This window comes from Theobroma cacao, chromosome 10, assembly GCF_053813885.1.
Source record: "Theobroma cacao isolate CCN51 chromosome 10, ASM5381388v1, whole genome shotgun sequence".
Classification (NCBI taxonomy): Eukaryota; Viridiplantae; Streptophyta; class Magnoliopsida; order Malvales; family Malvaceae; genus Theobroma; species Theobroma cacao.
The window spans coordinates 6,094,713-6,238,891 of NC_142648.1; the positions used below are offsets into that span (position 1 = coordinate 6,094,713).

The 144,179-nt window shown below is 33.5% G+C and overlaps 8 protein-coding genes, 2 long non-coding RNA genes, 1 other non-coding gene and 1 pseudogene across 19 annotated transcripts in view; 6 read left to right on the forward strand and 6 right to left on the reverse strand.

Annotated features, from left to right (window-relative positions):
• Positions 1-1,849: 1,849 nt before the first annotated feature.
• Positions 1,850-9,425, reverse strand: SEX4 (dual specificity protein phosphatase (DsPTP1) family protein). Of its 2 annotated transcripts, none has more exons than XM_007010035.3 (14): positions 9,287-9,425; positions 9,104-9,176; positions 8,940-8,984; positions 8,202-8,304; positions 7,756-7,832; positions 7,594-7,670; positions 7,321-7,401; positions 6,965-7,097; positions 6,765-6,824; positions 5,942-5,998; positions 5,185-5,280; positions 3,420-3,479; positions 2,681-2,788; positions 1,850-2,219 (listed from the first exon to the last, which is right to left on the reverse strand). In XM_007010035.3, exons 1-14 carry the CDS (start codon positions 9,310-9,312, stop codon positions 2,088-2,090), a joined length of 1,128 nt encoding a protein of 375 aa, XP_007010097.3. In that variant the 5' UTR covers positions 9,313-9,425; the 3' UTR covers positions 1,850-2,087. The 2 variants fall into 2 exon arrangements, with proteins under 2 accessions (XP_007010097.3, XP_007010098.3); XM_007010036.3 differs by having other exon boundaries at positions 9,104-9,182; positions 9,287-9,422.
• A 4,670-nt stretch (positions 9,426-14,095) lies between these two features.
• Positions 14,096-15,892, forward strand: LOC18586565 (receptor-like protein EIX2). Its single transcript, XM_088810465.1, has one exon. It carries the CDS (start codon positions 14,096-14,098, stop codon positions 15,890-15,892), a length of 1,797 nt encoding a protein of 598 aa, XP_088666591.1.
• Positions 15,893-34,858: 18,966 nt separating this feature from the next.
• Positions 34,859-36,677, forward strand: LOC18586567 (tyrosine-sulfated glycopeptide receptor 1-like). Its single transcript, XM_018128812.2, has one exon. It carries the CDS (start codon positions 34,880-34,882, stop codon positions 35,972-35,974), a length of 1,095 nt encoding a protein of 364 aa, XP_017984301.2. The 5' UTR covers positions 34,859-34,879; the 3' UTR covers positions 35,975-36,677.
• Positions 36,659-68,809, reverse strand: LOC18586568 (DAR GTPase 2, mitochondrial-like). Of its 6 annotated transcripts, XM_088802792.1 has the most exons (10): positions 40,510-40,664; positions 40,334-40,361; positions 39,547-40,006; positions 39,354-39,464; positions 39,175-39,252; positions 38,912-39,065; positions 38,677-38,747; positions 38,453-38,603; positions 38,109-38,314; positions 36,659-37,018 (listed from the first exon to the last, which is right to left on the reverse strand). In XM_088802792.1, the coding sequence occupies exons 3-10, from the start codon at positions 39,715-39,717 to the stop codon at positions 36,758-36,760; spliced, it is 1,203 nt and encodes a 400-aa protein (XP_088658918.1). In that variant the 5' UTR covers positions 39,718-40,006; positions 40,334-40,361; positions 40,510-40,664; the 3' UTR covers positions 36,659-36,757. The 6 variants fall into 6 exon arrangements, with proteins under 6 accessions (XP_088658918.1, XP_088658919.1, XP_088658917.1 ...); XM_088802793.1 differs by lacking the exons at positions 40,334-40,361; positions 40,510-40,664 and adding an exon at positions 68,716-68,809; XM_088802791.1 differs by having other exon boundaries at positions 40,294-40,667.
• Positions 68,810-72,622: 3,813 nt separating this feature from the next.
• Positions 72,623-73,334, reverse strand: LOC18586570 (egg cell-secreted protein 1.1-like; annotated as a pseudogene).
• A 10,755-nt stretch (positions 73,335-84,089) lies between these two features.
• On the forward strand, positions 84,090-84,196 carry LOC148760307 (small nucleolar RNA R71). Its single transcript, XR_016023302.1, has one exon. It is a non-coding gene; the product is annotated as a small nucleolar RNA R71 (small nucleolar RNA).
• Positions 84,197-85,882: 1,686 nt separating this feature from the next.
• Positions 85,883-94,753, reverse strand: LOC148760308 (uncharacterized). Its single transcript, XR_016023248.1, has 3 exons — positions 94,524-94,753; positions 94,235-94,309; positions 85,883-86,100 (listed from the first exon to the last, which is right to left on the reverse strand). It is a non-coding gene; the product is annotated as an uncharacterized LOC148760308 (long non-coding RNA).
• Positions 94,754-96,424: 1,671 nt separating this feature from the next.
• On the forward strand, positions 96,425-98,525 carry LOC18586573 (UDP-glucose 4-epimerase GEPI48-like). 2 transcript variants are annotated; one of them, XM_018129354.2, is made up of 2 exons: positions 96,425-97,794; positions 98,223-98,525. In XM_018129354.2, exons 1-2 carry the CDS (start codon positions 96,758-96,760, stop codon positions 98,284-98,286), a joined length of 1,101 nt encoding a protein of 366 aa, XP_017984843.2. In that variant the 5' UTR covers positions 96,425-96,757; the 3' UTR covers positions 98,287-98,525. The 2 variants fall into 2 exon arrangements, with proteins under 2 accessions (XP_017984843.2, XP_088666844.1); XM_088810718.1 differs by lacking the exon at positions 98,223-98,525 and having other exon boundaries at positions 96,428-97,953.
• A 110-nt stretch (positions 98,526-98,635) lies between these two features.
• On the reverse strand, positions 98,636-105,308 carry PHF1 (phosphate transporter traffic facilitator1). 2 transcript variants are annotated; one of them, XM_088810717.1, is made up of 10 exons: positions 104,880-105,308; positions 104,387-104,487; positions 101,987-102,119; positions 101,818-101,909; positions 101,356-101,455; positions 101,196-101,268; positions 100,992-101,112; positions 100,320-100,439; positions 99,115-99,185; positions 98,636-98,918 (listed from the first exon to the last, which is right to left on the reverse strand). In XM_088810717.1, the coding sequence occupies exons 1-10, from the start codon at positions 105,057-105,059 to the stop codon at positions 98,884-98,886; spliced, it is 1,026 nt and encodes a 341-aa protein (XP_088666843.1). In that variant the 5' UTR covers positions 105,060-105,308; the 3' UTR covers positions 98,636-98,883. The 2 variants fall into 2 exon arrangements, with proteins under 2 accessions (XP_088666843.1, XP_007010111.3); XM_007010049.3 differs by having other exon boundaries at positions 98,636-99,024; positions 104,880-105,304.
• An 8,700-nt stretch (positions 105,309-114,008) lies between these two features.
• Positions 114,009-119,274, forward strand: LOC18586575 (uncharacterized). The gene is made up of 6 exons (XM_088810466.1): positions 114,009-114,203; positions 115,921-116,289; positions 116,704-117,951; positions 118,133-118,588; positions 118,896-118,979; positions 119,159-119,274. The coding sequence occupies exons 1-6, from the start codon at positions 114,009-114,011 to the stop codon at positions 119,186-119,188; spliced, it is 2,382 nt and encodes a 793-aa protein (XP_088666592.1). The 3' UTR covers positions 119,189-119,274.
• An 18,784-nt stretch (positions 119,275-138,058) lies between these two features.
• Positions 138,059-139,816, forward strand: VTE5 (phytol kinase 1 VTE5). The gene is made up of 6 exons (XM_007010052.3): positions 138,059-138,485; positions 138,586-138,653; positions 138,743-138,874; positions 139,034-139,149; positions 139,267-139,381; positions 139,466-139,816. Exons 1-6 carry the CDS (start codon positions 138,186-138,188, stop codon positions 139,650-139,652), a joined length of 918 nt encoding a protein of 305 aa, XP_007010114.2. The 5' UTR covers positions 138,059-138,185; the 3' UTR covers positions 139,653-139,816.
• A 3,959-nt stretch (positions 139,817-143,775) lies between these two features.
• LOC148760309 (uncharacterized) overlaps positions 143,776-144,179 on the reverse strand; it is a 1,888-nt gene continuing 1,484 nt past the window's right edge. The window contains exon 3 of the long non-coding RNA XR_016028810.1: positions 143,776-143,977. This is a non-coding gene — a long non-coding RNA (uncharacterized LOC148760309). The remainder of the gene's footprint in view (positions 143,978-144,179) is intronic.

Here is a 144,179-nt window from a genome sequence, read left to right on the forward strand (position 1 = left end):
GCCAATTTGGTTTGTTTACTTGTTTCTAGTGTACGGCTTAACAATCATGTCTGTTTCTTTTCATTTTACCATTAAGCTGCTCGTTGATTACTGTGCAAATGTTTCCTAGGTCCGGTTTAGTCTTCATAAACTAAATTTTAGGAAATGTTGTTATTGAGAGAATATAAATATAAATACAAACTAAGTTTGATGAAGAGTATCAAAATTGTCAATTAAAGGTAGCATTGCTGTGAGTTCCTACCATCACAGCAAATAAAAATCTACTTAAAGATGATAACACCGAGGAGATCAATGCCTGCAAATAAAATTGATCAAAGTTTGAGCCATGAGTATTTAGGAGTGCAGAAGCCTGAAAAGATCTTTTTGAAAGTGGATAAATTGCTGGAACATGACTCGAAAACCCATCTTCATAGTGTTAGAGAGTTAACATTTTTAATGCTTTCGAAGATTAATTTGAAGCCATCACAATTGACGTTATTGTATATAGGAGGGCCTTGTCTGAAATAAAGCATAGGCATCTTTCAGTCGGAACTTGTAAGGAGACAGACCAATTGGGAAATGTGGGACAGTCATCATTAAGGGAAACTTCAAACTCGAATAACACCAATCGGTCTCTATATTGGAAAGAAGTTAAGTTGGAACCCTCAAAACTGAGATTCTAAATGGGGACAGTCCAAAGACAACTAATTTATGAAGCTCTCTAGCCTCCTTTATTTGTAAAGTTTTAATCCATGTCTTTATGAATCACACATTTATCTAACCAATTATCATTTCTGATTAATTCATATGCTTTTTATTTTAAAATTTATATATAATTTATTATTTTTTTTTATTTTATTCAACATATGAAGTTAAATTTTTTGGCACATAAAACTCAACTTTCTTTTTTTCTTTTTTTTTTTTCCCACCTTCCTCCTTGCATCCATACTTTCGAGCAAACACTAGCTTAAAAGAAAGGTAAGAAATATATGACCTCATATATCATGTTGGCCCCTGTATAAGGTAAGAACCATAGTAGAGCTAGTCAAAGCAATGTTCTACAATATACATGAACAAAATTTGCAGCACAGACGAGCAGCATGTACAAAAACTGGCCAAAAAACCCTACACAAAGACAACCAGTATAGCAAAAGCCAAAAAAAAAAAAATATCCCCAAATGCTTTCAGACAGGAATTTTCCACTGCAACCTAGAAAAACCCGACCCACAAGCCAACAATCATAAAGACATATCATCAGAACGAAAAAAAAAAAAGCAATTTATCAAAAAACCCAAAATCTCTAATCTTTCATCTCCTTTCCGAAACCCAAATTCAAGAAAAAAGTGAAAAAAAAAAAAAGAAAAAAATGGACCAAAGTCAAGAGAGAAGATAAAGCAAACAGTGAGGGGATTTTTGGAAGAAGAAATAGAAGAGAGGGTCCGGCAATGGGTAGGATAATTGGACAAAAATAAAATTTGTGACTTTTCCTTTACAAAGGAAAGTTACCTTGCATCCGTGAGAGAAGGGAATGACATTCCCTCGTCACATTGTAATGACTTTGCAATGGGAAGATTTTCTCATATCTAAAATGCAAACCAAATACTGCAAAGACATTACAAGTTGTTAAATTGCAAGGAAAGCAGGAAACTTACAGTATTCCATACTCTACCTAAGAATGCACTTCATATGGTCATTTCCTTGATCCTTTTTCCCCTTTATAAATGACAATACTTGAAAAACTTTTAAGTCTGGAGGGATCAAACCTCGAATAACTGAGCTGTTCCCAAAATGCAGTTTTTGGATTTCAGAAAGCAGGGCCTGCAACATTTGCTCAGCAAGAAGAGCTCAATTGAAACTCTGCAAGTATAACTTTGCAGAAATGCAACAACTTTTATTTATTCACTATTCTACAACAGTTTCATATTGCTATGATACATGCTTATTCCAAGCAAATATTACATTTATATACTACATCATGCCCTGTCTTGCGCACCAGAGCATTTGGCTCATTGATTGGTGCATCATCCCCTGCCTAGAGAGCAGGGCTCGAATCTCTCCTCCCCCAATTATATATAAAAAAAAAACATGCCCTGTCTTGCATTTTCAGTTCACTCTTCCTCAGGGTAGGCTTCAAGAAACTGTCTGATTTTCAACCGTTCTTCCTTTCTAAGATCAGGATCCTCACTACTCAACCTCTTCCGAACTGCCCCATTAACACTGCTTGGATCATTGTTCACAACCTGCATTGATAGGAAAATAAACATCAGAGATTTTGCATGATACTAGAAAAAACAAGATGGTAAAAGTGCCTAGTTGGTGGAGGGCTGCTATAAAAGAGAAAATTATCACCAGCTGTTAGAGCTTTTCTAGATTATAGTCAAGGCACCCTAAATATACTTTGACCTATTCCTGAGTAGTGTCCTCCCTGGACAAGGTTTTTTCAACTACAAGTGCTAATTGGGAAGCATGCACAAACAGTCCCGGAGGCAAATTTTTAGAAGGTTTCCAAGTTTCAATCAGCTCGAACTAAAGTTCAGCTTTCTAATATGATCAATTGGAGATGACCAAACACCTCCTGAACTAATTTATACAAAAGCACAGGCTCGTGAACAACGTTTAAACCAATCCATAGATTATACAATTGATTACACAAGATTGAGCTTTCCCCTTGCCAGCCAGACAGTAGAAACTAAGAACTTACATGAAGAAAATTGTTGACATGGCCATCTTTGTTAGGAGTTGTTACCAGCTCAAATTCATTGTATGTCCATTCCCCATCCACTATATACTTGTACTCATAGCGTCCTTCCTGTTAAAGAAAGAGACAACATACTAGAATCTTATAATCTGGTTTAGTTATATTGACATGAGTTTCCATTTTCAAGGTAGCATTTCTCTTAAGTAATAATCTATACATCGACAAATATACCTCAGGTAAAAAATTCTATACTAAATAATTTACACCTGTACCAGGTCATTATGTTTCTGAACCTGAAAGCTATTGTCCATATATATATATATATATTATCAAGCTATGAAATAAGAATTCTATGCTATGTTTCCATGAATATTAGACCTGACACAGGCAAGGACATGACAATATGAAGCATTAACATGAATTGAATTAGAATTGGTCCCCAGGAGAATCCAAATCAAGGTGCTCAGCATAAATGAAAAGTTAACAAAATATCTTGATTCTTCAATCCATGAATGGCTATTACGCAGAAATTTAGGCGCCGACAGGATGCCTAAATGAATAAGACTAAAAGAGAAACACGAAAGAAAACAGGAAAAGCAAGATCAACAAAGTTGTGACTGGTTAAATGTAGGAAAATTGTTAATGCAGGGGTTTGAAACACAAAGGAAAATGGAGTAATATGTTTTTGAGTTGAAGAAATTAAAGACAATAAAATGCATTCCTACAAACAAAAGACACTTACAGGCAGTTCTCTCTGGAGAGTCCATGAACCATGCCCTTTGTCAAACTTCAAAGGTATTCTCTGGATAAAAATACAAAATACATAGAATGATCAAACAGCTGGAAGTGAAAGAATTAATTAATATATCATCTTAAAATAATGAATAATTCCAATCCAATAAGTCCTTTTAACTTTTGCATCAAAAGGGAAATAAGATCCAAATAAATCAATCTTTATCCAATGTAGTTGACAAATCTCAACCCATTATAAAGAAAACCAAGAACCTAGTACATGCACAACAATTAGTTTATTTCCATATGACATGCTGGATATGGCTTCAAAAGCTACCCTTAGGAATACAGGCCCCACTTTGAACACCAGATTATATCCACATAGGATGGCTTTTGTACAATACTGAGTTTTGTGTGCCTTTTAAGGAAATGATTAAAAGTAGATTCAAATGACACATCTGATGCAGACCTGATGAAGATATCCTGAAGCAAAGTTCCAGATTCAACCGTCTGGCCTATTGTTAAAACCATCCAAAACTTATTTTCTATTGTATATGCTATGTTGTCCATATTACCTTCCTTTTTTTTTTTTAAATTGACGTTCCATGTTATATTCAAACTTCAAAGTGAGGTAAAACAAGTTTTAGTCTACACTGGTTGAACTATTTTCTTTTTTGGGTGTTCCCTCTATAAAACATTTATTAAAAAAAAAAACCTAGGCCAATTCAATATTATGGATAGCTTAGTCAACTCATTTAAAAAGAAAAAAAGAAAGTAGTGATAGGCCATAAATAGATATAGGGAGAAAAGATGATATGTATAAGAAAAGGGGTAAATGAATCAATTTTATCAAAAGTTAAGGAAGATGGCTACAAATGCTAAACATCACTTTCAAACCTTGCGTAAGTGTTGGACAATAAAACAAGTGAGATCTTGACACTAAATATATTTATGTATATTAAATCTTGACACTAAATGATTATGTAGGATAGGTTATCTTTGTCGACATATAAAATATTTATCTTATCATATCCTTCATCCTTCTCCTAATTATGTTTGTACCAAATGTAAGAAAGGATAAAAATAATCTAATCTTATCATCATTCTTTTCTTGTCTTATACTCTTCAAGTCTTCATACTGTACTGCACCAAAAGCAACCAAGAAGTCTGGGATGTGCAGATAGGACAAGACTGAACGCAGACAAAAGGAGAAACTGGAAACGCCTATGAAAACTCTCTAGATTTAGACGGAAAAGCACATAATACATCTGTTTAACAAACTGCTGGAATATGCACAGAGAAGTCTTTATTGGGGATGAATGAGTTTCTCTAGAATCAATATTATCTGATTGAGAAAACTGTATTGATATTTGTTTCCAACAATTGATCACCTTCACAGTAGTAAGAAAAACAAATGGCATATATTAGGACTGGAACTTCACCAATCTGCTGGAATGAGGAACTGTTTGACTAGACTAGCTCTTATTAGTTACCAAATAAGTCACAAGATTTTCAATCTCATATTTTTTGAGGAATTTGGGTTAAAAATAACACAGTTATTAGTGCTATCAAATAACATATACAACATTGCAGGGATATTGTAGCTTTTAAAATTCGCAACATGGCAATTGACACTTTTTGCATCCACAAACAAAGTCCATGGCTTCTATAATTCTCAACTGACAAAGCTGAAGAAATTATTCTGAAGGACTAAATAAAGCATCCAAGGAAATTCTTACACCTCAGTGGGCTAAAAATTAATAGAAGTCCATTACCTGGCCCCACCCAATATCAAGTCCAGAAACTTCCACTGTAGAGCACTTGCTGTCTTCCCATGTCAAAGTGACAAGCTCCCTCTTAAGATCTGTAAGCTATACATTGAGAAAATATGATAAAATGAGTTTGCAATAACTTCTCATTCAATATATAATGCTTATATACATAAAAAAACACACACAGAAAATAATCCAATAACGAAGCTAAATAATCCAATAACGAAGCTCGTGCTTTAGTGAGTACTGCAATTAACATTGTATTACACACCAGAAAAGCAAATCTTTTGCAATGACTACATGACGTTTATGCTTTAGCAAATGCTGCAATTAAGATAGTATTACATAGCAAAATAAGAATGTTTTGCAATTTCATGAACTTATGAAGCAAAAAATTAAATAGCTTTTTCTACATTTCTTAATTGGGATAATGTCACATTTGACCCCTATAATTTAGGAAAATGTCTAATGCAGTACCTGTAATAAAAGAATGCTAAATGTGGACCCTTTCCATTCAGAGCTAACACTCCAGAAATTAAAAATGCCAAAACAGGAATAGCACTTGATACTATTAGAAATGCCGAGAAACTATCATATTCGAGAAGCAGAAACATAGACGAACTCCTATGAATGTGAAACATAGACCAGATTAGTCGATTCACCTTGGAATTCATTGTCAACTCATCCAAACATCCAAAAAGAAAACAGAAATTTAAGCTTCAAATGATTACACCTATAGTAATAGAAGGAAATGACTCACAATATCAGCAGTTGCACTTTTGATGGCATCCAATTTAGGGAAGCATGACCGCTTGCTCTGAAAGAGAAGAAACAAAATGATATACCAGAGATGTTATAAAATAAGCTACACACATATTGATAATGCAAAAACCTCTTTTTCAAGAATCATTTACAAAGAAAAAGAGAGAAAGGGAAAAAAAAATTCTATAGATTACTATCACACCAGTGTTGACCAAAATTTACAAAACCAAATCCAGAATTAAACTAAACTAACTGTTCAAAAAAAAAAACTAAAATATCTAAATTTAAAACCTGAAATTACATCCATGAAAAAGATCAAGTAACAAATCACGTATTCTAGTTTTGGGAAACATGGGGACTGTAGGGTTTGTTTTCTGTAAATAATATAAAAAAAAACTGAAATCTGACTGTCCACGCTAACTATTGAGTATCCTATATATCTGCAGGCACAAGGTGCTGCTCCACAGAATAACTTGAAGGCAGTAGGTACTGTCATATTGACAAAGGAAGCTGTTCAGACACACAAAGATCCTTGGCATTAGATTGTTGCCATTTCAATTGAGGGATTCTCAACCATGTGGCTACATGCACAAGTTAGGGCTTCATAAATTAATTACCAATATGTCCTTATTGTTAATAGTATTGATTCAAGATAGAGTTCCTCAACTGTGAAATGGTAGAAATAAATCCTTGCACCCAAAATGCATTGGCCCTTCTAATGATTCTAAATCCATTCATAAATTTAGATAGGCTAAGCCTGTTTAGGTCTCAGATCATTATCCAAAAAGAAATGATAAGCATGGAGACAAAGGCAAAGATACCAGCAGCAATCTGTGAGCTTCGCTAAGTTTATAGCCTTGAACCCAGAACATATATGCCATCTGTCATTAATAACAACAAAAATCTATAGATCAGTTTGACAGATAGATTAAAGCAACTGAAAGATTGCTCATTCCAAGAAAATTGAGCTTTCAAAACTGGATGGCAAAAGAAATTTTAGAAAAATAAATGAATCTAATACCGCAACAGCAGGAGCTCTTCCAAGTCCAGCAGTACAATGTACATACGTCACACCTCCATTCTGATTTATGGCCTTGTATAATTTGCTAACCACAGCTGGAAGCCGCATCCGTAAATCAAATGAATCAAAGTCCCTGCTTCATCAATTATTGACCTAACTAAATTAGTAACAAAAAGGACTTAAAATAACAAAAACAGCTGCTTCAGCTTAACAAGTTAAGGTATCAGTCATACATAAAAGAAGTAGTCTTTTAACAAGAAAAATTGATAGCTAATTTCACTCATAGCATTACAAACGATGCTTTTCACAATGAAAACTCATTAAAATGTTATGACCACTCAATTGTCATGTCTGACCTTATTTGAGCACGTATGTGTTCAATATCACTGCATTTCTTGGCATAATCTTGAATGGCACCAATATCAACCCCAAAATATCTGGAAATTGTAGTAAAGGAATCAAAGCACTTACTTATTTGCTCAACCAATCTTGTTAATCATTGTCCAAATGACATATCTCATAAACAATCATGCACACGGAAATACGTAAGAGCAATTAGTTACTTCCATTTTTCAATTATCAAATCATAAATTTAGATGGAACTTCAATGACAACAGTGTCTAAGATACTCCAAATCTGGATCTTGCTGCAAGCAAAATATGGTTTTCACTCCTACTTTACGAAGCTTGTCAACATCTTCTGGAGCCTATCAATTTGAAGATGGAAAAAAAAAATTCAGGTAATCATTTGAGAGAATTATTTTCAATTATTTACTTAGAAACGAGAATTACCTGCAGACATGAACCCACAATCAGGTCTGGACGGATGAAGTTATAGTTCATTCCCAGTTCATGCCTGTAAGTCAAAACTGCAGCAAACCACATAACAAATGATTAATAACAACTTAACCTAGAAGAAACAAAATTATAAAATAGAGTAATAAGAGAGTAACGATACCACTAAATTAAACACCAACATATTAATTTATCATGTTGAAACTTGAATGTTGAGACTGCCAGAAAGTATATGGCAACCAGTGAATTGTTCAACACTTCATATTAAGAAGATCTGTCTGCTAGCTGTGAGCATCTACAGTAAGGTTTAGCTTACATTTGTGTACCCCACATCAAAAGGAACAGTACTGACCAAGCTTCTGACATGAAAAATGCCAGCTACACCTAAATGCAAGCAAACCTTCCTCAAACTTAAAGCAAAAGCACAACAAAAGTGAACTTACCAGCACCCATTGCTTCTGTCATATTATGACTATATATGTTGGATTTTTCCCCCTCTGATTCAGAGCTACTCTGCTTTGCACTTGATGTAGAACCAGAAATTGCCTGTCGAAAAAGAAATTGGTAATCCAAAAGACAGTTTACATACAATCAAGCAGCATCTTGAGCAGCATGCAGAGAATGGCATTTTACATCATAAACCAAACTAATTTAATCATCATATATAGACTACTAAAAGGTTACTAAACCTCCTAGTACAATTTGGGCGCAATCATCATTTTGATTTCACATGTTACAGGTTTAATGCAAACAGAAAATTAACAAATCCTTCATTTCATATTAAATGCAAAAATTCAGTTAGAACATAGGCACTAACTACAACAGCTTAATCAGTTTCCCTTGATAAAAACTTAAAAAGCTCTTTTGATAAACTTGTCATTTCCAATCATAACTACATAAATTCAACTCAGTGAACTAAGCAGTTATAAATAAAACATGTAATTACCTTATTCAATAACAACATCCATTCATAAAGAGTAAAGGGCCAAAGTGAAAAAAAAAAAAAAGAAATATTTTAATCCAAGAAGAAAAGCCAAAGAATTCGAATCTTTAAAAACAAATATATCAAGATGAAGAAAGAAGTGTACAGAATCTACAGTGAAATTAAATCTTTAAAGCTAAAACTAAATTCTTATGAAAACCCAGATAAAGACTCTGAAATCCATGGATAATTGAGTTACCTTAACTGCCATACTTCTCGGTATATCACTAAAATCCATCCCTCCCTACATTAAATCAAACAATTCAAAAACCAACAAAAACAGTAAAAGATAAATCACACATACATCAATACTTATGAAAGTTGATATTATATGAGAGTAAAGATTAGAAGCTGAAAAATTACCATCATATTGATGGAACATGAAAAGGGTTTTCTTGGGTAGCTCTTGCAACCTTGAAATGGCCGTGCATAGGATCTGAAACTATTCCAAAATAAAATTTTGAGCAAGCTTTTGGATTAGACCCATGCTAGAAAAAAAAAACATTGGAATATTGAAAAGATTAAAAAGAAAGGATTTGAACAGACCTTGGAAGATTCTGAAGACAATTCATATTCGATCAGAAGAGAAAAAAAAATTTCTTGAAGATGACAGAAAAATCTTAGTTGCAGTAGTGTGATTTTTTTATTGGGGGTTTCTGCCACTGGGGTTTTATAGAACTTGGCTCGGAGAATTAAAAAAAGGATTGCTTTTTAAAACATTCTCAATAATGCCATTAAGAGCAATCTGTGGGGCCCACTTTCCTAAAATGTTGGATCTCTTACATTGGTTGTATATCATTTATTATTACTATTTCTATTTATATAAAATTATGATATTTTAATAATATTAAAAATAAAAATCGTAATACTATAAAAAAGAGAACAAAAAGGTAAAAATAAAGGATAAGTTTTTTTATAGTCTGATAATTTATTAAATTATTAGCATATTTGGTTCGCGGAATAGATAAGAATAAAATAGAATAGTTATTACGTGGGAATAGAATGAGGTGTGAATATAGTAAAATAAGTATTATATAGTTTGGTATGATAAATGGAATAAAGTAAGAATAATTATTATGACTTATTATAGTATTTGGTTGGTAACAATAGCTTTGGAATAAGAAAGAAATAGAAAATAAAAAGATAAAAATACCCTTTATTATATATAATTATTTTTTTTTATTTTTTAAATATTAATAATTTATAATTAATTAAAATATTAATAATTAATAATTTAAATATCAATATTTTAATATAATTTAATTACTTATATTTTAATTAATAATATTTTATTTATAATTTAATATTATTTTGATTAAAATATTAATAAATTTTATTTTTATTTATACTTATTAACAATTAAATATATTAATAATTTAATAAATAAAACATTAATAGTTTAAAATATTAATATTTAATATTTTAATCATATTAATATTAATAATGTTTCAATTATATATAAAATATTAATATTTTAAATTTTACAAATAATTTATTCTTTTTTATTCTATTTTAGCCTTTTTTTTTCTTTTTCATGGACCGGTCGCCGAAAAGGCAACCGGTGTAACAAAACGTCGATCTGACGCACCATGTGGCCGGATCTAACCATTATGGTGCCAGATCGGCGCTTCCCCACGGCTGGATCTGACCGTGGAGTGTCAGATCCAACCGTGGGATCTGGTCGAGAAGCACCAGATCCGGTGCTTCTCGTGACGAGATCTGGCTGTTGAGTGCCAAATCTGGCTGGATCTTGGTTCAATGTTATCGGAAAGGACTAGATCGACGCTTTCCGATCATATTAGGTCACTACCGTCGCCGTCGTCACCGATGTTGAGTTTCAGTTAGAGAGAGAATGAGAGAGGGAGAAGAGGGAGAAAGAAAAGGGAAAATGGGAGAAAAAAAGTATTTATAGGTATAGGGTTGTAATATTTTTAAGTTATAAGGGCTATTTTGGTCATTATATATTTGAAAGCTATTCCATGAGTCATGGAATAGCTATTACCGAGGGGAGGGGAAGGGAATAGATAAAGATGACTTTTAGCCTATTTGACAGAATTTTTATTCCTGCGGAATTGCTATTCCGTGTTTCAATTTTGTACCAAACAAAAGAATAGAAAATGACCGAGAATAGAGGGAGAATAACATAGCTATTTCCCGTACCAAACGTGCCATATGAGTATAAGAGTAAGATATATTGTGCATCTGAAAATTTTTCACTTAAAAATTAAATTTAAATATTTTTTTCATTAAATAATAATAATAGTAATAAAAATTGTGACATTTGAGTTGTAGGGTTTGGCATAATTGCGAGTATCCTTCCCCTTTGAAGGGGAAAGAAGGTTCTATGGAATTAAGATTCTATGATCTTTGCTCATGTTGAAAAATCAAAAATTAATATTTTATTTTTGAACGGAAAAATAAAAGAAAGAAGAAATGTTGTGATTTTTCTATTAGAAACTATACATATATCTTATAATCACCTAATTATTGTCTGTAAAAGATTTTTTTTGAAATTTTGTGCTAAAATAATAGATTAGAGAATTGAATTATGACATTTTAATAACCAAGCTACGGGCTCATGGCCAGCATATATTAGGGTTTTGATTTTTTGTGTTAATAACGATTTAAACAATTATAAAGTACAAATTAGATTATAGTAGGAGATACAAATGTATAAATTTTTATTAATTTTTTTTATAATTGAGGGAGAAAGGATTCGAACTTTACTTTTCAAGTAAAAAATTATACATCAATCAGTGCGTTAATTGCTCAAGTGTTAAATCTTTATTAATTTGTTAAGGAGAAAAATAATGTTGCAATAAGTAAAATGAGATGAATTAGAAATAACAAAGAGATAGATTGAAGCAATGTTTGAAGTGTTAAATGCATGTGGCATGAGTTGAGAGATACAAATTAGGAAAAAGTATAGAAAATGTAGTGACAAAGTATCGCAGAGAATAAGAGAGAAAGTGCTATGTAAAAAAGAGAATACATTTAGGAAAAGTTTAGAAACAACTTTTTAGAGAGAATATCTTAGAGATAGAGTCTGTTAAATTTCTAGTCCCTTTGATGAATTGTTGAGGGTCCCGTATATACTAAGTAGAAGCGGTTTCTTAGAAATAATTAACGAGAAAGTGTTTATTGGATAACATGGGAAAACCATGTTTAGATGGAACATGTTCATCAAGGGAAGAACATGTTTATTATTAAAAATATGTTAATCGTATCCATTGCGAAAGAATGCGTTTATTATAAGAATAGCACATTTATATTACGTACTCAACGAGTATTTTGACTTAATGATATAGTGACAGTTAATAATGTGTCACGTGCTTCTTGAAAATGAGAAAAAAAGAAAAGCACTTATATTTTAAAAAAAGAGGTTAAGAATAAAACTTCTTAGCTATTTTCCTATTTAAAACATCAAGTTAAATTCTTTAGAAACATTTTAATAGTAAAACTAACTCGTGAATTGTAATCATTTTATGTTTATTCTTATTCTGTAAAACAACTTTTAAAGAAATGATTAGTTTTTTGGACAGTAAATACAAGAATGTTGAAAGAGAATCATAAATATGAGCTTCTCGTAGAATTATCGTTAATTAAACAATGCTCAGCTGGCATGCAAGGATACTTAATTTACCACCAAATTTCATATTGATTTACAGCAAATATTCTCAAAGACTAGGTCAGTTTTGTTTGGCAAAGGGATTTGAAATACTTGGTTTGGCATTCTTTTAGTTAAATAGAGGAGGGAAGCAACACTTAGAAGTATCCACGGGCTAGGCCGCCTACCAAAGCCCCAAGGCTTGGGCCAATGCAGTCGGGCTTGGCTATAAATATTTAAATCTAGGCTTGACCCAATCTGGTCCAACTATATTTTTATATTAATAAATAATATGTACATATTAATATAAAATATATATTTTTTATATTTTAATAATAATTACGATTTATATGGGTTGATCGAGTCAAACTCTAAGCTTAAACTTTTAAAGTGTAAATTGGACTTAACTTAGCTTGACTTAACTCATAAATGTCTTATGATAAGTGCATTAGTTTGTGTTCTTAATGAAAGGCATAATATTTAAGAAAAACTTTTGAATTATTTAAAAAAAATTTTACTTTTTTTTGTATTTTATTAAGTTCTTATATCTTTTATTTTAAGTTAAATAAACTCTTATGATTAATGGTTGATTAATGGTTGTTAGTTAATATAACACTTATCATTTTCTGTCATGTGATATTAGTGCGGTATGTTGATATGTTATAATGAATGATGATGTAACATGTTGATGTGATATGATAACATAACTACATAATATTTTTCACCTTTCATGTTAATTTCAAGTGAGTATAAAATGATAAGAGATATTTTAATTAATGACAATTAATCAATTGTTAGTTATAAGTGCAATAATTAATTTAAAATAAAAATACAAAAATTTAATTAAATATAATAAAAAAATAATAAATTACTTAAATTTTTTTACATAGTTCATGTTTTTTTCAAGCAATATAATTATATTCTCATCTTAGTAAAAAAAATTAAATAAATGAAAGGCAATTCTCATGCTTTCATTGGTCTAATTTATGTTACGAGGTACTCTCTTATTGGTGTTAGAATGATTGTGAACTTACAAAAGTATCTTTTGAGTTGAAAACAACACTCTCGCCAGCTCCGATTTTCAATGGAAATGAGAATACATGAATGTGTGAAAGAGACATCGGACTTAAGTAGCAAGCTTCTCGATGGAAACTTCCAGTCAAAAAGTTATTGGGATTCTTCCCTAAAATATTGTTCTGCCTTGGCTTCACATTTGCTTTTCAGAGTCCAAAAGAATCCAAAAATAATATATCTGTGATTAATTCATGGATGAAATGGAAAAAACGAGGAATGAAATTATTATTTTGATAAAAAGTTTCAAGCTTCTTTGACGGGAAACCACAACAATTTAATACTCTCTCCGGTATGTACCAATCCAATTCAAAGCTTTAGGACTGAAACTTAAGTCTTGTCTTTTTCGAAAGAAATTACATGGGATCCATGGCAACCGAAAATTCTCCCTTCATGACACAACAAGAATGTTTTCTGAAAAGTTTTCGATGGCCTGTTAAGAGAATTCCGACAGTAATTTTATTAAAAATTAATTTAAAAACTATGTGCCAATGATTATCTGTCAATGAGAAGAACTGGGGGCTTTTCCAATAACTTCATGTCGCTGCTAAAAGTGACTTTTCTTGCGGTTTTGGCCATAAACAGATAGTGAGAAAAAAGTTTTCTAGAGTATCCCAAGGCTCAAGTATGGATTCTATAATGCCTCTTTCCAAGTTTCGCAATTATGGTTAAGGTTAATGGATGCTTTTGCAATCAACTTCTTGGTGTTGCTATGTCTAAACATATTTACTCATAGCTTCTGCATCAGAATCCACAACAGTACTTGCATTAAAAGTGAGAAGCAGGCTCTTCTGAAGTTTAGGCAAGATCTCCAAGGCCCTTCAAACATGTTAGCTGATTGGACCAGAAATGGAGATTGCTGTAATTGGTCCGGCGTTGTTTGTGACAATGTAACTGGCCGTGTTACTGAGCTGCACCTTGGAAGTGCTCAGGGTGGGTGTGCATTAAAGGCTAAAGCTGAAACACTTGTAAGGCCGAAGTTAGGCGGTAAGTTGAATCCTTCTTTACTAGATTTGAAGTCTTTATCTTACTTGGATCTAAGCGATAATAATTTTGGACAAACTCCAATCCCTGCTTGGTTTTGGAACTTGACTTCCCATCTGCACTATCTGAACATCTCTAGAAATCAATTCCTAGGAAACATTTCAGATTTACTCACAATGAGTCATCCTTCTGTTGTGCTAGACTTGAGTTCCAACAACTTCACCGGTCCATTACCTCGTATCTCTGTCAGTGTGACTGCACTGGATCTTTCTAAAAATGCCCTGTCAGGATCTATTTCCCATTTTTTGTGCTATAGAATGAATCAGCCGATGAGATTGGAAGTCCTCAATCTTAGCTGTAATCTTTTTTCAGGAGAAATACCAGATTGTTGGGAGCAATGGCCAAGATTGGTGGCCATAAAATTTTGTAACAATAGTTTTAGTGGTAAGATTCCAAGTTCCATGGGAACTTTAACTCATCTTCAATCCTTGCACCTGCGCAACAACAGTCTAGTGGGTGAGGTGCCCTTCTCTCTAAGAAATTGTACTGAATTGCTCACTGTTGACTTTGGTGCTAATCAACTCTCTGGAGAAATACCAACATGGATGGGAGAGAGGCCCACAAAATTAATTGTTATCATCCTTCAAACAAATAGATTTCATGGTCCTATACCGCAAGAATTTTGTGCTCTATCTTCTCTTCAAATCCTGGACCTTTCGCACAACAATTTATCAGGAATTATACCAAGCTGTATAAAGAATCTTAGTGCGATGATCTCAAGAAATAACTCAGATGGCAAGATATCTTATAACACCTCAAGGGGATGCTTTTTTGACGATGTAGCACTTGTGGTGAAAGGAGTGGTAATGGATTATAGCGCTACCCTTAAACTACTTGCATTGTTGGATCTCTCAGACAACAATTTATCAGGTGACATCCCTGAGGAGGTGACAAGTCTCAAAGGTCTAATATCATTGAATTTGTCAAACAATCTATTGGTTGGAAGGATTCCAGATAACATTGGTTCCATGAGATTATTAGAATGTGCTGATTTATCAAAAAACAATCTTTCTGGTGGAATCCCATCAAGTATGGTTTCGCTAACCTTCTTGAGCTACCTCAACTTGTCCAATAACAAACTCACTGGAAAAATCCCATCAGGCACTCAGCTCCAAAGCTTAAGTGCATCTAGCTTTCTTGGCACTGAGCTGTTTGGACCACCATTAACTAAGGATAACACTTCTAGCCCTCTGACCCCAAGCAACACTGTAGGAGAAGAAGAAGTGGATAATGGACCTAAAGTGAACTGGTTTCATCTAAGTGTGGAATTTGGATTTTTGTTTGGATTCTTTGGTGTAATAGGCCCTGTTATATTCAGTAAGTCATGGAGACTTTTGTATTTTCAATATCTGGATAATATTGCATATGGTTTTTGTGGCATCATTTGTATATACTTTAGAGCGTATGTAGTTAAACGTCAGTGCTGTTAAGAACTCCAATAGTACTCTTCAAATAAAATGTTCTATGATTTTTTTTTCTTTTAATGTGCAATTATCCCTTCTAATATGGAAGCAGAGTTCACTTTATCCTCCGATTTGTTGTCACTTTGATGCTAAATTAGAAAAAAAAAATCTAAAAGACAGAAACATCATTTGCCTGATAAGTAATTGCTTGGTGATTTAGCTCTATTTATCCCCATATCTCATCATGAGTTGAAGGATACAAAATTAGGAAAACAGGATGGGAAGGATAATCAGTAGCAAAAGTTATGAGAATTGAGCATATCCTTCACATTATTTGTTGTTTCCTTCTCTTTCCTTTGACTTTCCTTTAATCAACCTTCGCAAATTCAAGCATTAATCATTTGAAAGTCATTTTAAAGCTTAAGGCATAAGAAACAAATTAAGAGACTTTTGAAAAAAATATTTTTCACTAAATATTTTAGTCCAAAAAAAAATATTTGCAAAGTAAAATTTTTTTGGACTTTCTTTGAGCTTAATTATGAAAATATTTCTTCGTTTTTGAAAAATTTATTTTTTAAAGAAAATTTTAGAAGTCAAGAACTTTTTTTTTCTTTTTAAGAAGTAAAGCACATAAGTAGATTTCTTTCTCAAAACTAATAATGTCAAAATTAGATTAAATCCAAGGAAAAATTTTTTTGTTTGAATATCAATTGGAATTGCAATTCAGGCTTAAATAAATGATCTTTAAAGCAAAACTTTTGGTTCATGAAATCAAACATTTGCAGCAAATCTGAATTTGAAATTGTGGGTAAATCCGAATACTTTTGTAGTTTTCTTCCTAAACTTTCAATCACACTAGAAAAAACTTGTTCCAAGCATTACTAAAATTCTACATTCTGCACATTTGGACTTTAGACCTAGGATGCAAGGCACCGAGAGTTGTACAGAGTAAGCAAATCTTAAACGTCAATGGTAAATGCTCTCAGAAGAGTCAACCAAACCAGTTCTTGTCCTGGAAGGCACAAAAGAATGTAAAAATATCTGTCTGCCATACTTGTTTGAGCAATTAAATACACTTCCCGACTGTTCAATCTGGTTAATGGTTCTCTCCAAAATTTTGACATGGGCATGGCCTTTTGTGGATTTCAAGCCGAAAAACTTCATAAAACTCTGCTCTGGAAGAAACCCTTTATGCTTCCAACTTGATGATCCCATGATCTAAACAGGACTATCCAACTGAAAGGAGTTAGCTCTGTGGTGACATTAAATGATGACCCATGGCGTGCTATCCACTGAGATACTTTTACCCTAATCCTGCCAATTTATTATTTCTTGTAGCAGAAATTTATAATAAATTATTAGGGAAGACAATCAAGGAGGCTGAGATTTTTTCCTGATAAATTTAGATCAGAACAAATGATAGTTGGTTCTATTGATGTAAGGGTTATTGCCTTGGACAATGGTGAAAATCTTTATATTGCCAAGCATAGGTGCATGTCTATAGGAAAATTAAGCAGCTATCTAACACAAAAGCACAGGGCCGGAGACCCAATCAATGCATGTGAACAATATTCAATATGAAGGGTCTTGAGGGCCAATATTAGTAGAACGACAACCCATACATATTGCTTGCTATCTTACTTAAAGGCATAACATGAGTGGGCTGAGTGTATAAAACGTTCTTGTTCCCTGTAGTTACAGCTTCCAGCAAAAGATACATAATGCAACAAACAACTAAAAGGAGAAAAAAGTTATAGAGGCAAGCCATGTAGGTTATGCAAAAATTTCTTCATTGAAGGCGTACAAATCTTCTTTCATTTCCATTTCTTTAACATGAACCTTTAAAATTTTTCTAGTATGGTTAGTTATATTGTTCATCAATAAATTCCATGGTATCTGTTAGAAGAAGGGAAAATCTTGAATAAATAAAACTGTATAAGTTACATAAAAAATCTAAATTATGTATTGAAAAATCTAAATTATGTATGTTATATTCTTGTGATTTTTTTGGTTTTAAGATTGAAAGGTCGTTTGTATTTAATATACTTGGAATTCATCTGAAGATTGTATGTTTTCAGATGTCTCATAATTTGATGTTGTTGATTCTAACAGAATTTCATTAATTTTTTTATTCAATTTTTTCATCTGGGCGAAGTTAATTGATTTTTTCATTGATTTTGTAAAATTTTGAAATGTGACCAAATGTACTGCATTCATAACAATTTATTGTTCTGTTAATTTTATTTTTTACTTTTTTTCCTTTGTTTTTCTTTTCTATATCTTTTGTATTTTGATTTTTTATAATAGTTTGGAGTAATTTTTTTATGCATTTTGTTATATAATAATGGCAAAAATACTCCAATCTATCAACTCTGATGACGAAAATGAAGATGAAGACATGCAAGCTTATGAGTCTTCCAATAAAAGTATTGACTTGGCCCAAGATGTTGACTTCCTCTTGGTAAGATCCAAAAGATGAAGCCTTTGGGCTTGTAAACTTCAAGTCCAAAATCATCAAAGATCTTAAAAATAATAATAATAAAAAATCACTTTTAAAAACATCTTTTGCAAAAGCATCATTGATAGAAACCCCTTTTTTGTAGGAAAACAAAATTTATAACATTAAAATTCTTCCATTTCTCAAAACCACTTCTTCTTCAAGCTCAATATTAAATCAAATCCAATCGGTCAATGAAGAAAATGTTCACTACGAAAACATATCCAAGAAATAGATAACTAGAAAATCCCATGAGTTCCTTAAAACCAAATTTAATAAATCATCAACCTTCCATAACTTGTATCTACATTCTTTTATGTGGATATTTGATCAAAACTAAGAAAAGGGAATACCCATCCAAAGCCAATATGAAAATATCCAACTCTTGAATCAAGAGATAATAGAAAAAACTCAAACATAAAAAATATAATTATATTCACTTTGGATTAATTCAGGTAAAGTAGGAGTTAAACCTCTCACAAAAGAAGGATTAAATACTTCTATCCTTATAAACCTCAGAGATAAAAGACATATCTATTTCAATGACTCTTTATTAGGTAATGGAAACCAACCTATGTAGATGATTGATACATTTCAACCTTTCTCAAATTTTATCGTACCCTTTAAAGATAAGAATATCCAAAATTCCTTGACACTCTAAATCCAAACACATAATTACAAGATGATGTCATGATTTGAACCATTGACTTTAGTTTATTTGTTATACTATAAGGCTATGTATTCTGTGATAAATATTAAGGCTTTTATCTACAACTTCAAAGGAGAAACTCTCCTAATTCAAATAGACATGTCTAGATCCCATACTGCCATACCAAGGATCATACACTGGCACAAAGTCTAACTCCTAAGTAGATGGAGGCTTGGAAGAGTTACGATTACTGTTCCCATCCAAAATACAGGAATTAACGATGTAGCCCAATATAGAGATGGATCCAGGGATGTCAACGGGTAGGGTACCTGTTAATTTTGAGGTACGTAAACTTGAACCTAATTAAAAAATAGAGTACTTGAACTCGATAATTACCTAAATATATTTTAAAATTATTATCCTAACTAGAACCCTAACAAAGACTAACTACCTGATAATTACTTGAACCCGTTTAAGAATCCAATTATGTAAAAAAATTATTAAAATACTCCTCATGGATACCCAATTATCTGAACCCAAATCTGTACCTCGTATCTATATGCAATAATATTTTCATCCATATTTCTTATAATTCATCAATAATCAAATTTATAAAAGCACATAAATAATACAATTTAAATTTAAATAATCAAAGACAAATATCTCAAATATCAACTTAAATAATTAAAAACAATTCAAACAATAACTTAAACATTACAAATTTAAAAAAGCTATATGGGTTTGTCCATAAAATTAAAAAAATAACTACATTCCAAAATTATTCTAATCTTACAATTTCTTTTTAGGTATATATTTTATAAGTTCACATACACAAAGTATATATTATAAATAATTATTTTATAAGTTATAATTTCTGTAACGTTAACACAAAACAGAAAATAAATATGTTCATATTTAAAGTATATATAATAAAAGTATATATATAATAGTAATTATATTCTTTATAAATTAACACAATATATAAAATATATGTATTAAAAGATATTACAAGTTAATTAATAATCATAGTTTTATGAATTAATTTAATTAATAATATGGGTTTATCTCTAATTACATAAAATTAAAAAAAAATATAATCAGGGTTCAGGTATTGGGTACCTAAGCGACGGTACCGGAACCCAATACGGTTAGTAAAATTACTACTCGAACCCGATTATAGGGTACCTTAACCCTATATAACTGGGTTGGGTACTCGCGAGTACCTTGTAATAGGGTACCCAATGACATCCCTAGATGGATCTGTAGAACTAGTTTTTAGCATACCTCTAAGGATGCCTCCAAGATAATCTTTTGGTGTATGACAAACCATTGCATCTATTAGAAGCTTAAATATTTCAGGAGATGAGTCATTCACAACAAATCATAAAACAAATAACTAGAGCTTTTGTTTCTTTAGTACCATCCAATATTAGGACAAATTTACAAGGAATAGATAATTCCTTAACCCCGACTAATATACAACAAGAAAGAACCTAATCCAACCAATTCACCTCACGTCTCCAACATATTCATCAATGGCTAATAATCCAAACATAGCCACAAAAGACATAGAAAAATACCATATATATATATAAGGATAATCATAATTTTATTCATAGTCTAACTCTAACTAACTAATAATATGATAGCATAACTCTAATAAGATATTGTAGTCTAACTAGGTAATAGTATTGAATAACAACTCTAACTTAATAATTTGTATAATTATTTTAACACTCCCCTTCAAACTCAAGATGGTATGGTACATGCCAACTTGAGTTTGAAAACTAAGATCAACTAAGTCTTAAAATCAACTAGAGGTTGCATGATGTAATGACATGGAAAAACACAACGCAAAAGATAACATGGCGAAACATGTGGCAAGTGATGTGACGAAACATGACACAGAGGATGACGTGACAAAATATGGCATAAAAGATAAAAGGGGGAAAACTCATGGTAAGTGACGTGATGAAACACAACATAAAAGATAGACGTGGCGAAACACGAAACAAAGGATGACGTGGTGAAACATGACATAAATAATTGAAATACTAATGATGTTACAAGAACATGTGGCAGTGAATGTATCAAATAAATTGTAGTGCCAGAAGACGTTAATACATGGACAATCGAAGCATAGAGCTATCGATAAGTAAAGCATGTGAAACAAGGCATGGGACATGTGAAACAAGGTTTGCTAACAACCAAGGTGGCTTTGTTACCATGGTAGAAGAACGAAAAATCTTGTATAATATAAAATTGTATAAGTTACAGATAAAGATATATTATGTATTGAGAAATCTAAATTATGCATGTTACACAAATAAATAAGCATATATATATATATATATATATATATAAGGCCAATTCTAATCTTATTCATAATCTAACTGTAACTAACTAACATTATTATAGTATAACTCTAATAAGATATTATAGTCTAATTAGATAATAATATTGTATAATAGGTCTAACTAAACAATTTGTATAATTATCTTAACAGTATCAATATAGATTTTCATCTTCCTATAGCTGAAGTCTTCACAATTCATAGTTCTATTGTCAAGAGCTATTAATTCTCCCCATAATTTTGCAATACTCAAGATAGTGTTGTATGCTCGTGAGTAAATTATAATGCCATACATTGCCAACATTGTTCTGCATACATGCATGACCATTTCTTTAATCCAAGGTTCCACAAATGTGAACTAACTATTTGTAGAAGTAACTCAGCCTCACCAAGGATTACAAAAACAATACCACCCGCACAACAACATTGGATCAAAGACAATAGATAACAAATAAAACACATTTGCAAAATCTCAATAGAATCTTAAAATGAGACCGTTGGTAACTAATCAAGTAGCAATTAACGTAGTTTTAAATCCTTGATTTTGTTTTTGTGATTTGTTATTACCATTAGAAGACTTTACAAAACCTTTTCAACTTTGTCTATACAAACCTTGTAACCCTGATGTAAAAAGTATGGAAGAAAACTCAGTAGACTTAACCACTCATCTTTCTTGTTCCTTTACTCTTCATCTCTGTCTCATCCTTAATCTATCTAAAATTCTTCAAACTCTATTAAAATTTCTTCATAGTATCAGAGCTATGAGAACATATTAGTAGTCCTCATTTTTTGTCACAACTCATCTCTTCTATCACTCCACCTCTATCTCTCTCTATATTTTCATCACCGATGTTAGTGGTCTCCCAATCAACACAATTTTCTTTGCCTTTTTTTTTGTTTATTTTAACTCTTTCTTGTTGATTTCTCTCTTTCTCTAGATATTCTGTTCAATTTCTTTTCTTTTTGTCAATTTTTTGTTAATTGGCCTAATTTTATTCTACTACCTAAAAAATAGCTTTTGGGTTAGTTTACAAGTCAAATTCGATTAACACTATCTATTTTCCTAAAGCCACTCCATCTTTTTTTTTTCTAGCAGTCAATGTTCTCTTATTAAGACAAGACCTTCCTCTATCTTTCTTATGGAAACCCATCTACTTCTTCATAAATAAAAATGTCTTTTTTTTTGTCTATTTTGTTACTTTTTTCTATAAAAAATACTTCTTTTTTTAATTTGTCTAATTAAAACCTTCATCTCCCTTTCTTTTAAAAGGCCACCCGTTTCTTCTCAAAAAAAAAAAATTATCTCTAAAAAAAAAATTGTCTTACTCCTTTTGTCTATATCTATTATTTTTTTCTATCAAAACATTTTATTTTCTAACTTCTCCCATTCTGTTAGCTTTTTAATCTTATTTATACTTTATTAAGTCTAATCATTTTATTTTCTTTAAACTTAATGGCACCATCATAACACCTATATGCTTCAACCCTTGATGTGGGCAATTTTATCTCAATTAATTTGAATCAAACTAATTTTTTTTTGTGGAAAACTCAAATCATGGGTTAGATAGAGAGTTAAGATATGTTAGGCTTCATCGATGGTTGAAACCCTATGCTTAAACGAACAATTTCTACTTCATCTCAAATTCTTTAGATAAACCTTGCATATTTGGCTTGAAAGAAATCTAATGCTCTACTTCAAGGATGGATTACCAAGATCTTAACAGAAGAGGTACTTGGATTGGTTGTGAGGCTTGAAACTTCATCTGACATTTGGAAAGCACTTATTGACGCTTTTGCTCATGGGTCTCAAGAGAGAGAGTTTTATCTTTTATAGACTTTTTAGGCTCATCGAATAGACAATTTGTCAATTTCTAAGTATATTAGGAAATTTAAAGAACATCTACAATGACCTTGTTGCCATTGGCAAACCTAAAAGTGATCAAACCAAAATCTTTTAATTACTTAGAGGTCTTGGTTTTTGATATGAATATTTTGTTATTGCAATGATGAAACTACCAATTCCATCTTTTAGAGAACTTATACCCTTACTACAAAGAAATGAAACAATGAAGGCAAGTAATAATTTTGAAAGTTTTGGTTCATAGAACCAAAATATGACATTTGTTAGTCAACAATTTTATCATTGAGTACGAGGGAACCAAAGGAATTACAATAACAAGTTCAAACAACCTACATTTTCGTCATAAGGTCAAGGCTTTGCTTAAACAAATCACAGTAGTAAAAAAATATGGCATCTTAGGTGCAAAACCTTGTATAACATCTAACAAGCCTTTCTTTAAAAAAGATAAAGACAATCAAGTAGTTTGCTAGATTTCTCAAAAGTCAAGACACACTACATTGAATTGTTGCCAGATTTTACCAGACTGACATGTTTTTCCAAGCTTCCCATGCCTTTGCAACATTCACTATCTCAAATTTTCAAGATGAAGCTTGGGACCTAGACACTGGTGGATCCTCCTATATAACTACCCATCCTGGTAAGCTACATAATGTTGTTTCATATAAAAGACCAAATAAAATCATGGTAGGAAATGGACATGCTTTAGATATTTCACACATTGGTTCTACATCTATTAATATTAATAACTCTAATGTAAAATTAAATAATGTTTTGGTTGTGCCAAAGATAATGAAAAATTTAGTTTCTATGAGTCAGCTAACTACTAATTGTCTATATATTTTCAAATTCTCATATGATGGTTTTGTGATAAAGGACAAGGAGAAAGCATAACATAGCAACATGACTTAGAAATGGTGGATTGTACAACTCGCAACTTGAAAATTCAATAGCTTTCTTCTTAAACAGATCTCATGTTGCTTTAGACATAACATGGTATGTAAGATTATGGCATCCTTAAATGCTTGTAAGTAAAATTTTAAAGATACAAAGTCTTATTTCTAATATAATAATTTCAGTAATACACATATATGCAATAACTATCAAATGAAAAAATCATGTACTCTTTTTTCTAATTAATGATGATTTTTGCAAAAAACCAATTTTTATCATTCATTGTGATTTATGAGGCAAAACACTTCTTTTATCTCATCAAGGCTTTCAATATTATGTTATTTTTATTGATGAATGCACAAGATTTGCTTGGTATTTCCATTAAAACAAAAATTTGACTTTTTGCAATGTTTTATTGAGTTTCATAAATATGTATAGAATTAGTTTGACAAGGTGATCAAAATTTTCCAATTAGATGGAGGAGGAGAATTTAAAGACTAAATTCAATGCCTACTTATCTAACCATAGAATTAAGTATCAGATATATTACATTGATACACCAGAATATAATGGTCTTGTAAAAAGGAAACATAGAAATATCACTAAAATAGGTTTCACAATGATGTTTCATGGCAATATTCCTAAGTTGTTTAGCAATGAAGCATTTGGAACAGTTGTGTGGTTGATCAACAGACAACCTCATGAGTTTTATAGTGTGACAGTCCTTATAAAATACTAGTCAGAAAACAACCTGACTACTCGTATCTCAAAATTTTTGACTATAAATGTTTTCCATACCTTCGAAATTTTGCCAAAACAAAGTTGGATCCAAGATATCTACCTTGTGTGTTTCTTGGTTATACTGAAGTATATAAGGGATATAAATGCTACCATCCACCATCAAGGCATATGTATGTTTCTTGTCATGTGATCTTTGATGAAAAATCAAATCCTTTTTGTGAAACAAAAGGTTTGTCAACTCCACCTCCAAAACAAATCCAAAACCTTCTTCCAAGTATTATTGAATCAAAATCCTTACTAAATCAAAATCCTTTACTTATTTGTGAGCATATTTCTGTTAACTCAAAATTTCTATTTGGAAATGAATCTATTCTTGAGAACTTTTTGCTAGTTCGTGAACCCGTAATTGAAATCACAAGCCCTTTGCCTGACAATGACTAAATTTCTAAAAATCCACAACAACACATAACATCATTCCCTATCGATTTTATAGAGCTTTCAAAGGAATTTGATTTACCATTTCCTTAGTCTTAAACTCTTTCAACCATCATGGCACCAAATATCAATTCTCCTTCCTCGCCTACATTTCAATTCAACAATCAACACATGATTACAAGAAGCAATAGTAGTCACCTTGCTCAACCTCTATAGCACTCTGCACCTTTATCTCAACCTTAATCTCAATCCAAAACAATAGCCACAAGATTTAAAAATGGTATTGTTAAACCAAAACCCAAATATACATCACTAGCTTGTGCACTCTTAACACAAATACCCCTAAAACCCAAAACCATAAAGGCAACTCTTTAACACCTAGGATGATTACAAGCTATGAAAAAAAAGCTTACTACACTTCATGAGAATGACACTTGGGACTTTGTTCCAAGAACTATAGACATGAATGTTATTGGCTATAAGTGGGCAGGCAAAACTAAACTTAAAGCATATGGTTCCTTAGAGAGATTGAAAGTTCATCTTGTTGTTGAAGGATATTCTCGAGGACAAGGCCTAGATTTTGCAAAGACCTTCTCCCTAGTTGTCAAACTTACCACTATTTGTATTGTCTTCATTATTCCTTTAGCCAATAATTAGAGTATCAAGTAACTCGATGTGAAGAATACTTTCTTCCATGGTTACCTTTCAAAACCTATTTACATTGAACAATCTCCTGCGTAGACAAACCATGCCTACAAGCTCAAGAAATCTTTATATGGCCTCAAACAAGCTCCTTGTGCCTAGTTGGATCATTTCAACTTTTTTTTTTATTGGTTTTAATTGCAACATAGCGGATTCTTCTCTTATTGTTAGAAAAAATTTGCATGGCATTATATATTTACTTGTATATGTAGATGATATCATTATAACTGGTAGTGATCTGCATATGTTGATGACTTTATTCATGAAATCAGAAATGAATTCTTTATGAAAGATCTTGGTTACATTCATTACTTTCTCGGTATTGAGGTAAATAAATTTTCTCAAAGTCTTCTTCTTAATCAAGTTAGATATGCATTTGAATTACTTGCCAAAGCCGATATAATAGATTGCAAGCCTATTGCTACTCCTTTGCCTTTTAAAATTGAACCCATTTGAACACAACTTTTTTTAGATACAAAACATTAATGAAGTATTTTTGTAAGACCAAAGTACCTTACATGTACAAGACCAAACATAACATATAGTGTGAATTATATATCTCAATTAATGCATTTTCTTACCCAATATCATTTTTAGTTTGTAAAAATGATAATCAGATATGTTAAAGGAACAATCACATATTGTGTCAAATTGTTCTCATGTGATTTACTTTTGTTGTTAGCTTATTTTGATGTAGATTGGGTCGGTTGTTTACTAACAAGAAGATCTACAATAGAGTATTACACATTCTTTTACTGTAGTTGCATTGCTTGGAGCTAAAAAAAAAAAATAGTTTAGTGTAGCCAGATCAATTGCAAAGGTAGAATACAAGGCATTAGCCTCCACGGTTGCTGAATTTGCATGGATATCCTACATTCTCTAAGACCTTGGCTTATTGATAACTCTATGTTATAGAGTTATTTTTTCACTTTTTGAGAATTAAATTGTTTAAGTTCTTAAGATTTAGTTTAGAAATTAAGTATTTTTATTTATTTGTTTAGGTTTAAGTAAATCATGTTCGGTCAATTTAATTTAAGTTATTTTATGTTATTTTGATGATAATTTGCTTTTAGTTTAGTTATTATTAATTAGTTTGTTGTTTTTATAGTTGTGCAATTGAAGAAGGCTTGAATTGCTAAAGAAAAGTGCATAAAAGGTTTATGTTTCTTTTGGACATGTTCCAATATTTTGAGCATAACTCTCATTATAGAACTCCAATTTACATGATTCCTAAGTCAATGAAAAGCTAAGAGACAGAGATACAACTTTCATTTTTTTACTACTTTACCCAGTTCAACCTAAAAAAAGGAGAAAATTGTGTCACAAGTCGATGTAGTGCAACAGACAACATATGGCAAGACAAAACTTTGGGTGCTGTAGCCATGGATGCATGGGTGCCATGGCGCCATGAATTTGAATGTATGGCCAACCAAGTTAGAGAGCTCAGCACTGTGGTGTTGAAGGAGTGGCACCACGAAGTCGACACGATAACTCAAGTTTCAAAAAATTTGAACTTTCAATTTGAGTAAAATTTTGAGCTCTATTTAAAAACCTTTTTAGAGCACTTGAGAACTACAATTAAGATAAGTTTTCCTTGAAGAAAAAGAGCTGTCAAGCAAGCAAGAGAGTTAGGAAAGATTCTTAAAAATTAAAGATTGAAGACTTGACGAATCTTAGTTATCTTTTCTTCTTTAGTTCTCTTTATATTTTCTTTGTTTGGTGTTAATAGTTAAACTTTTTTGGATGATGTTTTTAGTAGTTATGAGGAAATAATTTTCTCATCTAAAATTACAATTGACTCCAACATGTAGTTTGAATTTTTAATACTCTCTTTTGCTTATGATTGATTGTGTTTGAGTTGTTTGTTTCAATCTTGCTCTTAATGCGTCTGATTGATTGGCCACCAATTAAACTGATTTGGTAATCTAAATAGAATTGAGAGAAGGAGTTTAGTGTAAGGCTTAGATGAAATAACATATGTTCAATATCAATTGCATGAGATGAACGATTTGATTTGCATGTGAGGTAGACATATACTTGCATGTCATATGTAGTCAATATTAGAATCTAAGCTTAATGAGTCTTTCTTAATTGCAATTTGCATAGACATATAGTGAATTGATTAAGAGAGATATTTTTATAAGAACCTCGATGGAGACTTTTAAATGCATTAAAATTCTAGGTTAATAACTTAAGCCTATCTAGTAAGTAAAGAGAGAGTAGAAAAGATGCAAATTGTGAGGGGGGATATTGTAATTCTGGGTCCTATTTGGTTGATAAATTATGTTTAAATTGTGATTCTTGTTCTTAGTTTTAGTTTCTTTAATTTTAGTAGTTTTAAAAATTGGTTGTTTGGATAAGATTAAGTTGTGTTAATTTTAGTACTTAGCAAGATTTTAGTGCAATTCCTCATGAGAACTATGCTTTACTTTTTATTATATTACTTGTTAACGATATGTGCACTTGCGTGGTAAATCCGACAACACCTTTGTACATCACAACTAGCTTTCTTTTTATGTGACAACCTTTTTGCCTTTCAAATGATTGTCAATCTCGTTTTGCATATTAGAACCAAACATATCAAAATCAATTACCATTTTGTTAAGAAAAAAATAACCTTGGGATCCATTGTCATAAACTTTGTTCTATCAACTGCCCAAACAACTTTCTTACCAAACCTTTTTCTAGATTTACATTTAAAATCTACGAATCAAACTTGGTCTATGGAAGCCTCCCTTGGCCCTTTTGAAAGAAAGTGTAGAAGTAACTTAGCCTTACCAAGGATTATAAAAATAAGAACACTTGCACAATAGCATTGAATCAAATAAAACATGTGCAAAATCTCAACAAGAAACTTAGCACAAAACTGTTGGCAACTAATCAAGCAGCAATCAATGCAATTTTGAATCCTTGATTTTGTTTCTATGATTTGTTGCTATCGTTTGTTAGCTTTAAAATGATTATAGTTTTGATTATGATAAAATGACCTTAATTTGCTTGAATATTATTTGAGTGATTCTTAACAAATCCTTGAAATGATTTAATTCTCATAAGCTTGTTCTTACATGATAACAAGCTTGTTCATATTAGTTGTGTAAATTCTTGAAGTCATTGAATTTTCACTTGCTTACCAAATGTTTACAAGCTTAAATGACTTAATTGTATCAATGTTAAATTTTCTTGAAAGACTTCTATTTATGATCCTTTTAACATTTATCTTTGAGATGTTGAAGTTGCAAGATAGGTTCTAAAATTGTGAAGTTCATCTCAAAGCATTCAAAGAACCTTAAGGTTATCTCAAGCCAAAAAGTTCATTCTTAACTCAACACTTGATCACAAGGAAGAAGCAAGGAAGAAATAGCTGAATTTAAGTACCAAAATGTCAAGGAATCTTGAAGGAACAAAGCTCCAATTGATCATAGAGTAAGGCAAGTCGATCTTATGGCGATAAATCATGTAAATATGGCTAAGTGCATCTTTTGTACATGCAGTGGTATTTCAAACATAACTCTCACTAAAGAAGTTCAATTGAAGTGATTTCTAAATCATTAGAAAGCTAAGAGATAGGGCTACAATTTTTATATTATCACTTCATCCAATTCAAATAAGATTGAGGTCAAAATTGCATCAAAAAAGGCTAAACTATTGTAGTTTTCAAAAAGAAACAACCATAGTCGACCCTGTAACTACTATAGTCGACTCTTGGGAAGTAAGCATGTAAAATCCAAGCTTTTATGAAGCCATAGTCGACCTTAAGCAAGTGGCAGTCGACTACACCAAGTCAGATCTAAAAAATTCAATCTTTGTGGCAAATAATCGACTAGAGAACTTCCATACTCGACTACAAGTGACCGTTAGACACAAAGTTCAAAAAGAAAATAGCTAGTTTCTTGCTCTAATCACCTCAAATGGCTCCAAGACTCTTTCACCTATAAAAAAGACCATTGGGAAGCATTTCAGGTTAAGGAAGAAGAAAGAAAAAGGGCCAAACTCTTGAAGATCATGGTCTTGAAAAGAAAAGAGAGAAAACCAAGCAAAACCAAGCTTTCTTAAGCTTAAACCTTCTTTGTGTATTCATTCCAATCTTTATATCCTATCTTTATACCCAATGTTAGGAATTCTTCCTCCATTGGACCCACTTAGAAAAATCTACCTTTTAGAGGTACTGTTGCTATCCTTGTAAAAGTTTTAACTTAGTTTTGAAAAGTTAGTGTTTGGGTTTATGGTGATCTTGTTAAAACCATGGGTTTGTGATGAATTCGTTAAAACCATGGGTTATAGCTTGATCTTGTGAAAAAGTTGTTGTAAGGGTTATCGCTTCTCGTTAAAAAGCAAGAATCTTTTTGAGTGGATTGGAAATTCCTTAGTTTGCTAAGGGAGTAGATGTAAGCATTTGAGAAGGCAGAATCGCTATAAATCTTTGTGTCTTCATTTTCATTTTTATCATTGCTTTAAATTATTGCACTTGACTTTGCAAAACTCATTTTACAAATTTATTATGCTTTGATTTATACTTATCACATATTGGGTTGGATCTTTGCTAAATCTTTTTCAACTATCATCACTTGATTATCTCTTATGTGATTTCACTTGAAAAATGTTTTAAGCATCTCAAGATTGATCATTTGCTTTAATTTAGTAGTTTTGATAAAGAATTACATATGGACCAAAACCTTCCTTGGAACTTCCTCTATAAGTTGTGAAAACAATTTACTGGTTAAGGGTCGACTACAAGATTACTAGAGTCAACTACAAGAAGTTCAAATTGCTTTAAAATGAGTTCTTCACAAGCATAGTTGACTAGAAATCTTTTATAGTTGACTACTTCAGTTGCTTCTAGTTTCTCAAGTTTCCGCATTGTGATTTATTGCTATATTTGCCTTAGAAAATCTTTTGTTTTGTTTTTGACACAAGAAAAACTTTTTGGTTGCAAAAAGTCTTGATTTTTATACTTAATTTCAAAAGAAATTTTTAAAGTCTAATTCACCCCCTCTTAGACATTCTTGCCATTTATTCATTGAGCTAACATTTCTAACATTGTTAAAAGACCTTACAAAATCTCTTCAACTTTGGGTTTATATGGAACTTAAATTATTGGATCAATGAGGTCTTTCAAGTTAAGTGCTTTCTTTTTATTCCATTAGCAGAAGTCCACCAAATGATTGGCTTTGTACTACGCGGTCCAATCTTACATGGACCAATCTTAGACTCCAACCAAAATTATTGGATAATATACTTCTATGTTAATGCATACAGGGTTGACCCTTGGGTGAAGCCACCCAAGCAAGGGCTTTAGGCCCCCAATTTAGAGAGGCCCCAATTTTAAGGAAGATTTATAATTTTATAATAATTATAATATAATTAATTATATTAAAAATATATAAAAATTAAAAAATATATAAAAATAAAAAATAATTCATAAAATTATTTGTTCTTTTACTTTTTTTAATTATGTGTCTAATAAATATCAATTTTCTATTACTTATTTCTAGAATGCTATTAATTCTCAATTATATTCTCTTATTTCCAATAAACTAATAGTCATATGTATTTAGTGCTTGTTTGGCCTGACTTTTTTTCAGCTTATTTATCTTTTAAAAGTAAAAGTCAGGTTAAACATAAATTTTGAAAAACTCTTTAAAAAAAGTAGCTTTTATTAAAGAATAAAATTTTGAAAAAAAGAGCTTCAGAAAAAGCTCATGTGAGGAGCTTTTTCTTCTCTTCTTTTAAAAATGCAAGAGAATTTTAATTTTTGTTCCAAAAATATCCTCATCTGTTAAAGATAATTAAAATATTATCCTCTCAAAAAAAGAAATACCCTTTATGATAATTTTAATCAAAATTATAACTTATAAAAAAGAACTTATAAAAAAAAATTTATCAAACAACTTTAGGTTAATTTTAAAAGCTATTATTTTTCATAAGAGCTTTATAATAGCTTTTAAGTTAGAAAAAAGCCAAGTCAAACAGGTTCTTAATCATTTCCAATAGCTATTTTTTTTCTCACTTATTTCTTTTATTTCCAATCAAAGCATTTAATGATTTCCAACAGCTATTTTTTTTCCTATATATAAAACCAATTATTTTTTTCAATGTATAATATCTACTTTTGAAATCTTCCTTTCTCTTTTACTCTTTCTTCCACTAACTTCAATTTTTCTCCAAAGAATACACAAGAAGTCTGTTCTTTTATTATCTTCATAAAGCTGTGAGCCTCATTTGCGGTTTGCAATAAACATTCAACAATTAGGTACTATTGTTCTAATCTTTACAGATTTTTTTATTTTAATTTAAATTTATATTATATTGTTATATTATTTTTATTTTATGTGATAGTTGATTTATTTGAATTAAAAATTTTGATTATTGATTTTATATTAGCCATTTAAAAAATATAAGATAATTATAATAGTTAAATATTTTTAGAATAATGTTAATAATTTCAGTAAGTGTTGCTTTAGGAGAAAGAAGTTTTTCAAAACTAAAATTAATAAAATCTTATTTAAGATCAATAATGTCTCAAGAAAGATTAAATGGATTGGCTATATTATCAATTGAAAAAGAAATATTAGAAGAATTTGATTATAAAAGTTTAATTAAAAATTTTACATCTCAAAAAGCTAGAAGAATAAAATTTTAATAATTTTTTTTAATTTGAATAAAAAAAACATCATTTAAATATTTCGTTTTAAACCTTTGAACTTATTGGACTGCCCTTTAAAATGGTTGAAACTGTAGGCTTAACGTGTTTTTGGGTACCCCACTAGACAAGAATTGGAAAATAAGATAGGTTCTCTTTCAGAGTTACAGCCTGTTATGCAGTAATTGAGTCTCAATGATGCTAATGGCGTGGAAAAGTTTTCCACGAGAAGCGGTCAAGGGACATGCATAGGTGTTCCTAGGAAATTTCTCATTTAATTGATTGACTGGGAAACCTGCTAAACGAATCAAAGATGCATATGGTAGAAACTTTCATGCATTGGTCTATATTCCTTTAAGAATAGATAGCCAACGGTGAAGATAACAGGCAAAAACGGGAGCACCACCCCGAAGCTTAACAAGCCAACGCGCTTAAAGCAGCCCTACGAAAAATAAAACATATGTCCTTTATGAACAAGCCTGTAGTTGGCAATGAACCCAATCAAAACCAAAGAAAGAGAAGCCAAGTCGATTGAAATTGAGAATAGAACACCATAACTTCAAAGATACATCAGACCATGCCATGTTGCACTCTTCTTCAATCCTCAAAGAAAATCCTGAAAATTAAATCACTATTTTGTATGCTTTGTAACACTGATTTGTGAATTCTCTTACTGTATGATCTTAAGGGTAGATTTTTCTTCCTTCAGAGAAGAAAAACGCTTTCGTTCGGTCAGGTGTGGAATTTAAAGATTAATTTTTCAACATGTTGAAAAGTGAAAAGGAGGACTTAGAAAATGCAAGTAGAAGACGATCCAAGTCTTATTGTTTCGACATTTCAACAATTTTTCTTTGACATTTTCTTTTCCTTCTTATTTTTCACGAGCCAATCGGAGTTAATGTTTTGCAAAAGACTTGGAAATGTGAAAAGGAAGACTTAGAAAAAGTTAGTAGAAGACGATCCAAGTGTTAATGTTTTGAAATTTCAACGATTTTTCTTTGATATTTTTTTTTTCCTTCTTATTTTTCCTGAACCAAATTGAGTTAATGTTTTGAAATTTAATGGACCAAATTCCGCGTCTCTCACTTTGAGAGCCACGGCCCTCAAGTATTTTCACTTAAAAATTTGTCTCATATGCCTTTTAGAGCCGCCCTCAAGTGTTCTGTCTTGTGTTGCTCTCCTTGTGTAGTACTCTTTTTTTAACATGAATTTTTTACCATCTTCTAATCCGAATTTGGGAAAGTGATAAACAGAAAAGTTGTAACTCTTCCTTTTAGCTTTCTATTGGTCCAAGAATTATCTCATTTGGGCTCTGGTAGAGAAAATTATTAATCAAGTTATCTTTTAAAATTCTTTAGATGAAATCGTAGTTATTTAGATTAATAAATAGACAAACTGTATTGATGGTAATAGAGACAGCAGATTAATGTAGTAATGTAGTACTGATAGTGATGACTATTAAACAAGCTTTTCAAAAGTTACCAAATCTAAAAGAAAAGTACGCAATCAAATTTTTACTAATTAATCAAAATTAAAACTAAATCATGTTTGTGTTGTGCAAAATCATGGCTGATTTTTAAATATGTCAACAACAACTATCTTTTTGTTTGTTTCATATATTCACTTTCACCAGCTCCAAATTTTCAAAGAAAAAATCATCAATCTTATGTAAAAACTATTAAAAGTGAAACACCACATTGGGCTATTAGGATACGAGCTTTCCGAAAGCTACCAAATCTAAAAGAGAAGTGTACAGTCAAATTTTTTTCTAATCAAAATTCAAAATTCCACAAGAAATAGTCAAGGGACAAGGATAGATGTTTCTAAGATATTTCTCATTTAATTGATTGAAGCACTGGGAAGTTTGCTAAATGAATGAAAGATGCATATGGTAGAAACTTTCATGCATTAGTCAACCAAAATGAAAAGCAATGGAGGACACCAAATTCATGTAAAATTTTTTTTTAACCAAATTAATATAAGGGTTTTGTTAACAGATATCCTAAGAGTGTTCTTTAAAGTTACTATATTAAGTAATTACTTTTTCAATGCATTGAAATTTATAAGATTAACTGTCAACTATCACATTTAATACAGAAATATTATTATGAATAGTAAGTTAACTAATCTTAGCTAGTACCCTCAGGACACTGTTTAGAAAATTCTTATTTATGTAGCACAATGATAACAAAGCCTTCATAATTCAGCATCATATCTTGTTTGAAGCTTCAACACTGGTAGAGTCATGGGTACTGTTCCAATTTGTTTCCTGATCATGTTGCTATTTCTAGAATCTTTTAAACCTAGCTTTTGTGCCAGAAACCACAACATGAGTTGCATTCAAATTGAGAAACAGGCTCTTTTGAGGTTGAAGCAAGATCTCAAAGATCCTTCAAACAGGTTAGCTGCTTGGACCAATGATGGAGATTGTTGCAAATGGGATGGAATCGTCTGCAGCGATGTAACCGGCCATGTTATTCAGCTCCACCTTGGAAGTTCTCAGGATGCTAGTCGTGCAGCGCATGAAAGGTCTAAGTTGGGGGGTAAGTTGAACCCTTCTCTGCTAGATTTGAAGTATTTAACTTACTTGGACCTAAGCAACAACAAGTTCAAAGAAACTCAAATTCCCACTTGGTTTTGGAACTTGTCTTCCTATCTATACTATCTAAATATCTCTCGAAATCAATTCCAAGGTCACATTCCTGATCTACCCACAATGACTAATCCTTCTGTTGTGATAGACCTCAGTTCAAATAACTTCAGAGGTCTATTACCTCGTCTCTCCTCGAATGTGACTGCTATAGATCTTTCTAACAATTCCATGTCAGGATCTATCTCCCATTTCTTGTGCTACAAAGTGAATGAGCCAATGAAGTTGGAAGTTCTCAATCTTGGGAATAATCTGTTATCAGGAGAAATACCTGACTGTTGGAAGAAGTGGCCAAGGTTGGTGGGGATAAAATTTTGTGACAACAATTTTAGTGGTAAGATTCCCAGTTCCATCGGAAGTTTAACTTCTCTTCAATCATTACACCTACGAAAAAACAGTCTAGTTGGTGAAGTACCCTCCTCTATAAAAAATTGCCGTGAATTGCTTACTGTTGACTTTGGTGCTAATCGGTTGTCTGGACATATACCCCCATGGATGGGAGGAAGGCTCTCAAAATTAATTATCCTCACCCTTCACACGAACAAGTTTAATGGCAATATACCTAAAGAACTTTGTGTCCTATCATCTCTTCAAATTCTAGACCTTTCCCATAACAATTTTACAGGTAATATACCAAGCTGTGTCAACAATCTCAGTGCCATGGTCTCAAGAAATAATTCCGATGAGTAGATATTTTACAGAACTTCTAAGGGAAGTTTTTTTGAGGATATATTAGTTGTGATGAAAGGAAGGGTGGTGGAGTATAGCAATACGCTTAAACTAGTTAAAACTGTGGACCTTTCGGACAACAATTTATCAGGTGAGATTCCCAAGGAGGTGACAAGTCTTGTAGGCCTACAATCATTGAATTTCTCACATAATCTTCTAGTTGGAAGAATTCCTGACAACATTGGTGCCATGGTATCATTAGAATGTGTTGATTTATCAACAAACCTACTTTCTGGCAAAATCCCTCCAGCTATCTCTCACCTAACCTTCTTGAGTCAGTTGAACTTGTCCTATAACAAGAGAATTACAGGAAAAATCCCAACGAGTACTCAGTTGCAAAGCTTAGATGCATCCAGCTTTCTTGGAACTGAGCTCTTTGGACCACCACTAAGTGAGAATTCGAATGCTGTGACGTTCAGCAGCAGTGCAGGAGAAAAAGAGGAAGGTCGACATGATGTGGACTGGTCCTATCTAAGCATTGAATTGGGATTTTCGTTTGGATTACTTGGTGTGTTAGTCCCTGTTCTGTTCTGCAAGTCATGGAGATTTGTATATTTTCAATTTCTGGATGACATACTACATAACTTATGTGGCATTATTAGTAAATATTTCTAAAAATGTAATAGAAGGTATGTAGTTGAACTAGGAAAACTATCATCCGCTTTAATGTTACTCTTTTTGTATACATAGTTGCAATGAGGTGTTTGTCCCAAAATGAACACATTAACTTTATTAATGTATTGCTTACAAACAATCACAGTGTGTTACAGGAACTGGGTCCAGAGTATAATGCCCAAGCCTCCCAGTACGACACAAATTCAGCAACTTGACAGCAACTTTATCTTGAACATTTTGATCTATTTCTTCCTGAACATGAAAAGCCTCACTTAATGCTACAAACTGTGCCTCGATAAGTTTTACCATATTGTCCTCGCACTCTAGATTACCATCAAAAGATGAAATGACATCAAAAACAGCCCGACGAACATCATGCACCATGAAGTCCTGCATGAATAGTCATCAACATCTTTTTCTGTGTTTGGGAAGTCAGAGAGAGGTCACTAATCGTACAAAAAAGAATAACTTCCATTTTTCTTGTTTAAATTTAAAAATTCCTAAATTTATATATTTATTAACTACTTTATTAGTGCACAGAAAATGCCTCATATCAATCCAAGCACCACTTGATCACTGAGCAAGCCTCATGACAAGTAAGACCCGAGCCAAGCTCTGGGTTCTTGTTCATTATCAGAGCTCTCCATGAGCATGAGTGCTGCATTGTAGAAATAAATTTGGACACTTCATAAACCTAAACACAAATTAAATTTAACAACCATACATTTAGTGTCACTACATTTACTAAGCAAGAAATTTTGTGTCCCTCAAGTAGGCATAAGCATAGGTTCTATCTATTTATAAAATAAATAGCCAAAAGATTTTATTTCCAATTAGAAGCTTTTCACAACATACATGAGGCAATTGTTATAAGGGAAAAACAGCAAAGAGGCAGAGAAGAAAATTTTCAAAACAAATATTTGAGAAAGAGCTAAATGACCCACAAATATGAATAAGCCTGAAAGCACCTAAAAAATAGATCTAGAGGAAGATTCTACCAGAAATTTTTTCAATGTAGCTTACTCCATTGGTCTTGTAGAAAAGTGAAAGAGTTTATCACAATTTTTACTGTTAAAATAGTTTTGTAAGTTATATAAGGGCTTAAATAGTAAAAAAATCTCTAAACTAAATTCATTTATGCAAGAAAGCCCCAATTTATTATTGTACCCAAAAAAACCGCTTATCATTTTATTTGTTTCCACACAAACCCTTAACCATGATGGAAAATTAATAGCAGTCAGACTCAATGTCAGCTGGCATTTCTATCCGTGTCAACTGCTATGTGGCAACATGGACAAAAAATGCCAACTGGCATTAAGTCTGATGTCAGTTAATTTTCCATTAGAATTAAAAGCTTGAGCATATACAAAACAAAGGATAAAAACTTCTTAGGAAAAATAAAAGAATAACGACTTTCTCACATAAATGGATATAATTCAAAGGCTTTTTTTGTATTGAAGCCTAATATAAGGGCCCGTACCTGCGTGTGATCCATTAGATATTGCCTTCTCTGTCTCATCTCCAGCTTAGAGCTACTTGAATGCTCTTCTTTGTGCTCTAAAACTGACACCTTACCCCAATTGGTTGATAATTTTGCCCACTTTGTATACTGGTCACTTAAGTTGGGAATAGCCAAAAAATATTGAGCAAGGTCCTTTAGCCCAATCAAACTGTCTCTAATTGCTCCTGCACATGCAAAAAGAAAACCTGAACTAAAGACAACCTGCTGGATTAAGCAGAGAAGATACTTCAGCTTGACATAGTTGAACTATTACAATTAATTCATAACACAGAAAGAGGGACAAAACGTCATTATCACCCCACCTGTTAATGCTAGCTTGGAGCAGCGCTCTGCATCATGAATGGTAGGAGGCAAAATACCAGGAGTATCCAACAAATAGATATTGGGATGGCTACCAATCTGGGCAGAAGAGTTTAAGTATGAACCACAACATATGCTGCTACAAACACAACTCTGATAGAGTAAAATTAATCTTGGCTAAATAAAAAAAATAAAAAAGACCCTTATGACATTGTCACATACATACCTTCAAGCTGCTGATATCTTTTGTCTCTCCAGGCTGAGGACTCACCAAAGCATGCTTCAATTTACCTTTCTCTAAGAGAAAGAACACGGCATAATTTAGATTTCACCTAGAGGTCATTTAAGCAGGAGAGAAACAACAGAGAAAATTAAATAAGTTAATAAAATTAGCACCCGCAATCACTACACTCCAACAACAAAACAATGTTGGGCCAGAGGATTTGAGAAGGTTAAAGCACCTGCAGCAGTAATCCTCCCAATCTGATGCCAAGAATTAGCAAGTGCTGATTTACCAACATTAGGAATCCCAACTAGCATTACTGTTATGGCGTCACTAAAACGATGATCAGCTTTGTTCAGTTCCCTAACTTGAGCTTGTATAAAGTTAAGCAACTGTAAAAAATGAAGTATTTCAATTGTTAGTATATCTTAACAAGACATAAGGTTACTTTAAGACTTCCTAAGAAGAGATCTAAGCAGGTAGATAGGAGAGTTAAGATACCCCTTTGACACTGTCCTTGTTATGGGAATTGACTCCATAAGAAATGCACTTTTGTTGCTCAAAAAACCTCATCCATTCCTGAAAATTAAAGCAGAACCTCTTAAAACAAATAAAGTCAAATAGGATTGGTAGGCAACACAAGAAACAGTGACGACGGGGATTTTTAATGGAATAAGAACCTTTATTTGGGTTGGGTTTGTGAGGTCCATCTTATTCATGACAACAATTCGCTTCGAAGGAGGACGAGGAGGAACGATTCTCAACAGCTCATACTCAGACGATAAGGGAATCTAAGAGCTTAAAGCAGTCAACAAATTGGTTGAGAAATTTAACTGTACAGAAAAAGCATAAAGACAAATAAAAAAATTATACCCTGGCATCTCTGATCTCAACAATGAGATCGACCAATGAAAGCCGTTGAGCAATGGCACATGTGGCCACAGCCATGTGGGGGCCGTACCATCCTCTGTTTGAGCTTGCTGCTTTCTTCACTACACTCCCTATTTCCCTCGCTAATTTACTTGCGATACTACCCGATGCCATTACAGAACTTCAAAACCCTTTTCATTGTGCTTCATTCTTAACCCACGCAGGAAAATGAACAGAAACAAAAACACCCCAACCGCCAAAAAACAATGCAAATGTAGTATGGAATTATAATAAAGTGTACAAATTAGTATGAAAAAAAAAAACATAATTTACACCCTATATTTTCAAATCAGATATCATCATCTTCATATCTACAACAAGGTGGCAGTTACAGTGGTTATGAAAGGCATAGGGTTACATGAAGGAGGAATTTGATGGGGTTGCTATGAATGAGGGAGTTTATCTGCAAAATGCAGAAACAGAAGCTCCTTAAAATCCACTCTATATACCTTTACTTTCATACTAAATAAAATGCACACATTGAATCAAAATATAATAAAGATATTCATCAAATATGCCCAACTAAGCAGCAGAGAGTTACAAAAAATGTCTACATTAAACCATCTAATGAACCAGGTCAAAAGGAAAAGAAAATTTTTAAAAAATATATATAGATTTTATAGTAACTCAAAGGAAAGGAAAAGAAAACAAAATAAATAGATAAATTAAGAACAAAGCCTGTTTGGTTACCAAGAAAATTGAAACAAAAATGAGAGAAATAGTAAAATACCCATCACAAAATACTCTTGCTTCAAAATCTGCAAAAGATATAATTTACATTAACACGTGGTTATAACTAGAAGATTCAAAACACAAGCCAAGAAATTTGAAATACAATTAGATAATCGAGATATTTAAACAGGAATAGAAAATTAAAAAAAAATACAAGATGAACCGAGAGATAACTTCCGTTTGGTTACTGGGAAATTTGAACGAAAACTGAAATGAGTTCCATTCGCTGCTGAGAAAAAAACAAAAATTGATCCAGGTCTACAAAGTTTGATCGATCGATTGGTAGATGGAGGTGTTATGGTTGCAGTGAAGAGCCGTTTCAAAAATTTTGGCATTTTAAGTTTAAGCACGTGTCCTTTTAACCGTATCAAATTAAACCCCTCGAAGTCTTATCTTTCACTGTAGAAGCCCTTATTTGAACGGAATCGGTCACGTGACTTGGACTTCCGTTAACTCCTTAACACGCTGGCATTCATTAGTCATGTAGATGGCATGCGTTTATTAGCTGACGTGTGCAAAACTATGCATATAATTAAGGGGAAAATAGAAAAATTAAGGATCTATGGACGTAAAATATTTTTTGAAAAATATTTTCAAGACTTTTACTTGTTTGAAAGATAAAAAATTATTTTATATGTAAAAAATTTTATACGTCAATAAAAAAAAACCTATTAACCACATAAAATGTCTTACGCTTTAAAAAACATTAAGACATTTTTCAAAGAACTGAAAAAACACTTTTATATTAAATCTAGTAGTATAATTTTGATAAATATTAATATTTAACTTAAAATATTAAAAAATATTAATATTTAATTTAAAATATTAAAAAATATTAGTATTTAGTTAAAATTTTTAACTTAAAATAATAATATTTAAATTATTCAATACTATTAAAATATTTAAAAAATATTTTTTTAATAAAATCATTCAATGAAATTAAAATTTTTTTTTATAAATTGAATAAATCTGACTAATAATTATAGTAAAAAATATTTCAATGATAATCACTTAATGAATACACATTTATAAATATAAGTTTTGGATGTTGATAAATATTGATATTATTAAAGTGTTATGGTAAAAAAAATGATAAGATGAAAGATTTTTTAAAAATTAGAGTTTACATATGTCATTAAATGCTTTGAAAAATATTATTATTTATTTTGTCAATTTTCATTTCCATTCTTAATTGTAATCCAAAATTAGTGAAAACCAAATGCACATTTTTTTTATAATCAACTCTTATTTATCACCCAACTAACTCCACTAGTGAAAGTGGAAAATAGTTTTCACAGAATGATGCAAACAATAGAAAATGTTTTCAACAGTTTATTCAAATAATAAAAAATATTAAATTTTCTTGCAAATTTACACAGAAAAAATTTTCCTTCAACAAGTTATTTTCCTGTTATCAAACAAACCTTAATTTAATTTTTAAAAAAATACTATTTTTGTTTGAGCTTTGTCATTTTTCCTCAATTTTCTTTTACATTTTCCGGTGGGGTAATAATGACTCTTTGTCCCTCTTTCAGTGCCATGAATTAATTGTGATAGTTCAACTGTATCAAAGCTTAAATATCTCCTCTGCTTAATCCAGCAGGTTGTCTTTAGTTCAAGTTTTCTTCTAGCATGTGCAGGAGCAATTAGGGACAGTTTGATTGGGCTAAAGGAGCTTGCTCAAGTTCTAGCAATGTCCTAGGATATACAGTTCAATATTTTAAGATTAATACTTTTTTATACATTAGCGATAGAATTTACATTAAAATTTCACAAGCGTGTTTATATGCTCAAGATATATATTAAATCAAGTATGATAACTACCTAATTTGAAATTTATTTTTTTTAATTATCACAATTAAATAGACATATAACAAGTGTGTGCATATATATATATATATATATATACACACACCAAGTTACTTTTAAAATATTTTAAAATCATATCAAAACATTTGTTTCAATGATAAGTGAATGTATAATATACTTTTACTCAACAAATTTAATTTAAATTTCTCTTTCTTAAATAAATAAAAAAAGAAAATTTTTCAGAGCCAACATACGTATTAGATAATAATATGCCATCAAATTTTAAACACTTTCATAAAACTTACAACTTTTAAGTTAGGAAGTGTTAACCCTATAAAAATTTATGATAATTGAATCATGAGCTTAACGTATCTGATCATTATGTTAATCTTCTTCTATTTACGTCCACGTCACTTCCTTTCTTCATAATAAATCCACCAACAATCTTCAGCCAATCAGATTAATGCAAATACCCCATGAAAACAAGAATGGAAAACCAAAAGAGAATGTAATTTAGTAAATTCAGTCAAGCATCATCCTCAAAGTCCTATAGCATAAAAACTGGCTCCAAAAACTGTAATTTACTTTACCAAAAACTAACGTTCTGACAAGGCAATTAGCCCATATCTTAGAAGAAACAAATGTCGTATATGCAGTAACGTGCACACTGAGTAACAAGTACATAACAAAAAATTGAGCCCTCCCTCACAAAAACTAGATATCAGATTTACTAACATTTTATATGTCACTATTCTGGATGTCTATCAACAATACAAGTATATATAGCCAAATATTCTTGACTATATTTGAATTTTCTTTTTTCCACTTCTAAAACTACTGCTCACGTTGTTTCCTAAAGGTTTTTTTCACATTGCTTGCAAGAGTCTACTGATGTTTGGAAGGAACAACGTTGGCCTTTCCTGCTCATGGGCAGTAAGTTTTGCACACTCAAGGTACTTTTCATCATATTTATGTTGTGCCTTCAAAAATCAGTTTCCTGTTTTGTACATGGTGATTTTACCATATTAATTAATGAAGGAGGAACCCCAGTTTTTGGTAGACAATATATGTTTCTAAACTGAACATATGTGTCATTTACAGAAACTCTGAAGTAATCGTGCTAAGAATACGGTTGTAAGTTGTAAAATGCAGAGATAGATTGTGGCTGTAGTTTCTATGTATAGCTTTTGAATGAATTAGTTGATCTTTTAACTTGTGAGATTTTTGTTTCTTGCTTTTCTTCTCCGTATTAAAGTGTTTGCCGCAGTGCAAGAGGTTTGAAAGCCTGTATGTGTTTTACATAATCATTTAGTGTGCAAGTAAGATGCCATATGCATAATGGGTACAATAATTGAATTAGTCTTGTACTAGAATAGCTAAAAATTAGATTCAACTGATGGAGGTAGATGTAGTTTTTTTTGAAAAATGAATTTTATTCCATAAAAGCTGTACTGCCATGAGGAGTCTCAAAATTGAAAACTCCTGTTAGCATAACAGTATCTTGGAAATATCCTGTCCTGTACAATTACAAAAGTAGTAGCATCTCGTAGAGTACTTATCAGTATTTCAACTCACACATTCTCACATACATGTACTATTCTGAGACAAAAGCCCGTACTCAAAATCAAAATCTAGCAAAATTCAAGCAGAGTGAAGGCCGAGGATAGACGTCTACGACCTAGACCAAAACATTCCCCATTCGAATATAGGAATTATTCTAGTCGAAACACCGCGAGTCTATCATGGTAGGCAACACATAAGCCGCACCACCAAGCCTTCAACAGCAGATAACCCTATTACTTCCTTGATATTCTGCCCTTCTGCATCCCATAAACAGCCATGGACCTGATTTCTTGCAATCTTCCAAAGTTCCTCCACCACATTTCTAGTCCAATTCAACTGAACAGGGGATCTCTGATCACTTAAGCTCTTTTCCTTCTTTTTTTTTTTTTTTACCAAACCAGGGAAGCAAGGCAAAAACATAGGCCCCCGTTTCCAGTGGAAAACTTCTTAGCAAAACCAGCACACCAACCAATCAAGAACCACAATCTCCGCTTCTTTCATTCATTTATCAAACTCCCATACCTGCACACATCAGCTACTAAACTCCAACTCTTCACTTCTCAGCCATCATGTTAGTCTTTGATCATCAAAAATCTCTCTAGCTCACTATTCTTGATAACAGTTGCCTCTCACAGCTTATTTGAAGTTCAACATCTCGGATCAAATCCCCCATAAACTCAAGGCACACCATCCAAAGCAAACCGTGAGACTCAAGCAGGGGAACCACCATACTTGATGGCTCAACCCTTGTCTTAGGCTACTCAAAATGAACTAGCTTGATTCTCTCAGTAAACACAAAAAACATTAGAAACACAATCACTTTATGAGATTGGTACAGACAAAGATACGTTCTCATATATCCCCATCCGTCCCACCTCTCTTTTGATGAACTTTTTCTCTTTTCTTTTCTTTCTTTTTTTCTCTTTCTCTTTTTTTTTTCATTTTTCCTTTTCCTTTTCTATTATTTTTCTCTTCTTCTTTTTTTTCCTTTCCTTTTTCCACTTTCTTTCCTTCAATTTGGTCATAACAGATTTTCGTAACCCTATCCCTCTATCTTCTTGTTGACACAGTGTTTAAAAACCTTAAAACGTCTACCTTACTCTCAATCTCCCCCTCTAGAAACCTAAGACCAAAATCTAAACAAATTCCAATAACTAACTAATCCCACCTAGATAGAATCAAAATATGAAAACACTATCTCCAAAGCAGTAACATTTCTCCTAATCCCTCTCTCCCTATTTCCCCACAGCGACAAATCAAAGGACTCTTATTTCCTTTCAAGACCTTGTAAGAACCCTCCATGATACGCAGACACGCACAAACCCAAGTGGGAGGGAAATCAACCCCAAAAAACCACTCACTATCCCTACCAACAGACTCTCCCACAATGAACTCAACCCTCACCCTCCCTCGCCCCCAAACTTTTGAGAAAAAAGGAGACCTTTTTAACTTTACCCTGAGCCAATTGCAACTTCTCCTTTTCTCTCTCTTTTTACTTATTTATTTTATTTTTTCGCATCTTTATCCTTTCCTTCTTTTTCCATTTTTCCTTTCCTCTCTCTTCTTTCCTCTTTTTTCTTTTTTTTTTCTTTATTATTTTTACCACTATATTGTCTTTTTTCCAAGCTCTTTTCTTTTTTTTTTCTCTCAAGCTCTTACGCCACACTATTCCATGGGATCCATTACCAAAACTGGAAAACTCTCCTAGTACCTGCCTCCAAATGATAAGCCTCCTTTTCCCAAGACTGGCTCCAGATGAAAAATCTCCTCTACTCTGCCAAAGAAAAAGTTGGCTCCTTTCTTCCTTTCCAACTACTTTATTCATAGCAGGCCAGCATCTCCTCTTCCCTCATAACTCCTGACTTTGCCAACTCATTGACCATACTGTTACTTTCCCTGCTGATTTTAATGACTTTGAACTCACCAATTTTTTTCTTAATCCCTTCCAAAATCAACAACTCCCTTCTTAAATTCCATGGCACTTTTTTAGGGTTGTGGAACCAACTCACTGCATTACTTAAATCGCTCTCCACTATTAACGAGTGACTCCTCACTCATCTAAAAGCCCCAAAAATCTTGAAGGCCTCTCTAATTGCTAGAACCTCAGCTGTGTTTGCATCCGTTATTCCAATAGATTTCGAGAACATCACTTTAATAGCCCCCCCTTCATCCCTTAGGACCCCTTCTATAGCTGCTTGCCCCGACGTACCCCTTGCCGCATCATCAACATTAAATTTGAGGAACTCCTTCTCTAGCTGTTGCCACTTCATTTTTTCTTTCTTGTTCTGATTTCTAGTTCTAGCTTTATCAAGATCAAAGTTCCTAGGTGATTCAACTGTTTAATGGCATTCATTTGGCCATCTAGCTTTTGCCCACCACGCGACTCTAGTTATTACCAAGTTTAAACATTGCTCTGCATCTCAAACCTTAACTTGGAAGACTATTTCATTTCTCATTAACCAAATAGTCCAAATAATGGCGAAAAAAGCTAGATTCTAGGTTTTCTTATCCTCAGATATGATTAGCTCACTCCAGCCAAGGAAGAAGAAATACGTCTTATAGTGTATTGCCCATTGTATACCCCATCTCCGCCCCCATCCAGTCCATATTTTTCAACTTTCTTTGCATTCAAAGAAGAGATGATCAATTGTTTCCTCCCTCTCTCGGCACAGCATACAAAGAGCTAAGTTTTCTCTCAATAACCCTCTCTTCACCAGTTTCGCTTTCACCGCTACCCTGCCCCTGATTACCCTCAAACAGAAGATTTTAACTTTCAAAGGAGCAGCTCCAGACCATACCTTTTTCCAGATATCATTTGAGGTAGATGTAGTTAACTCTTTTAATTAATTAACAATCTTTGTTTTGGCATCTAGAAGATAGAGCCATGAGATTGGTATTACACAAAATAGAGTTTGATTCCCTACTTTGACAACTTTCTAATTTTTGTCGTTTTAAAATTGATTATAAATATATTAGGATAATTCCAATTTCCAAACCTTTTTTTTTGGAAGTAAAAATGCTGAAATAAGGTTTCAAAATTACGAGGAAGATGTTAATGAGTGGTTATGAAAAGGGAAATTAACAAGTGTCTTAGTTGGTAGGGAAAGTTAAAGTTTTCCCAAGCACAAAATGAAAAAGTGAAAGCTCTATGAAAAATTAGATGCATTTCGACAAGACAACAATTAAACAAGAAACAAGGCAGAAGATAAGGCAAACATTTCAACAGAAATAAGAGGCAGCGTGGGTCGCACTTACACTTCAGATTGAACAGCAAGGCAGCAAGAGGAAGCGTGGGTCAGCCAGCACACCGAAAGTCACCAAGATTCACCAGAGGACAGTAAGGGGCAACAAGGATTTGTGAGCGACAAGGTTTTGCGAGCAGAGGGATTCTGAAAAATTGAAAATTTGGGGAAAATGGTGCTACAAGGCTTGGTTAATTAGGATTTGTTTCTGCTTTAAATTAAAAAAAAAAGGAGTTTTGGATTTCAAACCAAGAAATTGTTGGCAGAGTTGGTAAAAGTTTGGTGTATTTTCATCCACAATATATGAGATAGAGACATACTGTTAACAAAATTATATATATATATATATATATATATTATTTTATATTTTAAAAAAATTAAAATAAGTTGTTATATTTTTGTTGTATTTAATTAAATTTTTATATTTTTATTTTGAATCAAATAAATTTTATATTTTTATTTTAAGTTAAAAAAATTTAATTAATTTAATTAAAATATTATTTATTATTTTATATTGCGTAACGTTAACGTAGTATGTTAATATATTATAATTGATAATAATGTAACATGCAGATATATTATAATTACTAATAATGTAACATACTAATTTGTTATGAGAACATGACCATGTGATTTTTTCATCCTCCACATCAAGGTCATATTAGTGTCATGCGGACATAAAATGATAAAAGATATTTTAACGAATAGCAATTAATCAATAATTAGTTATAAAGATTTATTTAACCTAAAATAAAAATATTGAGGCTTTATTGAACACAATAAAAGAATAAGGACTTATTTGAATTTTCTTGAAAAAGAGTTTATTTGAACATTATGCCTTTTATATTATATTAATTATTAAACCATTAATAATAATAATAATAATAATAATAATATAGTTTAATATTCTTATAATAAGCTGTACAATACAAATTATGAATACTATATATCATAATTTATATATATAAAATACTATTTATAGATAATTATAATATATTATATATTAATGTATAATATAAAATCTGTAATATATTATTTTATTGGTTATATAATATATAGTTTATGACTTATTATTTATTAAATATATTATTTTGTAAAATATAACTGGCTTAATTATATATCAATATTTTTAAATATACTTCTACTTCGGAGCTTGCTGGGACTAGGACAGCGCTGCAGCGCTTTCCCAGTCCAAATCAAGCTTCCAAGGTAGAAGTTTGGGTGCTACAACGCTAGAAGCATAGCGCTGCAGTGTTGTCCCAATCCCAACAAGCTCATGCGAAACAAACAACAACCCCAAAGAACACCTTAAACTGGTAAGTCTAAAAATCTTAAAAATTACTACGTGAGCAGATGGTTGTTTCATACAAAAAAAAAAAAAGATGGACATCCCTAATCTAAAAATTGCAGCACCAATGTCGTAACGTGCGGGTCTGGGAACCCGACCGCTAGACAGGATATGTGAAAACTCACTAAAAAATTAAACTAGGAGTCACCACCAATCTTTTTTACTAGGTGCGATTGGCCACCTATTGACTCGATTCTAATCGATGAAAACTTAAATTAATTTTAAGCCCACCGAAAAGAACCTTAAACTGGTCTACAGTTTTCTGGATCAAGGCTCGGGAGTACGGTTACGCCCGAAGAAGGATTAGCACCCCCGGGAAGCCCGTTCCATGAACGGTACCATTCTTAGATTATCCTATTAGGCTTTAATTTTTAAATTAGCTATATTTCCTTAGTTATTAATCACTTATTTTTATCTCCCATTTGACCTAAAATGGGATGCAAATGCGAGGCAAGATGCATGGCATGAAAAAGATGCCAGACGAATAACTTTTTATTGAAGATATTTTCTCGAATCCGCTCATCATACTAGTGAGACTCGGGGTATTCTCTCACCTAGGGAATTATCTGAGAAATTCGCTTTCGCAAATTTGACGAATAATTCCCATCATCGGAGTTATCGTACGTTTTTTTTTAAAATAATATTTTCGTGCATAATGAACCTAATTCGGGCGAAAACCTTTTATTAAAGATGTCTCTCGAGCCCTCCCATCATACTGGTGGGACCTGGGGACACCTTCTTACCTAATAAACTTTTCGAGGAATACCCGCATTCGCAAGATCCTCGGAAGATCCCATCATCGGGGCTTAAACTTGAAAATGGAAATATTTATATGCAATTATATGTATGATGCAATATATATATGCTATGCTAATGCAATTATCTATATTTTTTAGTTATTATTAATTAATTATTTTTTTATTTTATTATATTTTTTATTATTTTCTATTTCATTTCTAATTACTATTTTTTTACACCTTACATTTTTTATTCTAAGTTACCCTTATATTTTCCTTTTATAATGAGATAAATTGTTATGATTCCATTTAATGCTTAATTTTAAATTAGTTGTTATCTTAGATTTTTTATTATTATTTATTTTTTGTTATTTATTTTTTATTTTTTTGTCGTGTGTATTGCACTTTTACAAATTTATTATTTACCAAATATATTTGAATTATTATTATTATTATTTATTTTTTTCCTTTTTTTATCTATTATTTACCTATTTATTATTATATATATTTTTGAATGATTTTTGTGTTGTTAAATTTTATTTATAAAAATTTCGGGATCTTGAAATCGAGACCCTCCCATCGTTCTGGTGAGGTCCTAATTCGGATTCCGAACCTAGGAAAAATCGTCCCGACCGATCGTCCCATCATCGGTACTATCTAAATAATAAGTCATTATTTTGATTAGTGACCTTGAATTAAACTAAAAGCAAGCCTTTTTAAAATTTAGAGACCTAAATTAGAATTAATACTAAAAATAAATGGCCCAATAAATATAATAGGCAAATAACCCAAAAACTAAATTAATGAAAATTAAATGGCCCAATGAACAATAAATCAATAAAACAATAGCAATCCAAACAGTAAGGTCCAAAAGAGTCCATACCGAATTTGGACTATTGAAGCCCAACGTCCAAGGAAACCAATGACCTCTCTTGGGTTTGGGTCGGCCCACTTTAGCAGTCTCCTTCAAAGATCAAAACTCTACCGTTTCGAACGGTTGGGAAATGTTTTTTTTTTTTGAATTCTCCCAAAACTACGCCGTTTTACCACAAAGCCTTAAGTATAAAACCATTCTTTTCCTCATCTCTTCTTCATTTCCTCCACTGTTTTCTCTCTCTAGAAATAAATCTCTCTACCTTCTCTCTAAGATCTCACCAGCTAAATGGCAGCAACCCAAGCAACAAATCCAGCACCGGTTTCTCTCTCTCCCTCTACGCACGCTAACCGGTGGCAACCCAAGCCCCAGATCCGACGTCGGCTTCTCTCTCTCTCTACCCACGCTAACCGGCGGTAAGCCAAACACCAGATCTAGCATCGACTTCTCTCTCTCTCTTTCTCTCTCTCAACCCACGCTAACCGACGGCAACCCAAGCACCAGATCCAGCTCCGGTCGGGCTTCCTCTCTCTCACTCTTCTCCTACCAGCGCAAACCCGAGCCCCTTTTCACTCTCTCTCTCTCAACCCACGCTAACCGACGGCAACCCAAGCACCAGATCCAGCGTCGGTCGGGCTTCCTCTCTCTCACTTTTCTCTTGTCGGCATAAACCCGAGCCCCTTTTCACTCTCTCTCTCTACCGATCCGCTTTCCCCTCCTCTCATTACGCATTTTTTGATTTTTTGGTATCTTTCTTTGATGTATCTTTCTTGGTTTTTTTTTTTTTTTGTGGATTGTTGTGGCTGCTAGAGACTTAGGAATTTTTGGTTATGCTTGTTTTCTTTTGCTTGCAGGATCCCCCCGAATGCTATAGTGCCCCCTCCCCTTTATACCTGGTTCCTGCTCTGGAGGGGGCACGCTCCACTACGTTGTTCTTGGGCACTGGGGGTGCATTCGCACCTTGCCAGTCGTACCTTTCTCCACCTTTTTTCATTCTTTCTTTATTTTTATTTTTAATTCATTTTTTGCTTATGATTTTTATTTATGATTTTTAGTGTCTATAACTGCCCCTTTTTGCGCATTTTGAAAATTCGAAATAGTGCAAAGACATAGACACCGTATTTGACTAAATTCTTTAATTCTCTTACCAAATTTTTCTTTTTTAAAATGAATTCCTCAAAACTGAGGCAATGCGACCTTTAAAAATGAACTCCTCACATCTGAGGCACTGAGACTTTAAAAATGAACTCCTCAAAACTGAGGCAACGAGACTTCAAAAATGAACTCCTCAAAACTGAGGCAACGAGACTTTAAAAATGAACTCCTCAAAACTGAGGCAACGAGACTTTAAAAATGAACTCCTCAAAGTTGAGGCACCAAGACTTTAAAAATGAACTCCTCAAAACTGAGGCAACGAGAACTTTTACAAATGAGCTCCTCAAAGTTGAGGCAACGTTCCTTTAAAAATGAATTCCTCAAAATTGAGGCAACGAAACCTTTTTCTTTTTTTTGAAATGGTGAAAAATAATCAATTTCTCATCTGAAATTCATATGATTTTAAAGATGAATTTCCCTCTTTTTCAATTGTTTTAAAATTTTGAACATGGCAATTCATCTTCATCAGTTTCTTTTTTTTTGGGTGTTTTAGAGCTTTCTCTTTGATCAATGGGGATGAATCGATCATGCTTCCAATCTCTCTTCTTCCCCAATTCATTACTCATAACTGTTTTCTTCCTCTATCATATGCATGGTCCAATCATTCTTCACATTTTTACTGTGCTCCATTCTATTGTTATTTCCATTTCTTTCTATTGTTATTTCCATTTCTTTCTTTCTTTTCTTAGTCTTTTCTCTTTTCTTTTCTTACATTACCAGACTCCATTTCATTCCCTGTCAATTACGATCATTTTTCAAAATATTGCAAACATTTCTTACTTTATCATGCTCTTTATTAAGTATCATTCCAATTTTATGACAAATGCAATGCAATGTACTCATATCTCCTCTCTTGGTAGGATGGAAATGATGGCATTGTTGGGAGCAGAAAGACTACTTTTCATTAGAAAAAAGGGGAGTTTCTATAATCAAGCATAATGACAAGGAATAAGGGAAAATTGATTAATACAAAAAGGATACAGTTCTTTCTTAATGACTGTTTTGATAGATATTAACAGTAGTCTTGAAATTTTATCCTGAAATAGGCACATTTGTCAGCTTTCTTGTCTTTTGTATGAACATCTCGGATCATGATCTTCACCCTTTATGTGTTAAGCTTTTGTAGTACTTGGACCTCATTCGTGTCTAGACCGCCCTTTCGGGTTTTCCCCTTAAACACATCTCCCAGATTCAAGCCGTCTTTTCAGGTTTTCAACTTAATTTTTTTTATGCAAAATATTTCTTGACAGCATCGGCATTCACCTGGTTGGAAAACTCCCTTCCGTCCATCTTCGCCAAAATTAGTGCTCCTCCTGAAAAAGCTTTCTTCACCACAAATGGTCCTTCCCAATTCGGTGTCCATTTCCCGCGAGGATCATGCTGGTTCGGGAGAATTTTTTTCAATACTAATTCTCCTTATCGGAACTGTCGAGGATGTGCCTTCTTGCCATATGCCCTCACCATTCTCTTTTGATATAACTGCCCATGGCAAAATGCCGTTAATCTTTTTTCTTCTATGAGATTCAATTGCTCATAACGAGCATTAACCCATTCGGCTTCTTCCAACTGTACTTTTTTAAGGACCCGAAAGGAAGGGATTTCTACTTCAATTGGCAAAACTGCTTCCATCCCATACACCAAAGAGAACGGTGTAGCTCCCGTGGAAGTTCGGACTGTTGTGCGATAAGCATGCAAAGCAAAAGTTAACTTCTCATGCCAATCTTTGTATACATCTGTCATCTTTTCAATTATCCTTTTGATGTTCTTGTTGGCTGCTTCTACTGCTTCATTCATCTTTGGGCGATAAGGCGTTGAATTGTGATGCTTGATCTTGAACTTGGCACAAACCTCTTTCATCATCGAACCATTGAGGTTACTAGCGTTATTTGTGATGATCCTTTCCGGGAGACCATAGCTGCATATTATTTCTTTTTGGATGAACTTACATACCACTTTCTAGGTCACATTGGCATAAGATGCTGCTTCTACCCACTTAGTGAAGTAGTCAATTGCCACCAGAATAAATCGATGCCCATTTGATGCTTTCGGGGTTATCAACCCAATCACATCCATGCCCCACATTGAGAATAGCCATGGTGATGTCAATACATGCAGTGAATTAATAGGGGTGTGGATTCTGTCCGCATATATCTGACACTTGTGACACTTTCGAGTGAAATCTATACAATCTGTTTCCAACGTGAGCCAATAATATCATGCTCTCATGACCTGTCTTCCCAACTTATGTCCACTTGCATGTGCTCCACAAATTCCTTCGTGAACTTCCTCAACTATTCTCCGAGCTTCGGCTGAATCCACGTATCTCAAAAGCGTTTGATCCCTACTTCTCTTGTATAAGATGTTCCCATCCAAGAAGAAATTCATTGCCAACCTTCTAATTGTTTTCTTATCATTTTCTGAGCTTTAATCCGGGTACTGCTGAAACTTGAGATAATGCACAATATCATGGTACCACGGTTTCCCATCTATTTCTTCTTCTACACTGGAGTAGTGTGCGGGGCACTCTCGAAGATTAATCATGATGGGTTGAATCTTGACATTGGTACCAACTTTGAACATTACCGCCAGCGTGGCTAATGCATCGGCCATTTGGTTCTCCTCTCGGGGCAAATGGGTGAAGTAAATTTTATCAAAATTTTCAATCAGCTTTGAAACATACTTGTGATATCGGACTAACTTCGAGTCACGTGTCTTCCATTCTCCTCGCAACTGATAAATAACCAAAGCAGAGTCTCCATACACTTCCAAAATGTGAATTTTTCTCTCGATTGCTACCTGAAGACCCATGACACAAGCTTCATATTCAGCCACATTATTGGTGCAATAGAAGTTGACTTTAGCTATGACGGGATAATGATCTCCTTCTGGTGACACTAACACGACCCCTATGCCATGCCCCAAGGCATTCGAAGCTTCGTCGAAAAACATCTTCCAATTCTCTTTCTTGGATTTCTCCTCGCTTGTTTGGCATATTGACATCAAGTCCTCATCCGGAAACTCAAACTCCATTGGTTCATAATCCTTTTCCACCCTTTCTGGGAGAAAATCAGCGATTGCACTTCCTTTGATAGCTTTTTGGGACACATATACAATATCATATTCAGACAATAACACTTGCCATCTTGCCACTCTACCTGATAAGGAAGGTTTCTCGAAGATGTATTTAATAGGATCAAACTTCGCAATGAGCCAAGTGGTATGATATAGCATGTACTGTTTGAGTCGATGCGCCGTCCATGCTAAAGCACAACACATCTTTTCCAACGAGGAGTACTTGGACTCGTATTCAGTGAACTTTTACTCAAGTAGTAAACTGCCCTTTCTTTCTTACCAGTTTCATCATACTGTCCTAACACACATCCCATGGATCCTTTATTTACCGTTAGGTATAAGAGGAGTGGTCTCCCGGCCACAAGTGGTACCAATACTGGCGGACTCAACAAATATTCTTTAACCTTGTCAAAAGCAACTTGGCACTCCTCATTCCACACCCCAGGATTATGTTTACGAAGGAGTTTGAAGATCGGGTCACATTTGAGTGTGAGTTGTGATATGAACCGAGCTATATAATTTAATCTTCCAAAAAATCCTCTAACTTCTTTTTGTGTTTTGGGAAGAGGCAAATCACGGATTGCTTGAACCTTATCCAGGTAAACTTCTATTCCTCTGTCACTAACGATGAAACCCAGTAGCTTTCCTGAAGTGACTCCAAAAGTGCACTTTGTCGGATTTAATCTGAGCTGAAATTTTCGTAACCTCTTGAATAATCTTTCAAGATTGGTTGCATGGTCCTCTGTTTTGCGAGCTTTTACAATCATATCATCCACATACACCTCAACCTCTCTGTGCATCATATCATGGAAGAGAGTCACCATAGCCCGCTGATAAGTTACCCCGACATTCTTTAAACCAAATGGCATTACCTTATAACAAAAGGTCCCCCACATAGTTATAAAGGTAGTTTTCTCTCTATCCTCTGGTGCCATCTTAATTTGGTTATACCCTGAAAAGCCATCCATAAAGGAAAACATGGAATGATGGGCAGTATTGTCAACAAGGGTGTCAATGTGGAGAAGAGGAAAATTATCTTTCGGGATAGCTCTATTCAAGTCTCGATAATCCACAAACATTCTCACTTTCCTGTCTTTCTTAGGTACTGGGACAATATTTGCAACCCATTCAGGGTACTTAGCTACTTCTAAGAATCCTGCATCGAACTGCTTTTTCACCTCTTCTTTAATTTTCAACAGCATTTCAGGTTTCATTCTTCTCAAGTTTTGCTTAATCGGTTTGCATTCGGGTTTCAAAGGCAGTTTATGAGCTACAATGTCTGTATTGAGTCTTGTCATATCTTGATAGGACCATGCAAACACATCTACATATTCATGGAGTGGCTTTATCAGTTTTTCTTTTTCCATTGACACCAATGTCATACCAATTCTAACTTCTTTCTTATTTTCTTCATTTCCCAAATTAATCGTTTCAAGTGTCTCTTGATATGGGACAATTTGTCTCCCTTCCTGTTCTACTAGTCTTAACAAGTTCGGAGTTAAATCATAATCCTCCACGTTTTCTGTATCGTCAAGTTCACTGACACTTGTACCTTTTCCAAAATTAACTTCAAAACCACTATCATTATCATCTTCGCATTCATTATTTGGAATCCTGAAAGGTAAAGAGAATTGAAATATGTAGAGCTATTGTATAGGTAAACAGTTAAAATAAAGGGATGAAATGACAAGAATGGAAATGGTTAATCATGAGAAGAGATATGAGAAATGCACTACGCATGTCAATTTATTAAAATGATAAATGATAAAAAGCCCGATACATAAAATTCCAATGCTTTTGGGCATAAGCACGGATGTTTAGTTTGCATTACTTTGAAATTGAATCACAAGTGACTGGTAAACTCATGGTGGTCCAGCTGCTCAACTTTAGATTCGGTGGCCCGAGGTATGTAGTAGGAATCCCATCCACATTTCCTGACTGTTCTTCACCTTCCTCCGTTGCACATATTGATAAATCAAAAAAAGCTTCCCCTAAAGCGACACTAATTCTCGGCTCCCAACAATGAGTGATTCAAGAAAGATGCAACCTCCAGATCGGAATGTCTCGTAGAGATGAGGATATGTCATTCCTTGGATTTTCAACTCATTCCCCTTAAAGCGAGCCAACCTTTCCTTTCTTCTTTCGGCTATCATTTCTTCTCTTTCCTTTTTAGTTGGCTTATACCCCAAGCCAAACATTTCTTCATTTTTAGTAGCACGTATGGGCATTTTAATGCCTTGTAGTTCTCTTCCCAATCCTACCCTCGCTCGGTATCCTTTCCCTACTATTTGATTGACAGCCATCTTGGTGGTTTTGGAAAGCCTCGGAATAGGCGGTGTGGTTCCTTCTCCAACATATGTGGTGTTAACAAACTCGAAGGATCGGAAGGAACATTTAGGCACTTCTTCTGCCGCTTCCACGTAAGGAGTATCTGTTGGCTTGCTTATGAGTAAGTCCTCTTCCCCGTTAACACAGACAATCTTCCCTTCCACGATGAACTTGACCTTCTGATGAAGAGATGAAGGTATGGCCCCAGCCATATGGATCCAAGGTCTTCCCAACAAATAATTGTATGAAGGAGCGATATCCATAACCTGGAATTCAATGGTAAAGGTACACGGGCTAATTTCTACCGGTATCTCAATGTCGCCTACTACTTCTCTCCTTGTTCCGTCGAAGGCTCTCACAATCATCTGACTCTTTCGCATGTAGGACATGTTGATAGGTAAACGGGCCAAGGTCCTCATGGGCATCACATTTAAGGACGATCCGTTGTCAAGTAGTACCTTTGCGATGGTACAGCCTTTACACTTGGTAGTGATATGCAAGGCTTTATAATTTCCTCTACCTCCAGAAGGGATTTCTTCATCGCTAAAGGATATTATGTTACCCACCGAAAATGTTCCCAACGATGTAGTCTAAATTTTCAACTGAGATATCTTGATCCACATATGCTTGGTTTAGAATCCTCATCAAAGAGTTCCTATGTGGTTCCGAGCTGAAGAGCAAAAATAGTAGTGAAATACGAGTGGGCAACCTATTCAATTGCTCGACCACATTGTACTTACTATGTTTGATGAACTTGAGGAACTCGGCAACTTCTTTTTCAGTCACCAGTCCTTTTGAGCCATCTGTTGATTTCGGAGGTTGCACCTTTTCTTCTCTCGGACTTTGCTCTTTTTCCTTTCCCTTCTCATTCTTGAGATTCTCCAATGCTTTCGGTGAATAGCAATGTCCGCTGCGGGTAATCCCTTCAACACCGGTTATGTTTGCAGCATCATCTTGAGATTCAGCTATCTATTTCTTTGCTTTTGAAACTTGTACACTGCAGTTGTAGTTCCATGGGATAGCTTTATCGTCTTTGTAGGGGAAGGGTTTAGGGACTTCGATGATCATCTTGGCATGGGTTCTATCCTCCACAAACTCTCCTCTTGGTTCATAGAAAATGGTTAAAGGTTTTATCTTCATTGGGTGAGTGGACTCTTTGGATATCATGTTTACTGCTGACTTTGAAGCTTCCATATAAAACTTGATCCTTGATTCGTCCATCATTCTTTGCACTTTCTTTCGGAAAGAACTACAATCTTGGATTAAATGTCCCACACATCCTTTGTGATACAAGCAACATAGTCTTTGGATATCTCCTGAGTCATTTGCATTAGGACATTCCGGCCAAACCTCGAGCATATTGGCTTTTACCAAGGCTTCAAATACTTTCTCCATGGGGGTTTCCACTTCCTGAATGTTCCTTTTAACATACACCTCCATTTCGATTGCATTTACCCCTACCCCAGCATGATTTGGCAGTGGGTTGTTGTTAACATTCTATTTCGGCTTTTTTTCAAAGTTCAGGATTCCTGCCTTGATCAACCCTTGCACCTTATGCTTGAATGCCGTGCAATTCTCGATCGAGTGACCTTCGATTCCATAATGATAATCACAGTGGGCGGAAGTATCATACCATCTCGGGAATGGAGGTTTTAATGGCTCTATGTATAAAGGTGCCACCAGATGGTTTGCCACTAACTGAGTGAAAAGTTCAGCATATGTAATTGGGATTGGGTCAAACTGCACTTACTCTTGCTTGTTCCGCCATCCTTTTGATTCACCGATAGTATGGTTGTTTGAAGGTGTTGTTTGTTGTGTGGTTGAAGCTGTAACAGGTGTGGAAGTAAGTGGGTGAATATTTGTGGGGTAAGGTGTGCGTTGGATGAGAGTATATGGGTACAGGTTAGGAAAGGCATTTGGCATGAGTGGGTATAGGTATGGGCTTTGTGAAGTGTTGTTCACAGCTGGGTAATAGGGGTATGGTGGGTATGGCTGGTAAGGGTTGTATATTCCTCCTTGGTGTTGTCCTGAAATGATGGCTTGGGCTTCTCCCTCTTTCTTCTTGAAAGTTCCCCTTTTCCTCGTTTTACTGTATCACCTCCTTCTATCTTCCCTTGCTTAATGGCAGTTTCTATCATTTCTCCTGAAATCACCATATTAGCAAAGTTCTTTGTGGCACTACCAACCAATCGTTCATAGTAAGGGGCTCGCAAGGTGTTAACAAACATTACAGTGGTCTCTTTCTTAGTCAATGGTGGCTGAACTTGAGAGGCCACATTCCTCCATCTTTGAACGTATTCTTTGAAGCTTTCAGTGGGTTTCTTCTCCATGTTTTGTAAAGAAAGGCGATCCGGAGCCATATCTGTAACATGCTTATATTGAGTTATAAATGCCCGAGCAAGGTCTTTCCACGTGTGGATTCGATTGTGGTCCAACTGGACGTACCACTTTGCTGCAGCACCAGTAAGGCTATCTTGGAAGCAATGTATCAAGAGTTTGTCATCATGAGCATATGCGGCCATCCTTCTACAATACATGGTGATGTGTGTGATTGGGCACTTGGTTCCATCATACTTCTCAAAGTCTAGAACTTTGAACTTTGGGGGTATAACCACATCTGGAACAAGACAGAGCTTAATTGCATCCATAGAACAATACATTCCCATTCCTTCTATCATGCGCAGTCTTTCCTCAAAAAGGTCAAATTTTTGATGGGTATCGGGATTATCTTTCGATTCAACGGATCCACATTTGAGCTTCTTTTGTTCCTTTGGATCATCCAGATCAGGTACAGAGATGGGATCTGAAGGACTTGCCCCTTTAATTGGCCTTTGTTGAGCATAAGTCAGTGGTGGCCCTATTGGCATCCCAAAAAATGGATATTGACCCATTGATGGCATGGGAATAGACGCATTCCTTGTAGGTGGTGGTGTAAATCTTGGTGGATACACAGGGTCTGTATTGATTTCTGTCTGTTGAACGTCTTCTAGTGTACCAGAACTCCTTGCCGCTCTCTTTCTTTTATCTGTAGATATTAACTCCAAAATTTTTGATAACTGACCCATGATTTCTTCTTGCTTCTTCTCAATCTTATCCATCCTCTCTGAATGCTCATCCCCCATGATCTTAGAACGGGCTCTTGTATTGTATCTGTGGAGAATTTGTTTTTCTGAAATTTTGTTCTATTAGTTCAAAGAATAAGTTAGAATTTTATGTTGAGTGCATTATTATTTATTACTTTTATTTAAATCATGCATTATGATGCAAATGAAATGTATTGAAAAGAAGAAATAGGAAAAATATTGGCCATCCAACATTTACCATAAGAAAATTCGCATCCATAAAACTTAAATATCCGATTACATCATTGTCTAAAACCATTACATAATTATCAAAAAGAAAAATCGACTTTGTCATATTGGTCCCTAACCATCCTGAGGTGATCGATCAACCGCTCACTCAATTCATCCTTGGGAAGAATCTCTCGCCTGAGTTCTTCGGTCTTGTCTGCCATCACTCGAGCTTTAAATGCCACTTTTCTCATCTGTCTCAGTATCCATTGCATCTCAGCTTCTTTCCTTTGAAGGCTTTGTGTGCACGAATCATTTCTTTCCCTTATTTGGAAATATTCTTGCCTTACTGCTTCGTACTGTGCCTTGTAGCCCTCCATGGCAGTTTCCAACAAGTCGTAGTCATTTTTCAACTCTTGGATGGTTTGTTCTTGTCTTCGTACCTCGTGCTGCAAAGCATTGTTGGCACTTTGGAGTTCTTGCATTCTGGCTAACAGAGAAGAATTTGCCATGCTCACTTCCTTAAACTTGCTTTGCCACTCATCCCGTTCTTTCAAAGCCATCCGTACCTTTCTTGTCATCTCTTTCTTCACTTCTTCTAGCTCATCCTCATGTCTCCCCTTCATATTCATCATCTCCTTTTCAAGTCTCTTTCTTGTCAACTCATTCTCCAGCAGGACGTCTTGAGGTTATGGGTTTATGAGATGTTTTGATGGATTTTTAGGGGGGCGTATGACATTTTTCACCCTTTGGTCATGCCAAGTATGATATCCTGTGGTGACTTCATCGGTAACCCTTCCCTGATCCACTCAGCAAGTTTTCTTCCAGTCTTGTGCAATTTCCTCAATTCTCTTTAGCGTTTCCGGCTTTCCATATGTAAACTCTAACTGGTCGAGCTGGTGAGTCATGGGCACGAATTGTTCAGATTCGAACTGTCTCCGTACCATTATCGGGGCATAACTGATGGCTCCCCATGGTCCCATCAGTGGTACCCACGGCTTGTCCCCACATTTATACATTACTTGCATTCGTGGCATCCATGGAGCTCTCCAAGTCACTTCAATGCTCATTAACCTCCGGAGCCTTGCGACCCACTCTTCTTTCCTCTTACAGTCTGGCGATTCGCTTTCGCAGAACTCAAGGATAGGACAACTCGCAGACAGATAAAGCTTTTGAAATTTGCTCTCTTTGCATTCGAAGTGGCTTTTGATCCATATGATTAGGAGTTGAGCACATCCGATGAATCGTCCCTCACCTTTACGTCGACAGAAATTCAAGGATCTGAAGGTTTTAGCTAAGATAGATGGGGCCGGGTTGATACTCCTTGTCACCTTATCAAAGAAGTCTATGACTGACACCTCCACATGACCTAGAACCTTTGGGAAGACCACTAAGCCATAGATCGCCATTGCGAAAGCTAGGAGACCTTGTTCATCCTCCATGTGTTTTTTAATGTATCCGTTCAAAAAACTCCACGGAAGGCATTCTGTGTCTCCTTTCTTTTTCAAATGCTGATCCACTTCTACCCTAGTCATTTCGAACAACTTGGCCAACTTCGGCCGGTGCCCCGTCTTCTGGGCCCTTTAATAGATCTTGTCAGGCTGCATGTGATCTATCCGGAGCAGAGAGGAGTACTCTTCTATGGTAAGGGTCATGTCCACCTTGTTAAAGACAAAGCAACGGTATGAGGGATCCCCAAACTGGATAATGGCTTGAAGCATCTGGTCATCAACAGGTACATATAGGAGCCATGCAATGTGTCCATACTTGTTCTGGAAATTGTCTCAGTGAGCACGTCTCCACTGCTCCCAAATTCCTACCATCTCTGTCAAACCCTGCTTTGTAAAATAATTATAATATCATTCACATGCTCGATAGAATGTTTGTATATTTAGGAAGTTCGAGAAATCGTTAAAAGACGATATTGCCTCTAATGGTATCATTAAGTCGATTAAGCCTCGAACTAGTTCAAATAGGAATTTTAAGGTGAAATTAAGAGTTTCACAATTCAGGGATGACTCAAAATGGTAATTAGGAGTTCGAGGATCAATTCGGAGTTAAACCGAAATTTTCACTATCTAAGGGCAAAATTGTAATTTTTCCACTCGCGGACAAAATTTGAGATTTTGAGAGAATTTAGATCACATTTGACAAATTGGAGAATGGTATGAGTATAAGGGATGAAAAATATGTCTATGGGCAATTTTTCAGTTTTTGGGGTAAAAATGTAATTTTTCACTTTACGGGGGTAAAAGTGTAATTTTAAAAATTTGCTCCACCAAAACTTTGAAAAAGTCTAGAAATTTCATGGAAGACATGGATAAGTGAAGAGGATTGAGTGGTAGAAAAAGAAAGTAAAAAAGATGGCTAGAAAAAAATAAAATACTAAAATATTCAAAAGGTAAATAAAATAATAATATTTTATTAAGCCTATTAAAAGGCTTGAAAATTCCAGAATTCTTCATTGGGATGGTCAGCCAAAACCAGCAGGAGAGAGAGAGAAATAAGAACAAACCCTAGAGTGAGAAAATTCAAAGAAAAAGTGTGATTTTTCAAGGAATCAAGTGTTTAAAGGTATGATTTTTCAAGCTTAGCTTAAGATTTATCATTTCCATGCATTTCTCATCATTTTCCATGGTTGAATCATGTGATTTGAGGATGAATTCAATTCTGGAAAAATGGGTTAGGAGAGAGAAACTTGTTAGATTAATTTGATTTTAAGTTATGTTAGTGTTTTAAGTTAGTTTAGTATATTTAGGAACAAAACAACAAGAAAAGAATTTATTTTCCTCCATTACCATTATTGGCTGAATTTTCTGGGGGAATATTGGCTGCTGATCTTGATGTTTATTTGAGGAATTATGATGAATAATTATAAATTATGAGCCTAGAAAAATAATGGGAATTTTCGGAGCAAAAATATGAATTTTTACCCACTAGGGGTATTTTCGTAATTTCCTATCGAGACAGATAATTTGCACCACACTGAGGAACATTAAGCCAATTTGGGTGCAATTGAGGTATAGAAACTGAAAAAAATTAATTTGAGATTAAATTGGACGCGTTAGTAATTTAATCGGGTAATAGGCCGAATTAGGTCAGCACCGCATTTAAGCGGTAGTCGGATAAGTTGCATGTCATATCATGCATATATACCGAGCCTGAATTGATTTTATAATGGTCAAGCATTGATGTGGTGAATTATGTATTGTACATTGTGGATAGGTGGTGAGCAAATTACACTGGTAAAAGTACCAAAATTGTGCTTGAAGACTGGGATTAGGAGTACATCGACTCCTAGAATTGTGAGTGGACAATTTATCGTCTTAAATATCTAGAGTAATTATACTTGTTTGATGCTTTTATTGAATGGTGAATTTAAATTATAAAATATTATGTTTTCCAATTAAAATGTTTTTTAATAAAAATGAGATTTATACTGATTTTGAAATCAAATATTGTTTTGGGAAAATTAAGTATATGGAGACTGTGTTGAAATTTATGATTTTATATGTTATTGAAATTGGGGCTTATGACACTATGGTAGCATGATGGCTAAATTTTTGGGGTTGGCATGAAATATATGAACAATTTTGGATTGGTCTCGGTAGACTGGATTAAATTTTATTCGCCATATTAAGCTATTGGAAATTTTATGGGTCTGGTGGTATATTAAACGGTCACTGCAGTGGTGGGGGTTTCCGTGGACTGCCTATGAGAGGGGCACGGTAACTCAATTATATACTTACCTCCGGGGGGAGATGTTGGGTGAAGTATCTCCTGAGGTATGATTTGAGTGCACCTCACGTTCGGGCCACCACGTGAGAGTGAGACTCAGCCAACGCCAAGGAACGACTGTGTGTCAAATGTGAAAACATGTTTATGGGTATGGGTCATTGAACAGCCTTGGCGGTCTCAGTGGGATACCTTGACGAAGGTACCCGCGAGAATGATTATGCAGGGGCCAAGTTTAAGAAATTCATAAGTCGGGAAATTTTGATGAAAATAAATTGTTTGGTATAGATTGAAACGAAATTTGTGTTATGAACATTATTGAGATATAACCTTTTTATATTATCTCCATCTACTCGGCTTTAGATGCTTTTGATGGTAATTGTTTACTCACTGGGATTATGTAATCATAATCTCACCCCTCTTCCTATCCATTTTTCAGGCTCAAGACAGTTTGTTGATAGTTGATTAAGACGAGAATTAATCTCGAAGTTGCATCATGGAAGTAAGGGTTCGTAGCTCTACACTTTCTTGGTTAGTTGGGGGCCCACGTGTCACTGTAAATGAAATTTCATACTTTAATTATCTTTATTACTATATGAATAAATTTATTTTACTCTTACGTTACAAAAGTTATTTTAGGAAGACTTTGAAAATATTGTGTTTTAAGAAAATAGAATATTTTATATAATATTTTTATTATATTCAAATAGCTATAATTTTACTTTAAACGAATGTTTTAGACTTCAAAATTTAATTTAAATCATGAAATATGTGTTTCCACTTACATATTACATTTTTTCGGATTTCGAAATTTCAAAAAAAAAAAATTGACGAAAATGCCCCTGTGAGCTAGAAAATAATATTTTATTGTTTTGAGTTGGAACCAACTTATGTTTTCTTGAAATGCGAGATTTAATAACTGTCGCTCACCGGGGAGATGCGGAAGTTGATGCTAAGCCTTACGGGGTTTCGATCGGCATTCGGGGTAATGAGTGCTTATCGGGACGTCGCGGCGGTTGTCACTGGCTCGATGGGAGTTCCGGGTCGTGACAATCTCTGTGAAGTCATTCTGCTGAAGGTCCAAGTGAACTCTCTCAGGTAAAGTTGGGACATGTCTTTGGGTCAAACAATCTCCTTTTTCTTGTTGGATCTGCCCCATCTGTAACTCTATCTCATAGTCATTTTTGTATATGTTGAGCGGACCTGCCGATGACGATGCCATGGATGTAACCGGGATCTCTTAGGTTGGATGTTGTGTAGCCAATATTTATCCTATATGCAATTACGATGCATGCAAATGAACATGTAACATGCACATGACAAGCAAAATAAACTTAAGTTAGTATGGTAAAAAGAAAGAATGGAATGTTAAAAATAATGAGAGAATAATAAGCAATATCATGGGTATTATTGTTTACTCCATGATACTTTATTATCTCGTGGCATAATTTAAAATAGAGGGAGTGGAAGAAATTCCTTCTTGTGTACCTATTTATAGGATATATTCTCATGGGTATGGCCCTACCTAGGGTTAAGCTGCTCTCGGTATTCTATATGCTGAGCGGGGTTTATAAACAGAGCTAAGGTTCCCAAATCGTTCCTCATTGTCATCCACGCGACTAGTAAGGCACCCCGGTCCTCACCCATTACAGGCTTCAAACGGACTAGGTTCGATTTGAGTGGGAGTCTTCACTAGCCTGTGCGGAGGTTATCACCTCACGAGAGCGTAGCTACTAAACTCCCTCCTAAAAAGGACATAACCCGGGTGGAGGGTTTATGCATGAATACAAAATGTGCTGTGTGTGTGAAGGAAATCATCGAGCTTGAAGTAACAATCTCACATCCCTCTATCCTAAATCCCCACAATTATTAAAAGCAATAAAGTAATAAATGCGAAATAAACTAATGCACCAAACAAAATATGCAGAACAAATCATTAACATTAAGGAAATATTGAATTATTTAAAGCCTTGGATAACCTATTATTATTTAATGGTTGGACTCTCGGCAGTCCCCAGTGGAGTCGCCAGCTGACGTAACGTGCGGGTTCGGGAACCCGACCGCTAGACGGGATATGTGAAAACTCACTAAAAAAATTAAACTAAGAGTCGCCACCAATCTTTTTTACTAGGTGCGATTGGCCACCTATTGACTCGATTCTAATCGATGAAAACTTAAATTAATTTTAAGCCCACCGAAAAAAACCTTAAATTGGTCTACGATTTTTTGGATCTAGGCTCGGGAGTACGGTTACGCCCGGGGAAGGATTAGCACCCTCGGGACGCCCGTTCCATGAACAGTACCATTCTTAGATTATCCTATTAGGCTTTAATTTTTAAATTAGCTATATTTCCTTAGTTATTATTCACTTATTTTTATCTCTTATTTGACCTAAAATGGGATGCAAATGCGAGGCAAGATGCATGGCGTGAAAAAGATGCCGGACGAATAACTTTTTATCGAAGATATTTTCTCGAATCCGCCCATCATACTGGTGGGACTCGGGGTATTCTTTCACCTAGGAAATTATCTGAGAAATTCACCTTCGCAAATTTGACGAATAATTTCCATCATCGGAGTTATCGTACGTTTTTCTTTAAAATAATATTTTCGTGCATAATGAACCTAATTCGGGCGAAAGCCTTTTATTAAAAATGTCTCTCGAGCCCTCCCATCATACTGGTGGGACCCGGGGACACCTTTTTACCTAAGGAACTTTTCGAGGAATACCCGCCTTCGCAAGATCCTCGGAAGATCCCATCATCGGGGCTTAAACTCGAAAATGGAAATATTTATATGCAATGATATGTATGATGCAATATATATATATGCTATGCTAATGCAATTATCTATATTTTTTAGTTATTGTTAATTAATTATTATTTTTATTTTATTATATTTTTTATTATTTTCTATTTCATTTCTAATTACTATTTTTTTACACCTTACATTTTTTATTCTAAGTTACCCTTATATTTTCCTTTTATAATGAGATAAATTGTTATGATTCCATTTAATGCTTAATTTTAAATTAGTTGTTATCTTAGATTTTTTATTATTATTTATTTTTTGTTTTTTTGTCGTGTGTATTGCACTTTTACAAATTTATTATTCACCATATATATTTGAATTATTATTATTATTTTTTATTTTCTTCCTTTTTTTTATCTATTATTTACCTATTTATTATTATATATATTTTTGAATGATTTTTGTGTTGTTAAATTTTATTTATAAAAATTTCGGGATCTTGAAATCGAGACCCTCCCATCGTTCTGGTGGGGTCCTAATTCGGATTCCGAACCTAGGGAAAATTGTCTCGAGATTGCGACTTCTCGCGTCCCGAGCGATCGTCCCATCATCGGTACTATCTAAATAATAAGTCATTATTTTGATTAGTGACCTTGAATTAAACTAAAAGCAAGCCTTTTTAAAATTTAGAGACCTAAATTAGAATTAATACTAAAAATAAATGGCCCAATAAATATAATAGGCAAATAACCCAAAAACTAAATTAATAAAAATTAAATGGCCCAATGAACAATAAATCAATAACACAATAACAATCCAAACAGTAAGGTCCAAAAGAGTCCATACCGAATTTGGACTATTGAAGCCCAACGTCCAAGGAAACCAATGACCCCTCTTGGGTTTGGGTCGGCCCACTTTAGCAGTCTCCTTCAAAGATCAAAACTCTGCCGTTTCGAACGCTTGGGAAGGGTTTTTTTTTTTTGAATTCTCCCAAAACTACGCCGTTTTACCACAAAGCCTTAAGTATAAAACCATTCTTTTCCTCATCTCTTCTTCATTTCCTCCACCGTTTTCTCTCTCTAGAAACAAATCTATCTACCTTCTCTCTAAGATCTCACCAGCTAAATGGCGACAACCCAAGCAACAAATCCGGTGCCGGCTTCTCTCTCTCCCTCTAGCCAAGCTAACCGGCGGCAACCCAAGCCCCAAATCCGACGTCGGCTTCTCTCTCTCTCTCTACCCACGCTAACCGGCGGCAACCCAAACACCAGATTTAGCGTCGACTTCTCTCTCTCTCTCTCTCAACCCACGCTAACCGACGGCAACCCAAGCACCAGATCCAGCGCCGGTCGGGCTTCCTCTCTCTCACTCTTCTCCTGCCAGCACAAACCCAAGCCTCTTTTCACTCTCTCTCTCTCAACCCAGGCTAACCGGCGGCAACCCAAGCACCAGATCCAACGCCTGTCGGGCTTTCTCTCTCTCACTCCTGCCGGCGTAAACCCGAGCCCCTTTTCACACACTCTCTCTCAACCCACGCTAACCGGCGGCAACCCAAGCACCAGATCCAGCGCCGGTCGGGCTTCCTCTCTCTCACTCTTCTCCTATCGACGCAAACCCGAGCCCCTTTTCACACTCTCTCTCTCTACTGATCCGCTTTCCGCTCCTCTCATTATGCATTTTTTGATTTTTTAGTATCTCTCTTTGATGTATCTTTCTTGGTTTTTTTTTTGTGTGGATTGTTGTGGCTGCTAGAGACTTAGGAATTTTTGGTTGTGCTTGTTTTCTTTTGCTTGCAGGATCGCTCTGAATGCTACAATGCCCCCTCCCCTTTATACCCAGTTCCTGGGCTCTAGAGGGGGCACGCTCCACTACCTTGTTCCTGGGCATTGGGGGGGCACGTTCCACTACCGTGCCAGACGTGAAAAATTCGCGTCTGGCAGGGTGAGGGAGGTGCCTGGCAAGGTGCGTTCGCACCCTGCCAGTCGTACCTCTCTCCACCCTTTTTCATTCTTTCTTTATTTTTTAAATTTTTATTATTTTTATTTTTAATTCATTTTTTGTTTATGATTTTTATTTATGATTTTTAGTGTCTACAACCAAGGACTATACAATGACTAGAGGTTCATGTGAAGATAATTGTAGTTTCAAACAAGCCTTTCCATACAATCAAAAGAAAAAAAGAGGTGTTTTCCATCTTATGCATATAATCCAGTAATCATAGCATACTTGACAAACACATAAATTATATTCACTTGTAAGAACTTCATGTTATGAGTTCCATAGGTGTGCTGACACACAAATTAGCTACTATGAGCTAAAATCCTAGTTAAAGGACAAAAAATAGACTAGAAGACTTAAAAACAAGTCATCTCTCTGCACTCCAAAGCATATAAGACAATTTAACAAGAAATAAATTGACAACCATCTATGAAAGTCATTTGGTACCAACAACACTATTTTGAGTGGAGAAAAATACCATGGTATCAAAGATTCTTGAAGCTTTTGAGTTTTTCTCTTGACCAGCTTTGAAAAGTAAATCTCTAAGATTATTGGACTGCTTGACCTAACAAAAAGGAAGGAAAGTAAGTAAAGCTAACAAAGATAACAATTCATTAATCAACCAAGAGAGAAATCCTTTCCTGAAAAGACCCTCAAATGGTAAAAAAAAAAAAAAAAACAGAAGAGAGGAAATATAAAAAGACCTTGAAAACAAAGTTACCTAAACATAACAAAATGAAAGAAAGTACTATAAAAGAAAGCCAAAACAGGGCCTCTTGAAGATGAAAGAGATCAATCAACCATAGCAGCTCAACATCAACAGAACATCAGCACAGCAGAGAAAAAAAACCAAGATAGCAGCAACAAAGCCAAGAAGCAGCAGAAATAAAAAGCAAAACAGCCAAAAGTCCTCCAAATCAAGACCTTAAAAACAAAGCACCAAAGTAGAAAACATAGCATAAAAGCCAGTAAACAGGTGAAAGCAGTTGGAACAATAGAAACTCAACAGGAACATGGCAGCAAAAAGGAAAGATAGGACATGGAAAAGCTCAAGCAAACAGAACTAGAAAAAGATCTTAAGCTTTGGACCTTAAAATTGAAATTGCAGAGGAAATGGAGAGTTTGGAGAGATGCTTCAATCAACACAGCAGTAAAGTAAAGCAAGCTTTAGCTTGCAAAGGAGCTTCAGTAGTCATTCGGCATGGAAAGGGGGGCAAAGGTCAAGGGCTTCCCATGGGTTTCAAATGAGAGGGCGGTCTGGCTAAAAATTAAGGTTTTAGGATTTGGGATCTGCTTAGGGAATGTTTAATTTTGCTACGTAAGCAAACCCTTAGAAAATGTTGAATGGCTGGTAGAGTTGGTAAAGGGATACTTAATTTTCAATCACACACAACAAAATTTAAACATTTTATATTTTATTAATAATAATAAACTTTTATTATATTCATATTAAACTTTACTATATAAACTATAAAGATTACAAAAACAATATATTAGGTAATCATAATATATTAGATATTAATGTATAATATAATATATTTAATATTATTAAGTTGTAAACAAACCCAATATTATTTTATTGTGCATATATGAAATAACACAAATTATATGTAACATAAAATGTTATATGTTAAATAGTTTTTCTAGATAATAACTAATTATAACTACTATGTTATAAAAATTAAGGTGATAATTAATAAAATTAATTGTTAACTATAATTATTTAACTTGAAGTTTATTATAAGTTAAGTAATGTTTATGTATAAATTAAATATATGTATATTATAAGTTTAATCCTAAAGATTACTATATATAACTTTAATAATTATAATATATTAATACGTAAGATATTTACTATCATATATTAATATTAACATTAAGTTATATCATTTAAAATATATACCACTTGTAATTTCATATTAATATAGGTTTATAAATATATATATATATATATATATAGTTAAATTTAAATTGCTATGATTATGATTTGTATATGTACATATAACAAATTAATTAATATATTTTAAGTATATTATTAATTAATTAGTTTACTATCATTCTTCGTAATAATTTATATTAACTAATATTAGTACATCAAATATTATTATTTTTGTACAACTTATATATATAGTTAAATATTTATAAATACTCATGATTTCAATTATTAAAATTATAGTATGAAATTAATTGCAAAGGATGACATACTCAAAGTAGTATTAGAATTACCCAATAAGAATATATGATAAATGTAAAGCATAACGTTATAATGTTATATATAATTACAAATTTTGTATAATTCATAACTAACTGGAAACAATATATATGCTATAAAAACTAAAGTTATAACTTTATTGTAAAATTATTAAGCGTAATCATATAAATAAAATTTATTATAAGTTATATTAATACTTACATATAAATTAGATATTTGTATATTATATTTAACTAATACATATATAATTATACGTATATAAAGTATTATTATTTTTTGTTTAATTTATTATTAGATCTTATCATGTATTTTTATAAAATTAAAAAATTTATTATGTTCTTTTTATCAATTTTTAAATGTTATAAAATTAATGAATTTGGAACTATTAATTTGTAATTTATGATTCAATAAAGTTTTCAAAATGTAAAAAAATAAGCAAAGGAAAACATATTTAAATTTTTAAATATTATAAACTTCAGTATGTATATATTTGCTTTTATTAATATCTATTTTTTATAAAAGATTAATAAATTTTATAAAAAATTTTAAAATATTTTAAGTAAAAAAATTTCAAACATAGTATCACCAACAAAATTTTCCGATGAAATGTTTCATTAGAAAATTTCCGTTGGTAATAGCTTTTTCTAACGGAAAATTTCATTGGAAACTTTAGCGGGCTTTAAATTTTTTTGGATCCTTAAACTTTCAAACGGATTTCCAACGGATAATTTTCTGTTGAAAAATTCAAACGAAAATCTATTGGAAATTCCGTTGAAAAATTTGGTGGGAGAAATTTTTTTTTGAGCTAACAAAATCTCCGACGGATTTCCAACGGAAATATTCCATTGGTATATTTCCGTTGGAAATCCGTTGAAAATCTGTTGAAAAAATTCACAAAAATTTTTGTTGAAATTTCATTAAAAATTTGTTGGAAATTTTCAACGAAAAATTTCCAACAAAATTTTTTTCGTTGGAAAAACTCTGTTTTCTTGAGGTAAAATGAACTAGTATTGTACTCATTACCACTCCTGCTAATTGCTTATAACACGATTCCATTATTCCTGACTAATACTGACCTTTCATCATGTAAGAACTAAAGTCGTTTGTGAATCTCTATTCATTCAAGTTTTAGTGTGTAAATAAGTTGAGCAAAAGAAATTAAAACCAAAAAAAAAAAATAGCTAATCCTTGTTACATAAAATAATTGGAATAATGCACCTTTTAGGGAAAACTACTTTTGGTCATTAAATTTTATTTAGTAAAATAAAGCCATCAAAGGGTTTATTTTGGTACAAATTGCCATAAACAAAAATTGGAAATTATAGGAACCATAAGTCTATTAAAAATATTGACATGAAATGCTACACTGGGCACTAATGATAAATGTAAAATTTTATGTGAAAGGTGACTGAAAAGTAATTATAAAAATAATTATTATATATATATATATATCAAATTTTATACATAAATAATAAAGAAAATTAAAATCTGAACTTCAGCCACCAGCTTGGCTTGGCTGGTGTTGGGCACCATAACCTAGATTTTCCCTATGAGGTTCAAAGTTCCTGTTTAAGTTTTTTCCTTAGAACTCATAAAATCTTCAATTCTCAGCACAACGGTCAACAGGTTCTTGCAGGAATAAGTCTGGCACGTTAAACCTATGGCTTATTTAAACATCAGAGACCACAATTTTCCTTTCTTTTCCCATTAGCGAGGCACAAATTCTTAAATAAGTTAGTAGTCTTTAATTGTTTTGTAATGTTTTATTTTCATTCATGACTTAAAAATTTTGAATTTTTTATTTATGTCTCGTCAGTTTATGTTAAAATTTAAATAGAATATAGATAAAATTTGTCATGTGGTATTTTGGTAGATATACACATGCCAAATTTTATCGAAAATTAAATGGTATGTTGATGGATGAATTTGAAACAAAGTCATAGGTCATGGATACAGAAATTAATCTTTTTTAGATCATAAATGAAAATAAAACATTTCTAAAAGATCATATATTGATTAATAATATAATTTATTCTAAACTCTTTTATTAATTCAATTTATTCAAACAACTTTACCATATAGCAAACACCATAACAACCAGTGGTAATGCTAATAAAAACATAAGACCAAAGAAAATAAACACCAAGGCTGAAAAAGTTAAATGTTGTCTTCTCTATATAAAGGTCGCCGAACTAATTGGAGAGCCAGCAAAAGGAGCAGCAGTAGGTGCAGAAGGTGCATCGCAGTAGCCTGTAAGCCTTTTGTCTTCCTCATATGTGAAACCAATGGAAATGAACATGCCAGGCCAGCAGGCATTGATTTTTAGAATGTCACCGCAACATTTATGGCCAATACCATGTTGGCCCTTGATGATTAAGAAGCCAACAATCTGAGGCATGCAAGATTTCAGGTCGTTCAGTGCAGACCAGCACTTAAGAAGGCCTTTACTAGCCTCAAGCCTTGCTGCAAGGACATGTCCTGGCCCCTTGTCGTAGCCGGATAGCTCCCTTGTTGCAGTTGCACTGGCAGCCAAGAGGCAAAACATGGACAAAAGAAGAAACACATTTTTTCGAGCCATGTTAATGTAAATAGTTGATAGGGAAAGAGAGCAAACTGATGGATAGATGCATGAGGAGAAGGTGAGAGTCTGGGAGGTTACTTATAGGAGAAATATGAGAGGGAGATGGAAGAAAGAACTAAAAAAGTTAAAGGTGTGATTGGTTTCATGATTACGAGTTCTAATTGTCTTAGCCAAAGGATTAATTAAGAGAAGATGACGGGTTTGTATAACTGGAGTAACTGCAATTAGTCATGTAACTTGCATGAAGCCATGGAGGACTGTAACAACAGCGGGTTTCCAAATAGCAATAGGTACTTGCCTTCATGTTAACCTGTCCAAGTTGATGCGAGACGGAAACATTTGAGCAAAGCCTTCAGAATTTTGTGCTTGAGTAGTTCCTTTATGAACATGCCAGGTTTGATGGAAGGGGTCAAGGTTTTGAGTGTATACCATTTGGTTCTAGCAGAAGGATGAGCCTAGGCGTCACTTTTGCACTTCAAGTCCTACACTTGGCATTGTGTCGGCTGCTTCATGGTCAGACAAAGCAGTCGATATTGGACTACTTTGATATGTCTCGGTATTTCTTGCTTGGATTTAGTAGGGATGTTTTTAAGGTTGAAGGTTTAGGAGGGTGTAATCAATTAAGGTACTGCTAATTAATAAATTCTTAAGAATTTTTCTTTTTTGAATAAAAATATGATATGATTATTTTCTTATAAAAAATATAACACGACGCTTAAATGACAAAAAATATCTCATGGGAAAATAAATTTAACAATACCCTCATTTGGTAATATTTAACTTTGTCATATAATACTTTTGAACACTTTGTATTTAAGGGTTAATTTTTTAACTAAACAATCACATATAGTAAGCCCTAAACAGTATTTTCTTGACTTATAATTAAATTTAGCTTTAGATCAAGAGATCATATTTGCAAGTTCCCATTCCTTTTCGTTTTATTTTTTTGTTTTGAATCATGATAATGATTTCTATTTTTTCAGGAAAAATATTTGAACACAATAGTGATACGAATATTTCTTTATTTGAAAGTAACAAAGATTTTTTTATTTTTGAAAGTATGCAGGCTGCATCTTCATTTTAAATCCAATTTTGCAAACATGTGTAGCTCTCCTCAACTTTTCATGAATTTCAGTGCTTTGGAAATTCATCTACCTTCCTAACTTCATCTCTACCACTTCAATATTACTCTTAGTGCATTAAAATGTACATATTATAAAGTTTTGTCAGTTAAAATCTTACTACGCAAGTATACGTATCGAATATATAGTATATTAGTACGCAAGGTATCGATCTCACAGGAAATTGATCTAAAACTTTACTAATTACTAAAATTAGAACAATTCAATCTTATCCAAACAATCAAAATTTATTAATTAACTAAAATTAAAACCAACAAGAAAAATTGAAGTAATAATAACTTGAGAAAATATCAAATCAAACAAGTCTAGGATCACAATATCTCTCGCACTTCATCTAAATCTTACCTCTCTTACTTAACTTATTTCAATGGGTTGAATTGCTAACCTAGAGTCCAAAATTATTTATAAGAGTCTCCCGACTCAACCTATAAAAATATCTATTTTAACCAAAACACTATATCCTTATGTGATTTGAAATTAAAATAGACTCATTAAGTTTAGACTCTAATTTGGCTACATACGGCCTATAGATATATCCCTATCCTATACACAAATCAATTAATTTGATCATGTGCTATCCCAATTTTAGTCTACTCTAAACTCCCTTTCCCAAGTTTGTTTAGGTTCCTAGATCAATTTAATTGGTAATCAGACAATTAAAAGCATTAAGAACAAATTGGAATAAACAATTCAAATCCCATTAAAAATAAGTAAGAAAGAGATTAAAAACTTAGACTACATGTGAGTTCAATTGCAATCTTAGAAAAAGAAAATTAGCTACTCATAATTGCAAAATAAAATAACATTGTATAAAATTCAACCATTGAAAGTATCAAGAAAGATAAAAGCTAAGGAAGAAAACAAAATAATATTTTTCGCCTTGATCTCCAAGTTTCAGCTTCAACTTGTAACTTCTTGAATCTCTCAAAAGTTGTTTGTCTAATGTTATTAAACATATTCTATTTATACTAATAGACTAAACCTAAAGTTCCTTAAGCTGACCTAGGGTTTAATTGGGCTTAAAAATGTAATAAAAGGCCCAAAAATCAATTATCAATCTTTACAAATTTTCATTCCTGGCACAGTACGTCTAGCCATTTTCCGACGCGATTTTCTCTATCTGCAAAGCAGAACTGGACAAAGTGATCTTCATGAAAGTTGTAGCTCTATCTCTTAGCTTTCCAATGGTCTAAGAATAGTATCATTTGGAGTTCTGTAACTAGAGATATGGCAAAAATACTGAAGTATATGCAAGCAGATTCTAGATCTGTCTACACCTTACTTTTTAAAATTAAGCCCAACACTTTTAATCTTACAAAAGAAATATAAAAACTAATAAATAATAACCAAATTAACATGAATAAAATAAAATTAAAATAAATAACTTAAAAGTAAACTAATTATAAAAACAACTAAAAATAAGTAAATTATAATTGAAAATTGAGGACTTAGCAAATATTTAATAACAAAATTGAAATAAAATAATTCTATAAAATAGAATTATCACACCCAAAACTTAAGATTTTGCTAGTTCTAGAGCAAAAGAAAACTGAACTTGAAAAAATTCTTGAACAAGAGATAGAAATACCAAATCATGATTTCCCAATTTTTCCTCAGAAATTAATCCAATTCTAACTTAAGGTAACATACAGCTAATCTTTAAATTCATGCATCAATTCAAGTGAAAACTTATTTTTCGAATGGACTTCCGTGTGTGTGTGAATGCTCTCTTACAAAGAATATCATGCAATTCAAATCAATTCATGCCAAATCTAAGCATAGATTAGTACTAAGATCCCATAAGTTTGCTTTTCATCTCTTTCTCCACTAATGTAGATGAACACTTATTCAAAGATCAATAAGTCTTTATCAAGCTTGTAATGTAAGGCTAGGGTCAAGGTATGATAAATGATATATTTAGGCTCAAATTCACCCTAAGCACTTAATCAATCTAGGACACATAAAGAGCTCAAATTTTTTATATGGCACCCCCAAACTTAAAGTAAACTTTCCTTTGTACATAACACTTTATTTCTTTTCTTTCTTTTTTTTTTCTTCATCTTTTTTTTTAACCCCCAAACATATATTTTTTTTGACAATTATAAACTAGGGGTATTTTTGCTAACAACCATCACTTTTTTTTTTTCACACCTTTCTCCCTCAATTTATCTTTAAGCTCAAATCATTTTTTAGAACGATTAACATACTTAGAGGGTGAGAGGTTCAAATTGCTGGAATTAAATAAATAGGCCAAGGCTAATATAATTGTGTAATTACCAAGAAAAGGTAAATTAGGCTCAAAAAGGGTAACTAAGGATAAATATAACAAGGTGGGCTCAAACGATCCAAAGATGGCCTAAATCACTTTCTATCTTAAGTGTTATCTAAGATTTCACCTCGAGAGAAAATCAAACAAATTCTAAAATTTTTGACTTCACTATACTTTCTATTCAACAGAAACTTTCTCTAAATCACACAAAAGATTCTAAGTAAAAGAGTGTAGTACTCAAATTATTGGAAGTCATATTCTAAAATAAAGTTAACACAAAAATATCACATAAAAATAAATCATAACTATATGCTTCCCAAAAGCTAAGAATCAAAAAATAATTAAAATATCATCCTAGGATTGGAACAATCATGAATGAGGTACAACTATCTCAAATTATTATTATTATTATTATTTTTTCGAAAACACAACAAAACATGCAAATAAAAGCAAGCATCAAAAAATAAACTAACAAAAGTCTAAACTACTCCCCCAAACTTGAAATGGACATTGCCCTCAATGTGATAACAAAAATAAAAGACAAGGGACAAGAATACTCCCCTCACTCCGAATCGGTAGTCTACAAGTCTGCCGCATCAACACCGCCAAAATCATCTTTAGAGTCAGAATCTGTAGGTAGCGAAGGAAACGTAGACATATCCATCCCAACGTGTGTAGCATAGGCTCGCATCATCTGTTCAATTGCTCGATTCTACCTTTCTTGACGATCTAAACGACGATCGATGCGCTCCATCCATTGAGCAACACTACGTGTGAGCGTTGCTTGTGGAGGTGGGAGAACAGCTTGGGAAGAACTACTAGCAACCTGTGTAGATTCCTCTAATCTTTGGAGAATGCCCATGGTGATAGGAAGTTTTGGTTGTTGAAGCTCTTCTTTATCACTCCATTGCACACCAGCTCGCGCACATAAGGCAGTGATGAGGGAAGGAAAACCGATACCATCTCGTTTAGTGCAACCCGTATGTAGGATGGCATGAGAGATAACCTTACCAACAACAATGGATTTATGTGTGACAATGGCATAAATAAGCACTGCACGATCCTTCGTGACATCACTGATATGAGTGAAAGGGAGTAACCGTGCCGCTACAAAATGTAACCAAACTTTAAACTCTTTTTTCATGACACTCCGTTTGAATGAAACTGGCTTACCATGCGATGTCTTCCATTGGGCTCCTTCAACGCACAATGTTGATATAATCTCATTGCAATCTTGATGATCGCCCAAATACTGACCATATTCATCATTTTCAATATTTGGAGTTCTCAAAAATTCATTGATAGCTTGGCTATGAAAAGGAACACGTTTACCACGAAAAAATGCCACACCATCAACATGCTTAACCACATTAGCATAAAACTCTCGTACTACAGGAACCACTGCTGCATCAGGTTGGTGACAAAATTGACGCCAATATTTGTCACAAATCATGTCATTAATCTCCTTGTAAGGCAGAATGGGGATCCCTATGCCTCGTTCGGGAATGGGCACTTTGTTGATCAAGGACGTATGATAGCGCGCAAAGGCTTCGGCAGATATAAACTTTGATCTATCAAAAGATCCACTGGAACTTGGCTTGGATAGTTTTGGTGCCATTCCTACAAAAGAAAGTTAATTATCAACATAAATTCAGAGGAAAAATATGCAAGTAGTGTTGTATCAACAAACATGGAAATATGAAAGATTTATGCGCATGAGCTTAATTAGTGCCTGACCAATGGAACAAATCAAATTCAAGATTTCCATTGACAATCTTACTTCTTGAGATGCAGCCTAAAGTCCCTATGCCTCACAACATTAAGATAGCCTTCTCATAATATAGTTTTCACAATGCCACAATTCATAAAAGAAATCCAAAAATTATATCTATGACAATGTACTCATCCAACATTATAAATATGGCATGTGTTGCTCCACAAGTCCAAAATTTAATTATACTGGCTCAACCAAGCATAAGAATGTAAACAAACCCATCATATACTTTCAACAATCAAGCATTTATCAAATAATTTTGCAGCAACCAAAAATCTATGAATTTATTATATGGGTATCACAAAAATGGCAGCAAACGTCAAAATTGTCTTCAATTTAAACATTAATCAGGAAGAAGTGTGAGAAACCCATTAACCAACATGCACAATAGACTCATTCAAGAAGCAAAAATTATATGATTACAACCTCTGCTTCTCTCTACATAAAAAAAATGGAAAAAGAAATATTTGCAGGAGAGAAGGTGGAATGGTTACCTTAATAATGCAATGAGTGTAGTGGTTGTAAGTGAAAATAGAAAATAAATCCAAGTAAAAACAAAATACAGAAATATTTGAGTGCAGAAGAAAGTGAAGAATGCAGTAGAGTTGAAAGGGAAGTGGGAATGGGGGAGGGTGTTTGGCAGCAAGAGAAGAAGAAAGTGAAAGGAGAGAAAAAAAAATAGAGGGTTTTTAAAGGAGTTGGGGCTGGGCCCTAACCTAGTGAGGGTCGCGGCGCTCAAGTAAACTGTCCCGAAGCGTTACGCTTTGGGTTTGAGCACCGCGGCGCTCAACCTTTCTGCCAAAATTTTTTATTTTTTATTTGTTCAGCGTCGCGGTGCTCAAGGTGAGGGCCGCGGTGCTGAAATGTTCTGTTTCAGCTGCCATCACGTGCATAATCCATGGCCGCGGCTCTCAATTTGAGGGCCGCGGCTCTGACCCTTTTCTTTTTCTTTATTTTTATTTTTTTTATTTTTTATTTTTTTGATTTTTTTGAATGACCTGCAAAAAGGGAAAATAATAGATTAAAATAATAATAATAATAATAATAATAATAATAATAAAGTAAAAAAATAAAAAAATAAAGATAAAATGAAATAAAATAAAATAAATCAAAACCGAGTAAGGTTAAGAAGCTTGGGTTGCCTCCCAAGAAGCGCTTCATTTATAGTCTTCGACTAGACTGTCTTGGACTTTAGGCCGTATCAAGCAAGTGAATTGAGGACTATTGACGATTAATTCACCTCCCCAATAATGCTTTAATCTTTGTCCATTGACTTTAAATTTTCGACCATTTGTCCCTCTAACTTTGATCGCTCCATGTGGGAATACCTCATTGACAATAAAAGGACCAGACCACCTTGATTTGAGCTTTCCCGAAAATAATTTTAAGTGAGAATTATAAAGCAACACTGCTTGTCTTGGCTCAAAGCTTCTTGCCAATATCTTCTTATCATGCCATTGCTTCGTTTTGTCTTTGTAGAGTTTGGCACTCTCATAAGCTTGAAGGCGAAATTCATCAAGTTCATTTTATTGCAACAACCTTTTCTCACCTATTACTTGTATATCAAAATTTAACTTCTTCACAGCCTAATAAGCATTGTGTTCAAGTTCCACTAGTAAGTGACAAGCTTTGCCAAAGATCAACTTGTATGGAGACATACCAATTGGGGTCTTCTAAGTAGTCCTATATGCCCACAGTGCATCATCCAATCTCTTTGACCAATGTTTTCTTGTGGGACACATGGTCTTCTCCAAAATCCTTTTGATTTCGTGATTCGATACTTCCGCTTGGCCGCTAGTTTGAGGATGGTATGCAGTGGCAACCTTATGTTTAACTCCATATTTTGCTAGAAGTGCATCAAAGTACTTGTTGCAAAAGTGACTTCCCTCATCACTAATAATTACCCTTGGAGTGCCAAATCGAGTGAAAATATTTTTCTTGATGAAATTCAGTACCACCTTCGAATCATTATGAGGAAAGGCTACCGCTTCAACCCACTTGAGACATAATCCACAGCAAGCAAAATGTATTTGTTGTTATATGAGGATATGAACAGACCCATGAAGTAGATACCCCATACATAAAAATTTTTTATCTCCATGATGTTGTTGAAAGGCATCTCATGTCGCCTTGAGATATTTCCCACTCGTTGGCACTTGTCACATTGCAAGACAAAATTATGAGCATCCTTAAATAATGTAGGCCAATACAAACCTGATTGGAGGACTTTAGCAGCAGTCCTTGTTCTTCCAAAGTGTCCTCCATTATCTAAAGAATGGCAATGGTGAAGCACACTTTGAATCTCTTCCTTCGGGACACATTTTCTGAACATCTGGTCTTTACACTGTTTGAACAAGTAAGGCTCATCCCAAAAATAAAATTTAACATCATACAAAAATTTCTTTTTCTGATGAAAATTTAAATCAGGGGGAATAATATTACTTACCAAATAGTTTACAAAATCAGCATACCAAAGAAGTGATTTCTTACCAACTTGAAGCATTTGTTCATCAGGAAAAGTCTCTTTGATTAAGGTCGAATCCTTACCTTGAGCTTCAATTTCTAATCTTGAGAGGTGGTCTGCAACTTGATTTTCTGTTCCTTTTCTATCATGAATCTCAAGATCAAATTCTTGAAGTAAAAAGATCCACCTTATCAATCTTGGCTTAGCATCCTTCTTGGCAATCAAATACTTGATAGCTGAGTGATCAATGTACACTATCACCTTTGTCCCCACGAGATAGGAGGGAAATTTGTCAAAAACAAAAACCACAGCCAAGAGCTCATTTTCTATCGTGGTATAATTTTTCTGAGTCTCATTCAAAATCTTGCTAGCATAATAGATGGAATGGAAGATTTTATCCTTCCTTTGTCCCAAAATAGCTCCCACCACGTAACCACTTGCATCACACATTAGCTCAAAAGGAAGAGTCCAATCGGGACTAATTATGATAGGTGTAGATATTAATCTTTTCTTCAATTCATCAAAGGCAACAAGACATTCATTATCAAACTTAAATGGCACATCTTTCTCCAATAAATTGCAAAGTGATTTCGAAATTTTTGAAAAGTCCTTAATAAATCTTCTATAAAAACCAGCATGACTAAGAAAACTTTTAATACCTTTGACGTTTATTGGAGGTGGTAGTTTCTCGATTGCTTCAATTTTTGCTTTATCAACCTCAATGCCATTACTAGAGATCTTGTGCCCAAGAACAATACCTTCTCGCACCATGAAGTGACATTTCTCCCAATTGAGCACCAAATTTGTTTCTTCGCACCTCTTGAGTATCCTGGCAAGATTTAAAAGACAATCATCAAAATTATTTCCAAAGACTGAGAAATCATCCATAAATACCTCCAAGCATTTTTCCACCATGTTTGTGAATATGGTCATCATGCATCGTTGAAAGGTGGCAGGTGCATCACATAATCCAAATGGCATTCTTCTAAAAGCAAAGGTGCCATAAGGACATGTAAATGTAGTCTTTTCCTGATCTTCAGGAGCAATAGCAATTTGGTTATAGCCAGAATAACAATCTAGAAAACAATAATATTCCTTACAAGCCAAGCGATCTAACATTTGATCAATGAATGGAAGAGCGTAGTGATCTTTCCTTGTGGCTTTGTTGAGCTTGCAGTAGTCCATGCACACTCTCCATCCAGTCACCGTTCTTGTTGGAATGAGCTCATTATTGTCATTGGCCACCACAGTCATTCCTCCTTTCTTAGGAACACATTGAACTGGACTTACCCATGAGCTATCAGAGATAGGGTAAATTATTCCAGCATCTAACCACTTGATGATTTCCTTCTTGACCACTTCCTTCATGATGGGATTCAATCTTCTTTGTTATTCAATTGTGGCTTTGTGTTCTTTCTTAAGAAGAATTTTATGCATGCAAATAGAAAGGCTAATCCCCTTAATATCAGCTATGGTCTACCTAATTGCTTTCTTGAATTCTCTAAGTGTTCTCAATAACTTCTCCTTTTGCAAGCTAGTAAAAGCATAAGAAATAATAACCGGAAGAGTGGAAGATTTTCCAAGAAAAGCATACCTCAAGTGTGCTGGTACAGGTTTGAGTTGCAAAGTAGGTGGCTCCTCAATGGAAGGCTTAGAAGTTGGCACCAAAGAAGCTAAAATATCTAAAGACTCCAATTGATGATTAGTTCTAAATTTGGAGTGAGCATTCAACAAATTTGAATATTCAATAAACTCATCATCATCCCTATCAAAGTTAGCAACTAAACATGCTTCAAGAGGATCATTGGGATTTTCTTCTAACAAAACATCATGTGTTAAATTATTCACTACATTCACAGAAAAACAGCCTTTAGATGTCACAGGTAATTTTTAAGCTTTGAAAATATTAAATGTTACCTGTTGGTCTTGAACTCTCAAAGTGAGCTCACCTTTTTCAACATCAATCAAGGCTCTAGCAGTTGTTAAGAATGGCCTCCCAAGAATGATTGGAATTTGCCTATCTTCTTCCATGTCAAGAATTATAAAATCAACTGGAAAAATAAATTTATCTACCTTGACAAGAACATCTTCAATAATCTCCCTTGGGTACACATAAAAATGATCAGCCAATTACAAAGTTACAGAAGTGGGTTTGCATTCACCTAAACCAACTTTCTCAAAAATTGACCAAGGCATTAAATTGATACTTGCACCTAAATCACTCAAAGCTTTTGCAAACAATAAATTACCAATAGTGCAAGGGATTGTGAAACTACTTGGATCTTTGAGTTTTGGTGGCAGCTTGTTTTGGAGAATTGCACTACACTATTCTGTAAGGGAGACAGTTTCAAACTCACCTAGCTTTCTCTTTTTGGAGAGGATGTCTTTCAAGAACTTGACATAACTGGGCATTTGTTCCAGAGCTTCAGCAAAAGGAATATTTATGTGTAATTTCTTGAAGACATCAATGAACTTCTGAAATTGCTTTTCAAGCTTTTGCTTTTGGAGTCTTTGGGGAAAAGGTGGTGGAAGATGGATGACTTGAGAAGTTCCATGATTTTCAGCCCTGACATCATCTTTCTTTTTGACTTCACTCTCTTTTTCACACATTCCTTCCCTATCAACAACTTCATTCTCAGGTTCATCTACTTTTTCATTCACCCCTTCAATCTCCTTTCCACTCCTTAAAGTGATTGCTTGGCATTGTTCTTTACCTTTTGGGATTGATTTGTGTGTCACTAGGTAGAGAACCTTGAGGTCTATTGTTGATGGAATTTGCAAGCTGTCCCATTTAGGTTTCAAGATTTCTCAAGGATGCTCCAAAGCTTTGAATTATCGCATCATTCTTGGATATATACTGCAAGAGAAGTTCTTCCACTTGGGTCTTTTTTTCAGGAACTGGTGGTCTAACTTGTTGTTGAAATCCCAGAGGCATGTTGGGTTTTGGATTAGAAGGCCCTGCATTATTATTCCATGAAAAATTAGGATGGTTTCTCCAACCAGGATTATAAGTATTGGAATATGGGTTGTTCTACTATCTGTTAAAGTTTCCCACAAACTAGACTGATTCAGAATTGTATGGACATTGATCATTTGAATGGCCATCCCCACACATCTCACAAATTGAATTTTGAACTGCATGAACTCTCATTGTGTCAATCTTCTTGGACAATGTAGCCACTTACGCGGCTAAGTTGCTCATTGCATCAATTTCATAGGCTCCAACAGCTTTTCTCGAATCCGACCTTTCTGAAGGCCATTGATAATTATTTGAAGTCATTTATTCTAACAAATTATAAGCATTTGCTGCATTTTTACTGATTAATGCCCCACCACCACCAGCATCAATTGTGGTTTTAATTGACCTAATAAGCCCATTGTAGAATGTTTGAACTTGCAGCTAATTAGGAAGCCCATGATGTGGACATCTTCGCAGTAGTTATTTAAACCTCTCCCAAGCTTCATACGAGGACTCACCATCAAATTGTGTGAATGAGGTAATATCGTTCCTCAACTTTGCAGTCTTTGCAGGTAGAAAGAACTTTGCGAGAAACTTTTGAGCCAATTCCTCCCATGTAGTGATAGACCCATTAGGCAGTGAATTAAGCCAACTTTTTGCTTTATCCCTCAGAGAGAATGGAAATAGTCTGAATGTAATAGCATTATCAATTACTCCATTGTATTTAAAGGTATCGCAAATCTCTAGGAAATTTACTAAATGAGCATTAGGATCATCATTGGGTAACCCACCAAATTGGATTGAAGACTGAATCATCTGAATATAGGCTTGTTTAATTTCAAAATTATTTACATTGATGGAAGGTCTCCTAATGCTTTGGTGCAAACCTTGCAACAGAGGAACTGCATAATCTCGCAATGCTCTATTTGCTTCGGGAACTGCATTAATGGCATTATTACCATTATTAATGTTATCCTCGGCCATTGTTTGATTTAAAGTTGCAACTTATAAATTCTCCCTTCGACGTCTTCTAAAAGTTCTTTCTATCTCAGGATCAAAAGGAACAAGATTCAAGTTGTCTCTTCTTTGCATACAATGACCAAAGATATCTGCAAGATAAACAAAATCTAAAATTAAAACAAGACAAATAAAATTTGAAGTAAGACCAAATTGCTTGGTATTAGTATTAGTAAAAATTCTAGAAACAATTCCCTAGCAACAGCACCAAAAACTTGTCAGTTAAAATCCTACTTCGTAAGTATACGTATCGAATAGATAGTATATTAGCAAGTAAGGTATCGATCCCATAGGGAATTGATCTAAAACTTTACTAATTACTAAAATTAGAACAATTCAGTCTTATCCAAACAATCAAAATTTATTAATTAACTAAAATTAAAACCAACAAGAAAAATTGAAGTAATAATAACTTGAAAAAATATCAAATCAAACAAGCCTAGGATCACAATATCCCTCACACTTCATCTAAATCTTACCTCTCTTACTTAACTTATTTCAATGGGTTGAATTGCTAACCTAGAGTCCTAAATTATTTATAAGGGTCTCCCGACTCAACCTATAAAAATATCTATTTTAACCAAAACACTATATCCCTATGTGATTTGAAATTAAAACAGACTCATTAAGTTCAGGCTCTAATTTGGTTACATACGGCCTATAGGTATATCCCTATCTTATACGCAAATCAATTAATTTGATCATATGCTATCCCAATTTTAGTCTACTCTAAACTCCCTTTCCCAAGTTTGTTTAGGTTCCTAGATCAATTTCATTGGTGATCAGATAATTAAAAGCATTAAGAACAAATTGGAATAAACAATTCAAATCCCATTAAAAATAAGTAAGAAAGAGATTAAAAACTTAGACTACATGTGAGTTCAATTGCAATCCTAGAAAAAAAAATTAGCTACTCATAATTGCAAAATAAAATAACATTGTATAAAATTCAATCATTGAAAGTATCAAGAAAGATAAAAGCTAAGGAAGAAAGCAAAACAATATTTTTCGCCTTGATCTCTAAGTTTCAGCCTCAACTTGTAACTTCTTGAATCTCTCAAAAGTTATTTGTCTAATGTTATTAAACATATTCTATTTATACTAATAGACTAAACCTAAAGTTCCTTAAGCTGACTTAGGGTTTAATTGGGCTTAAAAGTGTAATAAAAGGCCCAAAAATCAATTATCAGTCTTTACAAATTTTCATTCTCGACACAATATGTCTAGCCATTTTTCGACGTGATTTTCTCTATCTTCAAAGCAGAACTGGGCAAAGTGATCTCATAAAAGGTGTAGCTTTGTCTCATATCTTTTCAATGGTCTAAGAATCGCATCATTTGAAGTTTTGTAGCTAGAGATATGGCCAAAATACTGAAGCATATGCAAGCAGATTCTGGGTCTGTCTACACCTTACTTTCCAAAATTAAGCCCAATCACTTTTAATCCTAGAAAAGAAATATAAGAACTAATAAATAATAACCAAATTAACATGAATAAAATAAAATTAAAATAAATAACTTAAAAGTAACCTAATTATAAAAACAACTAAAAATAAGTAAATTATAATTAAAAATTGAGGACTTAGCTAATATTTAATAACAAAATTGGAATAAAATAATTATATAAAATAGAATTATCAAGTTTCTTTTAGTATGCTACCACCCAAAATGGAAAAAAGAATTGGTTACTTTCTCTTTTAGCGTGTTGTCACTTTGATGCCATATTAAAGAACATGGAACTTCACTACTCTTGAGTAATTTTGGTGCCATGGGATCATTAATCAGAATGTGTTGTGTTATCAGCAAACAAACTGTTCTGGCAAAATCCCTCCAACCATGAACCATGTCTTACCTAAGCTTCTTGAGTGTCTTAAACTTGTCTATAGAGTACTCAAATTCTGTAATGTTCAGCAGCTGCACCGGATAAAAAGTGGACAATCGACATGAAGTGGATTGGTTTTGTCTACGCCTGGAATTAAGATTTTGGTTAGGATTCTATCACCTCTCCATTGTAGTAATTCTGCATTTGCAAACTATTTGTTAAGATTACACTTCCTCAACACTCTTCATTGTTTGTTATAGAGGGTTCTTTTGATAAAGAGAGAGAGAACATGTTGCAATAAGTGAATCGAAATGCGCTAGAGGTAGCAGATAGGAAGACTGGAGCAGTCCTTGAAGCGTAAGTGCTTTGATGGTAGGTGGTGAAGGAAAAGAAAAAGTGGAGGAAGCAACAGATTACGACGAACGGGAAAGGCTGAATAGTAAGAATGTTGAAGGAGTCTTGAGAGAGCTTTTAAGATAATCTCTGCTGAGTTTTTAATGATTTCTGATTGTTTCCCAACCTCTAAGGCTCTCATATTTATACTAATCAGGAGCATCTCTTAGGAGTAGTTGGGAGAGCACGTTCAATCATGGGAGATCATGCTTGTCATGAAAGAGTAGTTAAAGAATGGTTTATGGGATATTAAGAAAATGGCAATGTAGTTTAGTAGTGGGTGTAAATTTTGGGTAATAAAATAGTGACAATTGATAGTGCACCACATGTATTCTTAAGAAAGAAATAAAAAATGAGTAAAGCACATATACTTCAAGGAAAGGTTAAGAGGAAGTCCTTGTAACTATCTCTATATATGAGCCACCAAGCCAAGCTCTTTAAAACATTTCAAATGTGAAGATAACTCATGAACCTTGCCACTTATTCTAAGTTACTTTCACTTCCTCGTACAAATAAATGTTCCATGCTTGTTCTTGAGTGTTTTCGAGCTTAGAACATTCTTCGGTGCTCTCACGTTGGGAACACCTTTGAGCACTTCCGTGCTCGAAACATCTCTGGGCACTTCCATGCTTAAAACACCTTAGGTGCTTTTACGTTTGGATCACCCCTAAGCACTTCCCTACTCATAACACTTAGGGGTGCTTTCGCGTCTGGAACACCTTTTGGTGCTTCTTCGCTTGGAAAATCCCTAAGCCCTTTAGTATTTGGAATCGTTTCCACATTTGAAACACCCTTGGGTGCTTGTTGTTTAATTTTCTATTCACGCAAGTATACATATCGCAACGATAATATAATGATAAGTAAAGTGTCGATTCCATAGAGAATTGAATTACTTCTTATTGTTAACTACTAAAATTATAACACCTTAATCTTATCCAAATAATTAAATTTAAAATTATTAAAAAGAAAAATTAAACTAATAAATTGAAACTAAAATTAAATAGTAAATTTGTTTTATAAAACTCACTTAACTACCAGACCTAAGATTATGATATCCCTCAATACTTCATCTAATTATTGTCTCTTTTTCTTAACCTAATTTAATGGATTAAGTTGCTAACCTAGAGTCCTAAATTATTTACAAGCCTCTGTCGAGTTCCTCATAAAATATATCTTCTAATTAATTTACTACAAATCTATGCAAATTAAATTGAAGAAAGATTTATTAAGTTCGTACTCTAATTTTGGCTACGTATGGCTTATAGGTGTATGTCTACCTTATATATAAATCAAACCACCTAATCAACTAAATGCATTCAATCATACGCTATTCTATTCAAGGTCTACCTAAATTTTCTTCGTTAAGGTTTAACCTAGGTTTCCGATTCAATCTAATTGGTGATAATGCAATTAGAAACATTAAGAGCAAAATAAAATAAACAATTTAAATCCATCAAATATAAGTAAAATAGAGATAAAAAATTTAGACTACATATTGAGTTCAGTCATAACCTTAGATAAACAATTTAATTCCTCATCAAGTTACACGTCATCATCAAATAAAGTTTAAACATTGAAACTAAACCAAGATAAATAAAGAACAAAGAAACTCCAAGAATGAAACTCTTGATCCCTAAATCTTCTTAAATCCTTCAATTTCTTTTCAGCTTCAATGAGACTTTTTTTTTCAATGATTTTGTGGCTTGAATCTCAATTGTCAATCTGGTGTTTCGTTCTCTCTCCCTTTTTTAAAAGTCCTTTGAAAGGTTGTTTTTATAAGGCTTTGAAGTTAGACCAAGTTAGGTGAAGAAAGAAGTCAATTCCAATCAGGATTTCCTCATTAGACTACATGAGCCGCAGCCTTGACCAATTAAGTAGCAAAAATTGTAATTGTTCTAAGACTACAATAGTATGTCAACTTCAATATAATTTTGACCACCTTCCAAGCTGAACTAAGCGAAGTGGTAGTCATGAAAGTTGTAGCTTTTTCCTCATCTTTCCAACGGTCTAAGAATCATCTCATTTGGAGTTTTTCAAAGAGATTTATGATCGAAATACCAAAATATATGCAGTGAAAATCTACACCTCAAAATTGCTCTCCTTCTTCCATTAAAATTCTTCCTTCATTCAACACCTACAAAAACACAAATAAATCAATAACAACCTATCTTAACCACATTAACACCAAAATAAGTATAAAATTAACTAAGATTAGATTGACTCACCTAAATTAACTAATTTAAATAATTAAATAAAACTTACTAATTTTTATGCATTACTACAAGAACTAAGCTAAATTACTATAAAAATTAAGCCCAAATAACTTTATATCATAAAGTTATCAGTGCTTCCATGCTTAGAACACCCATGGGTGCTTCGCGCTTGAAACGCTTTTAGGTGCTTCTGCACTTGGAACACCCTTGGGCGCTTCCGTGTTTGGAACATCCTTGGTGCTTTCGCACTTGTAATGACCTTGGGCATTTTTGCACTTGGAACACTTTTGGGCATTTCTGCACTTGAAACACTCTTGGGTGCTTCCATGCTTGGAACACCCATAGGCACTTCTGCGCTTGGAACACCCTTGATGTAATTTGTCTTTAACACAGTACTTAAAAATAGTTAGCCAAAATTGGGCATTTACATTTTGCCCTTAGCATAAAAATTCTTATAAGGAGTTTTATGCATAAAATAAAGAGATGCACATAGTAATACTTCTTTTTTTAATTTTAGAGGTGTTTTGAATACTACTCATAATACTTCTTCTTCTCCGAGAGGTGTTCCAATACAACTCACAATGCTTCTCTTGGATGTGTTCTTGTAATGCCTCTTATTTCCATGTGTTGTCTTTTCTAGTGATAAGTCATTGACTCAATGCTTTTAACACTTATTTGGAAGACTTTCATGGCATTTTAGTCTGGGTATGAAACTTGGAAATTTTAGAGCATATAGATGGCTTCAGTGAGAGATCGAAAGATGGAGTTGTGAGGAAGATTAAGCAACCTTTCCATATTTGAGAATGATAATCTTCTTGCCCTCTAAACTTTATACTTAACTAGTTTTTTTTTCTTGTTCTTCTTTTTTTGATTTCGTAGACTTATTTTCCAAAGTAAATTCCAAAGTAAACATTTACTTTACTTTTCTCATGGTTTTATTGAGCTACTCTGTTCCATATTTCATTCTTTGTAAACATATGAATGTTTTACAACTATTGTTGTATGCGACCAATAAGGATTCTCAATCTCATATTAGAGAGAATAATCCTCAACCTAGTAGGAAGGAGAATGATATTTTATATAAGCGTTTAAAGCTGTAGCCTAATTGTGAATAGCAAACTATGGCCAAAAAGTGAGCAATAAAGCTTGCAGCCAATTTGTGAATAGCAAACTATGGCCAAGAGGTGAGCAATAAAGCTTGCGACCAACATGTGAATAGCAAACTATGGCCAAAAAGTAAGTGATAAAGCTTGCAACCAATAGTGTAATATTATTATAGCCAGATTATGAGCATTAAAGCTTGCGACTGAAATATGAATTATATGGTGAAAGATTCGAACCCTTACGACCAAGTGAAACAATAATATTGTAGCCAAAATAAGAGCGATAAAGCTTGTGGCTGAAAATGAATTTACTTTTTTTGCAAATATTAAATTTTGAATACATGAAATAATCATTAGTAGAAATCATAGACATATCATGGATGAGTGAGAAACAAGTTATTCTGCATCTTATTGTTTCCAACCATTATTTCTCTTGCTTGCACTCTCTTATAAAATATTTTGCGTAGATCTCTACATTTATTAAGTGATTGACCAACTGTACAGTGATAGTTACAATGCCTTGGATTGGACTTTTCTTCTGTTGTTGGTGGTTGTGAAACATGAGGTAAGTTCACTTGTCTATCCTTTATCCATTTGTGGAGAAGTGCTTTCACTTTGTCTAGTGAGATTGAGAGTGGTGGTGCAGAATTAATCTCATCTTCTTATCTTTTTCTTAGATTGTCTCTTTTAGGACATAAAGGAGGTCGATGGTTTCTTCTTTCTCTACTTCTTCCATGAATTGCTTTTACTATTAGGGTATTTTTCCTCTCAAAACGACTTGTTCCTTGCTGTCTAAGAATCGTATTGTTGGTCCGTCGTGCATCTTCGACTAAAATGGCAAAAGTAGGAAAAAGTAAGTTTTCCAAATATAATCTATATTCATCAAACATACCTTGGATGCAAACTTTGACTAACTCTTTCTCATCATGGAAATCTTGTATGTCCAGCATCCTTTCTTTGAAATGTTGGATGTACTCTATAAGATCTTTTCTTGCCTTTTGATGTTCTCTCCCCAAGTCAATAAGGGTTACTTTCTTTTGGGTAGAAAAGAACTTTTCTCCAAACATTCTACACAATTGGTTCTAAGAGTCAACTGAGCCGGGAGTGAGATTAACATGCCAAGTGTAGGTTTTCTCAATAAGGGACTTAGAGAACTCCTTTAGCTTTAAATTATCGTCCAAGCTTGCGAATCCCAAGGTTTTTACAAACTTCATGACATGTTCTCGAGCATCACTAGTCTTGCCATTGAATTGTTTGAATTTTGGACTAATGTAATCTTTGGGGTATGGCTTAGTGGCTACCTTGGCAGGATAAGGTAGTTTCAAGTCAAACTTTGAGAAGTTGAGACTTTTGTTCTTCTGATCAAGTAGCTTCTTTAACTCCTTCTCTATGACAAAGCTTTGAGCACTAGTGGAAGGAGTTACCGTAATAGAATTGCCTACAATAGAGGGATTAGTGGTATTGAGGAATGGGTCAGTCGTGCTCTCTCCATTTCCTCCATTTTTGTTGTTGTTGACCATGTTAGCTGCATTTTCTCCATTATGTGTTAGCATTGGTTGAGGTTGAAAAGTTATAGCAGTTGAGGATGCAAATTGGGTGATGGTCTCCATCATTCCTTAGTTGTTTTCCTCCAACACTTGCATCCTTTCTTGGGAAGCTTGAAGCATTTTCATGAGCTCCTAGACTAAAGTGGGAACAGTCATTTCTTGGTTATCAGAAGAACTCTCCATATCTTCTTAGCAAAAATTTTTTCGATAACTTTTTCACTTAGTGTAATCACTCCTTCCAATGCAGTCGCCAAAATGTAAAAGGTTTTTTTAGTAAAGAGAGAAAAGACGTGTTGCAAAGATTGAATCGAAATGCGCTAGAGGCGGCAGAGAGGAAGACTAGAGCAGTCCTTAAAGAGTAAGTGCTTTGGTGCAGGTGGTAAAGGATAAGAAAAATTGGAAGAAGATAACGAATAACGACGAATGGGAAAGGCTGAATAGAAAGAATGTTGGAGGAGTCTTAAGAGAGCTTTTAAGATAATCTCTGTTAAGTTTTTGATGATTTCTAATTGTTTTCCAACCTCCAAGGCTCTCATATTTATACTAATCAGGAGCACCTTCTTAAGAGTAGTTAGGAGAACACATTCAATCATGGGAGAACATGCTTGTCATGGAAGAATAGGTAAAGAAAGATTCATGGAATATTAAGAAAATGGCAATGTAATTGAGTAGTGGTCGTAAGTTTTGGGTAATGGAATAGTAACACCGCCATATGTATTCTTAAGAAAGAAATAAAAAAAGGATAAAGCACATATATTTTAAGGAAAGGTTAAGAGGAAGTCTTTTTAACTATCTATATATATGAGTGTCACAACCCAAATCCCGGGCCATGACTGGCGCATGGGCCCAATAGGCTAAGCCCAAGCAAGCCTTTCTATGCAATCCCGATCATCATTCCCAGCTATCATTTCTAAAACCACATATTATAATTCTCAACTATAAATATTTCAATAACATTTTATAGCAACCCAATATTCACATTTGTATTATGTTAAAATAATGTCACTTGTTTGCCAACCTATAATGGCATCAGTAATCAAATATACATATTTGATTTTTAACATGAATCTTAGTGGTCTACATTACTTATACGTATACACAAGCATAAAACTTTTGACTATCAACGGAGTGACCGTGGGTGAAGGTACGACTACTGAGATGCCATAGTACCTACCAAGAAGGCGAGCATACGTGGATAACTCAATCTAGATTCCAACTACCTCTGAATCTGAAAACATGAAGTTTAAAAGAGTAAGCATAAAACTCAGTGAGTGAACATAAGAAAGGAACAAACAACGATAAGGAATGTTTTAGAAAACATGATGCACTTACGATAAAACCATGCAATTTAGTCTAATTTTTTGTTAAAACCCCTCATTTCAAACCTTGAATGTTTAATCCCTTAATGTTACAAGATCCATGATAAACCATGAAGTTGAATAGAATGAAAATTTCAGCAATGACCAAGCAAGACAAACAAATAGAGGGTTTTTTCGTTGCAGCGAAAAGGCATTCTTGGTTTGCATATGCTTCGATATTTCAAGCCTATCTCCCATTACAGAAGTCCAATTGACATGATTTTTGGGTCATTAGAAAGATAAGAGGCTGGACTACAATTTTTATGTTTACACTTCATCCAGTTTTGAACGAAAGGTGGTCAAAATCTTTATCAAAGATGAAGACACTGCACTAGAATTTTGGAACCACTTGAGAGTTTCTTGCTGTAGCGAGATTCAATTTCACTACAGCGAGAATCCATTCTTGCTGCAGCAAAATTCAGAGCATGGATTAAGGCTGCCTACTTGAGAGTTTCTCGCTGCAGCGAAAATGAATCTTGTTGCAGTGAGAAACAGAGCAATTTAGTTGAAGGGGTCTTGTTACATCAAAAAAGCCATTCTCTTGCTGAAATGAAAAGCAATTTGGGAGCAATTAACAATGCCAACATACAACACAATCACAAATATTTTCATAAACTTTCTATAACATATATATATACATACATCATCATGCATACCTTCCCGCCACACTCATCTCATGTGCACTCCCTACTCGCACATAGCTGGGTCATCATCAGCTCATGTGCACTCCCTACTCGCAGATAGCCAGGTCATCATTAGCTCATGTGCACCCCCACACCGCATATAACTGGGTCATCATCAGCTCATGTGCACCCCCACACTGCACATAACTGGGTCATCATCAGCTCATGTGCACTCCCACACAGCACATAGCTGGGTCGTCATCAACTCATGTGCACTCCTACACCGCACATAACTGGGTCATCATTATCATACAAAAGGAGCATCCAAAGCATAATATACATATTAATGTAACGTGATAACACATGAACTATTCATATTGCACATTTCACAAGATAGAAACATTTCATCAGGGGCTTGTTCCCCAAGTATATTTTTAAAGCAAAAACAAATGAAACTTTCAAATGATTTATTTAAACATGTAGGCACTTCCCAAAATATTTTGAAATGCAAGTTCACTCACCGGTATTTGTTAAATCTTTACCCAACTCCAACTTCCTCTAATGGTCCAAATGGGGCGATGGGGCTTCGTTGGAACCTATCATCACAATAGCATCACAATTAACTCAATTCACATAACTATAAATTCTAAAAGCTATCTCCTAACTAGCTTCCAATTGCCATTAAGTGGTTATCTATTTGCACTATCCTAATCACTCTAAAATGAATAAACAACCTCAACTACAAAACACTCACAAGTCTAATCACTAGCCATACTTAACACTTAAAATCAACTATACTTCATTACTCACCTTGGTAGCTTTGTAAGTAAATTCCTTTCCGAGAATTTTCAAGTTATTATAAAATCTCTCTCTCTCTTTCTCTCTCTAGAACACCTAGCTAGTGAGAGAAAGTATGGGAGGAAGACTTTTTAAGGGTTTTAAGGTGAGAAAGTGAAAAAGCATGAAAAACCCTATAACAAGGTGTGTAAAAGCATGAAATTTAAAGTTAGTTTGAGAGGGTGATGGAAGCTTTGAGAGAAGCTTTCATGGAGGATGAATGAAATGTGAGATGGGAGGAAGAAGAAGAAGAAAAAGCTGCTAGAAAAATGAGGAAGTTGCTAGAGAAATGAGATATTTATGCAATGGTTGACTAAAGTTTCATTTATTTACAAAAATGCCACCTAATAGTTGACTTTGCCTTCTCTCTTTCCTTTCGTTTAGCTTTTTACTCTTTTGACACTGAGGCAAAGTCCATAATAGTCTAAAAATACTCGGCTTCACAAAAACGTAAACATTTCGACTCGAGATGTAAAATAACCGTTTTGCCCATATCGTGAAAATTATCAGTATTTCTATCTTCTTCATTTATTTTACTATTATTCATTTATTCCTTAGGTCTATTTAGACCTTAATAACATGTGAGAGCTAATTCCAGGAGCTCACCATGAGAAATGACGAAATTGCCTTAGTCCGTGTTATCTTGTCTACTACCAGTTACGAGTCTATAAAGGTCGAGGTCTCACACTCCTCTTGTCTCCTTGGTGCCCAAAATACCTTATTATGCCTCAATTCACTTCCGAATCACTTTTTATCTCGTAAATTCTTTCTCGATAAAAATATTATTATTTTATTATTTCCTCGGATGTAGAATATTTTATCTTAAACTATTTCTTTCATCTTTCATCACTTTTAAACATTATAATTAACCTCAATTGGCATTTGATAAGCATTATTAGTCACCATATCAAAGTATAGGGTATTACAATGAGCCACCAAGCCAAACTCTCTAAAACATCCTAAATGTGAAGATAATTCATGAACCCTACCACTTATTCTGAGTTACTTTCACTTCCCCGTACAAACAACTATTCCATGCTTGTTCCTGAGTGTTTCCGCGTTTAAAATACTCTTGGGTGCTCTCACATTGGGAACGCCCTTAAGCACTTTCGTGCTCAGAACACCTTTGGGCGCTTCCACACTTGGAACACCCTAGGCGCTTGTACATTTGGAACACCTCTAAGTACTTCCTTGCTTGGAACACTTAAGGGCACTTTCACGTTTGGAACACCCCTAGGCGCTTCTCTGCTTGGAACACCCTTGAGCGCTTCCGCACTTCAAACACCCTTGGGCGCTTTCATGCTCGGAACACCCTTGGCGCTTCTATGCTTGGAACACCCTTGGCGCTTCCACGCTTGTAACAACTCTGGGCGTTTCTGTGCTTGGAACAATCTTGAGAGTTTCTGCACTTGGAACACTCTTGGATGCTTCTGCACTTGTAACACCCCTAGACGCTTCTGCACTTAAAACACCTTGATGTAATTTGTCTGTAATATAGTACTTTAAAATAATTAGTCAAAATTAGACATCTACATTTGCCAATTAGAACTCCAAGTTGTATTTCTATCTAATAATTTTCTCAGCAAGCAAACAATTTTATTCTAAAATCAGTCGTCTCTAATTCGCTAAGTACAAAATTATGAGCGTCTTTTTCATCCTAGTTCAACATCTGGCGCAATAGTCAACAGAAAATCATGTGCAAATAATCATGCACAACCAAATATTGTCTATGTTACATGTATTTAGACTTGAAAGACAGATATCAGACCAATGAACCTAATACTAATCCTCTGAGTCTGACATTGGATAAAGTTGAAAACTAAAGAGACACTAACGTGATTCTCTTTTCTTTTGACTGAAATTATAGCCCCTTGCCACCCAATCAGAATGGAAACCAATCAACTTGAAAAGCTGCTCCTTCTAAGGCATGATCGAGGATGCTACTTGGAAATTTCTCAATAAATGGATAGAGTAGGAATTAGTAAGAAATCAGTGTGCATCAGTTAGCAAATACTTTGCGAGATACTCTCTGGAGGAGAGCCTTGCAACAAATTTAGCTTGAAACCTAAAGAAACGTGCTTGTGTCTACCAGGATGATATAGATATTCCAGATTCACCAGAAAGGCGGCGGGATCATCAAAATATAGGAAATAGCGCACTGGTAGGCTTTTGTTTCTCTGTACTTCTCTGCTATAGTTGGTGCCATCATGGCAAAGAACATTCTGGTGACTGGTGGTGCTGGTTTTATTGGAAGTCACACGGTGCTGCAGCTGCTATTGGCGGGTTATAATGCAGTGGTGGTGGACAATCTCAATAATTCCTCTGATATCGCCATCAGAAGAGTCAAAGAACTCGCTGGCGAATACGGCAACAACCTTTACTTTCACCAGCTGGACCTTCGAGACAAAGCAGCATTGCAAAAGCTTTTTACAGAAACAAAGTTTGATGCTGTCATACACTTTGCTGGATTGAAAGCAGTAGGTGAAAGCATGAAGAAACCATTGCTCTATTACAACAACAATCTAATTGGAGCAATCACCTTATTGGACGTGATGGCTGCAAATGGATGCAAAAATCTTGTCTTCTCATCATCAGCTACTGTTTATGGTTGGCCAAAGGAGGTTCCATGTACAGAAGACTTTCCTTTGGCTGCAATCAATCCTTATGGACGAACCAAGCCTTTCATTGAACAGATTTGTCGAGACATCCAACATGCAGACCTAGAATGGAACATCATATTGCTAAGATACTTTAACCCTGTCGGTGCACATCCTAGTGGCTATATCGGAGAAGATCCCCGTGGAACTCCAAACAATCTCATGCCTTACATTCAGCAGGTTGCTGTTGGCAGGCGACCTGCCTTGACTGTATTTGGGAATGATTATTCCACCAAGGATGGAACTGGGGTACGTGATTACATGCATGTTGTGGATTTAGCAGAAGGTCACATTGCTGCACTACGAAAACTATGCGATCCCAAAAGAGGCTGTGAGGTCTACAACTTAGGTACAGGAAAAGGAACATCAGTTTTGGAGATTGTTGCTGCATTTGAAAAGGCATCTGGGAAGAAAATTCCTCTTGTAATGGCTGGAAGGCGACCCGGGGATGGTGAAATAGTTTATGCTTCAACAGAGAAGGCAGAGCGTGAGCTGAATTGGAAAGCTAAATACGGCATTGAAGACATGTGCAGGGACCAATGGAACTGGGCCAACAAGAACCCTTACGGCTATCAATCTCCTCCGGAGTAAGCTGATAACTTTTCATGCTTCTTCAAGAGCTTACCCTGCTCCTCAAGCCTTTTTCAGAATTAAGTTTCCGAACGTTTGTGGGAAATCCTTTAATCTGTCATTAACGTGTTACTACTGAAATAAAATTATAATGACCCATAGATTTGGTATGATCATATCCTAATTGTTGATAATTGCTACTAATTACTTACATAAAACCTGGTGTCACAAGTCGAATCCAAATCTTCTACCTGCATTTCTTACCCCATTTTGTAACCCAACTCAAATCGCAATTTTCTGCCTCCATTTCCTATCTCATTCTGTATTCCAACTTTCACAAAACACCACTTGTCTACCCTTTTGTTACTTAATAATACATGTTTGGGTTTAAGTTTTTTTTTTCCCTTTCTTTCACTCTCATTTTTTCCCGTGTCTCTTTTGGCAGATGGTTGGTAATCTTCTTTCTTCTTCTGCTTGTTATCGTTCTGGCAAACCAACATGGACCGTAAGATATGTCACAATCCAAATACTAGTCGCTCAAAGCTAGCATTCACTAGAAAATCTGTTATGTCATATCCTCACCCTTGGGCGTAAAGCTTAGTTAAAGTTGACAACATGAGCACCAGAGGACTACTGCTAAGTGCTAAGCAGTAGGATTTACTATTTACCAACAACCCAATATATGTGCTCAAACACCATTATTTGTAAACATATGATGTTAAAGCTAAAATATTTTCGCCTTAACAATTGTAACTGTCTTCAATGTCTTAATAGCATAACCCCTTTTCTGTCTAATTCAAAGGTTAATCCCTAAACAAATTGTTTATAGTGAAACATTTAATCGATAAAAACAAATAATAGTAGAAAACAAGCAAGTTCCTTTGCACCCTCTTAGAAGAGCAGTCTTTATCATGTTAACATTTTCCAGTTATTTGAAGTATGAGAGCTGCATATACAGTACAATATGTAGATTCAATGACTAGTGCGTACCAAAACTGCAATACCAATTATTTGTACTTTGACGCTATTTCCAAATTGATTGGATCAAGTACATGCTCACATATCTAAAGGTCCAAATGCATTTTGATCCTCCGACTGTGCATCCCCTAAAAATGAATCCATCTTTGGTCTTTGTTGTTGTCTTGTAAGAGGGAAGTTCCAAAATGAATCAGAATTCTTGAAGAATATGTAAAATGCAACTGCTGATGCCAAAAATAGTCCTACAAGCAGCAAATAAATCTGCCACTCTGCACATGAAAAGATCATCATTCTTCTATCCTTGGCATTGTTCACATGCATCTGGAGAGAGAGAGAGAGAGAGAGTGAGAGAGGAATACCTTTCCAGTCTGCAGGAACATTTAATTTTGTTACCATAGCTCCCCATTGACTAGAAGTTGTAAGCACAACCCTGCAACAAAGAAATCATAAGAGAAACCAAGCAGCTGAACACCGATATCATATATTCCAGGGTACCATCTCAGGGATGTAACTCTTCACATCTTTTACAATAAGTAAATTTTGGAGACAAAGTTTGTAAATATATTGCATGGCTAGTTGGTTTATTATATGCCAAGATGAAGTTAAGAGGGTTAAAAGCTAAAAAGAGGCTAAAATTCAAACACACGGAATAAACAAATGGCACCAAACCATCTTTAAAATTCTTGATGATCCCTTGGTGCAATGGTGTGTGCAATATCTTCAAGGCATGGACTGTGACATGTTTAGGGTTCATACACCCTTTAGTGATCTACACTACAATATATGATAACAACAATAAGCTAGTATGAAAATGAACACCAACTCACATCAACTCTAATTAATTTGATTAATGGCTTCAAAACAAACTAACACTCAAATGAAAAATAAATAAAACAAGAAACAGAGAAAGGATCAAACCACCGTATTTAATTAAATATAGTGCTTCCAACAAATGGAATGTTAATTGGATCTATAATAACATAGGTTGAAAGATTGCCACAAGCACATTTAGATAATGTTAAAATTGTGATCCAGAGAGGAGATCATGGAGTGCCAATAAAGATAATGGTGTTTAATGAAGACCGAAAGAGCAAAACAATAAATCTAGAAGAGACATCACCTAAGGACTGGCAAAGCACAACCGTGTTTACCCATCTCGTGTGGTCAGCAGAATGACACACAAAGCAGGATTTAAAAGTAACTGCTTTTAGAAAGCCCAAGCAAACATGGGATCAGACAAAGTAAAAACATCATAAGCAGATATGCTTTTAAATAAAATATAACTTTCTGGATCTAAACTACCATGCAGTTGCTTAAACAAATACTACAAAGCAAGTATAAAAATCCCATTTGGAGCAATTTTTAGTCATCTCTATGGTAATAACAACCACGTCATCTTTGTTTAATGAGATCCACTCAATCTAGAAAAGGTCAAGGGATCCACACTCATTTAAGGTTGATCGCATGACTCCGCAATCTAGAAACACTATTGGAAAAAACTAAATACCAGAATATTTGCCTTGTCAATGATTAGCCAAAATAGTACTCGTAAACAGAATTTTACCTTTGACCAGGACAGAACTCTAACAATGAAATGGATGCACCCAGGTGTAGCCTCTTGCTCCAATGGCTGATCTCCATTTTCTTTACATCAACCACACAGATGTCTCCATCTTTGCTTCCGCTACAATGAAAACAATCAAACATAATTATCAATGAACATACTCATTGAAACATATTATAAATGTAATCAATTCTACAAATCTTTCCAAGCACCATAAACCAGTGCTTGGTATGTATAAATCCTGACTGCCCCATCCTTCCCTTTTGTCTCCCACAGTTCTTTCCGTTCTATCAGTCTTTACTCCATTCTCTCCATGAGAACGCAGACATTCTCTCCATGAGAACCCAGACAAGTTAAACACATACATAGATGACATGTATATTGAGTATTGACACACATGCACAATTCCCACTTTTTGCTACAATATAACCATGGAAATAGAGCTCTGAAATATAAAGCTGTTCCAAAGCAAGCATGAAATTCTACAGTGACCAAAAAACATCACTTGAGAATAAATTTGAAAACTAAGACTATAGGACATTTAACAATTTCAAACAGTTAAACCAAATTAAACCAAACCGACCAAAAGCAATGATGCTTCATTTTACTAATTTCCAATATGAACCTTGACATTAGAAAGAAGAAATCCAGAAGGCAATGCTGAATGCTTACAGAGCAAGATATTTGCCATCCAGGCTAACAGATAAAACAGAAGCAGGCTTTCTGAGTAACCTCTTATGTCCAATTTTATTCCACGTACTGATGTCATAAACTGCAGTAAGTGCTTTATCACCTGTCACATTACAGCAGTACAGTTCATAAAAGTCAACTAATAACAGAAGGTAAATTGTTTACTTCAAACAAAACCATGCATACCCTTTTGAACAGTACAAAACAAAAATGGTTTTGTCCCATCCTTGGAGAACCGACATAATTCGATCTTTTCATCCTACAGAACAGACATACCAAAAATTTGTTAAAGACTGACTAAATTTTGCAGTACGCAACAAAAAATATTTGGTTGAAGAAATGGTACCGAGTTGCGAGCTAAAGTTGTCAAAGGCACACCATCTTCTGTCTTCCATATTCTTGCTGAACCATCAGTAGATGTTGAAGCTAAGAACTCCGAATCTAGGCTAAAATATGACAAACAAACCAGGCCAAATTCAAAAGTTAGGTTGGAAAAACCTTAAAAACAAATCAAATTCAGTATACCCAACTTTAGAAAAATATATTTTACGAACCACCTTTTTATCAAATGCCATAGATGTAAAAATTTTCAGCACATTTTTAAGGGTCATTAGAAATTTTATGTCAAACAAAGAAGACTTATAACAGCCTAGCTTATTGTCCAAAATATTTCTTGAAAGGAAACCAGATTAACACATTTTATTTTTTAAAAAAATACCTTCTTAAATAATTTAACTTTGTACAGAAAGTTAATGGGAAAAAAAAAAGATTATGTTTTTGATTACATACAAATAGGCTCAATTCCTACCTAAAATCCATATCCCGAAAGGATTTATGCGCTCTTACTTCATCTACAATGATGCGAAGACTTGGCCATTCCAAGATTCTAAGATGCCCATCCTGTTGTTGATCAAGACAGACATTACCAACATGAAAATAAACCAAAAGTCTTGATCGAAGTCCAGGTGACTGCTTACCACCCCACCAGTGGCAAATCTAGAACCATCAACACTGAAAGCTAGGCATTTCTGTAGACCAGCATCTCCGAATGGAGGTAATTCTTTGGCAAACAGCTTTAAATTTTTTTCCTGACCATACAATTCGAACAATCTGCACATCAAAAGAATATCTCATTCTAGAAGACCATTCTTCTGAAGACTCAAAGGCTAATGGCTAACGCAAAGTAATTCTTAGCTATATTAACCATCAATGTGAAAATGTCAAAACTTCCCTTTTTTCTCAGGCCACAATGCATAATATCATGTGTACTTAAATAAATAAATAAATAAATAGATAATAAGCCCCACAAATAAATGACTATACGAGAGTGACAGAAAGAGAGTACATGAACAAACAAATAGATAAAGGAGCATTAGATGGTAATAACAACACAGTTTACATAAACAAATAACCATGAGACCATTACTTTTCCAAGGGATCATAGAGGTAGAGGATATTTCTCTGGTGCAAAAGGGTTGAGACAGGGTGATCCCCTTTCTTCCTATCTCTTTGTCCTGGTCATCGAAGTGCTTGATAGGCTCCTTAATGATGCTGCTAAGAGACAGATCTTTACTTTTCAGCCCTACTGTACCAAAGTAGCACCACTTCACCTTTGTTTTGCAGATGATGTTATGATTTTTATTAAGGTAGATATTCATTTTGTCATTATCATCGAATGTATCATGGAACTTTTTTACTCTATGAAAGGGCTTCAAATGAATACTGTCAAGAATGATTGTTTGCAGCAATGATTCAATATCAGGATCTGGCATCTATTCAACAAGCTACTGGGTTTAAAATTGGTTGTTTACCAGTTAGGTACCTAGGTGTGCCTCTTATTAAAAGTAAACTGATTGAAAATATTGCAGCAGCTTGATCCAGAAACTTACATGCAGAACCAATAGCTGGGGCTCAAGGAATCTAACATCTGGCAGACTCCAATTGATCAGTTCAGCCCTCTTTAGAGTCCACAACTTTCTTATTTTACAAAATCTATTGAAAATTACAAACAAAAGCATGTCCTATCCAGGAAAAGAAAAAAAAAGTTGAACAAAAGCTGTAGTAAGATATTCTTGATATCTTATGATTTTCCATAAAAAAAAAAAAATAGAGTTTCATAGAAGTCGTACATAGGCAAGCCTCTGTAACTCAGTAGGCATTCTTCAGTGCAAGTTTACAAGGCAGGTCTAATCCACAGAAACACAATCATGCAAGCAAATTCCATGCAGGAGTGAAGCTTAGAAAAGCCTCTCTGAATGTGGGATGTAATCACTTTGCTCATACACAAAAAGGTCCAAAACCAAGATTACATTTTATGACTGCAGTCTATAGCCAAAAACTAAGCCAAGTAGTTTTTCTTTCGGAGGGCGGGAGGGTGTGGTAAACTAAAGATATATTTTGAGAACTTTCAAATTTCCTTGTGAACTAGATGTAGCGACCTAAAGTTAAATGGTTTATAAAAACAATATATAAAGAATTTAGCAGTGCTCATAAATTGACATCTAGGACAATCTGGCAAAGCAGCATCAAGAACTCAGTGTTCTTCTAGATTCCAGGTATTCCAAACCAATGATGAGCAAGTTCAAGTCAGCCAGCAAACAGCTCAAACAAGGACAAAGTTGAAGAACTTAAATGGAAAAATCTCGAACAAAAAGAACTGAACATTGTTGAATGTTGATTAAGAAATCATTCCTCAAATTCAAAATAGGCAAACTGAGCTTGCCAACCAGAGTTAAAACAACACAAGAGAGTCGAACATGCTGACATCATTCTTAGAAAAGACCAAAGGCAAATACTTATTTAACCAAGAGAAACCGATTTTAGTAAATTGTCGAAATGCAAAAGGCCCCCAGAAGAAGATTAAGTGTTTAACTGAGAAAACAGAACTACTGAAAACTGGTATCCTAATCTCGCCAACCAACAATTAACAGAGAAGAAAATATCCCACTTTTCCATCCAACTGCTCCAAAAGAAAACATTTCGAAGCCATACAATTACTATCCCAAGATTGAAAAAATCTTCAACTCCCTCACATTTCTCTGCCGCCTTACTTAAACTATCAAAAAGAAAGGAGAAAATGCAGAGCAGCTGTTCCCTGAAATGAAACAAGGATGCAACATACAAAGAAAACAACTAGTCACAGATTTAATCAGAAAAATTCTCAGTGTTATTCCAAAGCAGGCCCTACCCTCAGACTTGGTTTCAATCCCATAAACAGCTTAAACAAGTTTCTTATAACTTAACCTACAGCCTCATGCCCATCAGGAAGCATTTCATAACAATACAAATCAATATTTAAACAAAATTGACTACTCATACATTTCCAAGCTGCGGCAACATACAGATAAGAAATCATTAACAAAAAAAAAAGAACTCACTTGCAGCCTCCATTAGTGGTAGAGCAGACAAAATCATCTCCACTTGGGTGCACTGCAATGGTTATTGGATTACCATCACTTTCTTCAAGCTCATGTCTAGCCTAATATAACAAATTTAAACATATAAATATTGATTCTAAATAAATGAAAGAACTTTAAAAACAAAAAAAAAAAACATTAAGGTGACCGTTATTGTCGTTAAAAAAAATAAATTTTTTTCTTTGAAAAAATAATTCCAACAATCAAGCTCCATCAAGTAATTTTTCTTCTATAATCAACAACGGAAAAAAAAAAAACCATGAAATATATTTCGTTAACTAACAAAAAGATGAATTAAAACAACAATTTTTCCCCTTAAAAATGGAGGGAAAATCCCAACCACCATTCAAAAAAAAAAACCCGTTTCTTTTTTGCACTTCCCAATACCAAAAACCCAATTTTTTTAATTGGGGAGAAAGCCCAACATTTCTGTTAAAACGTAAGACGAGCTTACCAATGGAGATGAACAGAGAGAAGTGGTCTTGGGATCAAAAGAGAAAATCTCGATGACAGAAGAAGAAGAGGGAGCAGAGCCGGGTGGGGTCATGGAGCGGCCCAGCACGACAAAGATGACGTTTTCGGGTCGCCGGATCCATGAGCCGCACGTGACGGACCCACCTGCTCCTCGTTCCATCGATGAAGAAAATGAAAGCTGGGAAACAAGTCAACGACAGGAGAAGAGAGTTTGTCTATTTTCTCTACTGTTTCTGGGTTTTCGAAACTTGGAGTGATTAAAGCTGATTTTTATAGGCAAAAAATATAGTAGTAATAAAAAAGAAAAAAATAAGGTACAAGTAGGCAGATAAAGCTGTTATCTCTTGGATAGTGGATCCCACAAAGGATTTTCGGAAGCATCGAGTGAGAAACAATGGTGTCTTGAATGTGATTGTGGATATTCCTTTATGATTCCGCGCAAACGCTGAACAATGCTCTCTTCCTTTTATATTTTTCTTCTCTTTTTGTTTGTTGCAACTTGGCACTTACTAACAAAAATTAGTTGTAGGATTATTTTTTATTTTTTATTTTTTCTGTTTTAGACTTAAACCTGGTATTGTTTGTATACAAAAATTGAAACTATAAATTATCTTGTTTTCACCTACAAAAGATGTGAATTTTTTTTAATTATTTTAAATAATAATTATTTATAAATATAAATTTTGAAATAATATTTATAATAAAAATATTTTTAATCATAATTTAGAAATGTAATGCACAAATGTATTAGTTTTCATTAATTAAAAAAGTATTTAACATCGTATTTTATATTTTTATATATATTATAAATATATAATAATAATTTATGTATGTATGTATTAATTATTATTTTTATGTGTCGAGATGAAGTTTTTTTATCTAGTTGGCCTAATTCTTAAACTGTCATGTTATGAACCTTTGATTTCTTTTTTCCCTAATTACTTTTTGCAATCATCAAAAGAAAATTATTTAAGGACGTTTGGCAAGTTCATTGTGGCTTCTTTTGGAACCAATTTTGTAACACCATATCATTCGACTAACTTGTTTATTAAATGTTAAAAAAATTTTAAGGTGTTTTTAAGTGATTTCAGGTCTTAAATTGAACTTCTTCAAAAGATGTTTGTTCAATATTGCTTTGGCGCAAAATCTTGTTAGGTAGTGGGCGGCGGGGAGAATCATGTGTAAGGCTAGTTATGTGGAAGTCAAGTGCCGTGTTTATGCTGGGAAGAGCTATTCTTTTGAAGTTGAGGTCCCATAGGAGATCCGACGCAGCCAACAACACTTCAATCCATCATCGGGTTCAAGAAGCAACACTTATGAAACAATATTAATAAAATTGTGCTCCCTTAATACTCTATCTTTTGCTAGCTGACTACCAACCCCAGTAGCACTCCTCAATGTGTGAATAATCTTCCAATTTTGTCTTCCTTTTAAGAAACTCAATTGTAAGTATCCACTTTTTATATTTCCAAGGTGCACTTGCTGGGTTACTAACCCATTTTACTGCATCAGCAAAGTCATTCTCAATTATCAAAGAGTGAAAAGATTGCCATTTATTTGATACAAAGATTTTGAATGCTTCAAGTACTGCGCTAAGTTTTACAAAGTTTAGATCATGCACTCTTATAGTTTTTGAAAACATAACCTTTATTTCAACCAAATCATTTTGCAACACCCCATCGATACCCGCCTCCCTTGGATTCCTTCTAGTAGCCCCATTTACATTAACTTTCAACCACCCTTCAGAGGGCTCAATTTAATCTACCACAATAGCAACTTTAGTGTACTTGCCAAGAACTTTCACTAAATTCAGTGAAAGCAGAATGCCTAACATGGAACTAGCTACCTTCGTCCATCTGGCACGATCCCAAGAAGTGACACAAACCTTCACTGAAACAAAAACTTGCTCCATAACCCGTAGCTTACCTTTAAAACACAATTTCATTCCTAACCAACCACATAGATCAAAGAATAGCAAACAATGAAATATCCCATAACTCTCTACCCCCTTTTTAATCACAACCCCTTTCCAAGCAAGAAAAAAACTTCTAGCATCCCCCAAAATAGACCATTAATACCCTCAGAATCTGATCCATAATCCCCATAATTTCTAAGTTATACGACAAGTAAAAAACAAATGCCCTACAGTTTCTAACTCCGTATTACATATAACACACATACCCATATCTTTATTAAGTAACTTTATGAACTCTTCAAAGGTAAAAAGCTTAAAATTAGCTACTTCCATCCATTTGGGCGTAAATGCTTTGTTTTAAATAATGGAAAAGACAATCTTGGCAAACTTGATGCAAAAAGTGATAAATGAATATTTTTAAGCTATTCTTATCACATCTAAAGCATATAGGATTTTAATAAGAGAACACTTGTAGTAGAGAAATCTATTCATGTTATATTTGATGATTCTAACTCTCATCTTAGAAAGGAACCTTTAAATGATGACTTAGGTATTCTCTAAGAAGAAGCTGAAGAACTAAATCTTGACAAAGATGCCTCTAAATAGAAGAATCTATCCTTGAAAAAGAGCAACAAATTGAGCAAATTGAAGGTGAGAAAGAGCTAAGTTATCCTAAAGAAAGAAGGAATATTGATAATGATAAAAGCATTGGTGACTTTTCTCAAGGGGTAAGTATTAGATCTAAAGATAGAATTATTTTGTGATTATGTTGCTTTTATCTCCCAAATTAAACCCAAGAACATTGATGAAGCCTTAGGAGATGAACATTGGATCTTAGCCATGCAAGAAGAACTCAGTCAATTTAAAAAGAACCAAGTGTGGAACTTGGTACCAAGGCATAATTATCATCCCATTGTGAAACCCCACTTTTAGATATAAGGTTAGATTCGTAACCTTACTTGGTGAACTAGTGATTTAATGTTTTAAACTTGTTAATAGAAGCACTTTAACTTAGAAAATTCCTAATTTATTGAATGTACCAATCTATTATGGAGTTGGTGTCTTTTTGGAGTTATAAGGAATGGTTTTGGACTTAAAAACTGAATTATGGACAAAATATATCGATACATGTTCATCATATATTGCTACATCAAACCCAAAAAGGGATTTTTATAAACATGTATTGATACATAAAACCTAAGGCAAAATGTACTGATACATTACCCTTATGTATCGATACATCAAGACTAAACTTGAAAAAAAAAGGTTATTTTGGTCTATTTACATTCCTTTTAAAACCCTTAAATCCTCAAACTTTCCCTTTAAGGAAAGAATGAGGTTTTCCACTCAAAACGTAGCCACCTTCATCCTATTTTGGTCTCAACTCTATTTTTCATGAAATCAAAGGATTTTGAATATTTAAAGTGGTTTTCAAGCTTGTTCCTTCATTCCAAGAACTTTGGAAGGTAAAGTCTTGATTTTAACCTTTAAACTTAGGGTTTGATCTTTCAAAAATTTGTGGATACTCACAAATTCATTTTTGGTTCTAAAAACCTAGGTTTAATTTGGTTTTGGAACTTTCAAGGCTCATCAAGGTAAAATTGCTCTAACTCTAGCTAGAAGTAGATTATAATCCTTTAGTTGGAGTTAGATTAGTTGCTGATTTGTAGATTAAAAGATTGCTGGAAATTTTGTGGAAAGATTTCAAGATTTTTATATGAGGAAAACTAAGTATTAATGTTGGAAACATTGTGTTAGGTTTTGTGAAGAAGATTTGAAGTTGTTGGAAAAGTGAGTGTTTGTTGAAAAGTCCGAGAGAGCAAGGCACGCTTCATTGAGGTGAGTAGATGTAGTATTTTTAATTATGTTGATATAATTAAGAATGCCTATTCTACAACCTTGAATATAAATGGATTTTGATAACGTTTGTGTAGTGAATAAATATTTTCAATCATGTTTGATGTAAAGTATAAACTAAGTATATATAATCTACTATATAGTATTTGAAAATGGGGAACAAGCCTTTCAATTGTATTTATGTCTCAACATCTTATTTGTGAATGATTGTTGTATGATGAATGGATTTTAAAAGTTGCATGAGAAATGTTTTTCTCTTTAATGATGCCATGGTATTTATGGCCATTTATTATAAAATGATGTGTGGTTGATTGATTATGGTTTTATGTTGTCTTGACCTTTGTGGATATTGATGATTGATTACATTCATTGATTGATTATACACCATACATTGAATTGTTGCATTGTGGTTGTTGGAGCCATCGGTATAAGGACTTGTAGCTAATGGCAAGAGGCACTAGCTATTGTGCATAATAAATGGTAGCTTGAGTCAGTTGAGAAGTTCTTGGGACTCGCTGGATATTGATAGCAAAACAAATACTACCCTTTTTTATGAGTAGTTGTTGGTCATAGAGTAATAAACTATTCGGTCTGGTGTGATGACATTAGGTGATTTGGTTGTCTTTGATTTGAGCTCCATTTTGATTGATTGAATGTCTAATGTGGTGATTTAGACTAGATATTATTGAATTTTGTAATTGAATGATGAATTATATCATAGTTATTGCCTACATGATGTTTACAAGTTGTTTATTTGTCTATAGTTGATTTATACACTTGTTTGAGATCCTAATGGTAAGTTTTAAGCTAAATTTTTACTTTTTGTAGCTTACCTGTTGATACTTGCTTATGAAGTATTGATAGATACAACACAAAACCTTTAAAATCACATTCTGCTTCAAATCTATTGATACTTTGGAATAATGTGTCGATAGACGAGACAATCTATCGATACATGAGGGTAATGTATCAATAGATTAGGCTTATTTCTGAATTAAAATGTTTTCAATAGCTTTTTTAAAAGGAAATGTCTTTATGCTTGCAACTAAATCTTTGAGAACCTTAATTTATGTTTCAAACACTCCTGAAATGATGTTTTAATCAAACTTTGAAGTGATTTCCAACTTTTAAATATTCTTTAAAAGTTTACAAACTATTTTTCAAAAAATGTTTTAAAAAGGGACAATATTTTATTCATGTACCGTTTGAGAGATATCGATCTTGGAGTGTGAAAGGACGTGTGGTTCCTGATGCCGTTTGAAAGATAATGGACTCAAAAACTATGGGGTGTGATCAGGTTGTTGGCCTTAAGGTTATTTGACACACTAGTTAAGCGGGATTGTCAAGTGAGTATGCTTGGGTAAGCGAGGCATGTTTATGATTATGCTTAATAAGGTGGGTTTTGCAAATATTGATAGTTGTCTATTTGCATATTTCTAAAAGTGTATTTTTCTAAATACTCTTCTCCATTGATTGTTCTGTTTCCCTGTATCTACTGATGAAATTATTTATAACTCACACATGTAAGATGCACTTGTTATTTTAGATCAGTAGATTACTTGGATCGCTGTCCTTTGGAGGGAGCTACTTTTATAGTCAGTTTTGGTAGGTGATTTTCATGGCATCCAGTAGGCGTCAACCTTTCTACTCTAAGTCGTACTCCGTTAGGTTTAGTTTGGTATGATTGGTTTTTTGCATTTAACTATTATGGATTTTGAATTGTTATGTCATGTAATGAATGACACTATGAATATTGCCACAAGCTGACTTATGTTATGTGTCCACCACAAAATGGTGTAGACATTGGGTTTCAATTTATGTTGCTTCAGCATGTTAAACACATAAGCATGCACACCAATTTTATAATACTTGATGTATATAATAACCATGTTTATATCTGTTTTGCATATGATTACATGGTGATGGTTCCCATAAGTCACAAATGGTTATTGGTTCAAATATTCATTATTAGGCTTGTATGGGTTAAGATGGTAATTGTCATCGATACCTTTGTGCCGGTCATGATTCCGAAATTGGGTCGTGCACCCATCATAGGCACTAAATGGGTTGGTGTTTTGAAATAAGATGGATGAAAATGGTAGCATCATTAGAAACAAGGCTAGACTAGTTGCAAAAGAGTATTATCAAGAAGAAAGAATAAATTATGATCAAACTTGTGATTTCATAGCTAGACTAGAAGCAATTAGGATGTTGTTAGCCTTTACATGTTTTATGGATTTTAAAATTTTTCAAATGGATGTCAAAAGTGCTTTCTTAAATGATCTTATCAATAAAGAAGTTTATGTAAAACAACTTCTCAGTTTTGAAAGTCCATCATTTCCAAATCACGTTTTAGGTTAAGAAAAGCTTTGTATGGTTTAAAGAAAACTCTCGAAGCTTGGTATGAGACTTTGTCAAAATTTTTAATTAAAATGATTTTGAAAGAGGGAAGGTTGATAAAACATTTTTCAACTTCTTAAATCTCTTAGGGTTGTACCTTTTATTTCTCCTAAATCATCCTTTTTATACTAACAATCTTAACCTAAAATTCACTAAGTTAACTTACTGATTTTAACTTTTGGGTTTAGAAGTGCTATGAAGCTCAAACATCAAGTATTATCTTTCAAATTACCACTATCATAGTATTACACTCAATCATTTTCCAACATGATTTTTTCTATCTTCAAGGCAAAATTGGGCAAAGTGGTCTGCATGAAAGTTGTAGGTTTTTCTCTTAACTTTCCAATGGCTCAAGAATCGTATCATTTGGACATCTGGAGTGAGAGTTACGATCAAAATACTGAAGCATGTACAAGCAAGATTCTAGGTCCTTCAAATACCTTTCTTTTCAAAATTAACCCTTATTCTTTTGAGTCTTACAAAAGTATAAAACTAATAAATAATAGCCAAATTAAAATAAATATACAAAAAATGAAAATAACTCAATAAAAATAAACTAATTAGAAAAACAACTAAAAAAAACTAAATTTTAGTTAAAATTTAAGTACTTAACTAACATTTAAGAAATTCAATAGACTACCTTTTCTTACATTTTGTTTACTGTTATTTTTATTTTTAAAAATTTACAATTTTGGGAAGGAGAAATTCATCTTAACAATATTGGATCAACTAGCTAAGTACCTTTTACATCTCTAATAACAAATGGTGAAATCTACATCATGGTGACCCTAAGCTGTTGTACATCTTTCATCATCTGCCACAACTCTAATTTCTTTTTAAGGGTGCATTTGCATAAAATATGAGAGAAACATTTGCAAAAGTCCTTAATTACACTTCACATCCTCTCAATATATCTACTTTATGTATCTAAAATTGGTTTCTCCATAATCTTTTTGTTTTTACAACTCTCACAAAGTAATGGGGTTGAAGTACTTCTCTCCATTACCTATTCCAGAATTCCCAAAAATATATACATGACTACCATGAAGGAGAAATTATCTTTTCCGGGATTTAAAAGAAGAGTCATGATTTTTATTTTTCTCATGAAACCATAATTTACCTTACCTCTGCAAATAATCAAAAGTTAATTCATTTGGATTTTAATACAGTAATTTATTGTAAAACCTCCTAATTTCCCCTTCATAAATCATGACAAGCTGCATAGACAAATCATGAAGGAGCACTTTCGCCTCACATTCCGCTCCAGACTTTCATAAATGAAAAGGTTAAAAACTGAAGACTTACTTTTGGTGAGTCTTTCTTTATAAATGGACAAAGCAGTCTGCACACGTCAAAGAAAAGCTCTCCCGTCTTGGCTTTATGACAAAGCACGTAATTATGTTTTGTTTCTAGTGGCCAACGATCATGATACATGGCCACACATTCAATGGTCATGAAAAAGCTTGATGAGAGAGTGTAACAGAAGAAAGCAAATGGAAGCAGAAGAGGGAGGACCAAACTTTCGTCGGAGACCATATAAAACGAACACTTGCATTGCATCACAATGGAATATGGGAATCGTGTGCCTAAAAATGAAGACTTTTGGTAAGTCTTTCTTTATATTTGAACAATCAGTACACTATTTACACGTCAAAGAAAAGCTCTCCCGTTTTAAAACTTTATAGTACAATAATCAAGCAAGTGGCCCCGACCCCATGTGTTTTATTTGATTCACGTCGAGAGTCAATCATCATCTTTTGCCCAACTGAAGTATTTGAAACTAAGCTGTCTACCAACTCTGGCTAGCTTCAACCTAAGGAATCAAGGCTTGGAATTCTCGATTTTGGAAAAAGTGATTGTGACAGGGTGTCCAAAGATGAAGATTTTCAGTGAAGGAGATTTAAGTACACCAATGCTGCAGAGAGTGCAATTTGTTGAAAGTGAAGATGAAGCAGTAGCGAAGATGAAGGAGATTTAAGAACACCAATGCTGCGGAGAGTGCAATTTGTTGAAAGTGAAGATGGAGCATGTAGTGAAGATGAAGGATGTTGGGAAGGCAACCTTAATACCACTATTCAATGGATGCTTACAGAAAAGGCATATATCAATTGAAAAGATTTTCCTATTATTATTTAGTTTATGGTTTCTTTGGCTCAATAATCTTTTTTAAACAATGCACGTTCCTAATAACTTTTAACTTTACTTCACTGTTTACATGCCAAGGTGTCTGAATAACTTTGGATAGAGGAATGTAATACAAATGTAAAAAATTTCCTTTTGACATTTATGAAGACATTTCAATGAAACAGCTAAAATCAAACACAGATCTATACGGTTTGGTGTCATTTAAGGAACTTATGAATATATAAACTAGTGTGGTGACAAATGTACAAACTTGTATAAAGTAAATAATGTTTTTGTGTTTGAAAGTTATGGTCAATTGCCCGAAGTACAGTGCAAAACATTTTTCTCTGGAGTAACTGGGAACGGAATGGATTGTGTTAGGACTTTTGCTGGAATTAGAAAATCATTTATTGAAGTTCCCATCTTAGTAAATGGTTATAATTTAGTCTTAAGCTATTGATTTTATCATTTTTTTTGCTATTAAATGAAAATTAGTGCTTCTTGATTTTTATCATTTCAATTATGTTATATTATAGCTAGTGCAATTCATTCAATTTCATAGGTTGGATACTGTGGGTTAGAGCATATTATACTCTCCGAGCCTTTCGAGTTGATGGAGCTATGGAGAAGGAATCCTCGAGAAACTATAGGCTTCAAAAGTGTTAGACTTCTAGAAGTTTATAATTGTAGCACCTTGAGGTGCCTATTTACACTTTCAATGGCTTTGGAGTTAGCACAACTCTGTGATATGAAGTGGTAAATAAGATTGTGTTCCCTATGCTAACCTCAGTAATTCTTGAATCTTGTGCGGACATGGCAAGTTTTTATCAAGGAAGTAAAATACTGGAGTTTCTATCCTTGAAAAGAGTTAATGTGGTTGGTTGTCCTCAGATGTTTGCATTTGCATCTACAGTTTCAAAAGAGCAAAGAATAGAAGCGACTGATGATGGAGGAAATACGAGGAGGCTTTCCAAGGGAGTTGCCGATAAGGTCTTTTTCAATAACACGGTTAGTATATTTTGTTTATAAAGATAAACTTTGCTTTTTATTTTTTTATGTTTTTAAAAGATTTATTTTGAGAAATTAATTTTCATGGTGGTTCTTTTTTCAAATTATTTATTTTACAGCACTCAAGTATGGTTTTCCTTCTCTCGATTTCTCTATTGTTTAATTGTAATGATTGTACGCTTTTCTTGGGTTCAATCAAGTTTTCATGTTTTTATTTTGGATCAAATAAGTCCTTATGACTTTTTATTTTTGAAAATTAAGTTTTTATGACTAATGATTGATTAATTATTATTAATTAAAATATCTATGGTTGTTTTATGTCTACATAGTATTAATGTGGAGAGTAAAAAATGTAATATGACAATCTCATCATGTAACATAAACAGATGTACAACGTCATTATCTATTATGATATATCAACATGTTACGTTAGTACCATGTTAGCACTGTATGACATAAAACGACAAGTGACATTTTGATTAAGTCAACTATTAGTTATATAGACTTATCTGATTCAAAAGAAAAATATAAAGACTTATTTGGCTTGAAATAAAAATATAAAGATTTGATTTAATACAATAAAAGAATAAGAGTTTATTTTAATTTTTCTAAATAATTTAAAATTTTTTTAAGATATTATGTCTTTAAATAATAATCACAGCACAAGAAGATGATTGTATAACTCAATCTGATTCAAATTAATTATCAACAATAATTACTTTACTAATTTCACCACAAATAATGTTTCCTCCTTTCTTAATGAGCCTCAACAATGGCAGTGAGAACAATCTATAAGGTTTAAATTTAATTACTTGATGATGTACAAATAGCTACGTACATAAAAGTTATAGTTATGAAAGGAAAATTCAAAATAAACAATTGTCAATATAAAGAACAAATTACATTGTTATTTAAGTAAATTTACATTATAAATTAAATTTTTATATTTTAATTAAATATATGCACCTACACGTATAACACACAACACAGGTTGAAATATTATTTTAATTATTTTAAAATAATTAAAAATAGGTAGATTAGATATTCATATCCTCCCAACCAAAAAGAAAAAAAAAAGGAAAAAGCAAACTTAATTACACAAGTTGATCACAAAAAAGATTTGAAAAATTGTCAGACATGGGCATGTAGACTATGTGCATACATACATGTATTATTTTGCTTCCTAAACATTCCGAAGAAATCAAAACCATGGTGGTCTCGTATCTTTGCACACACTTGTTTCTTCTTTTACTGCCAATTCTCATGAAATTACTGAATTATGAGCTTCATCAAAAATTTGCTCCTTTCATCAAAATTTTAAGACATGGGCATGTAGACTATGTGCATGCTCCCTGTGCTTGTGCTTACAAGCTTTGAAATAACTAGTGAGATTAATTTGTATCTTCAAGAAAAGTTATGATTATAGGTTCATTTAGGCATCACTCAATTTGATGTGATTTTAAATTTAATTTAAATGAACTACTCAAAATAATCCATCTGTATAATTCTAAGTTAAATGAATATTTGAGTAAAAAAAATGTTGATTTAAAAAAATTTTATAAGCAAAAAGGGACTAAAACTCTTTATAAATAATTGAGGTGGCAACAAAATTCAAGAAAACAATAACCAAAGCTAGGATACGTAGTGCTCGGCATGAATAAGAAAATCAAAAGTATCATCACGTGCATTGTTCATCCGGTGAGGATTCTGTCTGCAGGTTTTGTGTCCCAACTTGGCCATCCTGAAACTCTCCTCAACTAAGGTTCACAGCATATGGTCAGACCAAGTACAAGTAACATCTTCCAATGTTCTGAATTTGAGGACAATGCTTGTCAGTGGTTGTCACAATTTGAAACATTTATTTCCATCCTTTTTAATAAAGAGTTTTGTGCAACTCAATCATCTTATGATTCATGACTGTAAGAATATGGAAGAAGTAATCTATACAGATGGCTTAGCACAAGCAGAAGGGATAATGTTGCTCCCTAACCTAGAACGACTGTGGCTCGGACAGCTTCCCAAACTCACGAGATTCTGCTATGGAGACAACTCAGAGAGTGATGGCCTAGCCCTCTTCAATGAAAAGGTGATTTCTTCTTTCGTTTTTCCCTTTACTATTACACTATTTTTGGTAGGAAAGAAGCAAAATCGAGAGAATGGAAAAAAGGGGAGGTAAGAAAAAAAAGGAGTAGAGGAAGGAAAAATTATAAATAAAATTGTTAATTTAAGTTGAATGAGTGTTTTCTACTCAACTTTAAAAGAATTAGGCTTGGAGGGAAGTAAAAGGTGCAAATCCACCCATTTCCCTTTCTTTACCAAACAAAAAACAAATGAAAAGCTTCCATTATGTTGATTTTCTTCCTCCCTCCTCTTTTCTTACCAAACGCGTGGTTGATTTTCTTCCATTATGTTCGTATATAAAATTTTGTAGCTTTTTCTTTCCTATATTAGTATACATATACTTAATTTCCCTCATTAACAAAGCAAATAATTTCTGCAGACGGCATTCCCTAGGTTAAATGATTTGCGAATAGGCATGGGGAATTGGAGGAAGATATGGGATGATAAGGTCACTATGAATTCATTTTGTGAACTGCAATTCCTCCTGGTGAGAGACTGTGAAAGACTTTCAAATATATTTCCATTTTACATGATGGAAAGACTTGAGAAACTAGAAATACTGCAGATAATGAACTGTGATTCATTAGAAGAAATATTGGGACCTCAAGGACTGAATTCCAATCAATCCCATTCAGTAGCAGCCACTGAATTGATTAACGACAAAGCGGTCACAAAGTTTGTTTTTCCTAAAGTAAGATCCCTGGTACTTTCAAAGCTTTCCAAATTGAAGAGTTTCTACTCCAAGATGCATACTACAGAATGGCCATGCTTAAAAGAATTGGAGGTGATTAAATGCAACAAGTTAGAGATTTCCGCGGGGGAGTATCTGAACATCAGAGAAACACGAGGAGAGAGCCAACTTTCCACACAATATTTTGGCAAAGTAAAAGCTTTTGGGCTCATGAGCTTTCGTAACAAATCAGTTGCTATCTCGAATTGTTTCATTCAGTCATTTCCACATCTTGAAAAGCTTGTCGTGGGAGAAGCTTTCTTTAATGAAATATTTCAATTTGAAGGACTTGGAGGTGACGAAGGACATGCAGGAGTTCTTGCTCGGTTGAGTGAATTAAGGCTGTTAGAACTTCCTGAGCTCACACATCTCTGGAAAGAAGAAATTCCACTTGGAGAAGAAGTTCTCAACAACTTGAGAATATTAGCAGTGTTGCGATGTGGCAAATTAAAGAATTTAATGCCATGTTCAGCGTCTTTCAAAAATTTGACGACTCTGGAGATATCAAAACGTCATGGATTTATGAATTTAGTAACACTTCCAACGGCTAAAAGCATGGTATTACTCACAAGAATGAGTCTTACTGATTGCCAAATGTTAGAACGAATTATAGCTTCTACAAGTGATGAAGTGATGGATGCCATTATTTTCTCCAAACTAGAGTCTTTAGAACTTGATGGTCTTCCGAGCCTATCAAGGTTCTGCTCAGGGAATTATACGTTTGAATTCCCTTCCTTGAAAGAGGTAATAATGAGACGATATCCAAAGATGGAAATATTCTCCAAGGGAGAGTTAAGCACACCAAAGCTGCGAGGAATACAATCAACTGAAGGTGAATATGTAGGACATTGGGAGGGCAACCTTAATGCCACTGTTCAGAAGTTGTTCATAGAAAAGGTACGCATCAATTTTAAAAAATTTCTGCATTGACTTCAATACTATTTAATCAGAGCATTAACCATTATCATTCCTTATCATCTGCATGCTTTTGCTCTATAAAATCATCATTGAGGTGTCATGCTTTTTCATCAATTAATAGTGTGAAAAGCTTTTCATGCATTAAGGACTATGTATGCAGGTGTTTCCGAGCATGGAGGATTTGGAACTATCCTCGATCAACATTCAGAGAATATTGCATTACAAACTTCTGGCACAACATTCTTATGCTCAAAATTTAACATGCTTGACTATGGAGGGCTGTCACAATTTGAACAGTCTATTTCCGTCCTCAACGGTGGAAAGTTTTGTGCAACTCAAGATGCTTAACATTGAGAATTGTGAGAATGTTGAAAAAGAAATCTTAATAGAAGGATTAGCCAATGAAGAAATGATAAGGCAGCGGTTGTTCCGTAGACTAGAATTCTTATTGCTCAAAGACCTTCCCAAACTAACGAGATTCTGCCATGGAAATTACTTGGAATTTCCCTTGTTGAGAACTCTTAGGATAGAGAGTTGCCCTACACTAAAGACATTCATCTCCGATGCAGAAGGAAACAGCTCAGAGATTGCCTTCCCAACTCTCTTCAATGAAAAGGTGATACTCCAATATTTGTTTTCTCTTTATCATTACTTACTCTTTCATATTTTTGTCCTTAAATATTTGATTCCCCTGTTTTTGTTGCAGCACTTTTTTTCTCTTTATCCTTACTTACTCTTTCATATTTTTTTTCCTTAAATATTTGATTCCCCTGTTTCTGTTGCAGCACTTTTTTCTCTACTGGTTTTTTCCTTGCTTAGCATTTTTAGAAGATTTAAATCCGTTAGGTTTTCTTTTTTATCTATTTCACACATCTTACCTCCAACTATATGCAATTATTGACACAATCAAATAAATTTCATAGGTGACATTTCTTTGCTTAGAGGAATTGAGCATCATAGGTGCTGGAAACTGGAGAAAGATATGGCACGACCAGTTGAGCAACTCTGTGAGGATTCACTTTACAAATAATTAAATCTCCTGTAGGTGTTTGAATATTGCTCTTCAAAATGCAAGAAGCACACTCAATGCCAACGAATTACTTGCAGTGACAGCCACTCAATCTATTGTAACAAAAACAAACACTTAATTTGTATTTCTTACACTGACATTCCTTCCACTTTATAGGCTGCTCATATTGAAGAGTTCCTACTCTAGGACACATACAACAGAAGGGCCATCATTGAAGAAAACGTGGGCTTATAGATGCTACAAAGTGGAGATAATTGATTCAAAGAAATGACCAATGCCTGTTTTGGGTCATTGAGGTACGAGGCATAAGAAATCAAGTGAAGCATGCTCATATTTAGTTTGTTCTTAATATTCAATGACAAATTACTATGATTATTGAGTCAAAACTTTACCAAATCCTTGAAGCTTGTACATAAAATAATTGTATTCCATTCTGTTCTAGTGTTCTCTTCCTTAAATGAGGTAGGTGCATATGATGCTGTTAGATTAGTTTTTCATATATAGATATATTATTTGGAAACATAAGTTAGATAAGATAATTTCTTGTCAAATGAAAAATGTTGTTCAGAGGTGATGAAAAGAATCGAGTAATTTATTAAAATTTTTGTGCAATAATATCATAAAACTCAAGCAATCCCACATTTTATCATCTTCTTGTTTGATAATGAAATGGTTGTAAAATATAGTTTTGGTGGCTTTCAATTTCTAATAATTCATGGTTTCACCTTTCAATATGTTATTCTTTATGGTTACAGATTGTCCAAGTTGAAATAAGGCAAGATATTTTTGTAATTGTGAGACACTTTAGGCTCATTTTCCTTCAATCCAAGTTAGAAATCAAAGGGTAAGTAGATATTCTACTTCCATGTAAATCTTTATTACTCTACTTTATTTCCTTCGTCATGGCCCTGTTGCTTTGTAGAGTTATAGCGGAGATCCCCTTTTCCATTGCAGGTTGAATTGCTTTACTCAGGTATGATAATTCAGCTCAGTTGGCAGCCACATTCCTTGAAATCCAAATGGTTATCTCACTTTCTAATTTTCATAAATGCGTTATGTTTGAGGTTGCAATTTTTATATGTAACTTTTTTTTTTTGAGAAAAGAGGATTTAAATTTTTTTTTTTTTGAGAATGAGATCATACATCAACTAATGAGTGAAATGTTCGGATGTTATATCTAATTTAAATTGTTAATATTGAATATTCAGGAGCATGACACTGTAAATGTGAAAAGATGTATTTTTTTTATTTGTATGGTCCATATGCCTAGACTCCCCTATTTCAATAACCCCAAAAGCATTGCAAATTTTTCCAAATAAACATCATTAAATCTCTCACTCTTCTTACATTTCAGTCATTTAATGAAAGCACACCCTCTTGCTCATAATTTGACACTTGATTTTAGTTTAAATTTTCTATATGTTGGACCCCGGGGGCGTGCTGATAAACATCCCAACTAGAGTACTCCAGCAAATAAAACTTAAAAGAATGCAAAAGAAATAAAACAAAATAGACCAAATGCTAGCAAAACAGAGGAGCAACCTCCCTGTTTCTTCTCCTTTTGAAAATGAGGAAAAGAGATTATTTATATAAGCCAATTCTTCCGCAAGAATTGTTCAATTTAGTAAAAACGTGCACTAAGACATGGGAAGGATTGTCCTCTGAATCGTTTCGTGATGTTCTCATGAACCTAAATGTAGCCCTCCCTTCTGCAGCAATGCTTTGGTGAGATACCAAAATTTGATTGTGTAGGCTCTATTTGGTTGATTCTCTTAGTATTTATTTTTTAATTTTTTTAGAATATGAAAACAAAAACCAAATAGTAAATAGTTAAAGCACTAATCAAGGGTTCTCTTATATTTGTCGAAACTTAAAATTGTTCCTCAAAAGTAAATTTTTTCCAATTTTGGAGGATTGGGCTTTTGAGCTTCTCGTGTTGTTAGCAGGATTGATGCCAAATTCAGAAATAACTATTTAGTCCATCCATGAATTCTTTATACAATCTGGCACTTGTAGCTTAAATGGATTTGACCAAATTACTTGGCATTTTGTACCAAGTAAGGCTTGAGCACATAAATCCCTAATAATGTCATCTAGGTAGGTCAGGTCTATAAAATATACGAGCTGTTGGCATTATGTAAGTAAAGGTTGATCACATTGTGACCCCAATAATGTCTGGTGGAAAATTGAAGTTTGTGAGTTGTCGGTATTCGAGTGAGCGTTCAAAAAATCCTCAATTGCATGATGTTGTTATTGTTCAATTTTCTTCCCACGCAAGTATATATATCGCAAAGATAATATTGTGATGAGTAGAGTGTTGATCCTATAGAAAATTGAATTAATTTTTACTATTAACTACTAAAATTAAGACACTCTAATTTTATCTAAACAATTAAAATTAAAACTAATGAACTAATAACTAAAACTAATCTAAAATATATCAGCAGAATTGTTTTATTAACTTCCAGTGATTACCAAACCTAAGATTATGATATCTTTCAATACTTCATTTGAATATTCTCCCTCTTTTAACTTAGTTTAATGGCTTAAGTTGCTAACCTAGAGTCTTAAATTATTTAAAAGTCACTATCGAGTTTTTCATAAAATTACATTTTCTAATTAATTTATTATATGTTTATGCAAATTATATTGAAGAAAGATTCATTAAGTTCGTACTCTAATTTAGGCTACATATGGCTTGTAGGTGTATGTCTACCCTATATGCAAATCAAATCATCTAATCAACTAAGTGCATTCGATCATACGTTATTTTATTCAAGATTTACCTAAATCTCCTTCGTCAAGATTTAACCTAGGTTTTCAATTCAATATAATTGGTGATCAGATAATTAGAAGCATTAAGAATAGAATAAAATAAACAACTTAAATCTATCAAACATAAGCAAAAGAGATATAAATAAATCAGACTACATCAAGTCACACATAATTATTGAATAAAGTTTAAACATTAAAAACAGAACCAAGAAAATAAAATAACAATAAAAAGATAAAAGGAACCCAAGAGTTGAATTCTTGATCTCCAAATCTTCTTGAATTCTTCAATTTCTTCTTTGGCTTCCAATGAGACTTTTCTTTAATAATTTTGTGAATTGATTTTCAACTCTCAATCTAGTGTTTCATCCTCTCCTTTTAAAAGTCTTCCATAAAGTTATTTTTATAGGGTTTTTAAGTTAGGCCAAGTTGGGTTAAGAAGGAATTCAATTTCAATTAGGATTTTCTCATCAAACTACGTGGGTTGAGACCTCGACCCATTAATTAGCAAAAATCATAATTGCTCTAGGATTGCTGCAGTTCTTCAAGTTTGATATAATTTTTTACCATCTTCTAGGACTAACTGGGTGAAGTAGTCAACATAAAAGTTATAGCTTTTTCTCTTATCTTTCCAATAGTCCAAGAATCATCTCATTTAGAGCTTTGTAGAAAGAGTCATGCTCAAAATACCAAAACATATGCAGTGAAAATCTGTACTTGTGAAATTGGTCTTCTTCTTCCACTAATATTCTTCTTTCATCAAATACCTACAAAAACACAAATAAATCAATTACAACCTATCTTAACCACATTAACACCAAATTAGATATAAAATTAACTAATTTTAGATTGACTCACCCAAATTAACTAATTTAAAATAATTAAATAAAATATACTAATTTCTATGTATTACTACAAGAATTAAGCTAAAAATTACTATCAAAATTAAGCTCAAATAACTCCATATCTTAGAGTTATCAGTCATCAACAATCAATGTCAAATCTTCATTAGAGAGATCGACGGGGCCTCCTAACAAGGGATGATGCATAGTAAATAAATAAGTATTTATATTTCATTTTTATTTTTCATATAATTGTACATTTTTTACTTTTTATTTTTAATTGATTGTAATAAGAATTAATACAATTTGTATTCATTTTTTTAATATGATTAATAAAATATTTTCAATATTTAAATTTAATAAAATATTTGTTGTATATTATAAATTAGTTCTTTTACATATTTCTCTTATATATGTGTACTCATACATATTCAATTTTTTATCATTATTTTTATAGACATTTTTAAAAAAATTATACTGATGGAATTTATCAATGGATTCACACTTTTTATCGACAAAAATTTATAATAAGGTTTGTTTCCAATCCGTCAGTAATGCATCAACGGAATTTACTAACTTAATATTTGTTTCACTAACCAATCCTACAATCGACAGATTTGGTATTCTCTTGATGAATAGGCCGATGAAATTTCAAAGAATATTGCAACGTATTTTTTCGTCATCGACGGAATGGCCATTACTGATGAAGGTATTTTCAACCACGTGCCAACAGATTTTTCTGTTAGCAATTTCGTCGTTAAAGTACAACATCAACATATTGTTTCCCTTTATTGACGAAATTTCTGTCAGCAAAGCTCGAGTTTTTGGTAGTGAGGTTTGGTTATTCATATGTAAAGCCATCCAACTCTAAGTTTATATAAATTAGTCCATTTTGAGAAGTAAAGGAGCTCAACTTGATTTAACGATTTTTTGTTTTTAAGTTGAAAAATATACTTGCGTAGGCCTAAAATAATGTTTTTAATTTCTTTTTGAATTGAAATCTAACCTTAAGTTCGATGAAAAATCATTTTGGACCATCATATATGTTTTGAAAAGTCAAAAATATGTATTTTAGAGCTACAATAATGCAATTATCAATACTTCATTGATTGTTTGAACAAAGTATTGATACCGTAAAATCATGTATTGATACTTTCAACATAGTAGCCAAAATAAAAATCCCTGCAAGAAAGTATTGGTACCTCACCTCAAGTATCAATACCTTCAATCATATAAAGGGTTCCAAGGCGTCAGTTTCTACCAAAGTTGTGGGTCTTTCTCTCATTCTTTCTCAAATTCTCTCAACTCCCTTACATAAGTATTCAAACTTCCTATGAATTTCACTGATTTAGAGCAAGATTTTGTGTTTTTACTCATTAAAACACAAGATTTATGTCAAACCCTGTTCTATAAAATAATTACGATGTCATTTACATGCTCAATAGAATGTTTATATATTTAAGAAGTTTCAGAAATCGTTAAAAGATGATATTGCCTCTAATGGTACCATTAAGTCGATTAAGCCTCGAACTAGTTCAAATAGAAATTTTAAGGTGAAATTAAGAGTTTCACAACCCAGGGATGACTCAAAATGGTAATTCGGAGTTCGAGGATCAATTTGGAGTCAAATTGGAATTTTCACTATCTAGGGGCAAAATGATCATTTGCCACTTGGGGACAAAATGAAAATTTTTAGAAAAGAATTTTTTGGCCCCATTTGATTTATTGGAGTATGATTTGAGGTTTAGAAGTGGAAAATTTTAATTTCGGTATAACTTGAAGTACAGGGGTGAAACGGTAATTTTGCACCCCTAAAGCATTTTTTCAGCACAAGGTCTTCACCCATCATTATTTTTGACCCTTGAATAATGTGTGGTAGAGATTTAAAGCTTAAAAGATAAGAATAAAAAAAATAGACCAATCATGGAATGCCATGTGGTAAATTTAAATTATTATATTATTTAACTATAAAAATCAGCCCACACCACCATTTTTCTCTCATAAGGGTCGGCTTTGGCAAGAAAACAAAGGGGAAAAGAAGAACAAACCCTAGGTGGAAAGAAATTCAAGAGAAAAGTATGGATTTTCAAGAAAATCAAGTGAAAAAAGGTGAAATTTCTTGATTTTAGTTTATGAACTATTTTTCCTATGCATTTTCCCTTAATTTCCATGGTTGAAAAGCATGCTTTCATGGTGAATTCATGGCTGATCAAAATGGATATGGAGAGAGAATAATCTTGGATTGGTTTGATTTTTAGGTATGTTAGTGTTTTTAGGTGATTAATGATGTGTAGCATGAAAACAAGTGAAGAAAACCACCAAAGGTTTGGTGCCCATCAATAGTTGAATTCTCTAAGTGAATAATGAGGAAGAATGGGATGTTATTCTAGGTGATTTGATTAAGAAATAATAGTTTTTGGTGAATTGAGGGATTGGAAAAGAAATGGAGCAAGTTGGAGTGAAATTGGACACATTGGCCAATTTATCGAATGAAAAATTGACTTAGGTCAATACCGGGTCTAGATGGCTACCCGTGCATTTTTCATTTCATATCATCCATATATATATCGAGCCTGAAATAGCTTATGACTGTTAGACACAATTTAATTGGAATATGTGTCATAGATTATGGCTAGGTGGTGAGCCATTGGATACGGGTAAAGGACTGTACCCACGGACTGAAAATAGGAGTATTTCTACTCCTAATACTGTGAGTGGATAATTTATTGTCTTAAATATCTAGAGTAATTATACTTGTTTGATGTTTTTATTGAATGGTGAGTTTAAATTATAAAATATTATATTTTCCAATTAACATGTTTTTAAATAAAAATGAGATTTATACTGGTTTTGAAATCAAATATTGTTTTGGGAAAAATTGAGTATATGGAGACTGTGTTGAATTTATGATTTTATATGTTATTGAAATTGTGGCTTAGACACTATGGTAGCATGATGGCTAAATTTTTGGGGTTAGCATGAAATATATGAACAGTTTTGGATTGGTCTCGGTAGACTGGATTAAATTTTATTCGCCATATTATGCTACTAAAAATTTTATGGGTCTGGTGGTATATTAAACGGTCACTGCAGTGGTGGGGGTTTTCGTGGACTGTCTATGAGAGGGGCACAGTAACCCAATTATATACTTACCTCCGGGCGGAGATGTTGGATGATGTCAAGCCCAGCCCTAATTTATCTACCATGTTACACATGAGACTAATAGAGTGATTGTATATTTAAACAGCCCCGGAAGAATATTTCAAAGTCGATATTATGCTTAAAAGTACAAGTAAGTCGATTTATACCTCGAACTAATTAAAATAGGGATTTAAAGTGAAATTAAGAGTTTCACAATCCAGGGATGACTCAAAATGGTAATTCGGAGTTCGAGGATCAATTTGGAGTCAAATCGAAATTTTCACTATCTAGGGGCAAAATGGTCATTTGCCACCTGGGGACAAAATGAGAATTTTTAGAAAAGACTTTTTTGCCCCATTTGACTTATTGGAGTATGATTTGAGTATTGGAGTATGATTTGAGGTTTAGAAGTGAAAAAAGTTTAATTTCGGTATAATTTGGAGTATATGGGTGAAATGGTAATTTTGCCATCCCAGGAGCAAATTGGTAAATTTTCACCCCCGACACTTATCAAGACTAAGGGATTTTATTCATCATGGAAATGGATAAACATGAGAAATGTGTGGTGGAGAATTAAAGAATTAAAAATAAAATATTTAAAATTTGAACCAATAAAGAAATGCCATGTGTCATGTTTTATTATTTTATTATTTCTTTATAAAAAAGGCATAAAAATCAGCCCATTTATTTCATATGGCCGGCCAAACCAAGAGCAAAGAAGAGCAAAGGGAGAAAAGAAAAACAAAAACCCTAGGTGGAGAAATTCAAGGGAAAATTAGTGAAAATTCAAGAAAACAAGTGACAAAAGGTAAAATTTCTTGATTTTGACTTGTGATCTACCTTTCCCATGTATTTCTCCTCATTTTTCATGGTTAAATTACATATTTTCATGATGAATTCATGGCTGGTTGGAATGGGTATGGAGAGAGAATGATGTTAGATTGATTTGATTCTAAGTTATGTTAGTGTTTTTAGTTAGTTAAGCATGTTTAGAAACAAAACAACAAGAAAAGAATCCATTTTCCCCATGAACCTTCAATGGCCGAAACCTATGTGAAGTGTAGAAGTAATGAATTGATTTTGTGATCAAGTGAATTGGTTGAAAAATTGATGAAATGATAATTTATGGTGAGAAAATGGAATGGAAAAATTTTTAGTGATAGTGCACCACAATGGCCGAAATTTTCAAGAAGAATTGTGAGGGTTGTTAGGCAGAATTTTAGATTATTAGAATTGTATTTAGTGAATTGAAATATTAGAAATGAAATGGAGCAATTTGGAGCTAAATCGAACACAATTGTCATTTAATCGGGTAATAGGCCGAATTAGGTTAACACCGTATTTAAGCGATAGTCGGATAAGTTGCATATCATATCATGCATATACACTGAGCCTGAATTGATTTTATAATGGCCAAGCATTGATGTGGTGAATTATGTACTGTACATTGTGGATAGGTGGTGAGCAAATTACACTAGTAAAAGTACAGAGATTGTGCTTGGAGATTGGGATTAGGAGTACATCGACTCCTAGAACTGTGAGTAAACTTATTATCGTCTTAATTATCTAGAGTAGTTTTATACAATTGTGTGATTTTATGAAAAATGAGTTTAAATGGTAAATTGCTATGTTTTAGGAGAAATTGTGATTTTATAAATTTTTGGAAAATTGAATACTGGTTTTGAAAATAGAGTAATTGGAGACTGCCTACTTGTGTTGTAAATTTATGGTTTTAAATTGAATGGCTTATGACAATAAATGAGCATGAATGGCTAAACTGATTTTGGTGTTAGAATTATTTGTACTGTGTATTCAACCTTGAGAGGCTAGGTTGAGATAAATTGTCATGTCATGCAGAAAAAGATTTTATAAATCAAGTGGTAGATAAAATAATCCATAGTCACTACAGTGGTGAGGGTTTCCGTGGACTGCCTATGAGAGAGGCACGGTAACCCAATTATATATTTACCTCCGGGGGGAGATGTTGGATGAAGTATCTCTTGAGATAAAGATTTGAGTGCACTTCACGTGGACCACCGAGTGAGAGTGAGACTCAGCCAACGCCAAGGTATGGCTAAAATTTTAGTTGTAAAGACATTTAACAGCCTTGGCGGACTCTGTTGGGATAACCCTCGATCAAGGTATCCTTGATAACTGAGTATGAGAATGATTTTTGGCAAGAGCCAAGCTTTTTAGGAAATCATAAGCCTAGTTGTTTATTTGGTTGAAATGAGTTGAAAGGTAATGAAATTACAATATGATGACTTATTTTAATTCGTCTCCATTTACTCGCCTTTAAATAGTTTAGATGGTGTCTGTTTACTCACTGGGATTTTATAATCTCACCACCCTCATTTCCTCTCATTTTAGGTTTGGGGAATTTTATAGTTAGCTGACTTTGACAAGGACCTTCATTTGGACTTGAATCGGCAAAAGCTGTAGGTTTTAAGCTTTTGATACATTTTGGTTAGATGTGGGCCCACGTGTCACTGTAAAAGTAATTTCATGCTTTGGTTATTTGCTTTATAGTATATATGAATATAATTAACTTTTACGCTATAAGAATCATTTACCAATAGCTTTATAAAAAAAATTATTGTACAAGAAAATAGTTTATTTTATTGAATATTTTTATTATATTCAAATGGTCAAATTTTCACTTCAAATGAATGTTTTAGATACTTAATTTGTTTTTAAATCACTAAATATATATTTTCTACTTACCTACTACATTTTTAGCAAGTTTTGAGATTTTCGACGAAAAATGACGAAAATGCCTTTATGAGCCAAAAAACAATATGTTATGTTCTGATTTGGAAATGACTCGTAATCCTTCGAATTACGATAGTTGATAACTATTGCTCATCGGGGAAGTGCGAAAGCTGATACGAGAGCCTTGCGAGGTTTCGATCGACATTCGGGGTGAAGAATGTCTGTCGAGGCTTCGCGACGGTTGTCACGGGCCTGATGAGGAGTTCTGGGTCGTGACAGATGAAGTATCTCTTGAGGTAAAATTTGAGTGCACCTCACGTTCAGGCCACCACGTGAGAGTGAGACTCAGCCAACGCCAAGGAACGGCTATATATCAAATGCTAAAACATATTTATGGGTATGGGACATTTAACAGCCTTGACGATCTCAGTGGGATACCTTGACTAAGGTACCCGCGAGAATGATTCTTACAGGGGCCAAGAGTAAGAAATTCATAAGCCGGAAAATTTTGACGAAAAGAAATTGTTTGGTATAGATTGAAACGAATTTTGCATTATGAACATTATTGAGATATAACGTTTTTATATTGTCTCCGTCTACTCGGCTTTAGATGCTTTTGATGGTAATTGTTTACTTACTAGGATTATGTAATCTCACCCCTCTTCCTATCCATTTTTCAGGCTCAGGACAGTTTGTTGATAGTTGATTAAGACGAGAATTAATCTCGGAGTTGTATCCTAGAGAATAAGGGTTCGTAACCCTACACCTTTTTAGTCAGTTGGGGGCCCACGTATCACTGTAAACGAAATTTCATACTTTAATTATCTTTATTACTATATGAATAAATTTATTTTACTCTTATGCTACAAAAGTTATTTTAGGAAGACTTTGAGAATATTGTGTTTTAAGAAAATAGAATATTTTATTTAATATTTTTATTTTATTGAAATAGCTATAATTTTACTTTAAACGAATGTCTTAGACTTCAAAATTTAATTTAAATCATGAAGTATGTGTTTTCCACTCATCTACTACATTTTTAGTCAGGTTCGAAAAAATTTCGAGAAAAAATGACTAAAATACCCATGTGAGACAGAAATAAATTTTCATTGTTTTTGGATGGAAAAATGGTCCATATCGTTTCAAAACACGATTTTAGTTACTGTTGATCACAGGGGAGGTAAGAAAACTGATACGAAAGCCTTGCAAAGTTTCGGTCAGCATTCAGGGTAAAGAATGTCTAACGAGACTTCGCGACGGTTGTCACGGGCTCTATGGGAGTTCTGAGTCGTAACAATTTAAACCTTAAATCATCATATACAAGTCAAAATCCTATTTTCCCTGTTCAAAATCCTAACTCTAAAACCTTTAATTTCTCCCTTTAATATCATATTTTGATCAATTCTTGAGTCTTTTCCAATTATTTTTCCACTCGAAACACTTTTACCATTTCAAATTCATTAAAAAACACATATTGTCAAGCTTTTCAAAATTCCTCCAAAATGAGTGCCAGACCAAAACAAGTCATGACTACTACCTAAAGGAATTTGGGTACCAGTGTTGGACCTTCCATTGGTGCTGGGTCCTCCTAACCATGAGAAACCTTTCAATCACAAGAAAACTCATTCTACAAGCAAAATTTTTGAACACTAGCACTGGAACAACAATATTATCGCTAAGAGTCATTGATTTCAATTATCTTGAGACCTTAGGTTTCCCATATTCGATGGATAACTTGTTCAATCTCTATTATATGTTTGATAGATTTGAATCTTGTGTTTATGGGCATGTATGGATCCCCCCAACTTTGCTTATATAGAGAACCTTAAAAGATTATGTCACAGCCCAATCACAGGCCATGATTTGCGCATGGGCCCAATAGGCATAGCCCACTAGGCCCAAGCAAGCCTCTCTGTGTAAATTTATTCCTCAATCCATCTATCACACCTCATTATTTAAGATCCATAATTCATAATTTCTAATAATAATTTCCTCGAGAACAAATCATGTCAACCAAGCATATATTATCCTCAAAATAGTGTTATCACTTGATAAATTGTGATGACATTATTAATCAAACTAGACATATAGTGTTCACAAATAAATCTCACAATTTACATTAAAACATCCATATATGCATGCAAAAGACCCTTGATTACTAGCGGAGTGACTCTAGGTGTAGCTATTATTATTGAATGTCATGGTAAACTTATAGAAAGATGGGTATGAATAGGCACCTCAATCTAGGATTCAACTACCTACGGATTTGAAAACCAAAACATAAAGTTGAAAAGAATGAGTATAAACCTAATGAGTGAACATAGGAAGGGAACAAGCAAACGATACAAAAGGTTTTATTTAACATGATGCACTTATGTTAGAAACAATGCAATTTATATTTCAAAAACTTAACCTGATGCTACGCTATCCTTTAAATCATTTTGAAAACATTTAAGAGTTCCAACCTTCAACATTCAATGCAATCACATTACATTTCTCCAACACCTCTATAGTATACGTACACATGTATATAAGTATTTATATATATATATATATATATTTAGACATGCATCAAGGACATCTAGCTCACTGCCAAGGATGGTTAATATGCTCCGATGAATACAACCATTGACCTCAACATAAGTCATATGTACTCCCACACACCACATAACTATTATTATCATGTGCACTCCCAAACCGCTCATAGCTATTATTATCATGTGCACTCCCACACCGTACACAATCATTGGGTCATGAGCTTTCCCACACCGTACACCACCATTACCATCATGTGCACTCCCACACCGCACACGATCATCGTGTCATGAGCTTTCCCACACCGTACACCACCATTATCATCATGTGCACTCTCATACCGCACACACACAGTTATAAATGTAATTTGACCATACCTCATAAGGCATAGCATATATAACAACATGTAAACAATAATCTTTACATATTAATACCTTCCACATAGTTCTTTTTTTAGGTCATATATATGGTTGCACAATCCAACTTCCAAGGAAAATAATATTAACCATCATACCACTAGTTACAACATCCCAAGATTCTCAATGTATCACACACAACAATTCACTTAGCAATTCAATATAATAATTCAAACTCATGGTTCATCACATTATACATTTTACAACATAAGGATATCACTCATCAAAGGCTTGTTCCCATGCATATTTTAAAAGATTCAAATAAGTGTTTTCAAGTATTTGATTCAAACACATATGCATTTCTTTCCAAAACATTTTTATATGCAAGATTCACTCACTTTTTTTTGATACCTTACCAAAACCAACACCAAGACCTCAATCCAACTTGGATCTTGAAGCTCCAATAGATCCTATAATGACCAACAACACATTCAACTCAATTGTTTCTAATAAATTTAGAATTTATTGCTCATAAATCAGCATCTACCTATTTTTAATCTAACCTTAATTCAACTAAAAAAATCTAGTCTAAATAATAAACCCATTAAATAAGCAATTGTCCAACCAAGAAAAACAATCCAACTGAAACATAACCCAATCTAACATTAAAATCGATTAAATTGAAGCTAATAGGTTAATAAATAAGTCTCACCTAGTTTCACATTTCCTTTGCTTCAACCATGTCTACATTTTTGGTGGAAGTGCAAAAGAGAACGACAGCCCAATTTTTGTTCAACTCGTAAGGAGTATAGAGGACATGGAAAAGCAATTTAGCTCACTCCCATGGAGAATGTTCGAAAATGGCGTGATAACATGCTACCCATGGCACCATGAAATGAAATCAGGGAGCTAAAAAGTTTTTTGGTCTTGTCCTAATTCTACCCATGACTAATCTAAGAAGAATTGATGGGAGTGAAGCTCAGGTAAGGAATGGAAAGATGAAAGAGATGGGAAGCAAGGTTTCCTCCCAAAAAAACAAGAGAAAGCAATGACTTTACTTTTGATGAAAAGTAAAGCTTCTAGAAGCCGTCAAGCTAAGAAAGAAAAAGTAGGAAAGGTTGGCCTTAGTTGGCTGGCCAATTGAAAAACTAAAAGTCAAAGAAAAAATGTAAAAGCTTTTTTATTGGTCAAAAGTAAGGTATAGTGACAATTCTCCTCTCTTTCCTTTTTTTTTTATACGTTGACTTTGCATTTTCAATAATTTCACATGAGATGGCCGACCCTTATGATATCTTATACATACTTTTCATTATTTTTGAAAGCTTATATTTTACTTATTTAACACATGGCAAATTGCTCATCATTTTATCAGCCAAACCTAAATTAATTTTTTTTAAGTCTTTTAACTTTTTTTTTTACTCCAACTATCTTCTATTTTTCCTTCTTTGTACATGTACATATTCAATATCTAATTGACACTTCACTCAAGTATCACCATAATATTTGAATATATACATACTTTTTTATACTCTATTTAATGAACACACGTGAGTCCCATTAACGCTCCGTTTCTTTGTAATTTAAAATTTTTTTTACTCTCCCCCACTTTGGCCATATCCAACTCATTGAAATCGACTTTCAATATTACACTATCTTATTCAACTGTCATCAATAAACTAATATTATTTTATTACAAAAATATTATTTTAATTCTACTTCAACTTCTCCACTTCCACAACTTTTCTCATCAATAATAGCCACAATTCATCTTTATTGGTACTTAATATCTTAATTTAATTAACATTCCAAAGGACAGAGTGTTACAGATTAGGTTGGCTTGAGTATTTAAGCTTAGATAGAAAATATTATGAGGATTTGACTAAGGCATTTTATTCTGATGCATCTCACTAATTTTATTTTGTGATCAACTTTCGTGTTGGATGGTTAGGTGCATTGCATTTGCATGGATATTATTTAATATGGTTTTGTTGTTTGGATATTGGCTTTCCTAGTTGTTTATCTTAGTTATTATTCTCTTGACAAACTTTTGGATGTATATTTAGTTGTCAAACTTTAGGAGTTTTAATGTTAGATGTTTTTGTTTGTTCAAGATGGATGGCTTTGATATTATGGAAATGTAATGGTTATTGCTTTATGAGTTTTCTCTATGCTTCATTCAAATTGCTTCAAATCATGAATAATGAGTATGTTTAAATGGTTGTGTATTATGCTTGATGATCAATTGATAATATTTGTATTCATGAGGACATTTCTCTTAAAATGACTAATTCATGTTTTTCTCTCTTGGCACATGAAGCTTTAAATTGATCCTTTAAAATGATTTTTCCAACTTACACCTCATTTTCTTTTTGATATAGCAAAAGGGGGAGAAAGTTTTAAGGGACAAATTTGCAAATTACAACTTATAGTTAGAAAGTTATTATTTATTATTAACCAAGCACTAAGTGAGGGGGAGTTATTTATTTTTCAAAATCTTTCTGCCCTCTCAAAATCAAACTTTAGCAAAAAAATTTGAAAGAAACTTAAAGTCTTAAAATCAGTGGGAGTTTTTTTAAGTTTTAGGCAAATATTGCTCATAGTTTTGTTATATAAAAAAAGGAGAGATTGTTAGCTTTACAATTGATCTTAGTTTTCAAATGATAAAATGAATGATTAGAATTGCTAGTTCAAGTCTTTAAAATGTTTGACAAATCCTAAAAACCCCTTGAAATATTAAAAAGAAATGGCCAAGTGTTTATTCAAACAAAAGGTTCAAAATAGTCTTCAAAAATGAAGTCTAAGTTGTAAGTATCGATACCTCATGCTTAGCAAGCAACAAGTATCTATCATTTTTGAATAAAGTATTGATACATTTCTAGCAATGTTTAAAATTTTATATGCTAAGGTAAAAGTATCGATACCTTGTTTATAAGTATCGATACTTTTCAATTCGAGAGCAAAAATTTCAAAACAAAGGTAAAAGTATCAATACATGGGTTGAAAGTATCACTACCTCGTATAGAAATATAGATGCTTTGATGTAGGATTTGAAAAACCCACCTTAAAAGTATCAATACCTCAGCAGAAGTATCAATACATGTGATTGGTGAGCACAAAATTCTCACAACTAATGGCTCTATTTTGCATTAAATGCACACGAACGGCTCTAAAAGACTTTCCCATTATAAATTGAAGGTTCCTACCACATTTATGAATTGAGAAGACTCTAAAATAAAATCAAAACAAAAGAGCAAAGCTTCAAGCACTAAAATCACTCTTTATTCTCTCTTGAGCATTTGTTGTCTTCATTTATTGAGCTCAACTTCTTTACTTCTCATTCATTGCTTATTCAATACTTGTACTTACCTACCTTACCAGCATTAAAGAGGCATCTTAGCTCTTCCATTTTCTTTTTTTTGTAATTATTGTTGGTTATACCTTAACCATTTAAAAGGTAGTTTATTTGGTTATATTTTAACCATAGAAAAGGTGGAAGGTTTAATCTTATCCTTAAAAAGGTTGTTGAAAAGGTTGTACTTGCACCCTTAAAAGGCATTCATACTTAGCAAGTTAAGGTCAAAGACATAGGTAGGGGGTTGAATCTCTATAAAAACTTATTTGCAAGTTATTCTCTTTACTCCTTAAGTTTTGTTTTTGTCAAATCTTTATCTTGGAAAAAGTTTGTGCACTAGTTTGTAATTGAAACTTAGTTTAAAACTCATTTTCTACTCTATAGATTGAGCTTACGTTAGTAATCCTTTATAGATTGAGCTTTCATTTTAACACTCTAAGAGTGATATAATCAATAAAAACCATGAACAGGCTACTACACAATCTAGCCATCTCCAACTGGCCATGTCCCTTGTTTTCCCTTCCTTTCACTCTCTTTCCCATATTTTTTGGGTATCTCTTATCGAATTAAGTTCCTTTAAGTCTTTTTAATACCTAGTTTAGCATTATGACTACAATTGGTGATTGGAGAGTTGTGGTTTGAAAATTGCTCAGAAAATTTGTCAATGAAAAACTATGATATGACATCATAAAGTGTTCATTACTTTGTTGAAACTATTGTGAAAAGATAAAATGTCTAAAATGGCTTGGACTTTATTTTATGTTAGCTTTATAGAGTTACAATTGATTTTATGTTTCGAAATGACAAAATAAAGTGATTGAAATTGCTTAAATATGTTCTTGAACAAGTGTGCAAACCTTTTGACATGTTTAAAAGAAATGGTTAAGTGTTTATCAAAGAAAACCAACTCAAAAAGGCTTTAAAAATTGGTTTCCGCACTAAAAGTATAGATACTTGTTCATAAGTATCGATACATGTTCTTCAGAAAGTCAAAAACCCTAAAGGTCAAATTGAAAGTATTAATACTTGTTCATCAGTATTGATACATGTTCTTTAAAAAATCAAAAGTCAAAATGTCAAATTACAAGTATCAATACTTATCCTATTAAGTATCGATATATTTTTTGCAGAATGCTTAAGACATTCAAGTTGAGTTGAAAGTATTGACACTTGGTACTCAAGTATTGATGCATATTAGGCACAAGCATTTTGCATGATAAGTATAGATACCTACTCAGTAAGTATCAATACTTGTGCGTATTTCAAAATTCTTGCTACTTGAAGTATTGATAGTTAAGCATAAGTATTGATACCTAGTGATCGTTGGGTATGATTTTTCGGTAGCAAACGGTTAGATTTGCATTAAATGCTTCTCCAACTATCGTTAAGGCTTCCACACTATAAATACAAGCTTCCTACCACACCTATGAGATGTGAAGACTCTGAAATCAAATCAAAACAAGAGAGCAAAGCTTCAAGCATTAAAATTACTATTCATTCTCTCTTGAGCGCTTATTGTATTCATTTATTAAGCTTGACTTCTTTTTTCATCATTCTTTGCTTATTCAATATTTGTACCTAGTTTTGTTTTCTAGCTTTAAAGAGACATTTTAGCTCTTTCATTTTCTTGTTATTGTAATCATTATTGGCTATACCATAACAATTTAAAAGATAATTACATTGGTTATACCTTAACCATATAAAAGTTAGAAGGGTTAAACCTTATCCTTCAAAAAGTTGTTGTAAAGGTTGTGCTTGCACATTCAAAAGACATTTGTACTTAGTAAATTTGAGAACCTTTTAACAAACTAAGGAAGATAACATAGGCAAGAACCTTTATAACAATTTGTTTACAGGTTTTTCTCCTTACTTTTAAGCTGTGTTTTGTAAAATCTTAATCTTTGGAAAGAGTTTGTGCACGAGTTAATATTAAAACTTAATTTAAAACTCATTTCCAACTCTCAAATTCATATTTACAAAAAGTTTCGATTATTTCCAATTCACCTCCTCTTGGAATTCCTTTATAGCTTGAGCTTTTACTCTAACATTTTATAATTAGGTTTTGAACTAATATTTTTCCATACAAAACTTTAGAATATACACAGGGGCGAAGCCTCCTTATGTGATGGGGGGGCCATGGCCCCTAGCCCCCCACCCCAAAAACTTTTAAAATTTTTTTCATAACATATAAAAATTTTTAAAATTTTTTATATTCTATTAATGGCTCTCTCAAAATAATTTTTTATTTAATAATTAATATAAATAAAAAATAATAAAATAATTTCACATATCTCACTCAACTTTAATTTTTTTTCAATTTATATTATTATTTGTTTATTTTTTCATTTCTATTCTATTTCTTCATATATTATAAATTTTTATAAATTTTCTTTTCCAAATTTCTACAAACCATTAAATGTATTCATTTTCTTTCTTTTTTGTAATATAATATGTGATATCTACCATCTACTTGTCATATTCTTCTTTTTTATGTGACGTAGATTTTATTTTCTATGATTTTAATTTTTAAAAATTAATAAATTATTATATAGTTTTTAAATATAAATTGTAGTGTTACATTGTTAGTTAAAATTTCATTACTGTATTATTTTTTTATTAATCCTGATTATATAAGAGGAAATTAACTTGAATATATTTTTTTATATGCTTTATGTTTCATATTTAGTTAAAATAAAATTATCTTGAATTTATAATATTTAAATAATTTTGATTATATAAGAAAAAATTATTAATTTTTTATGTCATTTTTTATTATTTATATTTTACAATTTATAATTTTATATTTAATTTCATATTTTTATTATCAATATTTTTATTGTTGATTGAATTTAACATAATAGTTTTTTAAAATTTTTAACCCTTATTCTTCTATGTTTGACCCCTAACAAAATTTAACTACCGCCAACCCTGAACATACACATTCATACTTCTTTATTATTATTATTATTATTAAGTCAAACACATCTCTGGATCTGTATTTTCCCCCACGAACTATTCCCTCTATAAATGTTGAAATTAGGTAGTACTCTAGTAAGAGTACGATTTCATTCTATAAGTTTTGATCTCTTTTTTATCAACATTGGATTAATAGAAGAAATAACTGTGTTTTACCTCTCTCACATTTACCTAACTCCATGACAATTGTGTGGTGAAAATGCAAAAATTCTGCTTTCCTCAGCTTTCCAGCCTGTCAGTTCCATATTACATCCTGACAATATAACAACCATGTTAGTTTGTTAGTGTGATTCATACAGTTAAAACCTTCAGTCATTTTCATTACTTATTTAAGCAATCGTTATTCAATTCGATGTTGGTAAGTATGTATGCCTAGAAGCAGAATATACAATTTCCATAACTATACACAAAACAAAAATCAGAAAAAGGTTCCATCTTAAGGCAATTTAAGCTCACTGTCACTCTTTCTCTGTCTGTGTTGGTCGTCCTGCGCAATCATGACTTTCTCCTTATCCTTCACCCACCCTATCTTTAGCCGCCACGTGCACTCCGCCGCACTCTCTCTCTCTTCCTCTCCTCCTCCCCCTCCTCCTGGTTTCTTCTTTCTCTCTCCTCCCACCCCGACCTCGCTTCGTTTCGATTTCCTATACCGCGTGCCCCAGCGCTCCGCAGCATTTTCCGCCGCCGAAACCGCCGCTCTTTTACAAGACACCGCCTCCTCCGCAGCTGTCCTAGCTGGCGCCTATGCTCTCGTCTTCACCTTCGATACTCTTACCCAGAAAGAACTCATTCAACAGGTTTCATTTTTTTCTTTCCTTTTTTTTGATAAAATGAATTTTCTTTTTATCAAAAAAACAATTTTAATTTATTTGTCTGTTTTTTTACTTATTTGAGCAGAATCTAAGTAGAAAACTGGTGCATATATTATCCGGGTTACTTTTCGCCGTTTCCTGGCCAATTTTCAGGTGAACTTTTATGCAATTAAATATATATATATATATATTTTAAATTATTAATGAATTATAGCTGATGATATATTGATCCCCTAGAATAGCAACTCCCTACTGGCTCGTTACTTTGCATCTGTGGTTCCCCTTGTGAATTGCGTAAGGCTTGTTATTCATGGTCTCTCACTGGCTGATGATCAAGGCTTGATCAAATCCGTTACCCGAGAAGGAAATCCCAAGTAATTTTTCCATCATCGTTAAATTCAGTTCCTGAAATTATTACATCATCCTTTTCATACCGTTTTCACGTGTCTTTAATTCTTGCAATTAATTTTTCACTTTTCTTAGATTACTTTTTGCTGTGATTGGGTGCTGATTATTTCCAAAAATAATTGCAGGGAGTTGCTTAGAGGGCCGTTGTATTATGTTCTGATATTGATCTTATGTGCTCTTGTCTTTTGGCGTGAATCCCCTGTTGGTCTCATATCCTTGGCAATGATGTGCGGCGGAGATGGTAAAGTTTCTTCCTTTTTCCTTTATGAAAGTGACTCGTTTTATCTGCCTGACTCCTCACCAGCTAATGGGCCCCAATTACAGCATCATTATTAATTCCTAGCTCTTGGTTTCATAGGTGTTGCAGATATATTGGGTAGAAGGTTTGGGTCCTCCAAGCTTCCTTATAATCGAAACAAGAGTTGGGTTGGCAGTATATCCATGTTTGTTTTCGGTTTCTTCATTTCTGTAGGGTAAGTTCCAGAAATTGGGTACATATAGTACTAAATGTTTCCTCTCTCCTAACATTGCTGATGAGCTTTTATTGTTCCACATAGGATGCTGTACTACTATTCAGTGCTTGGATATTTCCAGTTGGATTGGGGTTGGACAATGTGCAGGGTCGCTTTAGTTTCTCTAGTGGCGACAGTGGTGGAGTCTCTTCCATTTACAACGGTGGTAGATGATAATATCTCTGTTCCTCTTGCTACAATGATAGCAGCCTATTTTAGTTTTAGACCCTAGTTTGTTGCTTCCCTAGTATTTCAATATAACTTGTTCTTTTCCTTTTAACCAAAATTTTGCCATATTTGAGTTTGAACCATCTTGTATTCTATCAAGTGAAATTGTTGCCGACAAGAGACTTGTTAGTTGAGAGAGAATCAATTCTTGAAAGAGGAATTGTAGAACATGTATTCATTAATTGAATCTGTTAGCAACAGATTGTTCTTATACTCACGGTTACAAGAGAAGGAAAAAGACCAACTACTGCCTTGGCAATTAGTTACACAGCAAGCAAAAATAACAGAAAGATAAAACAGCAGTAACAAAAGTAAATCCCTATGAAAACAGTTCTTAACCAGGCCTAGTTAAGTCATGAAGTAACAAAAGTATGAATTGTATCGGTATGCCTGTCCCGTGGGCATGGTTCTCAAGTTGAGGGTCTTTTTGGTTTCTGGTCTTTCTTGGTCTTTTGTCGAGATTGGTCGATGTGTAAATGAGTCGGGGTGACTTGGTTGTACAAAATCTCAGTTTTAAGGGAATGCTGTCTTTGGATCCCACAATTAACTTCTTGATCGGGTTTTTTTGTAGTCAGGAGACAATTTGCTTGGTCAAATGTACAAGTTTCGTTGCCTCTATTAATGAAATTTCTTATTTAAAAAAAAAAATAGTAATTAAGTGCTCCATTTAAGAGAAACGTGTTGCAGTGGTCTAGCAGATAGTTAGGTGATTTGCAATCATTTAGTAAACTTTCATTGCTTCAATAAATGTTGCATTTAAATATGATGCGTGTACATAATATGTAACTTTATTAATTATTTATAAATAATTAATTAATATTAGATATTATTTTAATATTTTTTAATAAAATAATTAAAAATAAATATTTGAGATAAGATATAAATTCAAATTAGCTATCCGTTATATTTAAATTTAATTTGTTTAAATTTAAATAAACATTAATTACATTTAAATTTAATTTATTTAAATTTAAATATAATATTCTATCCTTGTGTCCATAATACATTTATAAATAGTGAACATATGTACTAGTTTCTACACATAACAAAAGAGTGAATGTTCTTCTATGAGTCAGAAAAAAAAAACTCTTTTCTCTTTTTTTTTTCTTTCTCTTCATTTTTGAGGCACCATCAAAAGGTAAAGGGTTTTGGAACGTGCAATTCCTTTTGGAGGATTCTATAGCTACTTCACAACAACAAGAGGGAAGAAATTATTGTGTGCATGAAAGAAGATTTGTAAGGTAAGCTTCTTCTATCAAAAAGAAAATGGAATACTTATCTGAAAAGGTAAGCTCACCTCCCAACAGTGGTATCAGAGCAGGTTTTAGCTTACTTTCATCTTTTTAATTTATGTATGTTTTGAAAGAATGTTTTGATTATGATTTTATTTAATTTAAATTACCAGTACCGATTTATTATGTATAAATCTGTAATAGTTGTTGAAACTGATATGGGGAAGGAGTAGCCTTTAATCCAGTGCAAACAGGTGCATTGTTCTAAAGTCACATGGTGCCTTATGGATGGCAGCAAAATAAAAAACAATTAGAATAGAAAATACAACTAGTAGGATTTGAACTTGCACTAAGAAAGTCATTAAGACTTAAAAAAAAAATTATCTTTCAACCACTACACCAAAGAAACATCCTTAAGATGAAAGTACGGTAAATAATAAAAACCGAAAGGGTCTAAACACTGCCATAAAGGGCTTGATGTGGTAGGCACATGGTTTTCTTAATTGCATTTTTGCCCCATAAGTTTTTGTTTTTATAAAATGACCTCAAAATATTTTTTGGGTAATTAAAATTTCACAAAAAAAATTCAAAATATTATTTATGCTTTTGTCATGTTACTATTTTATTTTATTCATATGCATTATAAATAAAGTTAACTAATATGTTAATTAACCATATTTTTTTCTTATATATTGTATATTAGAAATTATTTTTCTTCTAAAACATATATATGAATTTAGTAAATGTTTGTTAATTCAATTATTTTACATAGGTTGTAAAATGCTATGTACCATATAAGTATATTTTATAATTATTTTACTTATTTGTTAAGTAAAATTTATAAAAATGCATGATGTAATCATTTTACTTATTTGTTAAGTAAAATTGTATGCAAAAAGTTAGTACGGTGATTATATGTCTCAGTAGCTTTGTCAAAGGAGATTGGGTTTTAAGAGAGACCGTTTGTTACTCCTCCAACCTTTCTTGAAAATTGCTGCAAACGTAGGGTGCTTTGTCGAGGAGACTATTATAGTCTTTCCTAGAAGCATATGAAAATATGATCTATTTAGTGTTATTTTTGTGTGCATAATATTTATATGGAAGTTTGATCATCCAAAATAATAAATATGTATAAGCATGCACAAAATCCCTATTTTTATATAGATTGATGTAGTAGGGTCCTTATGATGTAATTTATTTTAGATTTGTATTAATTATTGAGGCCATGTAAAGGGATGTAATTTTGTGCTTACTTTACGCATAATATTATTTTAGATATGGGCACCTATAAATATCAATGGGGTTCTTTAGTAGAACTCATTATATTATGTGGTAAGTGAGAGTTGTTCCCATGCTTAAGGATAGTGGTAATTATTCCCATAATCCAAAGTTAAACTAAATTAGACATTTTAATTGATGCTTATACTATTGGTGATGATTATTAGTATGCATGCAAAATTTTTGAACTAGTAATATGGGTAAAAGTTAAATATGTCTATTCTTAATTAATTAGAAAATAAGATATGCGCTTAATTAAATCTTATGCAATAATATAGTGATTTGGCTCCAAAACAAATTATTGATGATTTGACCAATGGTGGCAAGCTTGATGGCAAAAACTATGATATTTGGCATAAGAAGGTTCAGTATCTTATCAATGAGCAAGAGTTACTCGATCATTTGATTAAAGAGATGAACCCACATGAAGTTGGAAACAAAGCCTAACATTGTTGTGACAAAAAGGCCTATGACACTTGGTATAAGAGAGACTGTAGTGCACGTTTTACCATGCTAAGCTGCATGCATGATGATCTCCTTGGGGAGTTTGAGAACTTCCCAACTACCAAATAGTTGTGGGAACAACTGAAATTCAAGTATGTTGGAACCACAATTACAAGGCTTCGTGCCTTAACACTTAGGTTCAATCAATATGTGATGGACTCCAAGCACACTCTGGCTGAACACTTAAGGCTTATGTCAGCCATGATAAGAGAGATGAAAGCAACTTGCTATGATCTCATAGATGAGCAGCAGGTCTTAGCTGTCATCAAGTCACTCCCTGAGTCCTCATGGGGACATGTTAAACTTGTATTAATACATTATGAAGGGATAAAGACTTTTGATGATATTTCTCGCCATTTAGAGCTCGAGGTAGAGTATAAAGAAGCTATCTGTAGCATTGCCCTAAAATTGAAGCTAAAAATCGCAAAAGGTATGTTCCTTAGCGAAAAAGACAATAAAATAAAGGAATAACTAGAAATCTAAGGCTCAAAAGTGATGGAGTCACTAAGCGCCAAAGAGGCAAGTGTGGTGGAAAGAAGGATAAGTCAAAGTTGAAATGCTTTAACTATGGTAAGAAGGGACATTTTGCTCAAGAATGCATTGAGGCTAAAAAGGTTCTTCCTCTAAACCGCTTTAAAACTTATATATGTTCTCATGTGTTTATAGCTCATTCTCTCCTTGGTTGGATTGTAGGTACATGTGTCACGACCCGGAACTCCCATCGAGCCCGTGACAACCGCCGCGACGTCTCAATTTACATTCATTACCCAGAATGTCAACCGAGACCCCGCAAGGCTTTAATATCAGCTTCTCATTTCCCCTGTGGGTAGCTGTTTCCAAATACCACATTTTAAAAGATTTTAAACTGTTTCCAACTTAAACAAATGAAATAATAATTTCCGTCTCACAGAGGTATTTTTGTCATTTATCCCAAAAATCTCAAAAATCATCTAAAAATATAGTATGTAAGTGGAAAACACATATTTCTTAATCAAAAATAATTTTGGATGTCTAAAACATTCGTTTAAAATGGAATTATGACTGTTATAATAAAATAAAAATATTCAATAAAATATTCAATTTTCACATAAAACGATATTTTAAGAACACTGCATAAATAATTTTTATAGCGTAAAAGCAAAATAAATTCTTACATACCGTAATACAGATAACCAAAGTATAGAATTTAATTTACAGTGACACGTGGGCCCACGAATGACCAAAAGTATCAAAAGAAATGAACCTACAGTCTTTGGATGTGGCAAGTTCAACTGTAATCCTTGCCGATATCAGTTATCTACAATCTATTCTGAACCTGAAATGGGTGGAAATGAGGGTGGTGAGATTATAAAATCCCAGTGAGTAAACAAACATCACTCAAAATATCTAAAGTCGAGTAAAAGGAGACTATTAAAACATTTCATCAAACTGTAATTTATTATCTTTCAACTTATTTCAACCAAATGAAATCAATTTATTTAAAGCAAGTAATCAGTATGGCTTATGAATTTCTTAAA

Coding starts and splice junctions, on each gene's coding strand:
- SEX4 (XM_007010036.3), bottom strand. CDS start 9,312: ATGAATTGTCTTCAGAATCTTCCAAG. Junction 9,183..9,286: donor TGTCTTCAGAATCTTCCAAG/GTCTGTTCAAAT, acceptor ATTTTGGAATAG/TTTCAGATCCTATGCACGGC. Junction 7,833..8,201: donor GACAGAAGCAATGGGTGCTG/GTAAGTTCACTT, acceptor GGTTTGCTGCAG/TTTTGACTTACAGGCATGAA.
- LOC18586565 (XM_088810465.1), top strand. CDS start 14,096: ATGGATGCTTTTGCAATCAACTTCTTGGTGTTGCTATGTCTAAACATA.
- LOC18586567 (XM_018128812.2), top strand. CDS start 34,880: ATGGGTACTGTTCCAATTTGTTTCCTGATCATGTTGCTATTTCTAGAA.
- LOC18586568 (XM_088802793.1), bottom strand. CDS start 39,717: ATGGCATCGGGTAGTATCGCAAGTAAATTAGCGAGGGAAATAGGGAGT. Junction 39,066..39,174: donor ACAAGGACAGTGTCAAAGGG/GTATCTTAACTC, acceptor CATTTTTTACAG/TTGCTTAACTTTATACAAGC. Junction 38,315..38,452: donor CTCCAAGCTAGCATTAACAG/GTGGGGTGATAA, acceptor TTGCATGTGCAG/GAGCAATTAGAGACAGTTTG.
- LOC18586573 (XM_018129354.2), top strand. CDS start 96,758: ATGGCAAAGAACATTCTGGTGACTGGTGGTGCTGGTTTTATTGGAAGT. Junction 97,795..98,222: donor GGCTATCAATCTCCTCCGGA/GTAAGCTGATAA, acceptor CTCTTTTGGCAG/ATGGTTGGTAATCTTCTTTC.
- PHF1 (XM_007010049.3), bottom strand. CDS start 105,059: ATGGAACGAGGAGCAGGTGGGTCCGTCACGTGCGGCTCATGGATCCGG. Junction 104,488..104,879: donor CTCTCTGTTCATCTCCATTG/GTAAGCTCGTCT, acceptor TTGTTATATTAG/GCTAGACATGAGCTTGAAGA. Junction 101,456..101,817: donor TTTCGGGATATGGATTTTAG/GTAGGAATTGAG, acceptor GTCATATTTTAG/CCTAGATTCGGAGTTCTTAG.
- LOC18586575 (XM_088810466.1), top strand. CDS start 114,009: ATGGCAAGTTTTTATCAAGGAAGTAAAATACTGGAGTTTCTATCCTTG. Junction 116,290..116,703: donor TAGCCCTCTTCAATGAAAAG/GTGATTTCTTCT, acceptor TAATTTCTGCAG/ACGGCATTCCCTAGGTTAAA. Junction 118,980..119,158: donor ACGACCAGTTGAGCAACTCT/GTGAGGATTCAC, acceptor TCCACTTTATAG/GCTGCTCATATTGAAGAGTT.
- VTE5 (XM_007010052.3), top strand. CDS start 138,186: ATGACTTTCTCCTTATCCTTCACCCACCCTATCTTTAGCCGCCACGTG. Junction 138,875..139,033: donor ACCCGAGAAGGAAATCCCAA/GTAATTTTTCCA, acceptor AAATAATTGCAG/GGAGTTGCTTAGAGGGCCGT. Junction 139,150..139,266: donor AATGATGTGCGGCGGAGATG/GTAAAGTTTCTT, acceptor TTGGTTTCATAG/GTGTTGCAGATATATTGGGT.